Source organism: Clarias gariepinus, chromosome 8 (assembly GCF_024256425.1).
Source record: "Clarias gariepinus isolate MV-2021 ecotype Netherlands chromosome 8, CGAR_prim_01v2, whole genome shotgun sequence".
In the NCBI taxonomy this organism is placed as follows: Eukaryota; Metazoa; Chordata; class Actinopteri; order Siluriformes; family Clariidae; genus Clarias; species Clarias gariepinus.
The window spans coordinates 33,680,305-33,801,855 of record NC_071107.1 but is presented as its reverse complement, the minus strand read 5'-3'; the positions used below and the strand labels follow the sequence as shown (position 1 = coordinate 33,801,855).

The following is a 121,551-nucleotide window of genomic DNA, read 5'->3' as shown; positions in this document are numbered from 1 at the left end:
AGAAACACTCTGCTTTGTTGCAGATTTTAAACTCAAGTGATTTCACACAGACCCTTATGAGTTCCCTCGAGAGCCAAACCCACAGAACCTTTTGGTCTATAAATTTAGTTGCTTTACCTTTCAGTCCTCAAACACAAAGCATTATTCCTAAATCTGTTATGGGAAATGTAAAAAAAAAAAATATAAAATCTTAATGCTTCATCTGAGTATTTAGTTAGTGAGAAAATCATCACAGGTATTCTGATTATTTATTTATTTTTGCATTATCAAGTGTTTTGATTAAATAATGTTTATTCTTAAAGTCATAGCTTTACCGGGAACCTTTCTAAAACACTAGAGTCTTCTTCCATAAAAGTTTTATTTTGTAGTGTTTTTCTAAGTGTTTATTACTTAAATTTGTAAAATTGAGTGAGTGTGTGAGAGCTCATATGATGGTCACTGCACTATTTAATGCTCTTAACTAAAAAATCTGCTAAATGCTAGTTTTCTCACTCTCACTTAACCACATGAGTCAGGAGGACTGATACTGTACTTCTTTTTGTCTCCTGCCATCTAGTGATCAGTATGTGGTATTGTAACCTATACAGCCAAAACCTTGAGTGTTTAAAAAAAAAAAAAAAAAAAAAAAGATACCAAATCAAATCTTGCATCCTTATCGTTCATTAAATCAGCAGACGACACAAAGACTTCTGAGTTGCCAGGAAAAAAAAAACAACCTTTTATTCCTTGAAAACCTCACAGAGTGAGAATGCAGCCACAGTAAGGTCTGAAGAAAGAAAGAAGGAGGAGAGGTGACATCGGGCAAAGAAGTGCTTTCTTCTTTTCACTGGAGAATTTCATTTCTTTTTTTTTTCTTTTTTTCGTCTGCAGACCGGTTAACTTCACCGCAGGTGGATGTTAACGTTCTGAGGACGCTGAACGGACAAACTGTCCATAATTTAAACACACACACACACACACACACACACACTCCAAAAAAAGAAAGAAAGAAAAAAAATAAAGATTGACAACCAACCATTGCTGATCACTAGAACACCACACAGGACTCACCAGAGCTATTCCAATCTTAGTACTGAAAGAGCAATACCAACAACGAGCTTTTCATCATTTAAAGGAGGAAAAAAAAAAACCACTCAAATAATCCCAAGCCTATCCTTCTTCCTCAAGACGCCTCTATAACACGTTAAACCGCATTTAAACATTCAGTAACGATGGTGATGTTGGAGGTCTGAGATAAAACCCTCAGTAAGTGCATTTTACGGAAAAAAATTGGCGCCCTTGACAAGCGAAGGGTCTTGAGAAAGATGACAGGCTTGCTTTCCTCAACACTCGCATTCTTAGCAGGGTGTGAACTCTGCAATACTGAAAACCAAATACTTTCCTATGCACAATAGCGCCATCGTGTGGCAACACCAAACAGCTCTCTGCTACCAAGACACTGAACAAGAAGAATACACTCAACGGTCGTGCTGGCTGCCTCGCTCTTGCAGCGCTGCACTGTAGAACAAAAAGCACAGTCCTAGCTACTTGGCACCGGACAAAATATTTTTTGTATTTGTCAGAAAACTGAACTGCCTGGCCAGGCGGAGTCTTCTGGAATAATCTGGGACATGCTCGGGCTCGCCGCGTACGCTGCACAATTCCCACATTCTCCCTTTAGAAGCTAGTCGTCAAAGCATAAATTTTTTTTAATCAAGAGTGCAAATAAACGAGAGTAAACAAGTTTTTCCAGGCCGAATCCAAATTCACGTTGGGAGAGATGGTGTTGTCGAAACGATGGTTCCGGATCTGACTGAGAAACGGTTGAACAAACGGGGCGCGTACTACAGCAGGGGACAAAATTATTTCAGATTCACAGATGCGGTCGTGTCTAAAGGCACTGGGGTATCTAACGGTTTTAGTGCTCGTTGAAACTGTGTTTAATTTTATCAATGATTGTTTTTTTTCCCCCACATGCTCTAATTTTACCTCATGATTTTATCCTTATTAAAATGACCAGTGATTTGGTCTAGATGTGAAATCTGAGTTGTTTTTTTTTGATAACAATAATAATAAAAACTCGTAAATAATAATAGTAAATCTGAGATTTTGCCCCCTACTTACACACACAAAAAAAGTTTAAGGCCAATGATAATGTACAGAAAAAGTGTGAGCAGTTTTTTTTTTACGTTTGTTTTTGTACTAAGGACAGAGGGGAAAAAAATGCACGCCAACGTCTGTGAGGTTTCTAGACATTTACAAGAAAAGAAAAGAAAAAAAATAATATTCCAACAACAGCAGATTCCTACTCGGCGGGTGATGTCCCTTAAAAGTTTTTTTTTTTTTTGGTTGGGTTTTTTTTTTTTTTTTACTACAACAAATACAGTCACACAATACAACATCCTTCTGACCAGGCGAGAAATAGCAGTAGAAGAAGAAGAAGAAAAAAACCCAAAAAAAATAAAAATCCTCAACATTCTGAAGTAGGAGGAGGCCAGGTTTGGACCTATGGAGAAAAAGAAAATGAGAGAGAGAGAGAGATGGCATGGATGGATGGTGCAGTGAGCTGCCGCAGGCATTCATTTCTTCATGGGCTGGTAGACGGATGCGTTGGGGTCCAGGCCAGACGGACTGGTGTCCATGAACTTGGAGGAGTAGTGAGGGGTGACTGGGTTCATGTTGCTGGTATCTGTTGAGTATGCGATGCTGGGCATGACTGCCATGACCTCGGCAATCTTCTGTTTCAGGTCTTTTATCTCCTGATCTTTCTGCAGGATCTGACCTGGAGAAGGGAGACAAGAGCATGCGTTAGGTTTCTGGATCAGGATGCTGTCCAAATTCTCATAAAAACATCTAATGATGCACAACTTTATCCTCAACAATAGAGAGTACTCATTCAACATCAAATACAGGCTTACTTAAAAAAAAAATAAATAAATAATAATAATAAAAATAAAACTTGAACCGTTTATCTTATCTCTTTTATCAATTGACAATGGATTGCAACTTTAAGGGCGAGTCAAAAATCCGAGCTCTGGCTGTAAAACCTTTAGAACAGATGGATACATAATTTTTCGACATAATCTTCTGGCTCTTCAATTCACGTCCGTCTGTCAACAAGCTTTCGAATTCCTTTATTAAAAAATGTTTTACTCTGAGCTGCAAGCCACGAATGCACTGCTGTCTTACATTTACATTTAGGCATTTGGCAGACGCTCTTATCCAGAGCGACTTACATTTTTATCTCATTATAACATCTAAGCAGTTAAGGGTTAAGGGCCTTGCTCAAGGGCCTAACAGCGGCAACTTGGTGGTTGTGGGGTTTTGAACCTGGGATCTTCCGAACCGCAGTCCAATGCCTTAACCATTGAGCTACACCTGGCCACCTGTCTTCACGTCTTCACGTCTTCATCAGAAGTGAATCCTCGTTCTTGTAGTTCTGTTTTCAGGCGACCGAACAGGTCAAAGTGTGAAGAAGTATGATCAGGACTATGGAGAGAATGCTTTAACACCTCAAAACCATGTTTTGGCAGAGTGTCGACAGTGTGTGTGTGTGTGGCGTGCATCATCATGCAAGGTCATCACACATTCGGATCTCAGTCGTCTGTTCTAAATCCGAAGTTTAGGTTTCAGGTCTTTAATAAGCATCTCACAGTAAGAGCGCTGTTGGTTGTTGAACCTTTTTCCTGATAATGTTCCAACACTGGCCCTTGAGAATCGCAGAAAACTGTAAACATTGATTAATTTTCAAGCTGATGGTTGACTTTTCGACTTTTTCCTCAGGTGGTGATTGAGGATGTTTCCGTTCCGTACTCCTCCATTTTCTCTCAGGCTCGTAGTGATGAATCAGTGTCTCGTCACCAGTAATGATTCCCTCATCTTAGAGTATTGGTCCAAATTTTGTGTGCAGAGATCCAATCTCACACAAATCATCAATTGCTGCTCTACTTTCGTGCAATTCACAAGTGAGTTACAAACGAACTGATGTAACTGATGTTTACACCTGGACAGCAGTGATTAGGGAGACGGTTGCCTTGAACAGAAAGCGCTGATGAGGCGAACGGCAAACAAGTTTTAATATAAGTACGGATAATTTTTGACTCACCCTCCTACACTGCTTATTCATTCCCTATAGATCAGAGACCTCTGGAAGTCGCTCAGCAGCCAGGCAAATTAAAAATTACGTATTACCAAAAACAACAACCACCACCCACAATTCTTAACTGAAAATTTACGAGGAGTTAAAAACCCTACAGGACATCCAGCATCAGACCATTCGGATACCAGAATCAAAGAAGAAACAGAAAATCTAAATGTCATTATTATTATTATTTTTTTTTTAAACACACGAGTGCAGACCTTGTGCGATCTCCAGCTGCCGCTTGGCGTCTCCGAGGGCAGAGAACAAGTCCAGTTTGATTCTGGTCTCTGCACTCAAGCTGTTCTCCAAGTGCTGGGTCTTATCCTGCATGGCTGACAGTGCTGACATCAACACCTCTGTGTCCTTCTCATTCTCTTTATATTTATGCAGGTCCTAAAGAGAATGGGAAAATTTGACTTTAGCATTATGTTTTATCGCATTTAAAAATAAATAAATAAACAAAGACAGATCTCTTGTGGGCCTCTAAGTGCTCGCCCCATCATCCGGAGGTCGCTGGTTCGATTCCCGGGTGACGCTGTAACCTCTCGCAGTCGGAAGTCTAGAGGGAGCTGATTGGCCGAGCTCTCTTAGAGGGGAGGAATGAAAGGTACTTTGTGCTCCCACATTAATCACAACTCTACAGCCAATCAGGGGCGCCTGTGAGCTCATGCAAGCGGAAGGAGCGAAAAGCGCTGTCCTCCGAGTGTGTTACGCCGCCCCCAACGGTGCGTGAGCGAGTAGTTAAAAAAAAAATAATAAAATGCGGTCGCTGATGTCACATGGTTCAGAGGAAACATGTGATAGTCTTCGGCCCTCCCACCTAAGTGGTAGTAGCTTAATGTGGGAGCTCCCTAGTGACGGGGAGGAATTGGACCCGACTAAATTAGGGAGAAAATCGGGGGGAAAAAGACATCTCTCGTTTTTGGAACAAACAGTCGACCACCGTGAAGTTGTGGTTCAGAATTCACGGCCACAGTCGTTCGCAGATATAATAATTGTTCGTAGAAAACCCAGAGGAAACTGCAAATATCCTCAGTACTCTGTTATGGCTTTTTTTCGGGTCAGTATATAAATTTTTTTTCATGTGTTTTAACATTAAACTCAAGAAGAATATAATTTAATATTTTTGCAACATGAATATTTTTTAAAAGTTCAGCTAAATTTTCATATAGAATCTAATATTGTATGAATTTTTAGTACTGTAGAGGAAACAAAAAAGAGCAACCGTAGAGGAAAACACGGCTTGCGATGGTAAATTATTGCCATATTTACCTTATGATAATTGTACAAAAGAAACGACAGCCGGCGGATACCAAAATGTTTTTTTTTTTTTATATTTTATATATTAAGCTTGAAATAAAGTCTTTTGAAGGCATATTTAGGGTTTAAGCTATAAAACAGCTGTTTATAGGCATTTTTATTCGTGTCTGTCCGCGTGTCTGTCCGCGTGTCTGTCCGCGTGTCTGTCCGCGTGTCTGTCCGCGTGTCTGTCCGCGTGTCTGTCCGCGTGTCTGTCCGCGTGTCTGTCCGCGTGTCTGTCCGCGTGTCTGTCCGCGTGTCTGTCCGCGTGTCTGTCCGCGAACCTTGTGAATTAAACTCACCTGGACTTTGAGCTCAAGATTACGGATTAGGTCCTCTTTGTCTTTAATGTCCAGAGTGAGTTTCTTACACTCCGCCTCCAGCTCGGAGATCCTCCTCCTTAAAGACTCTGTGCACTCACCTCTGAAAGGAAAGGGAAAAAAATATTTTTTTTTTTGAGACAGGGACACAGAAGCAGCTCATCAGCTGTACAAAAATCAGCAGGGGAAAATTAATGGACTGGACGGGTTGGATGTATTAAAGAAGTCAGGCATGAAATAAAGTCTGGCCACGCCCTCGGAAATAACAAGCTTTGCTTAACCATTTGTTTAACCTGAACAGGCAAATGTAAATTTTAAGGGATTTCCGGTTTAAATCACTGCTTTGCTTCTGAAAAACTTGCCACCCTGAGCACACAAGACGTTCAGTGAAATGTGTTTGATTCCTGGAAAATGATTTGTGAATACAAAATGAAAAAAAGATCTGGTACGTGCCTGGATGCAGCTGCGAGTGCGACTCTGGCCGCCGTGGCTTCCTCCAGCTTCTTACGTTTCTTCTCCTCCGCCAGCTGCCTCTCTACAGCTGCTCGTGCCTCCTGCTCTACCTTCAGACGCTTCTCCAGCTGCCCCAGCGTCTGCTTATCCTTTTGTTTTGCCTGAACTGCATTATGGAGTCTAAAACACACACACACGGCCATGTTATTTTTAAATTTCTTCAAGAGGGATAAAGTATGTAGATTAACCACTCAAATGCTCTCTAATTCAATGATCTTTCCAGATTTTTATTTCTTTCTAAATTGTAAAAGATATGCAACTGAACAGTTGATATCGAGACATGTCTTCCACTTATGCTCTGTAAACCCTTTATAACGACTCTAATCTGAGCTGTGATTTCTCAGGCTGGTAACTCAGCAGAGGTACGTTTATGGTCTTGCTTTCCCGGAACGGTCTTTATGAAAGCCAGTTTCGTCATGGCGCAAACCATGCACAGACGAAGTTGTAAGGCTATTAATCTCACTTGTTCTGCAGCAGCTCGTTGTCCTGGCGGAGCTGGCTAAGTTCAGAGCGGACGCTACGTTCTGACGTGCCCAGGGAGCCCAGCTGGCTGCGCAGCTCCTGCTCTGTCTGCCTGCTTGCCTGCAGCTCAGCTTTCAGCTTCTTTACGTCCTGCTCCAGCCTGGGTTTACAAAAAAACAAAACAAACAAAAAAAAAACATGTTTAACAGACACCATGTTTAACAGTTCTTAAAACTACACAGCTCTTTAATACAGTCTTACTAAGACTATGTAACAGTACACAAGGTCTGAAATCCTTGATTAATAAAAACTATCAAAGGGTAAGCTTAGCTAAAGTTGGCGCCAGGTACGACCCGTGGTAGCTACGGTATGGTGTCATGTCCTGTCCCGTCTTGTCCGACCTCGTCTCGTCATGGGATGCCTTAAAGCCCAATTTAGAAATCTTCTTAATGTCGAAAGCATGCTTTTACATACGCGTAGGATTTATATAAACCGCACTGTGCTTAATCTCTTGGTGCTGTTTGTTTGCGACGCTGTTTGTTTACTGCCCACTTCAAGTGAACCCTACTGAATGTGTAGGACCCAAAAAATATTTTTCAGAATGACTTATTTTTACAGGGTGTAAAAACGGAAAAAGAAAGAGACTAAAAGGTAAAAAGGAGTGTGTGTTTTTGTGTTAAAACATAGAAATCATCTGATCAAAGTGGGTCTTATATATATACCTTTTTTTCAATGTGCCAACATTTATTTAACAAAAATTAAGCTAATGAAGCTGTTTCCACAAGACTTAAGAGGGTAAATTGTAGCTCATAGATCATTATGTATAGACCTCTATAAAAGCAAAAGTTTTGGCAGTTTACTTTGGAGCATTCAGGCGTGTTAACACAGTGCTAAGAGGTAAAAATATAAACGGTCTTAGAGAGAAGTGACTGCTACTGCATGTCATTCTGGACAGGATTATAAAACCATTTCCAAATAATTTCCTTTTTTAAAGTGAAAAAGATTATTCACAAGTAGAAAGCATTTAAGACAATCTTCCCAAAAGCGGACGCCCCAACCCAAAGTCAGACCGTGCAATACTCTAAGAAAAACATGCCCGGCAAAAGCATGATCGAAACTGGGTCATGCAAAAGGACGATAATCTGAAGTAAATCTACATCAGAAAGCCTGACAACCAAAAGAACCAAGGTTATACAATTGCAACCTTAAACAGTCAAAAGGGCCATTTGGACAGAAAAGAAAACACCAAAAAACCTCACTGAACTGAAGAAGCAATGTCGGAGCCAAAATTCCTCCGTGAGGATTTGAGATGAATGATACGGCAAACAATTCCATCAAGGTGGATCTACAAGCAACGACGTCTACAAGAACATTGATACGGATACCTAAAGTGCCTCATTATGATAAAGACCTTTAGACTCGTTACAGACTGTTATATTTCAACAAAATTAAAGCTGATAATAAGCTTCAATGAATCAGAAGTGAAATACAGTAAAAAAAAAATAATAAAAAAAAACCTCATTACGCAGGTGAGTGCTTGTGCTTGCTTTACCTGACCAGTGCCTCGGGTTTCCCGAGCTGGTTATTGGGGATGCAGTTATCTGTGGGGTCTCGGTGGCCCCCTTTCCCACCGCACTTTTGCTTCTTCTCGCCCTTCCCCGCTGAATTAGAAGATGAAGAAGAAGAAGGTCCTGTCGAGGAGGGCACACTGCCGTTGGCTGTCCCGTGGCCGCGAGGCGACGAGTTTCCGCCCGCCCCGCTGCCTGCGCTGGCGTTTTTGTGATTCTTTGAGGCGGTGGAATTAGAGGAAGAGGACGAGCACGACGAGGAAGAGTTGTCCTCCTTCAGAAGCAGGTTCTCGGTGCTGCCCAGCAGCTCGGAGCTGCTCAGTCTCTTGCTGTTCACATTATTCTCCATGTACTCCATCTCCTGTGCTTTATTAAAGTCCACTACAGGCAGGATGCTGCTGTGATGGTTCTGGTTCTGGTTATGTTGTTTCTTAGACTCGCCCTTGCCTCGCTCTTTTTCGCGGTACTCCAGCTCGGGTAAAGTATTTGTTGTTGGCTTCTTGCCACCGGCGGAGCCGTTCTGAGTCGCGGGAGGCGAGTCGGCGTCATGTGTGCTTTTAGATGCTGCTGCCGGAAGAGCAGAGTTTAGATCTAAATCAGTGTGACAGACAAGAAGATCAGAAAAAAAAAAAAAAAATTCCTGAAGCTTTAACCCTTAAGGTGTCCTGTGCTCATCATGCATATATATATTATATTATGTTGGCAAACTGTGAAAACACACTTAGTATTGTTCGTCTTTACTCTTTAACCACAGCATCTGATGTGAAGTTCCCTTTATTATAACATTCCTTCCTTATATCGTCTTTTGTTTTTTTTTGTTACTTTTCGCCCCCTTTTTTAGTCACCTCTGCTTTCTTTGCTCCTTTGTGACAATTTATACCGTTAATAGCACTAAAGGGGGAAAAAAAAAAAAAAAACATTCCAAGGGAAGTGAAAACAAATTTAATCTAACCATAACTTCCTCTCCCCGTTGCCAATATGACCACCGATTTGACTCGATTTGTGGAATTAAAAAAAAATATATATAAGTACAGGCTGATAAATAAATATAAAGCTCTGTAATGCTTCATGTTAGTTTTAGAATCAGTTTAATCAGAGCGCGCGATTCCACTTCTTTAAGATTCAGGGGGTTCTTAAGCGGCTCCCTGCACACACCTCCTCCTCCTCATCATCATCATCATCATCGGCTTTAGGCTTCCTTTAGGGAACTTCACCAACTCGCTGCAAACCTTTTATAATACTAAACCCAATCACAGTGAAAGATTCGCTCTGTTCCTCCATCCCTTACCCTCTTCTGCCTCTCTTTCTTGTTTCTGTAACATTTGCTGTTCGGGTGGCAGGGCCTGCTGAAGGAGCTGCATGTAGAACTCGTTCTCTTTCTGCACCTCCTTCTGCTTACGAAGGCGCATCTTGTAGCTTACGTAGCTCTTAAAGCCAAAGCCCAGCGTCACCACCGGATATCCGATACTACAGAGAGACGTAGAGACGGATTAAAAAAAAAAAAAAAAACTCAGAGATGCATCATGAACTTGAAGGTAAGTGAGAAAACAATATACAAGAACAAATATTAGATGAATTGTATAAAAGATAATACATAGAATTTACTCATCATCCATTTGCCTTAAACACCCAGTAGTTCAATTTTAAACTATCCATCGGAATCACTGGTCTAACGTAAAACTGGCAAAGTTTAGAGCGGACTTTGATCCCCACTTGTGACTGATGTAAGCAGGAACTAGCTACACTACTGCATAAAGGACCTGTCCAAAGTTATACCATTTTAGGAGTTTTATTTTTGATATTTTGTCAAAAATATGCCAAACACCATGAGAATCATCCAAATTCAGTGCACTTTGGTGTTGACTCAAGTGGTGCTTGGCTGAACGACGCCCAGGGCAACATGATCGCCTTTAGCTCCCTTCTCGGTAGAAGAATGATCCTGTTTAAATGGAAGGAGGAGCCGTTGCCACCAGTGGGTGCTCACTGGATTAAAGAGGTCGGTATTTTATTAATTTAGAAAAGATCTGCAATTACATAAAGGGATCCAATCAGGAATTTTATGATGTCTGGCAACCATTTATATGAAATGAAAATATAGATTCAGACAAATATATATATGGATCTGTAATAAAAGATTTCTTTTTTTAGTTTTTATTTCTAATCGCCCCCTACTTTTTTCTGTTTAATTAATTATTTGATTAATAATATGTTTTCTCTTCTTTTTATGTCTACTGACTGGCTGTTTTTTTGTTTTTCTTGTGGTGTGTTGGGAGGAGAATAGGTAGAAATAAAATGTGTGTGTGTGTGTGTGTATGTACAGTTGTGTAATTTGTTTACATTTCCAATAAAAAAAGACTAAAAATAAAGATTTATCAATCATGAAAAAAGACGATTGTGTGGTTAACATTAAACCTGACTAAAGTAAAAACTTATTAAACCCCTTAAAATAAATCACTAAAAAAGCAGAAAAAAAATTCTCATTTGTTCACACATAAGTAACAATCTGAATGCAGTTTTAATAATAATTCTGAGAATAATAATTCCTGGGCTAATAAATAAAAAACTAATGTTTAATTTACTGCCAACAGAACCTCTGTGTGACATGTGAACTCTTCTCCTGTGCTCAGGTTGAGCAACAGAATAACTTTTAACACCCAATTATAGCCTATATAGTCTGAATACATTCTGTTACAATGAGTCACTTTCCAAATTACACCAAGTGTAATCTAACTCTGAGGATTCTTTTAAAGGATGTATTAAAACAGATTTATAAAACACGCAGCCAGGATTTTTTTTAAGCTTAAAAAGGAAAAGAAAAAAATGCTGAAACAATGCCGTATTACATTTCTCGCAGTTTCAGTTCTTTAAGGAGTCGGCGTAATCTGAGGTACTTTTTTGGACTTTCCACAGTCATCAGGTCTGTTTGGAGAATCAAACCAAGACTTATCTAACCAATGGCTGCAGTCGCGTTGAATACGATGTGTGTAAAAAGGATGTTTTTCATCCGACATACATTCTGCCCACACCCAACTTTAAGCAGTTTAAGGAGGTGTGTAAGAGTGACTCAAGAGCCTTGTCTTATTGACAGGACTAACTTCTTGCAGTTCATGCAAACGCAGTTCATGCAAATCACTGGGTAAAAAAAAAAACGGGAAAAAAAAAAAAATGTACACTGTAAACGAAATCGTCATAATATTCAAAAGCATCGCCTGGAAAAATTTAGCATCACAGCCCTAGAGAAGATTTTTGGAAGCTGTTGGAATAAAGTATAGCTTTCTGTCGCAAAAATCAATAATAATAATTTTTATATATACACACACAGCTCCACCCTGTGGACTTCTGGTTCTGCAGTATGTGGTTCCAGTCTCAACTCCACCTGTTTTTGTTTCTCCTTTTTCAGTCCAGTCTCTGAACCTGACCAGCGTCAGAGGAATGTTTGTTTTTATTTGTTAAGCAACCAGGGTGACCTATGAATAATTTCAACATAAGAAAATGTATGCCTTAAAGCATGAACCAGTGGTGAGAAACGGGTGCAGATTATCATATCACACACACACATACATATAGGCCTATATGGTAGAGTAGCCAGACGGAAGCCACTCCTTAGTAAAAGACACATGGCCGCCCGCCTGGAGTTTGCCAAAAGGCAACTGAAGGACTCTCGGACCATGAATAACAAAATTCTCAGGTCTGATGAGACTCTCTGGCCACTCTACCATATAGGCCTGATTGGTGGATTGTTGCAGAAATGGTCGTCCTTCTGGAAGGTTCACCTTTTTCCACCGAGGACCTCTGGAGCATCGGGTTCTGAGCGATCGCTCAGTTTAGATGGCCGGCCAGCTCTAGGAAGAGTCCTGGTGGTTTCGAACTTCTTCCACTTACAGATGATTGAGGCCACTGTGCTTTTTGGGACCTTCAAAGCGGCAGAAATTTTTCTGTTACCTTCCCGAGATTTGTGCCTCGAGACAATCCTGTCTCGGAGGTCTACAGACAATTTCTTGGACTTTATGCTTGGTTTGTGCTCTGACATGAACTGTAACTGTGGGACCTTATATAGACAGGTGTGTGCCTTTCCAAATCATGTCCAATCAACTGAATTTACCACGAGTGGACTCCAATTACGCTGCAGAAACATCTCAAGGATGATCAGGGGGAACAGGATACGCCTGAGCTCAATTTTGCAAACGCTGTTAATACTTATGTACATGTGCTTTATAAAAAAAAATATTATTTTTTTATTATTTTTTTTTTGCCTTCCTATCGGCTCGTAAAATCGCGGCACTTTCCGCATACTAACAGACGCCGCTGATGTCAAGAGCGCGATGAGGTCATTGTTAAAAACCCAACTCAGGCGCGTAGCTTTGGGAGATTCGCGCCCCACACTTTCTTACCAGTGTGCTGCGAAGGGACGACACAGATCCACATGGAAGTCCTTCAGGTCTTTGAATCGTATCGCTGCCTCAATATAGACGAAGAGGATCCACAGGGACACGGTGGGGAGGCAGACCCCTCTTTCTGTACACAGAGACAAAACATTAGGAGAATTAACACAGCCTCGTTTTCTCTTTTCCGTCTGAACCGCTAAACCACGCGCAGTGTTTGGTTACTATAGCGTCGCTCTATTCACACCGACTCTGTTCTGCTTAGACCAGACACGCCTTAAAGCCCTGACTCAGTGCTCTGGGATTAAAGTGACTCACGCTGTTAAAAACTCGGGTGATCGTCCGACTCACCGTGAATATGTTTGTTTATAGTGTTGTTAACATTATGGAACATCGAATTACTTTCATAAAAGACTAAATAAACGAACTAATCACCAACAACCACAGACGGTGCTGACACTGACCCTGAACACAGCCTGATATTTAATACATAGTTGGAGCTTCCTTCCAGAGTCGCACTGGATTTGGAAACTTGTCTCTCGGTCCATCTGACTCAGTCATTCTTCCTCTGGCTGCATGTCCCTCTATGTCCCTCTTCTCATCTTTCTAACTATTTGTTAGTCTCTCTCTCTCCTTGTGTTTGTCTTACTGCCTGGTTGACTCGGTCTGTCTTTCTTTATGCTTCTTTCCCAATCTCTCTTTCTATTTCTGTATGCCTCACTCATTCTGCATGTCTCTCTTTCATTCTTTCCCTACGCCCTTCTCCCTTTCTGCAGGCGTCTCTTGCAATATGTTGGTCTCTCTTTCTACATGTCTCTCCCCTTATGTATGTCTCTCTTTCTCCCTCTCTGAACGCATGTCTTCTCACTGCATGCGTCTCTCCATCTCTCTCACTCGGTCTCTGCATGTCTTTCGCTGTAAGCATTACTCTTTCTCTCTGCATGTGTCTCTCTCTCCATTTGTATGTCCCTCTCTTTGCATGCGTTTGTCTCTCTCTGGCTGTTTCTCTCTGTATCCATTTGTCTCTCTTTCCGCATCTCTCTGACTGTGTCTCCGTAGGTCAGTCTCTCTCTCTCTCTCTCTCTCTCTGTGTGGCTGTATCTCCCTTTCTGCAGGCGTCTTTTTCTGTCTCTCTCTCTTTTCATACATGTCTGTCATTTTAAGAGCATCTCTCTCCATTTCTCTCTCTCTCTCTCTCTTTATACATGCCCATTTATCTGTCTGCATATCGACTGCACTTAGACAAGTCCTTGCTGTACAGTACAAAGTTTCCTTATGACAATTTTGGCATTTATGACAATTACACATTTTGTCCCCTCTCAGTGAGGAACTACTACTGAAACCTCCACTCAGCTCTAGCCACTTTTTTTTCCTGACTGTGATTCATCTCCACTTTGTTTCCTGGCGCTCATTAGCCTGACACCCCTGAGCCATGGACAGGTTCGGACGCGGCTTCCTCATAACCAGCCTTTGCTTTCTATTCATCGCTCAGACATCCGAACCTGTGGACGAGTAGCAGCAGTGATTATGCTTTCTGCTGAACTGTGTGAAACAGGCTTGGACTGATCTCATCTCATCTCATCTCCAGTGTGTATTCAGTTCAGATATTACTCCACTTTTAGCAGCACCTTACACACTGTTCACACTTTTACTCCTGTTTTTTTTTTTTTTTTGTCATGGCAACAATCCAAGTGCCTATTTTTAGTGGCATCTACTAAATCTGTACAGCTTTTGCGATTTTAATCAAGGTTAATAAGATTTCTCAACTAAAAACAATTTTAAAATAATAATAATAATAACACATTAAAAAGCACATAATGAAAGTCCTTTACAAAGGAGAAAATGACAAAAAAAAAGAAATTAAAAAAAGAAAATAAAGAAAATAAAGAAAACAATACTGCAATTGAAATTTAACAAATTAATACAATTTTAAAAATATGCAAGTAATAAAAAAAGCTATAATCTCTAAGATATATAAAAAAATGCAACAATTAATTAAATAAAGCAGGAAATGTAACTTGGGGAAAAAAAAAGATTCAAGCTAAATAAGTATAAAGAAATGATTTCTGGCAATTTAGCAGTTTGTCTCCCTCACTGTCCACCTCACTCTCTCTCTCCCTTTCATTCCGTTGCTCATTTCCCATCCTCTTAACCCCCTCAACCAGCACCCACACATGTGGCTTTTCATCAAATCCTCATTGTCACTGTAAAAGCGTGTTTTTCCATGAGGAAGTTATATTTTTCCACATGCAAGGAGTTATAAATTACAGATGGCAAAGCTTTTCATACACAACTGACTACAATTACAGTTTTCCGCAATGTGGGGAATGAATTAGACGTGCCTCACTTATACTACACCATTTATTCCCACAGTCTGTTTTTAATGATCTTTTATTTGAGCGTTATTGTTTGTAAAGCCTTTCTACCGCCCAGCAGAGCTTTTCCCAATTTCCCTAAAATAACATGGTTTAATCAGCTAAATAAAGCCGTGTGTGTGCAAGATGATGAGAGCCACACATGGCTCTCCTAGTCCTGTGTTAGTCTTTTTTTGGCTACAACTGCCTGGAGCAAAATTTCCATAAATGACACTTTGACAACATCACTCAACATCACACTGTAAAAACAATAATAACAAAAAACACAGGTGTCCCTACTCGCGCGCGCTCTCATTTTTTTTTCTTCTTTTTTTTTTTTTTTTTTTAAACAGCTTTGAGCTGGTAATTTTCTCATGTGTACAACTTTCTCTTGTTTGAACTACGGCACTGTTTCAGGGTTAAAACTCAGGTGTATTGATGTTACCTGTGTGCCAGACATACTGCACCCACACGTACGTGCTGGCAGCGAAGAACAGCCACTGCACGGGGATGAAGAGCAGGCATATGATGTCGGATGTAAACGCCACACACACGAAGAACACTGAGAAAGCCTGAAAAAGAAAAAACTTTAACAAGCCTGTATAACTCGCTCGCTCAATGCAATGTTAAACATCACACGCACACACACTGTAGGTTAGTATATTAGTATATACAGATGATCTATGTAGTACAGCGTTTCAACACACAGAAAGTAGTATACTTGAATGGGCCACTAAAGTATATATTTGCCAACCCTTTAAAAAAAAATTAAAAAATTTAAAAGCTGTCTGGGAAAACGAAGCCATCGGCGTTCGGTTAAATAGTAGTGGACAGTTTCCTCTATCCGCTCAGCACTACCGCTCCTGTACCGGTTTGTTCTGCTAGCGCGAGAGCGGTGGACTGAGAGGCAGTAAAAATGCATTGGAGACCAGCTGTTGTAAAAACAACAAGAAGAGTGTACTGAAGGTCGCACATGCACTGCAGATAGACTAGTTTCGCTGTGTAAACCGGCTTTTCTTTAGTAAAACAGACATTTAAAAAAAAGAAATAATTAAAAAATTATAATGAAAAAGGATTAACTCTTAAAACTCAAGCAGCACATATCAGAGCGACAAAACAGCACTGGTCAGCAACAGAATTTTTATTTTATTTTTATTTAAAAATTTTTATTATTAATTAATTCAATTTTAAAAAAATTTATAAAGCTCAAACTGTGCATTTGGGTTTTCTGTTATGTCATATAGGACCAAAAGTTATGATTAATTATCAAACGCGTAAATGTTACTGCTGTAGAAAAATGTGAATGAAAAAGAATTGTGGCAAAAATGCACATAAAATTTTTTGGGGGGTTGCAGAAACAATGAAAAACAGCCATAAAACATGTGATATTACTCTGTGCTATTTCTTTGCCCATGTGATTAATTTTTATGAAGTCTGTAAAAACAAAACTCAGTTTATCATATTAAAAAAAATCTAACTGAAAATTCAAAATTCATATTAATTAGGTTGCACAGAAGAAAAGTACGTCAATCTATATTCCACAATCCTGAGCCCTACATATACCGCAAAATAAGTAATGCAAAAAAAATAACATTTTATTTTTGAAGGCTACATGCTTCTGGTAAACAGTGCCATGTTTATACAGATGATCATTTTTATTATTCTTTTATTTTTAATTTTTTTTACTTTTTTTTTTCTCACATATGGAGAGATGATGGGGAGGGTCAGTAGGTCGAATCCTTGAAATGTCAATTGACAGAAATATTAAATACATCAAAATATTGTGGTATAAGGCCACATGTATTTGTTGCTTGTTGTATGTAGTAGACCACTTTTGTTGCAGCAGGTAATGTTGGCCCGTTCCCATGGTTACCACCGCAAATACATTTCACACCTGTGGCGAAACACTGTACTAGATAAAAATTAAAAAGAAATTAAAAAAAATAAAAAAAATAAAAAGACACCACACACAACATGATGTAGGTCATGATGTAGAGGAGTCGCTCACCAGGCCCTGATATCGGAAGGAGTCGTAAACACTCCGGATGAAGAGCCAGAAGGGCCAGAGGTACTCGAACCGGAACTCCAGCACAAAGTCAGCCAACAGCACCAGCGCCCACACCACCAGGAACTTCAGATACAGGAAGGTGCTGAGAAATGAGACGAGATGAGGAGCGAGAAAAAGAACGAGGCAACACCCCGTCATCATTACAGTCACTGTCACTTAATTACTGAAGGAGATTAAAGTGAATTATCTTTAGTGAAAGGAATGACCTGGGACCGACCCATTCAATCTGCACCGCGATTCGCCAGGTGTCTTAATTTTATCAGTATCCCGATTTTATTATTATTTTTTTTGTAAAAACCATGAACCATAATTCTAAAGCTTTATACGTATAAAAAAATTCTATAATTTATATGCATTAAAACAACACAAAATAACAAATCCATGTATGAAACCACACCACAGCCTGGTAAGAGTGAGTTTTAGTGAAAAAAGTAAAAAGGATGTGATGGGCTTCAAACACAAAAATGAGGACATTACAGCGAACGAGCGATGCAGAACAATAAATGTTTGAACTTGATTTCGTAATAGTCAGAAGCCAAAATTATAACTGCAATATAATTAAATGCAAATCCACTGCAAATGTGTGACTAGTTTAGAGTGCACCACATGAAGAATTAACGGAGGAATGCTGACGCTTCACGACCTCTGTTGCAAACACAAATATATACAAAATAAACATAAAAAAAAAAAAAAAAAGATTCTGGAGTCAGTGTGACGATACATGAATTTCCACGCAAAAGAATCGCGACAGGAAACTGATCAGATTTCCCCTGGTCTGAGTTCAACTTTGTTGCTAAAACACTGGAACTGAAGTTTTAGGTTTCTGGATACTATTAGCAAAACAGCAGCGTACAGGAGCTAGTAGAAAAAGGCTCAATTCTGATTGGTTGTGATATCCTTGCAACACAACAGAGCTCAGCTGTGAGGCTGCCGTGATAAACCATGAGTTAAGAGATGTGCATAATGATAAACCACGCTATACAACACTCCTCTCAATGCCGGCCTGATTTGAGTCTTCAGAAAATCGACCAATGGATTAGCGCTTTCCTCCTTTAAAAATTTTATTTAAAATGTAAAAAATAACCTGATGATACTGGCCGTACAGGACACTCCCTATTTTATTTTACCCAGAACACGGTAATCAGGACGCAAGGAAATATGGCACCTGAACCCAAGTCCCTCTTTATAGTCCCTCTTTATACTGATTTATGAGGTAGAGCTAGACTCGACCTGGTTCCTCCTATCTGGGCGGAGCTGTCCAAAGATGAAGTGTGTTTAGTGTGTTGTGTCATGCTGTACTGTGTCGTGTGGGTCAGGATTACGGTCAAGCTTATACAAAGGAGTTGTACAAGATTCAGTTCCATCCCCCATTGGACTTTTGGTTTTAAGATCAATAATCACAAACAGACGGAGGCAACGACATCACTCATAATGCATTATGGGAAGACTGTCTCATCCTTTGGGGGGCGGGGGGCGAAAGATGAGTAAATGACAGAGTCAGCACTTTTTCTATCGGTTAGACATAAAGTTCAGGACTTTCTCCGCTTTATAGCTGGTTTTAGTCTTTAGCCACACACACTATACAATCCTATACAATTAAATAAATGTATACTGCAATATTTATGACAAATAATTATGTGCCAAATTGAAAAAATTTCATGTCAATACTAGTTCGTCAATCGTACCTGCTCTCCACATTCACTCAGTCATTATTACAGACTGTACACTGTTGCACAATAAGATGTTTTGTTGGGGGAGAAAACAGTCACATATTCTATTGCTACAGTAACATTACATTTAAAATAGAAGTCAGTGTCTTTGAAAAAAAAAAATTTTGAGTATATTTAAACAGACAAAATGACAAACACAAGCCTCTCTTCAGTGCCCCTTCAGAAGCTCCGCCCCCGACAAATTCATCTATGCACAAATTATAATAATAATAAACACAGAAGTGACAGCTTGCGCCCAGCGTAGAGATATTCACTGAACTCGCCGCAAAGTGAACCAGATCAGAAACGCTCACGGCTCATTTAATTTGGTTATGCTGAATTATCGGGTGTTTATCTAACTCACTGACGTTGGACGCAACGCAAACCTTGAGCAATCTCGGCTACGTTAGTAAGAGAATGCACAGGACTTAAGCAATACAGGGTAACTAAAATAAATGAATAAATAAAACTACGGCTTTTTTTAAAAGCATAAAAAGGGTATTTAAAGGTTATTTGGAAATATTTAACCCTTATAAACTCCATAGACCCGCTGGTTAATTTATTGTACTTGTTTTGTTAAAGTTCCGCATTAAATGTAAGACAGATTAATACAAAATCAACACAACTGACAAGCTGCTGGTGTATAAAAGCAATGAAAAACTCTTATATGGAAATAACCCGGGAACAGAAACGCCACTTCGGGTAATTATTTTTCCTGAACACCACATCGTGTCATGTTTAATTTGCACACGTTACACAGGCACGGGTTTAAAACCCACATTACAAGTTTTTTTTTTTTTAAACCAGTGTGTTGAACACTGTATACACGTGTACAGGCTGTCCGGGCGTGGTGTTTATGCTCAGTGACTTACAGGTGTAGAACACTGGCATAGTTGTGTGTATTATTATTGTTATTCCACATCAATAGAGATCGTAACCTTACTCGAGCATTAGGGCAAAATGAATCAATTAAAAAGTTTTCTGGATGTTTATACCTGGTGGCCTTTAAAAACACAGGTCAGACAGAGACCTCAACTTAAACCGTACGGGTAGCTAATGTTTGGGAAATCAAGTTTAACAGATGTGGCGAGAAAATTAATTTGGTTTTAAAAAAAAACAAAAAAATGTGTGTGGGAGTGTGTGGGTGGTTATATCTCCTTGCTAAATATAACTGGGTCAGTCATATGTTGAAATAACAAGTGGTCGGAAAATAGTTAATTGTTCAAAAACTACTTCAAAAACGACATGAATGCCGTAAAGAAAAAAAAACTGCACTTTAACAACTAGTTTCCGTTCTTCTTTGGAGCGATGTGTGTTTTTGCCTGTCGCGTTTGGTAACACTAAATCCTTTGCATAAACTACCAGGCTGCACTAAGGTTATCAGCATTCCTATTACCACTACTATTATTATACTTTTTTGTTGTGCACTTTGCAAACTGCATGTGTGAAAGTTTTGCATGCAAAAAAGTGATATCTGTTTCCATGGTAACTCTAGCTATTGTAGATATTATGCTTAGATATGGGATTTTGGTTCCTGTGAACGGATTGGAAACGTCGACTTGCATCCGGATTTTAGCGCAAGATTTTGCAAAACTCTCAGTTTCATTTATTTTGGCACATGTCCGTGGTAATTGTATAAAAAAAAAATTTAAGGTGGGAAACACTGTGAATGAACTATGCTACTAATAAACAGCTACTTGCAGTCAGAAGTGGCAAAGAAGTGAAATATTTTAAAGATTATGTGCTAAAACAAGCATTAAAGGTGTGAAGCTATTAAATGAGGTGTGAGAGAGTGGTGCGTGCCTCGCCGAGCTCTCGTCTCTCATAGCACATTCATCGAGACACATGGATTAGAAGTCGTCAACGGTGGAAGCACATAAAAATCGCTGTGGAAATTTAGTTGACGAGAAGTCCACCGGCTTCCTTTCGAACTTGGTGCGCTTTAACGCGATTGAAAGGTTTCATACTAAACTCATGCTCATACTAAACACAGAGAGAACTGAAATGAAAAGGAGAAAAAAATTTCAGGAAAAATTTGACCCACCCTCCGAGTTTGTAAATTTTTTTTTAATAAAATACCCCGTACAGGGTCTGTCCTAAGAAACCCGGTCAAAGGGGTGCAAGGGATCCAAATAAATTAATCAATAAATAAGTGATGGCTTGCATGCGGTTTGGCCATGAAAACCTAATCCTGGACTGGAACAGATAAAACGCGCTCCGTCTACACGCTAATACACCAGGGGAAACACAACTACACCACCAGATTCAGCTGAAAGTGTTTCAGTGTGGTAATGAAAAAAAAAAAAAGGAAGCATCTAACGAGAGCCCCAGACCACACACACAACGTGTGTTCTCTGTTCTTACACGCATGTTTGATAAGGATAATTAAAGCCCCAATGCAACAGTAATCACATGCAGATGTTATTAAGCACTGAGGCATATGTCAGGCTCATGAACATCTAAAGGCAACATGATTAGGGAAACTGGAGAATCACCATGGACCAGATGATACAATATAACGATACAGAGGCGTCAATTCAACTTGTATTGCAATTCTGTATGTATATACACACACACAAACAGTATGCATTAATTTTTTTTCTTTCAAAAAACAATTTTGGAATCCGTTTCAAAAATATGTCTAACCTAAAAGCTGTGTTGTACATCCCGCAGCCCCATCATCATCCCCCAACTGTCTACATGTTTAACGCAGTTAAGGAAAATTTACGATTATTATTAAAATACTGTGGAAATTTAACAGACATGAAATTCGGACCTCAACTCGAAGAAATTTTACTGACCGGACCTTCTTAAACTTTAATTCAGTACCCAGTGTACCCGGGGTGGCATTGTAGTGTGACATGGTGTAAATACATTTCTGTAACCCAATGTATTAATTTTAAAAGTTCCTAAACCGTGAGCCAACATAAAGTGTTAAAAAAATAAAAAATAATGAGTAAATAAAAATTTAAAAATAAATAAATAAAAGTGATTGGTAGACACGGCTCTTTTGTATTTACAACGCCCACAACCCTTCATAAAAGGTCGTGTCTACAGACAGAGAGGAAATGCGATCAGAGTAAAGACTGAAAAACAGAAGTGAAAGTTATAATACTCCAAATGAATGAATGAAAGGGATGCAGGCAAAAAGGAGAGAGAGAGAGAGAGAGAGAGAGAGAGAGAGAACTGAAAGTGATTTTGATTTAATTCTATCCTGATAGAGATATTAAAATAAATGTTAAGTTTGTCACCAGTGAAGTGCTTGTTTTGCTGGTTTGTTCACTTTTCCTGGTCAGAATTGAATTGTTAGATTGGGCTTAGTTCATCTGTTTGTTTTTTTTTGACGCCTAGCATAATATATTGATTTTTTCATATTCTTAAATACAAAAATAGCTGGGTTTCACCAACATTCTTCCTATCGAGGTCCTCCTACATCTTAATTACAACATATCGTTATGTTGTAATTAAGATGTATTTAGCACACTGCATTCGTTTCATTCATCCCCATAATTAAAATATTAAATATATAATATAATTAAACAAAATATATATTTTAAACGCAATCATTTTATTTAAGATTTTATAGACTGTGATCTATGTTCAAAACATTTTTGTGCAATGTCTTTTCTTTTGAATTTAATTATATTGCACGTAGCTTAAAATATCATATGTGCTTTTATAAAAGATATTACACTTTATACAAAATAATATAAATGGAATTATTGAGTTTTAGAAAAGTTCTCATTAAGCAGATCTGTGTAGTACAAATAAAGGAGAAGCAAACCACTTCTATAAATAAAAAAATAAAAAAACTCCCATAGCATCTGCTCCAACTTAATTCTAACAGCATTATAACGGTCTCGAATAAAACATCCCCCCTCACCACTATACGAACATATACGGTTAATTATTAAATTCAGGTGTGTCAGACAGGCCTGTTATTTCCAGCGATGGGCAATCGTAATGCTTCACTATACCAAGACATCTTGGACAAAGCGTCCAACTTTTTAGCAACAGTTTAATATCAACATGACTTTGACCCAGTGCACAAAGCAAGGACTATAAAGTTCATGAGTTTGGTGTGCAAGAACTTGACCGGCCCGAACACAGAGCCCTGACCTTAACCCCATCGAGCACCATTGGGATGAACTGGAACAGAGATTGTGATCCAGGAGCCTTCTGTTCCAAAATCAGTGCCCGACCTTATAAACGCTCTACAGAATGAATAGACACAAGTTCCCAGAGAAACATTCCAAACTCTTGTGGACAGCCTTCCAAGACTGGAAGTGGAAGCTGTTATAGCTGCACAAGGGAGACCAAGTCTATGTTGAAGTATATGTGTTTTGGAAACAATGTCATTGCAGCTTTGGCCAAATACTTTTATCCATTTATATAACAAATATATACACACACACACACACACATATATACATATACATACACACATACAGGAAGCACCAGCCAGGATCTGACATGGATTCATTCCCATTCTGGATTCATACCTGTCCTCTAATAACACCAACCGCTTATAGATAACATTAATAAATTCGTACACGTTGTATGATGATGATGAGGTTTAAAGTATAAGGAATTAATAATAAAAGCCTGGCCCTGCCTACCAGGCGCAAGGTAAAAAAAAAAAAAAGCTATTTTTTTAAACGCACCCACTTTCAGACAACCCCGCCCCCTTATATTATATCAACCCTCTGATTAGACGACGTCAGCGTGCAGGCAAGCCTATTCATCGTAATCCCGAGATGGATTGTAAGGTTAACCAATCCTGTGCAAGAAGGCGGGGTTTATCCGAATACGGGTATGAGGAAAGCTAGCTTAGAATGACTTAGCCAAACAATGTTAGCAAGCCAGTGGTAAAGGCGCTAAATGAATGTATAGAGAGCTTAGCAGTAAGGGATAGAAATGACACCAAAGCAGAAAGGTTAGGGTGAGTGTTAGTTAACCGGTGTACCTGCCGTAAATGCCCTCGGTGATTCGGTTCCGTTTTAACGGCCGCCGGAGTTTGCTGCAGTCCGCATTGCGCCGCTTCATCCTCCTTTCCTTCGCTCGGGCGGTTTAATACCGAGCGTTACAACATTGAAATCCCGTTAAAATAATATAGCTAGCTAGGGTTAGCCAGCTAGCTATCGCTGTTTTTGTTATTGTTATTACTATTATTAATTTTGTTTTTTTTCCAACCCGACTCGAAACAAAGAAATAAATAAAAAGCCTCGCTCGAAGACCCTCCTCTTTTTCTGCTCGCGACACACGCGCGAGCCCGATGACAGACAGCCGTGCCAGCCAATCACCTCTGAGCTCGCCCAGCGCTCGCGCATCGAGTTCGCGATCACATTGATTGATTGATAGCAAAAGCTGGCTAATATAAGCAGCGCCTTGTTTTTTTTTTTTTTTTAACATATATCTTAGTGACAACCTTAGAGACAACCTTCTTCTCGCTCCACCAATCCTTTTCCTTGTGGACAAATCAGGTAGTGACAGCTAGCCAATCAGATGGCAGCAGGGGCGGGTCTTGTGGTTAGGCTGTCCAATTAACTTAGCGAGTCACCGGTTACGTAATTTGCTTAGGAAATGTGTCTCTACTTACGTATTTGGCGTAAACTGTTGCAACAATAGAAATATTTGACACAAAGAAAAAATGCAGCATTTAAATATCAACAATAATGATGTCCAACCTGAATACTGAAAAGAAATTAAAAAAAAGTTTATGATTAGATTATTGTCTTTCTATCAATAAATATACCAGATAACCTCATCACTCATAGTCTATACCTCTTTACACGTGGTGCGCCTTAAACAGGGCGCCAATCCGTTGTAGGGCACACATACATAAACACACTCATTTACACATTACGGGCAATTTGGGAACACCAATTACTGTGGGAGGAAACCAGAGTACCTGAAGGAAACCCACCAAGCACATGGCGAACACGCAATCTCCATGCACATTGACTCAGGGACATAGTGCTACCCACCACACCACGGTGCCACCTAGCAGATTGTTGTTGTTAGTCTTTATGCTGCTTTCGTCAAGAGTTTGGCAAAACAGAACACACACATACAGGTTTTACGCCGGATGACCTTCCAGATGCAACTCTCTTATTTTTATCCGGGCTTAAGACCGGCACTGCATCCAGTGGCTGGGGTTTGGGCATTGGGTGGGAATCGAACCACATGGTTCCAGACAAGAAGCATACTACTGAGCCATCAATGTTCTAAACCCAGCACCAGATAAACTATTATAATAAAATATATTGCATTATAGACAATATCTTACAAATGTAAACAAAAACTTGCACTTACGGAATTATAGACGTTCGATATTTACACATTGAACACAGTAATCTACAAAAAAGAGAGAATTATCGGCGCAACAAATAATTTTGCACGCAAGCACCAAAGGCTCTAGAAGCATATTGGTTTTTTTTTTTTGTTAATAATTTCCTTATTCTTGTACAATAACCTCATCTAAAATTTCCTTTTTGGCAATTTAGCTCTAACGTTGTGATCATTAGAACAATATACACCGCCTGGCCAAAAATAAAAAAAGAAAATAACACACTGTCTAATATTTTGTTATATATAACTGCCTTTTACCTTCATTGCAGCTGTGGCATCATATTGATAAGCTTATGTGATGTCAACATTTATTTTAGTCCAGAGTTGCTAATTAATTTCTCTCCAAGAACGTGTATTAATGATGAGAGAGTTGAACCGCTCCGCAAGTCTGTCAGGTCTTCAGCTGACCTCATTTTTTGGGCACATAACAGTGTTAAGCCTAGACTTGACCAACAGAAGCAACCCCAGAGTATAACACTGCACACACAGTGGGCACTACGAATAATGAGTGTATTTCTTCATCCACCTCTCATCTTACACTGATGCCCCATCACTCTGGAACAGAGGAAATCTGGACTTATCGACCACATGATCTTTTTCAAATGCTCCACTGTCCAATGGGATTTTTATCAATAATGATGTTAAACTACTCAGGAGTGTGTGATTAGAGATTTGTAAATAATATGGCCACCACACAATTAATTACTGTAACTCACAGACGGTCAGAGCAGTATTTTTTTAGACAGTTGTAAATCATAATTAGACATAAACATAAAAAAGAAAATTGAAAAACTTTGAGGTCCTGATGATGTCTGGGAGGGTTGTTGCGTGATCTCATCTGAAACTGGAATTTAATCACCTTATCATGTAACTTAAAAGTATGTTAATCTGTGGTCTCGTATATATATCTGTCTTGCTAATGAAGAAGATTTGTCTACTTACTTAAATGTAATTGTAAACATTATATTAAGAACTTTCCTGATTGACAATCTTAAACATTTTCCTTTCATTATATCAAGCAACCTTATTTTGAGATTCTGTGAATACAAGTTGAGCTGCAAAGTAAGTAAATAACTGACAGTTACATAACCAAACTAGCATTCACTATTGCAAGGCACAGTCTAAGACCGCTGACGTTAAGGACACTTGTTCATGACCTTCCCCACCCTGCTTAGTGCAGCTTGACGAAGACCCAAGCGAAGACATGCAGGCAACAACAGAGCTGTGAATGCGCTCTCATGGCTCCAAAGTACGCTCCCAGTCTTCGAGCCCGGTTTCCACCTGTGGCTCTTCTTCTGCAAACCATATTTATTGTCATTTTTGCCTTTTTTGTGGAAATAGAGGACTATGGCAAGAAAAAAGAAGAAGAGTTCTTTGCTTCATATGCAAGTAAGCAAATTAGGCAAAAAAAAAAAAAAATCTTTACAATGTGTGTGTGCATTTGGGCCTTACTATATATATATATAGTGTGTGTGTGTGTGTGTGTATGTGTATAAAACTGCTATCGATCTGTACTATTTTGTATTATCGATTCAAAACATATTATATACTCTTTTTCTTTCTTTAGCAAGTCATTTTACAAAGATCTCTCTCTCTCTCTCTTTTTGTAGTGTAGAAGGTATCTGAGGTGCCCAAATATCATGTTTAAATTATATATAAGCGAAATAAACTTATTTCTTTCCAAGCATTCATTGTAAATGTGTGTAGGGTTGCTGTGCCGTTGGGGTGGGGAGAGAATACACCACTGGTTTTGGGAGATAAGAGGAATGTAATAAGCTAGGACGACACCTCCACCCCTTCAAACCCCACAGATGATGTCATTTGAGTTTTTAAGGCATTGATTAAAACAGAAATATTATGAAGACGTTTTACAGGGGTAAATTTTTATTTTTTGGGCTTACTCTTGCATTGTTCCAGTCTAATCGGTTTATAAGATTCAGGTTACGTGAGGAGACAGATGGTTACAATTTTAATAAAAGTATACTTATTTATTTCCAAAACTAAGTTAAACACGGCAGTTTGAAAAGAAAGTGTAAAAGTGGAGTATTTAATATATATTCTGATATGTAGACAAACTGCACGTTGACATTAACGTTGATTGAGAGCAGTTGGTTAAGTCCGGGGAGACACAATACATTTTTTTTTAAAAAGGTTACTATAAAAAAACTTGACTTTCATCAGTCAACAATGTAGATGCACACACACATTTCCTATCGGATTGAGATCAGGCTTTGTGATGGCCGCTCCAATACATTGACTTTGTTGTCCTTAAGCCACTTTGTAACTAATTTGGAGGTATGCTTGGAGTCAATGTCCATTTGGAAGCCCCATTTGCGCCCAAGCTTGATGTCTTCAGATGTTGCTTCAATATATGCACATCATTTTCTTTTCTCATGGTGCCATCTATTTTGTGAAGTGCACCAGTCCCTTCTGCAGCAAAGCAGCCCCACAACATTACACTCCCACCCTCATACCTCACAGTTGGGATGGTGTTCTGAGGCTTCAAAGCTTCGCCCTTTTTCCTCTAAATCTACGATTATCATTATGGACGACCAGTTCAACTTTTGCTTCATCAGACCACAGGACTTGTCTCCAGAACAAAGATTTTTTTCCCCATGTGCAGTTGCAAACTGTAGTCTGGCTTTTTTCTGGTGGTTTTGAAGTAATGGCTTTCTCCTCCCAGAGTAACCTTTTAGCTCATGGTGGTACAGGGCTCCAGTTCCAGCCAACATCTCCACAAGATCTTTTGCTGTTTTCCTGGGGTTGATTTGCACATTTCGCGCCAAAAAACGTTCCTCTCGGGGACTCAGAATCCGTCTCCTTTCTGAGCGGTATGATGGTTGTACAATCCCATGTTTTTTTATACTTGTGTATTATTGTCTGAACGGATGAACGTGGGACCTTCAGGCATTTAGAAATTGCACCTAAGGATGAGCTTGATGCAAAAGAATATTTTAACATTTATTCATCTAAAACAGGAAACGTTTACTCTGATTTGAAAAAAAGATTTTGTGTTATTTTTCTAAAGTGTATGCACATACCTGGTTTCAACTGTATCTAGCTAGATTAGCTATCATCTTAACAGCTACTACAGCTCATGTATTATTTCTTACATTACATATTTATTGTGCCATTTAAAATAAAAATTCCCCTATTCTAAAATGATGTCATAATGGTATTAGTATGTTCCCTTTAAATGCATGTGCCCAGTGTGCCCAGTGTCTTTCTTTCAGTTGGCGATGACACGGGTGCTTGGGCCCACTCATCGTTGTTTGCAACATTATTTTAAAAAATTATTTTTTATACAGAATTCCAGGATATCCATGTGATGGTCTTTCTGGGTTTTGGCTTCTTGGCTACATTCCTGGTGCGCTATGCTTTTAGCAGCGTAGCGTTCAGCTTGCTTGTTGCCGCCCTGGCCGTGCAGTGGGCCACCATCCTAAAGGGCTTCCTGACATTTGACAGACACGACTGGACCATCCGCATCCACTTCAATAGGTAATAAAAACTACAAACTTCACTTCATACCAGACCACATCACAACATTCTTTCTATAACAGCAAACCCCAAGTTTAATTCCTTACCTGTATCAATAATTGGATCTAGAACTGTACAAAGGTGATGTAGTCAGTTTACATTACATAACCTATCACACCCCATTCAGCACTTATTTCTCTTTTAGTTTGGTAGAAGCCGAGCTGTGTGCAGCATCAACTCTCGTGGCTATGGGAGCCATCCATGGAAAAACCAACTCGGTCCAACTTCTGATCTTTGCTCTGATAGAGGTCACAGGGTTTGTACTAAACCAGTGGCTCATAAACTCCATGTTCCAGGTGCGGTTCTGCTACAGATACTGTAACTTATGTTACACACTGATCAGCCATAGCATTATGGCCACCCGCCTAATATTCAGTAGGTCCCCCAGATTGTGATGGCTATGGGACTGGGTCCTAGGTCCTAATCTTTCCACCACTGGCTCTTATCAACTATTTACAGTTTACCTAAAAAACTGCTTAATATTTCTTAATTCCATCCATCTTCAACCGCTTATCCAAAGTTGGGTCGCGGGGGTAACAGGTCCAGCTTAGGTATTTTTTAATCAAACTGTTTGTTTTTGTTGTCCCAATTTAGCAATTATGATTAATTTGTTGTTGGAACAAACTTTTATTTTTTATTATATTTATCTTTTAATCAGCTTCAAACACAGAGAGAGGCACAAGGCATTGTGCTCATCAACATCTTCGGCGCACTTTTCGGAGTCATGACATCACGCTTGCTCTTTCGTAGCGAGATGCAGCCCAAGCACGAGAAAGAGAAGGTCAGCAGAAGGACAGGCCTCTTTGCCATGTTTGGTGAGTGAATACAACACCTAGTGTCATCTGCTTAAATACTGTAATCTTAACCCTGCTTGATTTTCCCACACCACTATCCACAGTGAGGAAAGAGATAATTATGCTTCACATAATTTAATTAAAGATGATGTCTAATTAAAACCAAAAAAAAAATCCTTTTCTCCCAGGGACTTTGTTCCTGTGGATGTTCTGGCCCAGTTTTAACTCAGCGATGAAGAAGAATATCAGTGTGATTTGCACCACGTATCTGTCTCTGGCTGTCAGCGCCGTCACAGCAATGGTCGTCTCTGTGATGTCCAGCTCTAAAGGCAAGATCAACTTGGTGAGTCAGTGTTCAAGTTGGGGCACTGTTAGGTTCCTGTTTGTATCTGAGTACCATGAACCTGTGATTAGCTCGTGGTGAGGCGATGACAAAGGTGATGGGAATGATGGAAAGGGGAGGGGCTTGATGGTCTTGCTGGGCAACTATCACAATAATGGAAAATTTAAAATTTGTAAAGCTCAATGTGAGGCATTTACCTCTATTGTGGAATGTAACATCACAAATAAATTAATTGCATTCATATTTTGTAAATTTTGTAAATATTTTTGCTGATTTGACCCGAAGGTGCACGTTCAGAGCTCCATGCTGGCCGGCGGCATCGCCATCGGAGCTGTAGTGAATTCACCTCTACCTCCTTTTTGGGTTGTCATGTTGATCGGCATGTGTGCCACACTGTTGTCGACGCTGGGATTTCGATATTTGAAGGTAGTGTATAGAACAGTGAACTGTTCACGAAACTGATAACATGATTTGTTATACATAAGTATCTACAATTCTTTTTGTTTTTAAAACAATGTAATTTCTAGGACTATTTCCCTTTATTTTAGTGTATAATTACTGTACAGTTACTTGTGATTATATATTGAAATATACAGTAGATACTATATTTATAGCTTAGATTTAGTATTATAATTTTACAGTTTTATACATTTTATTATTCTGTATTGTACAATGATTTAGTAAGGAATTACATTTAAATGCTACAAGTTTCTTTAAGTCACTACTATAATTCAGTTTTTAATTAGAAATCAGTAACAACTAAATGTTCAATTAGATTTCACCACTAAAACTTTCTACGGAATTTACTTAACAATCAAGATTTATTACTGCTGTATAATTTAGTATTATATTAGAATTCAGTACTGCAAATCTGTGTTTGAACTCAGTACTTTATTTTAGTATAAGTTGAGAATTTACTTTTATTCTGTATAGGAAAACTTCATTATTTAATTTGAATAAAATATATAATTTAGTATTTAATAGGAATTCACTACTATAATTCAGTACTTGATAAATACTCAATCCAGTATTATAATCCAGTATTTGGTTAGAATTTAATCAAATACCAAATAGTATGTTTTAGAACAAAATTCACACAAAACTCAGTACAATACTCTTGAATCTTTACTTAAAATTCAATACCACAATTTAGTATTAGATTAGAATTCAGTCATATAATTTAGTTGAGAATTAGTTACTTAATATATTCTGTTAGGATTCCATAGTATGCCTAATATAATAATTAATTTAATTTTATATTAAATACAAAATTATAGTAGTTTTGCTACTACAATTCAATGTTTTACTAACACTGTAAATTTTGTTAAAATTGTGAATTTTATTATAATTTAGTAATATAATTCAGAACTATAGTAAGGTTCGATGCCATAATACAGTATCTAATTAGTGTTTAGTACTAAAGTTTAGTATTAGATTAGAATTCAGCACTACAATTCTGTGTTTGATTAGAAGTTAGCACGATTATTTAGTATTTGTTGAGAGTTCACTGTTCATTATTATTATTCTGTGTTTGATTAAGTTCAGTTATATTATACAGTATTTAATTAGAATTCACCACTACAATCTATATTTAGGATTTAGTACTAGAATTCCAGTACATTTATAAAACTTTTAAAAATTTAATATTTTAAATAAATGCTAGATAGTTCGGCACTGTCATCCAGTATTGAAATAAAATTCTTAGAATTTATTACTGAAACAGTTTAGGTATTATTACATTAGTGATTGTTTTGGTTTGAATTTAATACTAGAAATCAACTAATAATACTACTAATAATTTTAGTATTTCAACAGAATTCACTAATATGATTCAGATTACCTTCAGTGTTTTTGTTCTAAAGATGATAATTCTGATTTGGTGTGTTATTAATATCTCTGTCCTTCAGGACCATATGCTATTTGCTTTTGATTGCCACGATACTGGTGGTGTCCTGAGTGTTCACGCAGTGCCGGGAATTCTGGGATGGGCTGCTGAACTCACATGGCGACTGATCAAAATCGACAACAGCACAATGTAATTCTATAAATCAAGAAATATACACTACCACCTAATAGTCTGGAATCACTTTCCAACTCCATGGTCGTTTCTGATTTTTATCTCTTTTTACAATGCAAAACATTGCTAAATGTGTCCAAAATATGCAATAATCTCCTTTGAACAGTGTTGAGATGTATCTGCTAGTCATGATCTGTAAAGTCTTCATAACGGCTCTAATCTGAGGTGCTGTTTATTAACTGCAGCAGAGGTACGTTTTGGTCTTGCCTTCTTGGGAAAGTCTTCATGAAAGCCTCATTTCATCATGATGCTTGATGGGTTTTCCAAATGCACTTGACACAATACTGATCTTGCAAGAACTATTCCAGAAATGCTAACCTTTATGTCTTAAAATAACAACTGACTGTTGTTGTTGTTCCGTAATTACCTAATCAGATGTGTTACTTCGTTGTTTTGAACACCTCAGTATTGTTGTAGACTGTAGAAAATAATAGAAATTTGCAAGTGAGCGGTTGTTAATGTTTAAACTGTTATTTAATTTTCCGTTTTAAAAAGTATATATTTATTTATTTTTTTTCCTTTTTTAGTGCTATCCGGTATGCAGTGCATCAAATCTGTATTTTGCTCATGACTGTCAGTGTGAGTCTGGTCATGGGTCTTATCACAGGTCAGTTTTTATTAATAGTTAATAGTTTATTAAAAGATTCAATGCTGTGCTTCGGTATTTGCTTATAATCAAACTGCATTTCAGTATTTAGTTGTAATTACTATAATCCATTTATATTCGGTATTATAATCTATATTAATATTATATTATGGATGTTTATAATTCAGTACTACAGTTCAGTATTATATGATAATCATTATTACAATTGAATGTTTATTATTTAGTATAAGGTCATAATTTAGTGTTTATTATTCAATATTATAATTTAGTATTTGATTAGAATTCCATATCAAGGTTCAGTGTTAATTCAGTATAATTATTAATTCAGTATAATTAATAATAACGTCCATTTAGTGTTAATTCATATTAATTCTGTATTATTTTATTGATGAATGTAATACTATATTTAAGTATTCTATTAAAATTTCACTACTATAATTTAGTATTTCGTTTGAATTAGTTAATATAAAGCAGTATTTTAATAGAATTCACCACTAGTACTCAATAATTGTTATTATTATACTATAATAACTCAGTTTTTTCTTTGAATTCATGACAAGATTTGGGTATTTAATTAGAATTCAGTACAGTACTATAATTCAATGTTTTACTATAAGGTAGTTTTATATTTTAGTATTCAATCATGATTCATTACGATAAGTCAGTATATTTCAGTATTTACTATAAATTGAATGTGGTATATATTTTTTCAATATTTATTACAATTTACTATTTAAAATTGAGTATTTGGTATTGAATATTTCATTACTATAATGCGCTATTTAATTTAAATTCATGGCTATATTTCAGTATTCAATTAGACTTTACTTCAAGTTTTGGTATTTAATGCACATAACTTTACTAGTTTAGCTCTATCAGACTTTGCATGTAAAAGCGGTTCATGCATTATCACTTGTTATAAAAGTTCTATTTAGCCCTGACATGTCTCAGCCAAAACTTTAGACTTTTTTTTCCTTTTTTTAATACAACTTACAGGACTGATTTTAAAATGGAGATTCTGGAAACCTCAACAGGACAGGAAGTGCTATGATGACCAGGCCTTCTGGGAGGTGTGTGTGTACTCCGGAGAAAACTCTTCCATTTTTTTTTTTTTATTGGAAAAATCTCTTTCTACACCCATATAGAGTATATGACACACCCTACCAAGAAGATAGACTTAAGATTCAGTTACAAAAAAATAAAAAGCTCTTGTGTGTGTTTGTATTTTTGTTGGAACATTACCACAACATTTACCTAAACTTAACTCAAAATCTACGTTCTTCAGCCGAATTTGCCATTTGTCTTTTTTCTTTTTTTTGCAGTTCCCACATCTACTGGTGCACAAGTGAGACCAACATTGAAAACGCTCAGGAAGCAACAACATGAGGACTTATGTATGGATTTTCTGTGTATTTGTGAATGATTTTGATTTGTGTGCACGCTTTGTTTTGGGTGGGGGTGTTTTGAAAGAAATAAACATTCACAATTGCTCAGTAGGATGAAAATACACACAGAAATGCGGCAGGTAACCGGAGACGACCGAAACTGACCTGTGATGGAGGTCATAGTTATTATCACATTAGATTCAAGTTTTTTGTTTTTTTTTGTTACTTATATTTACAGGACTGTGCAAAAGTCTCGAGTCATCCATCATTTATTCATATTTTGTGTCCAAAGAGTCAGATCTGTCTGGTATTTTTAATTTCGAGGAATAGTTCTCCAGGCTTCATGAAGGAATTCTTTGGCGCTCATTTTCAGTCCAGTCTCCGTACCTGAGCAGTATCAGAGAAAGGTCTTTTTTTATGTTTTGTTTTTTAAGCCACAGTGACCTATAAATCAGTCAAGCATAAAAACACTACCTTAGGGTATGAAACAGTGAGAAACAGATGCAGATGATGAGTATACTGCTGATGCTGAATGCTAAGTGGTTGGAACAGACGAGAGGGGAAATGAGGCTGCTGCTGAGGTTGTTACATAAACAACCATTCTTAAATGCTATCTTTAGGCACTTTGCAGCCTGTCACAGCAAAATATTTAACATTTCTTTAATTTAATCGTCATAATTAAATATGAAGAAATGTGGAGTGGCTCAAGACTTTTGCACAGCACTGTGTATATTGTATAATTATATATAAAATGCATTTTTAAATGTGGCTTATATTTTCCAGTGTTATGAAACTTCTATGTCATTAATAAAATATGTAGTTCTTGCCGATTGTATTTAGTTTTAGTTATTTAATATTCACCCACATTCCAGGCCAAAAAATATGGCATATACTGTACAGTACTGTGCAAAAGTCTTAGGCACCATACTAAATGCTGTACCAATTTTGTTATATTAATTTACCATAAAATATGGTGCCTAAGACTTTTGTACACTACTGTAAAATATAATTTAAAATGGATTAATTAAATGTCTCAATAACCAGCGCATTTATTAACATCTAGTTTAAAAAATATTATATTATATACCCTTTATATTGGCCTAATTTAATCCCTAACTCAACTAATCAATCCTGTAAATAAATAAAGTTGCATTTCGTGACACATTACACATGTTAATATTACTTATGACACATATTAATAAATATTTTAGACTTTGATCAGGACATTAGTGCTGATTCCAAACAGTTTCTATTGTCCTGCAGTTTTAATATTAATGAACATACATAATATGTTTTATATTTAATATACTTGACTACTATCTGATTATGTTTAAAGAAAAAAATTTGTACAAAAGCTAAATTATTTTTTAAACATTTGTTCTTAAACCAGTCACATGGAAATGCATATTCTAGATTTCTTTAGATATTTTCTATAAAATGTTCCTCATTTTTATTACACATTTTTATTAATAATTTCAGATTACTTCAAATGCCTGAGCAAAAAAATATCATGAATTTCTATCATCAGTATATTTCATTAAAAACGTTTGTCGACCTAAAAATGTTGCGGAGATTTTGTCATTTTATTTCTTTCAACAAATACAGTTGCAAAAAAAAAAAAAAAAAAAAAGGAAACAAAAACTATTAGACGAAATGAGAATATACATTCTTCTAGTGTTTTGAACTAACAAATGCTTTAAAGTGATGGCGATAGATGGACAGGCTGCATTTTTCTTTCGTTTTTTGTGCTTGCATTTTACAACGTCATCGCTGTACAGCAGCCGTGTTACATAAATACAGTGCAAATGTAAAGCTGAATGCATACAAAATGAACACGAGGTACAGAATAGCGAAAAAAAATAAAAAAAGGAACAGGGATTCGCAAAGCTGGTTATCTGTTACAAGAGCATATAACTAAAAACATTTTTTTTTTACAATAAGAAAACAGTGAATTTAACACAACGCTTGTAACATAAAAAAAAATAGAGACATATTGTAGAACTTAATGGTTAATGTTACTCTTCATCAAAATTTACACTTTGTTTTGATGCAGCTGGTTAAGTGATGGTTTGCGCTCATTTCTAGTAAGGAATACAAGTAGCAAAGAAAAAAAAGAGGATCTCATTAAACTATATTTCTTGTCGTATTTGGAAAACAGGTGAGGAAACATAACGTAATGTTCCCATTCGCAGGTAAACTATTTCCTAAATATCCCAGTGAAACCAGTGAAGGAGACAGACTAGAGTAAATACCACTGGTAAATTGGGAAAGCCTTGAAGGCATGGCTGGTTAAAAAAAAGGGGAAAAAAAGGGTGTTATTTAAATAGAGAGATAAAATAAAAAAACATTTAAGAGATGGGACAGAAATAAGTGGATGAAATCAATCAGAAAATATTTCCCATTCATTTCAATAAGAATTAGGTTTTTTTTTTTTTTTTTTTACTTTTACAGATTCATCAGTAGCTTATAAATGTTGAAGAAGGTTAAGCAGTTTTCACTGGGGATCTTTAAATCTTGCTTTAAAAGCAAGATATGTATGCCACATGTTCAGGAAAACAAAAAAAGTAGATATAGCGCCATAGTAAAGTGTCTAAATCTGACCAGTTTGAAAGATTTTCCCAGGCTGTTTCACACACATCCACACAGACACTAACCGTGAATAAGAGTTGAAACACATCTGAAGGAAAAACTAAAGCTAAAAATGAGGTAAAAGAACAGTGCAACGTGAGTAACAGGACTGCAGCGTGTCATGAAACGGACACATCTGCTACATCAGTGTTTCCTGTCTCTCTCTCTCTCTCTCTGTCCAGCTGAAGTACTTCCTAAATTCTGCGGTTACAGTAGATGTGTCACGCTTGGTTTGTACAGCAGCAACTCCTCACTGTTGGTCTAGACACATGTCTGGTAGTCGCACAGGGAAAGGTGGGGGTGGGGTGGGGTGGCGGTGTGTAAATATAAAAGAGAAAAAAAAAATTAAAGAGAGAAGAGAAACAGTACAGACAGACTTGGGATGTATGATGGTCATGAGAAGAGGGATTTCACTGCCACAGGTCCTCTGTGCGTCCAAATTTGAACACCAGACCCCTACAATAAAAACAAAAACACACAAAACACTTTAAAAAAAAAAAGTATAAAATGATATACTAAAGTTGGTCACAATGTTGATTTTTTGGTATAGCAAACTACTGAAGAATACAAGTAGTGATACAGGTAGTCCCCGACTTTGAGTTACAAATTTCCGCAGATACAAACGGACTGCAGTTCCACTTCCGGTTCAATCGCGGAAGTAGCTCACATGAATCATACAAAATAATAGACACTGCAGTGCACCAGATACCAATATTTACAATTATATACAAAATTTTCAATGTGTAAGTGAATCGATCTCTCACTGGTCTGACCGGTTTCATGTCTGTTCTGGAAAGTTGTCCTGACGGAGAATAATCCTAATTTCAGAAAATCCTCAACAAAACAGATCTCAGAAAGTGGAAAACGGCTTTGAGACAAAATTGACATCCGGGATTCCTCTCACGATTTAAAGGTGACAATGCTTACATTTCACTGAGAAATTAATTTCCTTCACGATTAAGTTTTTTTGCCAACATGATGCAGTGTGGGGGAAGGGGACAAATTTAGTCAAGTGGACTGGTATCAAAGGCGTTTAAGAGTCTTATATAAGTCGGACTTAAGGACAAATCAGACTTACGTACGTGCTCCCGGAACGGAACTCATTTGTAAGACGGGGAATATCTGTTACTGCGTGCTGTGTATAATATGTGCATAAATATGTACATAAATTAATACATAAAAAAATAACAGGTTTGAAAAGATCAAAATAGCAAAAATTTTGATCTTTCTGTTGATATATTTCTTTATAAAATTTCACGGTATTAAATAGCAATTAAGGAGTTTTTAATGGATGCATTTTTGTGGGTGTCATCATGCAAATACTCTGTTTAAATGACAATAAGCTTCGTGATTTTACATCATACCCAAAGAAGATAAAGGCATTCTGGAAGAAAACTGCAATCCCAGGGTACACTGCTGGCTTCGCTGTTAACCAAAAGAGCAAGAAATTAACATTAAAGCATTAAAAAATTAAAAAATAAATAAAAAGTGTGACAATAGAATGTTTCTCAATTGAAACGTTTCAATTTCTCAAAACTTAACAGTTATTCAGCTGACACGGTTTTCTATATTGGTTAATATCTAAGCCCGTTAGTCCCTATGCTGCTATTCATTTCAGGTCTAATCTGTAATCCTATTAGTAGTGCTATTTAATGATGAGCGAAACACTGCCTATTTAAAAAACACAATTTCATGTCTTCAGGTCCAAGTACGTCACTAGTCCATGGTTGTTGTTGGTCTTGTCTAGAAGTACTGTATGACATGTTTAAAAGGGGGGAAAAAGTCTTACCAGGCACCACAAAACCTCCGAAAAGAATCCACATGGAAGCAATGAGAGAGCCGAAGGCCAGCATGAAGCCGATGAACAGCCACACTCTCGCACCTGCACAACAACACGACACACAAGACGGTATTACACCCTTACAACGCAGAAATTGTCTTTTCTTTTTTTATAATCTCACATAGGTTTAAATTAACGCGCCTGCTGCTATAGTAACAGCTCATTCAGACTTAAAACTGCAGACGGTCCACGTCATCTAGGACTAATAAGAAGCGATTAGAGATAACGAGTTTATAAAAATTATTTTAACGAGGTGGGAAACGTTCAGCTTGATGGCAGTGTGCACGAATCACGCACAAGGCAAACCGCACAACGCACAAATCACTTTTTAATTATGATTGTATTTACATAAACCATTTTATTTTTGTTTTTTTCCGTAAGAACAACAGATTTAAAGAACAGATTCATTTTAATGAGCAGGGGTAAAAATTTTGTAAAGATGTTTATTTTATTTTAGGACTAAACACGTGATAGTCTCCGGCCCTCCGGACTGAATGGTAGTAGTAGCCTTAATGTGGGAGCCCCCTAGTGGAGGAATTGGACAACACTAAATTAGGGAGAAAATCTGAGAAAAACAAACAAACAAAAAAACATCTAATTGTTGGCATGGTGGGAAGATGACTTTTTTTTTTTTTTAGGACTACACCAAGAATGAAGATTATGATTATTATTTTTTAACAATCTTAAAAGAGAGAGCTAAAGGTGAAATTTGTTTAGATGTAGCTCTCACTCATGTTGTATAGCCATCCATGGCCCTCGGACCTGTACCGGGCCATGGATGATTTAGTGCCAGGCTGCAAAAACAGCATTAAAAATCTATACATTTTATTTTCATTTTATTGACTAATGTAGCCTGCAGAGTGTTTAATTTTGAAAAATGATCAGAATGTAAACGTTCGTTAACAATAACACATCGCAGCATAAGATTCCCTCTCCAGGCCCGCTGTGTGTGTAATAGATCCAGTGTGTTTGAAGCAACCTCAACTCTGATGCTGTTCTGGATGAAAATCAATGCGTGATATCTTGAAATCGCCACAAAAGCACTAAAAACCCTGCTAGATGGGAACATCAGCGTTATGGTGTTATATTCATTACGCCCTCCATTATGCTTTGTTCCAAGTGTGTGGTCGCGGGTCCTTACATAAAACTGGTCTGTGGTGCAAAAAAAATTTATTAAATAAAATGAAAAAAAAATATATATATATATCCACTCACACACTGTTGGAATAACCAATAAGCCTTCGCTGCATGTTTTTTTGGACTGTGGGAGGAAACCGGAAGTAACCAGAGGAAACCAAACAAGCACATGCATTCAGTGTAACTGTAAGTTTATATAAAAAGTGTGAACGAATCACGAACAAGGCAAAACATTTTGAATTTACTTTGAATTTTAATTATTATTATTTTTTAAAATAAACCATTTCAAATTTTTCAATATGAAACAACAGATTTGAAGAACAGTTGTATTTTAGTGTGTGGGGTTAAAGATTGCATGAAGATGTTTATTTTATTTTATTACTTTATTATTTTATGACATTATTAAGGGGCAATAAAAAGTTTTTTAAAAACTTTTGGATTTCAGATCATTACTTTTTCTATCCAGATGTCTATTCCAAATCCAGATTTTGCAACAGACCAGTTTTCAAACAAAAACAAAAAACAACAACAAAAAAAACTAAATGTACTAAAGGTTGCTGCTTTGCATTTTGAGGATAACACTTCTGCACTTGACACTAGAGGCATTTACAACTCCACCCTCCTGATAAATACTATTTTTTGCCCTTAATGCACCTGATTTATTTAAAATGTGAAAGATATTAAACCTTTTAAAGCATTCACCTCTTGTTGTGTAAAAGTTTCTTGAGGAATTGTTAATGATCCGAATAAGAGCCGCACGCTCAGCCGTGTACATAATACAGGCTCCTAACACTAACAATCTCAGCTGACAGTCTGTCCGGTTCATAAGGAAATCCAGACAGACTGGTTTGTCTGCTCAGGCAGCTCAAGCTGTTTATATCCTCACCGCTGTTGTTTGGGATTGGCTACTGTACACCTTGGGTTAGGGACAAGAACACTTGTCTTAGTGTTATTTGTACACACCTGTCTGTCCCATGCAGCCTTCGCTGTAGCTGTCACCTCGCACCTGGCCGTTTGACACCGCGTTGATCCTACACCAGGCAGAAAATGCGGAAATAACGTTAGCATTCTTCTTCATAAACTCGCACATAAATAACATAAAATTTTGATGCAGTAAAAGGCAGGCCTTACATGAGGAACGCTATAGTGGCGATGACTCCGCAGGTGTGGTACGCGTGATGAAACTCCTCCTCTTTGGGGTACATTATGGCTGCGTCGATTATGATCCACCATCCTGTAAAAAACTGCGCAAAAACCCACAGGAAGGTGATTAATGGAGTCAGGATTAACGTAACTATTTTATCATTAATTATACTGTGAGGGTGTGTGTATGTGTGTGTATATGAGACAGGGATTATTTGAACACCACTCACAATATTAGTTCGTCTATTTATTTATTTTTTTACTTTTTCTTTGTTTTCGCCAACCAAGACAATGTCTTTTGTCTATTTAACTGAGCTACATACAATAATATGGTTGGGCAAAAAAAATCATGGTAAAATATTTTATGGTATACAACTTAAAAAAAACTGCAAACATTTTATTATATCTCCTCAAAGGACCATACTATAGAAATGAAACTTGAGTCTTCAAATTGCAGCTTGTATAACATAGATTTACTGTCCTCTGAAAATAACTCCATTATTGTTAAAATAGCTGGGAACAAAAGTAAGTACACCCCAGCTGTACATTGTTTCTTTAGCAACGTCACATGTCCTATTCATCGAGTCCATGTGTCTGTCAGCTTGATAGGACCAAACAAATTTGTGTGTCTTATGTGAGAGCATTTAAACATGTTGATCTGCATGGCCATTATCCCGGAGGGAAGCTTCTTCTGAAGCTGTGTCACAAGAAAGCTTGCAAACAGTCTGCTGAAGACAACCTGTCCAAGAGCATGAATTACTGGAACCATGTCCTGTCTGATGAGACTAAGTAAACTTTTTTTGGGGGCAGATGGTGTCCAGTATGTGTGGCGATGCCATCGTAAGTAGTAGCAAGAACATTGTCTCTTAGCTATAGTTAAGCATGGTGGTGGGAGCATCGTGGTCTGAGGCTGCATGAGTGCTGCTGGCTGTGGTTCATCGAGGGGAAACATGGGTTCCAGCATGTGCTGTGACATTCTGAACCAAAACATGATGCCCTCACTGGGCCAAACAGGAGTTTTCCAACATAATAACATATGATTAGAGGGGTGTACTCACTATTGTGACATACTGTACATTAATTTAATCATACTGCCCAATACTACTACACAGCCAATGGAATAATGTTTTCTCCACTCTGCGTAATGCACTAAATATTTACTTCAAAATAAATCCAAATGCCAAACCCTAAAAAGAAGGCGCTCAAGAAAGAGTCTCACGTGACCTCAATCATGTGCTGCACTTATGATCATCATGTGCTGCTTTTAACAATAGTCTTCTTCAGCATAAACATACATCGATTCACGCCTATTCATTGCTTGACCTTCATTATCTCCTTCTTGCACTGCTGTCATTTTTAAACGAACATATTCACCCTATTATTTCTAGATATTTGCCTTTAAAATAGGTTTATTATTATACTTTGTTGTTCTTTTAATCATGGTCTGATAATGGCGCTACTACATGTCTACTGTCTTACTATCCTTGCTACTGGAAAGTTTCTATCTATCTATCTATCTATCTATCTATCTATCTGTTCGACAGAAGATGAAAATAAATAAATAAATAAAGATCTGAGAGATATGTTTGTTTAGCGGCCGGTCATAAGGGTGTCTGTTCAGGAAGTTCCGTCACAGGCGTTTCTCGCACTTAAATAGGTAAAAGCAGGCACGATCGTCATCAGATTTTATCGTCATACCATGAGCAAGTCACAGGTTTTCTTCCCTGACTGTAACAGTAGGTGGCGTCGTCTGCGGCAAAAAAAAACAAAAAAAAACACCTAGACTCGTAGCTACTAAAACACACAAATCAACACACACGGGCTTTATTACAATTACACACTGCACATTCTGTGTGATATATTTATATTTAAGATACATTTTCTTTTATGTAAATTTCCAGATTTGTACATTTCATTTTTCCTTTTATTGCATTAAAATCTCTCTTATTCTATCCTATCTTTCCTTTTTAGGTCACAGATAGTCGTATGAGCATTTCACTGCCTATCATACTGTGTATGGTTGTGTACATGACAAACACATATGCCTAATTTGAGGGGGTAGAAAAGTAAGAGGTCTCTGGGGTTTCTGGACTTTGTTTTGTAGCCCAGCAATATGAAATCTGCTGCTATTTATGATTGCGTGGTCGGATAGCAGAACTTAGGCCAGAGGAAATTTAAGGAAAATTATAAAATATTATGCACATACCAAGACTCCAGCTGCTATTGAAGCGATGGTGTTTCTTTTTTCTGCCCAATCGATGTTGCATTCACAATCACCACATCTGATACCATCCAGGAATCCTGACATCTTCCTGAACACACAAAAAATATTTATTTCAACATTTATATCTATAAACAAACTAGTGTAGTTCATGTTCTCCCCGTGCTTGGTGGGTTTCCTCCGGGTACTCAGGTTTTCTCCCACAGTCCAAAAATATGCAGGTTCAGCTAATTGGCGTTCCCTAATTGCCCGTAGAGTGTGAATGGGAGTGTGAGAGTGTGTTTGTGTATGTGCCCTGCGATCGATTAGCCACCTGTCCAGGGTGCACCCTGCCTCGTGCCCTAAGTCCCCTGGGATAGGCTCCAGGGCTCCGCGACCCTGAATGCAGGATAAAGCGGCATAGAAGATGAGTGAGCGAGAGTGAGTGAGATTAACATATTTATTAATAACACCTGCTTAGGCCAATTATGTAATTACTTAAAAATCAAATAACACCCATATGTTATCACTTACGGAGGGTACACACAGATAAGAAGTTATAGCAGAAGAATAAACACACGGATAAATAGAAGAAAGATGCGGATAAATAACACATGGATAGCTAACTAGATGTTATTTAGATAAACATATATATATATATATATATATATATATATATATATATATATATATATATATATATATATTTATAGCTAAATAGATAACACAGGGATAAATAGAATAAACTTACGGATAAACTGTTATAGCACAGGGCTGAATCGCAAATCCTCTTTAGTGCATTACATGAAGTGAAAATGAGCTAATAATATGAACTACATTAAAAGGTTAAAATAAAAAAAGAAAATCAGTACTGTAGGATGTAGGCAATAAATGAACACAGTTTACAGCATTATTGTTTAAAGATGGGAAAAATATATATTCAATTATGAATCCCGATTTTTTTTGTGGTGTAATACAGAATCGTTTATACCAAGCGCAGAAGCTTCAGAGTGCTGCAACTGAAACACATTTTTATGGCGTTACATTCTTAAAAAACATGTGCAGTAAAAGTCTCTGATCTGCCTTTTTCTAAAAACTTTGATTGGATTAGTCTCAGACCCACTCATTACGCATGTTTACACAAGTCTCAAAACACAGCGAGCACCAAATAGTTGCAAATAATGTGACCCTGTGTGTCCACGTTAGGAGCCGCACACGCCCTCGGAGCCACTCGACCCGCGTGCTCACTGTCAAGTTGAGTTTTGAGACTTTTAAAGAGGAAAGACGTTGCAGGTGGCGCCCTCTGAACTAGTTACACATTTTAGGTGTGAATTATTTCCTAAGTTTGTTTGGAAACTTTAATAAATAAGGTGAAGGACAGAGACACGTGCTGCACAGTTAAATGTTAAACCCTTGTATTTAAAGTTAGTTTGTAGTGTTTAAATGCTGCGCTTGGTTTTTAGTGAGAAAGCTAGTGTTGTAAAGTACAGGCTACATTTAATTTATCATTAAACATCTTTAAAGGTTTAAAATTGCAACCTAGTCGGGGGGAAATGTAATATCGAATAGGGAAATTTATAAAATTGTGGTACTTATTCAATTCAATTTTATTTATACAGTGGTGTGAAAAACTATTTGCCCCCTTCCTGACTTCTTATTCTTTTGCATGTTTGTCACACAAAATGTTTCTGATCATCAAACACATTTAACTATTAGTCAAAGATAACACAAGTAAACACAAAATGCAGTTTTTAAATGATGGAGAAAAAAATCCAAACCTACTGTACATGGCCCTGTGTGAAAAAGTAATTGCCCCCTGAACCTAATAACTGGTTGGGCCACCCTTAGCAGCAATAACTGCAATCAAGCGTTTGCGATAACTTGCAACGAGTCTTTTACAGCGCTCTGGAGGAATTTTGGCCCACTCATCTTTGCAGAATTGTTGTAATTCAGCTTTATTTAAGGGTTTTTTTTTAGCATGAACCGCCTTTTTAATCTCAATAGGATTCAGGTCCTTTGACTAGGCCACTCCAAAGTCTTCATTTTGTTTTTCTTCAGCCATTCAGAGGTGGATTTGCTGGTGTGTTTTGGGTCATTGTCCTGCTGCAGCAGCCAAGATCGCTTCAGCTTAAGTTGACGAACAGATGGCCGGACATTCTCCTTCAGGATTTTTTGGTAGACAGTAGAATTCATGGTTTCATCTATCACAGCAAGCCTTCCAGGTCCTGAAGCAGCAAAACAACCCCAGACCATCACACTACCACCACCATATTTTACTGTTGGTATGATGTTCTTTTTCTGAAATGCTGTGTTACTTTTACGCCAGATGTAACAGGACACGCACCTTCCAAAAAGTTAAACTTTTGTCTCGTCGGTCCACAAGGTATTTTCCCAAAAGTCTTGGCAATCATTAAGATGTTATTTTAGCAAAATTGAGACGAGCCTTAATGTTCTTTTTTGCTTAAAAGTGGTTTGCGCCTTGAAAATCTGCCATGCAGGCCGTTTTTGCCCAGTCTCTTTTTTATGGTGGAGTCATGAACACTGACCTTAATTGAGGCAAGTGAGGCCTGCAGTTCTTTAGATGTTGTCCTGGGGTCTTTTGTGGCCTCTCGGATGAGTCGTCTCTGTGCTCTTGGGGTAATTTCGGTCGGCCGGCCACTCCTGGGAAGGTTCACCACTGTTCCAGGTTTTTGCCATTTGTGGATAATGGTTCTGTGGTTCGCTGGAGTCCCAAAGCTTTAGAAATGGCTTTATAACCTTTACCAGACTGATAGATCTCAATTACTTTTGTTCTCATTTGTTCCTGAATTTCTTTGGATCTTGGCATGATGTCTAGCTTTTGAGGTGCAAATAGTTTTTCACACCACTGTATAGCGCTTTAAACAATGGTCATTGTCTCAAAGCAGCTTCACAAAATGAAAAGAAAATTTGAAAAGAAAATTTATGGAAGTGTGTATGTGTGAGAAAAATGTTCTAGATAATAATGAGATTGTTCCTGATGAGCAAGCCAAGGGTGAAGGCGACAGTGGCAAGGAAAAACCTCCTGAGATAGCAATAGGAAGAAACCTTGAGAGGAACCGGACTCAACAGGGAACCCATAATGGATAGAAATTATGGTGTGTTATGCAGCTGTGTGTTATGCAGCTGTGTGTTCATGTGTGTTATGCAGCTGAAAGTTCAATATAACAGAAGTTACTTAAATTAACATGAAGTCCAGTTCAGCACATGGATGAGTCAGCAGATACAGAGGGCAGATGAGGTCAAGATCACTGGGAGCTCACGAGCAGCACGTGCAGCTCAAAACCATCATTAAGCAGAACTTATAGAATTATAGAGTCACCAAGGTATCGTGATAATATTGTATCGGAGGTGACTACTGAGTCCCATCCCTATTAATGTATTTTATATATAAATATATTACAGCTGACAATAACACCAATGACATGGTTGATAAAAAATCATAAATGTATGTTACATTTATTTCAATTATAATCCTTATTGTTAATATTTAAATGAGAAGGAGAGGAGGAGATTATATCTGGTTGCGCAGTTAAACTCATTGCCTTTGTACACACAGCTAACCAGGAACAAGCTAAGGAAAAAAAACTAACTTTCGATACTGAACAGGGAAAAATATTCAAAAACTAAAATTAGATATACGAAATAACAAAAAATATTTGCTCTATCAATGCTGTCAACTTAAACCTCATCTTAAATTTTACGGAATTTCAGCATGACTAGCAAAAAACAAGCACCTAGCAAACAGTCCAAGGCCGTATCTCGACTCGCGTCAGCCTGCCTACTTAAGCGCACTACATTGCATATGGAACTTACGCGTTCTACACGCCCTAAGAAGAACATTACGTGTCAATTTGAAACACAGCAACCCAGACTAGTTAGCTACCGCTGTATTGTTTAGGTGAGACGAATCGCTCCATCAATCTTTACACTAACAGACGGGTGCTGAGAGCTTATCTGGGTGTAAACCGCACGACTGTACATTCGTTTAAATAAATACATCGATTAAATGTAAGAAAAGTCCTTACCTTGTGTTGTTGTTATCGTCTGTAAGTCCACAACCGAACAATTCTTCCTCTTCACCCTCAGAGGCTCAGTAATGCGCATGCGCAGACAGGCGCCACTTTGGCCTTGGAAAAGGTACAATTCTTTATTACACATCACAAAGAATATACCTACAGTCTGTGCGCGCGCGCACACACCCTCACACAGAGTGCTGTGAAATAGTATTTGCCCTCTTCTTGTGTTTTAGCATATTTGTCACACTGCAATTATTCAACACCCTGTGTGAAGAGAAATATCTAGAGACATATCTGTTTCTTAGATATTTGGCTTAACCCTACCCCCAGCTCCGACCCCCCCCCCCCCCCCCCCTTTTTTTAAATGAATAAATAAATAAAATAAAAATACTTTTCCAACAGTATTTGACTGATGGTACATACAGTTAGTAACCTAGTAACTATCTATCCAATGACAAAAACTTCAAAGCAGTTTTGAATATAAAATGTAAATGTAAGATTTCACTCTAATTGAACCTGTCTGACACAGTGAAGTAGTAACAAACTGAATTTTGTGGGGAAGTACTTGATAAAGCAGAAGAGTTTAAGACACAGAACAAGTCAGGACAAGATCAGGGAAGGAAGCACTAGGCGTTTTAAGGAAGGCTGGACTGAAAAATCGCCATTAAGTCCAGGAAGATGACGGAGAATAAGACCTACTGTTGGCAGGAATATAACTAAGCTATTAAATTCCAACCGCCGTTAAACGACTAAAAAAGAAGAAGTGAAGCAGTAACATGGAAAGAGAAAATAGTAAAAGGGTGTCAGTAATGCAACTTTCTAGATAGCAACCGCTGTAAAACAAGAAGAAAAGGAGAAGAGAAGCACACTAAAAGATCTCAAAAAGCAACATTTACATGAGTTATCTTTTAAAAAAATTTTAATTAGTTTGATTATGTGGATCATTTTAGTGTGACAATTATGCAAAAAAAGGAAAAAATCTGTTAGAGGGCAAATACTTTTTATAGCATTGTATATACTGCTAGTCAAAAGTTTGGACACTCCTTCTAATACCATTCCTCATTTATATTTGTTTTTACATTGTGAAACAATGCTGAAAGTGTCCAAAATATGCAATAATCTCCTTTATATTGAGCTGCTTATGCTTTGTAAAGCCTTCATAACATCTCTAATCTGAGGTGCTGTTTGTTAATTGGTGATTTTTAATGAACTTCTCTGCAGCAGAGGTAAGTTTTGGTCTTGCTTTCCAGGGATGGTCTTTATGAGAGCCAGTTTCATCATGGTGCTTAATGGGTTTTGCAAATGCACTCGAAACAATACTGTTTTTGTGGGAAGTGTTCCAGAGCAGCTGACCTTTGTGTCTTAAAATAACAACTGACTGTGGTCGTTGTTGTTACTTAATTACCCAATGCCATGTGTTATTACATAAATTAAAAAAGAAATTAAATCACAACTTATTCTTAAAAAATTTGGTCAACAGACTAGATACTGATGTTGAGCGAGAAGGCTCCAGTTTTTCAAATTCATCCTAAAGGTGTTCAGTGGGGTTGAGGTTGATGCTCTGTGCAGTTCTTCCACTCCACCTCTCCAACCTAAACACACCAGGTTCAGGGTCCCTTATATCCAGTAAAGGGAAATTGTAAAGCTACATCATATAAAGACATACTGGACAGTTAATGTATATGCTTCAGACTTTCTAGCAATCGTTTAAGGATGGCTTCCTGTGGATATGATGGTTGGATATGATTGTCTACATACTTTTGGCCATACTGGTGACTTTAATATGGCAGTCTATAGAACACTTCAAACAGCTTAAAAAAATTAATAAAAAACTTGGCACAGCGATAGAAGTGTGAATCAGCTCCCCTCACTGCAGTTCTGGTGCATGCCTCTCAAGCTCTTTAGTGCCAGATTAAAAAATGTTTACAATAATAACTCCACAACAAATTCTGTACCAATATGAATCCCCTTTATTTTCTTCTCTTACAAATGTTGTCCAATCAAGAAATAAAAAAACAAATTAAAAATGTTTTAAAAATGTACGGGATTTTAGACATATCGATATATCTCAACAAAAGTTTTCTTGCCATCGAATTCAAAAATGTTTTTTGGAGCACGTCCTAATAGGCACAGTGGCTTCTGGTCATCGTCTTTTTTTTGGCAGAGCAATTATTGTATGGTCATCATAACCGCTGCTTGGAGCTATATTTATTAACATTACTGTATTAATTTATAATAGCAACCATATTTTATTAAAATTGGTCATATGGAATTGGAGAAAAGGAGAAATATTTGGATCATTATTTATATAACTTTTATATGTATCTATTTTATCACTAATTACACAACATTCATTAATTTAACTTTAGTAGGTCAGGCTTTGTGATAGATCCTGAGCCTGTTTGCTGGCCATGAGAAAGTGGTAGGAAAACGGAGGTAAAAACCAAAACACATAAAGCTCGGACAGAACACTGACCTGGGGATTAAACCAGAAACTCAGAAGGTCTGGTTAATTTCATTGTAAATTTTGTCTAAAAAAGCTACAAAATTTGTAAATGCTCATGGAATGGCTCCAAGTCAAACTGTCTCTCTGTCTATCATAATAAGACAGTTTAAAACAAATCTGATGCTTTTTTAAGTTTTTATTTGAACATAAAATACAATAAAAATTTAAAGTAAAAAAAAAAAAGTATGCTCTAACAAAGGGAACATTGGGTTAGTGGTACGAACAAGCATTCTCAAAATAAATTCATTTAATCTTTGTGTCCATGTTCCAGAGAAGTTGAAATTATTGTCAGAGGTATGAATGAGCCTTCACTGGTATACAGAAAATATAACTTTCATAGTAAAGAACTGGAACCATATCAATGAAAAGGATATAGATGTACACAAAATCCTTAAATGACTAAATAAACTTGGTCGGTGCTATATGTGAGAGCAAAGCTTAACTATATGCTTTTAAACGACTCCAAGCAGTTGCAGGGCCACATACAGTGACAGGATGATCACTCCAAAAAGGCCGATGTAGCCGTAGGCCCCGTTCATTCTCTTGGCTGGGTCTAAAAAGAAAGAAAGAAAAAAAAAAGGAAATAAAACTAAACAGTGAGAGCAAAATAAAAATTTCTACGATGACATCAGGTGCCTCCATACTTCCTGGTTGGTCACTCATCCTGTCCCAATCACTAAAACAGCTGAAAAGCTTAAAATACTGGGCTTCTCACAAATTATTGATACACATTGCCTCCTCGTAGCTACAGGGTCCTGCCTGTATTCCCACTTTACACACACTATTTATATATACTTTAATCATATTACTAACTACACTGAATAACAAAACAAATACAACCCATGGACTTACCGCCAGTGTAGTAACCCCAGGCATAGGAGAACCTGCTGGTCACCCAGATAACTCCCAGGACGGCGGCGGCTGTCTAAATACAGAAGAGACGCAAAACAAAAAGGAGAAAGATTGCTGAATACATTTCCATTATTTTTATACTCATCACCACATTTGTCAGTTATATCTACTGTAAATTGCTTCCTTTATTAAGATTTTCAGCCCAATTTAAGTTAGTTTTATGTTTAGTATGCATATTGACCGTTTCCTTCTAGTGTAAAGGTTTTGCTGGCTGACTCTTTTATTTTTCTGCGAGTTATAAACAGCCATGTTGCCCAACTTTCTCATGTCAGATATCTGTTTGCTTTTATACTCCAGAGTTAAACATCAACGAACAGCTTAAAATTTACTACTAGCTTAGAGAGAGAGAGAGAAAAAAAACAAACTGAGGCCAGGACTCGGCTGTACACCTCGACAAAAGGTGCTGCTTTTTGAGGACAGAGAAGAATGAAAATGAAAAAAAAAATTCTCTACTCACGGGATACACTAGTGCAGCAATGGTTTGAAAAACCAGCCACTGTGGATAAACCTCCAGCGTGTTCTGATGAGCTCTCTGGATGCAGTTAAACATGTCGTCCTTAGTGCTGTACATAGTGGGGTACTGAAAGAACACAACGCATGTTAAACCCAAGCATCACAAAACACAACATACACATTTTAATGCATGAGTACAACAAATACCTTAAAAATATTAACAAAACTGAGTATTGCGAAAACCTTGAATGAATGCAACACAGTGAAAACACTGACATGATGCATTTCAACGGAGGGAAAAAAACTCATGCCTGTGTCTCATTCATAGCCTGTGACCCATTCCCTCCTTTTCCATTTTCACTATTAGATCAAATATTAGAGAACAAACCATCTCCTACTATGTACTTGCATCCTCTTGGTCACTGAGCATACTCATACTACATGCTTTTATAATACTTATTGGACATAACGGCATCATACTATAAGACATGTTGTGTCTAATGTATTATGATTGAGGTTACACTAAGTGAGCCTAAGTATGATTGCCCCAAACGCTCAGGTATCATATTAGAACAGCGGAACCTTGGATTATGAGCATAATTTGTTCTTGAAGCAGGCTTATATTTTAAAACACTCATAAACCCAATAGAATTTTCCCATTAGAAATAATGGAAACAAAATGATTCGTTCCACAGCTCCAGATAAACAAATAACACAAAATATAAAGTAAAAAATAAAACAAATTAACCTGCACTTTACCTTCAAAAAAAATAAATAAAAATAAATCCAGACAGATAAGTGTTTCCGTGTGTGTGTGTAAAGCTAAAGTGAGAAGCCCCTCCCCCTCTCCACAGTTACCCTTCCTTCACTCCTTTGCTTTACACACACGCATTGAGACACAAAATAAAATATGTTTTATGCGCACACGTTTATTAACTAACAGAGGTTACCCCACGACTCGGCCAACATGCACAACATGACCTGCTACGTTAAGTACGCCTGTGGCAACCTCACACTACATTTACATTTAGGCATTTGGGAGACGCTCTTATCCAGAGCGACTTACATTATTTTTTTTATCTCATTACACATCTGAGCAGTTGAGGGTTAAGGGCCTTGCTCAAGGGCCCAACAGTGGCAACTTGGTGGTTGTGGGATTTGAACCTGGGATCTTCCGAACCGTAGTCCAATGCCTTAACCACTGAGCTACCCCTGCCCTCACACTATGAGATAAACGTGATGATGCTGCCAACCTGTGCAAACACTGGCGGCGCCACAAACATAATTTTTTTTTTTTATAGATAGATAGATATAGATAGACAGACGTGCAGATCATGCAGTGATACCAGTGTGTGCTGCCGGGTATAGGGTGAAGGAGGAAGCGGCATCATTCTGAACAGCGGCCTTCCTCTGTACATTGGTATGGTCACCTTTCATACCTTATTCTAACCATACCTGGGTAGACTGTGCTCTAGATCACCGTTTCAAAAACTCGATTTAATTTGATATGCATTTTATATGTATGACAAAAAAGAAAAAAAATTAACTGAAACTTTAAGATCAGACCATGGGAAGATCAGACCTGAAATTTTGCAGATATTTGGAGAGTGCAGTGTGTTCGGACAAATAAATATGTCAAATCTATCATTAAAAGCAATTTCTGGGGGAAAAAAAAGGATTTGTTGATTTGAGATCTGAGGATCCAGGTTCGAATCCCACATGGGATGCGACACCCCATATTACTCAGCCAATGCATGCAGTGCTGGTCCCAAGGCTGGTTAAAAAAAAATGGGAGCGTTGCGTCAGGAAGAAAATCCGGCGTAAAACCTGTGCTAAGGTGTGTGCGTGGATCGGATGGTCCACTGTGGCGACAGGAAAAAAAAGTAGGATTTGGTTATAAAAATTAATTATTTACACCATATAATTTACATGTTCACTATAGTATTACTTTTTTCTCACAGGTTTTCTTCAACATGTTTGAATTCACACAGTTGTACAGATAATTACGAATTTAAACCACAAACTGTGGTAAAGTGGGCTATTCTTATGAAAAAAATATATAGACAAAAATGCGAATATGATTTTTCAGTTATCAGAACCAGAAAGAGTTTCAGAATCAGAAAGAGTTTTATTGCCAAGTACGCTTGCACGTACAAGGAATTTGTTTAAGTGACAGAGCTTCCAGAACAGAAAACAAATGACAAGACAAAAAAAAAAAGGTTTGACATCAAATGGAGTAGGGTGTGAGCTACTAGTTATAACTAGTATCGTCCAGGTAGAACCGGTATTAACCGGTTTAATATCGTTATAATCGCAATTCGATCTCCAATTGCGTTTAAACTTCGCGCCGTTTTGGGCGTGGCCTAAGTTTTGCGTTCAATTTGCGTTTTGGATTTCTATATAATAACACAGAAAGATTTAACAGCTTTGAACGAACTTTTAACGGCTTCGTGCTTCAAAGTGTCTCGCTGTTTAGTAGCACGTTTATAAAACTGTTTAAAATGTGTAAACACTCGTTAGGGTGATGACCTAATGTTCAACTGACAGGGAAACAAACGGTGCATTTCCAGGTGCACGCGCAAGTTTTGCGTGATATTGCTAAAGCAACAAAAAAAAATAACGCCATACAGCACAGTTTTATGATACGTTTTAACACGTGCACGACTGTTATCCTGAAGTTAAGTTTACCTTCACGTCATACTTCTTCCGCGCGCGCCCGACGTTAACGCCAAGGTAAGTCAGCATGACCCAGCTGTAGAAGTAGGTCAGGATCACGTAGCCGAAATTCGCAGGGAGGATGTCTAAAATCTCCATGGTTTCAACGCCTTTCTCCGGTGCTTTCTCAGTCTACCTGTATTTAACGGGAGCGTAAACTGCAGAGTCACGGTGCTGTAAACGATTTACGTAAACCTGTACAAAGGGAACAAGCGCGAGACTCAATGTCAAATCTCGCGATAAAACGCGCAGCCCTTCGCGAAATTTCGTTTGTGCACGAAAGGAGTCGGTTCTTTTTTCCTTTCCAGAGAGTCGACTCACCTCGCATACTGCTGTGGCCAAAAGTTTTAAGAATGACACAAATATTTATTTTCACAAAGTCTCCTGCTTCAGTGTTTTTAGATATTTTTTTCAGATGTTACTATGGTTTACTGAAGTATAATTACAAGCATTTCAAAAGTGTCAAAGGCTTTTATTAAATTTATGCAAAGAGTTGATACTTGCAGTGTTGACCCTTCTTTATCAAGACCGCTGCAATTCCTCCTGACATGCTGCCAATCAACTCTTGACATCTAATGGCAGCTCATTTTTCCATAATCAATACTTGGAATTTGTCATAATTTGTGTTTTTGTTTGTTCTCACAAATTCTCAATGGGATTAAGTACAGTTCTTTATCATGGCTGTGTTCTTTGGCAAAATTGTGAATGAGCCCACTCCCTTGGCTGAGTAGTGACCCCACACATGAATGGTCTCAGGATGCTTTACTCTTGGCGTGACACGGGGTTGATGGAGCGCTACCATGTCATGCCAAGAGTAAAGCATTCATATGTGGGGTTGCTTCTCAGCAAAGGGATGGGGCTCACTCACAATTTTGTCTTTGGCAACAGCTTACAGTGTAAAATGACTTATTTATTATTTAAATAAATTTTTGGGCAAAAGTATTGTTTAAATGGTCAAATGTACTCTTTAAAAAAGAAATTTAGAAGACAATTAAAAGACAATTTGCTGCCTAAGCAATAGGGATGGGAATCACCAGCACCTCCCAATATGATATCACAATTAAAATGTATCATAATGTATCTATAAGTATCACGATTTTTATCAATTCAATATTAGATTATTCCACCGGTTTTGTTACTTATTTAAACATTTAAAAAGTTTAAGGATTAATTAAATGTAGCCCTTCCTTATAACTTTGTTATTGTCATTGTCCTGATATGACAAAATCTGTTTGGTATTTCTCAAAGAGCAGCAGCAATAAACAAAATGTAAACATAAACAAAAAAGATTGCACTAAAATATAAATATAACAATATATGCAACAGAATATATGTGCAGTGTGACCTTCGTACCAACAGTGCAGGACAAACAGGTGTTGTCAGAAGGGCATTTAAACAATAAAAAACTGACTCCAAATACAGGGGTTTAACAGGTAAGATGAATCGTACAAAATTCAAAAGAATCGGATCACTAGGAGACTCATGTTCATTCTCGACCTTTGCGGTCACATTATCTCAGAAGGGGCCTGTCTGTTGGCTAACAAAACATGCTTGCTAATCTGATTTTCTACATATCACCACACTAAGACTGTTAAGACTAACACAAAATTCACTGTCCTGCTTATGATTAAAATATCGCACTAAAATGTACGAGACAGGACATGTGGAAGTCCAGAACCCCAGTGTCGGAGCCTGTATGCTAAGGAAGAAACTTCCAGAATCACGAGTCAGTGTGTTATTTAATAATGTACTGGTGATTAGCACGGGCTGTTTTTTGTTTGTTTGTTTGTTTGTTCGTTTTAAAGCAACCTGATAAGGCATGCAAGAGAACTAACACCTTTGTACTATATTTTGTTTATTACTTAATTTTATAATTCATATTCTACACCACATAAATTACCTCTATCGGCCACACATGGACTCACTGACTGTTTTATCAGGAGAGCACCTGCTATAAAAGGTGCACTTTGTACATGTAGAATTACTACATTCATCACAGTAGTTACATCAGCACTATTAAGTTCAGTTTATCAAAAATAAGTGTAATAAAGTGTAAAACACCTGTCCGACGATGATTGGCTGTGTTTTTTTTTTTTTTTTCTCAAACACATACCAGATAAATTCACTGACCAAATATTGCTTGGGTGGCACAGCAGTCAAATAATAGTTCATTATTAGCTGGATGTTTTGCAAACTTCATTATCATTAAATAGAGATGGGGAAAAAACATGAATTGTGTTTTTTTTTTTTTATTTAACAGTTGGTATCTATGCTATTCTTTAAAACTCTAATTAAATTATAGCAGCAATGTGAAGTATTGTATTACCTTTAAAGATTTTAGTAGTCGCACCATCGTTGATGCTCTCGTGTGACTGTCAGAAGAGAGGCATATATTTTTCATGATGAAGTGGGTATACATTTTGGGCTTCTCTGTAAATGGAATAGAATCGTGATGCTACCAGAATTGCAATACAAATCATAACGTGGTAATATCATATCAGGTAGTCCCTGGTGATTTCCAGCCCTAGTATTCAGGGTAGTAATAAACACGGATAGATGCAATCAATAATGGCAGTTATATCACAAGTAGAATCTATGCCTATTCCATGATATAGGGCACATTCACAGTTTAAATCAATTAAATAAATTAAAGAACAAAAGCATGTTGTCATACGCTTCAGCTATTTTATAGAATTTAATAGTAATTTTTTTTATTTATAAGAAACAAACATTGTGAAAATATTCATTAACACTTTACCTGCATAGATTTGGCAATATTGCAACACAATAGAATGGGGAAACGTTATTCATTTTAAAAATATGTGGTTAATAGATAAATAACTGTGACAGTCAACAGACCTATCTTTAAAACCAGTAAAAATAGGCTTGATATTTATTAGGATATATTAAATATCTATAGAAAAAAGAAAGGTTTTATATGTACATTGGTCAGAACTTGCTCTTTCAATGATATCTATACGTTTTGTACATTGGAGGACCCGAAACCAGTTTCAGACAAAGATTCTGTCTGTATGTCTGTCCAGCCAGATTGTTTCCCAGCATCTCAAAAAACTGGCTTGAGAGAATTTAATGAACATTTAATAAATTTAATGAGATATCTGCCTGAAGTTTAGCGTGCACCATAAGTGAAACCAAGTTGTTGAGTAAAAGCGATCTTATGTTATGAACAGTTATTTGCTGGATTCAATAATCTACTTTAAAATAAGCTACTAATAATCTACTTGCTGAATGTAAACAAACTTTACGTAATATTTCCACAGCTGAAATAACAGCGCTAAAATGGTATAAGTATATTGTAACAACAAGACGTAAGAACACTCAACTTTTTTATTAATAAGTTAGGCAGAGAGTTCTGCTGAACAGTAAGACAGGCAGACGTGTGCTGTACATGGGCTTCAACCTAAAATTATATCATCACTGATTACATTAAAGCTAATCAGCTTATTTTTAGCTTTAATCTTTTATCTCTTTCTACAAACTCTTTTCCCATGAACAACAAGGACTTACGCTAGTAATTTGATATACTGTATTTATAGAATATATTATAACTTTTTTGACAATTGAACAGCTATTTTTGACTCTTTATTAACAAAAATCCCAACTTTTTATAACCAAAGGCAGTAAAATGGTTTTAATATTATTATTTCACTAATTTACATCACAACAGAAACTGATTTTCAGCTATGTTAAGTGTTATTCCAAACCAAAGGGAGCGAAAGTGCTCAAAAGGTAACTGCGAACAGTATAGGGAACTAGTGAACAAAAAGCCTTCACCTCACTGGGAAAAGGGAATTAATAATGTCTCATCAGTCATTGCGTCTTGCTGGAGCGTTGCTTGAAAAAATAATTTATATACCGTATTTATTAGCATTATTATCGAAGAGGACATAGTATAAATAGGACACTCAGTAAAAATTTAAATTAATAAAAAAAATCCTTAGTATTATATAGGCTCGTACGAAAATCTATGTACATCTTGTAAATTAATTAAATAAATGTTATTGAATCAATTAAATAAACGTTTTAATAGTACTGTATATTGTTCCTTATGGTATTAGTTTTCACATTTCAATTAATATTTAATATTTAATTTCCGTAGTGTGAAATTTCCAGAGCAGCAGCAGCAACGACAGGCGTCCAAGGTGCTTATGTTACCATGGTAACGCACGGACGAAGTGACGTTTACGCTGGTGACTTTGCAGGGTGATCTGATGTCCAAGTTCCCTTAACCGACCATGCCTGCACACGGAGCAGGGAGTAGGAGGCACCCTTTGAATTACAGTTCGGAATGGAACGCAGCTCTGTAGTGTCAAAACAGAAATCACGGTTTCCGGTTTCTACGCGTTGGCGTCATCTCGCACCGAGCCAATGCGTAACATCCGATTGGTCACCTACAGACTAGTCCAGGATCTGACAACCGAAACTTACTCGAAATCGAAAGCTATACACGAGAGTTCAGGGAAAAAGAGAATTACTGGTGGTAGTTACGTGTACCGAAGTAGGTTCTGTTGCAGCGCTGAGTGTCTTTGTGAGTATATAATTTTAAATAGTTTAAACACTACCTGTTTGTGTTTTCTATTTCAGCAGTCTGAGGTTATTTAATACCTTCCAAATGGACGCCGGACTAAAGACTTATGTCAGTTCTCTAAATGAATTCGCTCAGAAAAAAGGCTGGTCTGTACGTTATGACCTGGTGAACACTAATGGACAAGAGCACATGAAAACGTAAGTATGTTTCTGAAACATGATCTGCGTTTGCATGAAACAAGATAGGATAAAAGTCCATTAATTCAGAGGAAATTCTTGTGCCTGAGACTGCTCCAAGAGCAAATATATGCAATGAAGTAATAAATAAAATAAAATAAAAAAAACCCCACAAACTAGACATAATATAGACAAAAGTAGAATGCAGCAATAAAGTAGCAGAAACCAGATTCCGATGTAGAATTTGGTTGATGTAGAACCAGTGACGAGTAATACAGTATGGCACATGATATTCCTACATGATATTATATTCGATATTGCATATGATATTGAGGAACCCAGGCAAAGTAAGGCTAGTGCACCCATGGTTTTTAGGCTGTGACCATTATTTTAGCTCTCCTGCCTACAGAAGAGGGAGGAGTTATAAAGTTTGTTATAAAGCACATTCAGCTGTAGACCGAGACCACCGAGAGACACCACAGAACGTTATTTGTAAAATTCCCGTTTCATAATTAATGTAATCTTTTACGTTTGCCTTGCACCTTCAGGGTCTTGGTTCGATTCCCACCTCATAGAATCCGAGGTGGGAATATATGTGCATGGAGTTTGCATGTTCTCCCCGTGCTTGGTGGCTATCCTTCTGGTACTCCAGTTTCCTCCCATAGACTCCAAAGACATGCAGATTAGGATAACTTGCGGTCCCAAATTGCCTGTAGTGTGTGAATGTTGACCGGAGGTCCTACCACCGTCGTAAAAATGGGAATAATACAGTGGTCACATTAGTCTTCGTTGTCCCTAGTTCAACTACAGAGGTTCCTAAACGGATGCATGGTGCTATATGAAAATGAATGTACAGAACAATCTGAATACACTTTCATACTTTAGGGTCCTCATACTAGTTTAAATTATTTAGCTTTTCTGATGTTTGTCTGTTTGATTGTCTTCTGTTTGATTGTCTTCTAGGTTTACTATGATGGCAGTAATAAATGGTAAAAACTATCCTGTTGGATTTGGACCAAACAAGAAAGAAGCCAAGCAAAATGCTGCAAAGAATGCCCTCAGCGCTTTGGAAAATGACGAGTCGATTAATACTGTATGTGCATGTTTTTTTTCCCCCACTGCACTTATAATCATTTATGTTGACACCTTTAAAAATACATATAGCAATAGTCTTAGAAAAGGCTGGGGTTTATCTAACACTTTAGAAAACTCAACAAAATTATTATACCAGCAGTGATCATTTTTTAAATCAAAATGTTTGGTCTGAGGGATGTGAATACTTTTGAACAATGATTTTTTTTCCTACAACAGTTGATTCCCACAATAAATAAATGCGCTGATGTTACAGAGGATTAATCAACACCTCCTGATTTGACAATTCATCTTAGAATACTAATCAGTATTAAATAAATGTTATGCATATTAATATTTATGACTGTGATTAAAACTGGCAGTTAGTTGGAGAGACAGCAAAAGCAGTTATACACATATACTGTATTTTAAAGAATATAATATATTACGACTTTTTGCCTTGGGAATTGAAATTTTGCAAGAAATTTGCATCGGCATACAAAGCATTTTTGGCATACGAACAAACCGAACTGTTCCGAACGGCATCTAAGTTAAGCGTACCGTTTAAAACTTGTTTAAGTCAGTGGAAATCCAAGTGGGTTTTTTCTTTTGCATTTTGTGCAAGATTTAGTAAAGACATAGCACCGTGGGTCCCAAAAAAGCTGGCAAGAACAGTTTCAGATGTATCCAAAGAATTATTATTTACATCACTTTGTCCAAAAACTGAGATGATTGTTGTATTGTTGTATTGTGTTAGCTTTAATTTTTTTTAAATACCGTCCCATAGCAAAATTTTGTTGCTCAGAATGAGCTTTTTCTTGTCTCATGAGACTGAATTGAGCTGTCTCATTACAAGCTCAAACATGTCTTTCTATTCCTCCCTAACCCCACTTAGGGGAAACAAAGAGACAACTGAAACACAAAGCGAGACATACTTTTGAAAAACATTTAAAAAATTTGAGACGTACATGAGAACTAAATTTGAAGGAGAAGCAAATGAGCCATATATAAAATCACAATAAGATTAAAATGAGATGCATGAAACAAATATTATAGTTTTATTGAACATATCAAAAATCCTCAGGTGACAGCATACAGTTTAATAAATGTACAGTACAATTCACAAAATATAACAGACACCAGCTAATTCTGGCAAATCAAGACACTAAATGATACAAAATGTCATAAAACCTGACAAAGATAGTAAGTGTAACACTGCTTAACTCAAAATATGATTTATACAGGAGTTACACAAAAAAAAAAAATCTCTGAGTTTAAAGGTAATGAGCCACATTTGAGACACCTTTGAGAAGATGCAAAAACGCCTAAATCTCATTCAAGTCTCAAAGATGGCTCATTTCTGTCTAGGAGGCAAAGAAGAGATTAATATGAGATCTCATCTTGGAGTTTCTTTGCTATGGGGTTACATTTCATCAGCCTAAAAGCACACTTTTGTGGTTTTAAGTCACCACAACGTCCTCAGAAGATAAGAGCGGTAGTTACGTTGTGTTAATCCAGCTGTACTTTAGTTCCTGTGGGTTTGCTTCACAGAGGACGCAAATAAAAAAACAAAACAAAATTGAAACAAGTTCATGGGTGAAATACGCATTCTTTAGACCTTTTACAGTAGAAGACTATTATATTTCACTCTGTTCTTACATCCTGATGTACTTTGTGTGTACATGTAAATAAATCTGACATGGCTTAATGCTTTTCTGCAGGAAACAAATTTGAACACTTCTTTCAGTTTATTGTCTCTAACTCAACCCAACTTCACCTGCTGGCTGAATGAGTACTCTCATAAGACAAGGTTACAATTCAATCCTGTGGAAAATAACAGGATGGGGACGGGCTCTAGCATTCAGTAAGTATCAAACGATTACGGATGTTCATTGTTTAATAACTAAACACCAGGAGATTTTTAATATATATTTTTTGCTCTGTTCAGAATGTGTTATACTTGTAAGTACATCTGTGGTGATAAAGAATTCCCTGAAGCTACTGGAAGGAACAAGAAAGAGGCCAAGGAAGCAGCAGCTGAACTTGTTTATAACATTATTAATGAACAGGAAAAAGAGCAAGTAAGAGATAAAAGATAATTAAGCTAATATTTAAAACCACTGGAAATGTTTGGGCTGTTTTTGACAAATAAAATCAATATCCCATAAAAGGACCTTGATGACAACGCCAGTGGGGAAGAAAGTTTAAATAAATCCTTGCCCAACAGCAGGTAAGAAACGTTTATGGTGTAGCATTTTAATTACTCTGGACTAGGTCCGTGATGTTGGTTAAACAGATTTTAAACATGTAATCTCACAACATGCTTTTTTACAGAGATCATGTACACATCAGCCAACATTTTGTCAAAAACGCTTTACAATATTGGAACAGATTTCTTACTGTTTTTTTGTCTTATTCTGTTGCCTCATCATCGGTCTACACCATCTAAGGCCGAGCACACCTGGAAATACTGAGAGCACAAGATCAAGCGAAAACTTCATCGGGCTCCTTAACCATTATTGCCAAAAATGTAAACTTGTATATGATTTTAAATCTGTTGCGCAAAAAGGGCCTGCACATGATCCTGAGTGAGTATTTTTGTATTCTAGTCAATTAAGTGCAATTTTTTTTTTTCTGTTTAAATATATCCAGTTTGACTGATGATCATTTTACCTGCTAGATTTGCATTCAAGGTGGTTATAAATAACAGTGAATTTCCCGAAGGACGAGGAAAGACTGCAAAAGAGGCAAAACAAAAAGCAGCCCAGCTAGCCTGGAGTGAACTTCCTGACTCTGGTTTAAGTAGTCAGGTTAGTAAAACTGATTTGTTAATGTCATATTCAGTTTGGAATCAGGATCCTTTGCCACAATATATATAAAAATATCTCTATATATATATATTTTTTTTTAGATTTTATCGCCATCCTCCATGAGGTAAGGTTGAACTACTACTGGAGATATGGTAGTTAGTCAAGAAGAAGAATTCTTTAAGAAATGTTAGAACCATTAATACTATATCAGCGTATTTTTTTCCCCTGTATCTAGTAAGTCAGAAGTCTTTCCAAATTCGTCGCCTGTAAGTACCTCATGTGCTACTTTCAGTGGTTCTAGTGTTAGGATACACATTGCTGCCATCTTAAATATGCAAAGCTATGTTTAAAACAACTTACACACAAATTCAGTAATTTGGTATGAGAAACACCATACCTGGAACATTACAGAAAAAATATACTTTATGTTGTAATGTTGTTATTTCTTACCTCCTTTTCTTTATCTATATATGTTTGTATTTTTAAAGAAAACTGAAGTTTACGTTCAGAGTCTTTTAGTACTTATCATAAATTGCCCATGTGGGAAGATTTTTTTAAAATGGTTAATTTACACACTATGATTACAGTCGGGCAAAAAAAGTATTTATTCAGCCACCAATTGTGCAAGTTCTCCCACTTTAAAAGATTAGAGAGGCCTGTAATTTTTACATAGGTATACCTCAACTATGAGAGACAAAATAAGAAAAAACTCAATCCAGAAGATTGTAGGATTTTTAAAGAATTTATTTGCAAATTAATTGCAACTTTTTTTTGCCCGACTGTATATTGTGATTAGATACTGTTTATAAGAATCATATTTTATTGTTTCCTTGATTTTAGGTAGCAGAACCACAGCCTTTACATATTAAGCCAAAAATACAGTAAGTGACACATCTGTTAAATAAATAAGTAGATAAATAAAGAACATAGATAGTTAAATAAAAAAAAGATTGTATGCACAGTGCCATTAAAATAAGTTTTGTCTTCTCTTTTAGAATAGCTGCAAAGTTTCAGAACTCACCAGTAAGCAATAAAAAGGTATTATGTTAAAAAATTTAAGCTGTTTATGAAGTTATTAAAGCAGAAACTCAGTTTTAATATGCCATTTTTCTAAAACCTATACATTTCTGTTTTTTTTTTTTTTTTTGCTCCTTATAATCGTTGAAGGAGCAATCTAACATTAATGGACAACCAAAGACTGACACAGTCTCGGACCAGCCAACATCAAGGTACGTTATTTCTAAATGATGTGTCTGTGTACAGTATATACTGTATGTTTAAAGATTTAAAAAAAAAATTGTGTAGTAGTATGATAATATGAAAAAAAAAATTGTTTCAGTGCATGTGCTGGGCAGATTCATAAATTCATAAATAAGGAACATATCTGACCACTTCATCCTGCATTAAAATAAATATTTCTATATATTGTACTTGCCATGTACTGTAAATTTGTCCATATATTTGTATACAAACATTCATAGTAAAATTTAAATGAAAGTAAATATGTAAGGTTATATCCTGGGTTATTAAAGCATAGATTCTTTAATAATTGAACTTTTACAGTAGCTTGTTTCATGTGTTTGTATAAAATGTATAAATTGGTAGTTCATATTCAGGCAAGATAGTCTTTTGTACAGCATTTATTTTAACTCTTTATTTATTACAAACCGGATTCCAAAAAAGTTGGGACACTATACAAATCGTGAATAAAAACTGAATGCAATGAGGTGGAGGTGCCAACTTCTAATATTAGATTACATAAATCATGGAACAAAAGTTTAAACTGAGAAAATGTATCATTTTAAGGGAAAAATATGTTGATTCAAAATTTCATGGTGTCAACAAATCCCCAAAAAAGTTGGGACAAGGCCATTTTCACCACTGTGTGGCATCTCACCTTCTTCTTACAACACTCAACAGACGTCTGGGGACCGAGGAGACCAGTTTCTCAAGTTTAGAAATAGGAATGCTCTTCCATTCTTGTCTAATACAGGCCTCTAACTGTTCAATCGTCTTGGGCCTTCTTTGTCGCACCTTCCTCTTTATGATGCACCAAATGTTCTCTATAGGTGAAAGATCTGGACTGCAGACTGGCCAAATTTCCAAAAAGAACTTCGAATCGTGACTCGTCTGACCACAGAACAGTCTTCCATTTTGCCACTTTCCATTTTAACTGATCCCTGGCCTAGTGAAAACGCCTGAGCTTGTGGATCTTGCTTAGAAATGGCTTCTTCTTTGCACTGTAGAGTTTCCGCTGGCAACGGCGGATGGCACGGTGGATTGTGTTCACTGACAATGGTTTCTGGAAGTATTCCTGAGCCCATTCTGTGATTTCCTTTACAGTAGCAATCCTGTTTATGGTGCAGTGTCGTTTAAGGGCCCGGAGATCACGGGCATCCAGTATGGTTTTACGCCCTTGACCCTTACGCGCAGAGATTGTTCCAGATTCTCTGAATCTTTGGATGATGTTATGCACAGTTGATGATGATAACTGCAAAGTCTTTGCAATTTTTCGCTGGGTAACACCTTTCTGCGCAACATTCTGGGAATTGGTGATCCTCTACCCATCTTGGCTTCTAAGAGACACTGCCACTCTGAGAAGCTCTTTTTATACCCAATCATGTTGCCAGTTGACTAATTAGTGTTAATTGGTCTTTCAGCTCCTTGTTATGCTCAAATTTACTTTTTCCAGCCTCTTATTGCTACTTGTCCCAACTTTTTTGGGATTTGTTGACACCATGAAATTTTGAATCAACATATTTTTCCCTTAAAATGATACATTTTCTCAGTTTAAACTTTTGTTCCGTGATTTATGTTCTATTCTGAATAAAATATTAGAAGTTGGCACCTCCACATCATTGCATTCAGTTTTTATTCACGATTTTGTATAGTGTCCCAACTTTTTTGGAATCCGGTTTGTAATAAAATAAAGTAATTTCAGAATTTGTATTTCTCTACAAAAGCTTTGAGGCTTAAACACTAAATTATAGTTTATTTCTGTATTCCTCTAGGTTTTTGGAGGAGTTTGATATCAAGTCTATAAGTAGAATTGGCAGCGGAGGGTTTGGTCGTGTTTTCAAGGCCAGACGAAAGCTTGAAAATACAACCTTTGCTGTCAAGATAGTAAGGTTTACTAAGTGCGTATGCAAGACCTAATCACCCTACTGCTTCTACTATTTTACTCTTTGACACTGCTTAATATGTACTGTTTTTCACTAATGTGTTGTCTAGGAAAGCTCGTAGAGAGGTCGAAGCTTTGTCCAAACTTTTTCATCCTAACATAGTGCGCTACCACACATCTTGGACTGAGAAGACGGAGTACAGAGATGACATATCAGACTCCTTCAGCGCTTCATCGTAATTCATCTTTATGACTTTATCATTATATTTTAGATATCTGAGGTGTTAAAATGAAATAAAAATAACGGAGATTACACTAATGGTTTTAGTCTGGTCACATTTATAAGGTCAGGTACATATTCCACATCACTTTGTCAATATGCTTAATTTTTATGCTTTTTACTGATTGTACTGTAATTTGTTAACAGACAAGAAAGCTCATCAGAAAGGGCATCAGAATTCCTCTATATTCAAATGGAGTTCTGTGAAGGAGAAACTCTACATGAGTGGATTAAGGAAAGAAATAATCACCCTGAAAAATACCCAGAACGGAGGCAGGAAGCAAAAGAGATAATAAAGCAGGTCTTGAAGGCGGTGGCATACGTCCATTTACAGGACCTCTTCCACAGAGACCTAAAGGTGGGCCACATATTTAAAAAAAACAAAAAACAAAAAAAAACACTAGCAAAGATAACCATGAAAGAAAACCAGTCTGTGATTAGTTTTATCTTTAATTCCACTAAATAAAATCTTTGCGGTATTGAAAAAAAAACAATGAATGTATGTAAAATATGTAATTCATTCATAATACTAATTTTGATCCTAATGTATATGGGACTCACATGTTTCTACTTAATTTGTCTCAGCCAGCAAATATAATGTTTGGGCCTAATAGAGGTGTGAAGGTGGGAGATTTTGGACTTGTTACCAATGAACAGAGGGATGGTGATGGAAAACTACTGGAACGCACTAAGAATACTGGGACTCCTTCTTATATGAGCCCAGAACAGGTTAGTCAAGTATTACAGTATTTTGCAGTGGCTTTTAAACATTTCTCAAATCATGTTTAACATTTGCAAAACTGTATGCACATTTCTCAAAGTGAACAGCACATCAAAAGCTTGTACCTTGCTCAAGATCCTTAGTTTATCAAATTGCTTAGTCAGTTCGTAAGTATAACTGTGTATAACACTCAAAGTATTTTCTGATTAAAACTATGGCTAGGATTTGATGAACATGATTGAAAAACACTCTTGTTAGACACTTTGTCTATTGTTGTGGCAAATTTTGTGAACTGCACCAATTTTCTAAACACAAACCCAACAACTACTTGAGTATTGAAAGAGCAAAAAAGTTTGTTGCAACCAAACGTAACTTCCCCAATTTTACATGATTTATATACCCTTACTTAGCAATTACATCATTGTTTGCTCCTACTTAAGTCAAATAGTTAATAGAATACTTAATATTTATTAGATGTAAGCTACTTTTGTTCATGTCAGATTGATGTGGCACCTCCCAGTTACATAATTTTCCTCAAAGTTATTGAAATAATTTATTTATACATTTTTAGCTTTATTATACTTTATTTGCTTATTCTTTTTATGATCTGAAGATTATAATGAATAATTATTGGACTTAAGTACAGTTAGGGTCAATATGATTATTTTTTTTAATTTTGTGTCAAAGCTTGATTGCATTAGATTATATTATTTTAAATATTGTTATTATTGCATAATTATTATAATTGTTTTTCCTTATGTAAAAGACTAATCATTATTATTTTGATTCATAAAAATAATCCTTTTCTTCTTAAATCATAATTTAATTATTAACTTATATGATTTTAAACACTGACGTTTGATAATATACGTATACATTATGGATTAGTAATTATAGTTATAATAATGAATGAATAAATTATAGTTATATTAATTAATTAATTAATTAATTAATTAATATTCAAAAAGGTTCAACCTTCATTGATAAATTTTGGTTATGTAATATAATATAGAGTGTAGTAAGGGATAGTAATGGATTTGATTATTAACTATTGATCCCTTTGTCTGGCCATCTGTGCTCTGTGTCCAGAAAAAATGGAACTGAAAGTTATTTCTTTTAACTTTTCCTAAGCGTCTCTGTTAATCTTATTTTGGCAAAGAACGTTCTGCACTTTTCCATTACGATCTGCCTGCTTCAAAGTTCCTTATTTCTTGCACTCTGTGTGTACGGGTTGTTCTTGGGTCACACTTTGCATACTTTTCTGCTTAATTATTGTTAGTTATGAGTAAACAGCTATAAAAACAAAATAAAAAGAAGTAAATATTATTAGTATTATTGTTTTTCCTAGTATTATCATTTTTACTTATTGCTTTGTTTCCTATCTCTGCCTCCTACCTGTATATTTCTCGCTTTCCCAATTTGTCGTGCAGGCGCCTTCTCTTTTATTGTAGCGAGCAGATCAAGGCCTCTTGAACAGAGGCCTTCCGGGTACTTCGTACCTCACACTTGAATACAATTGTAGGCCAATAAAATGTTTCCACACTATACAGCATATAGTATTAGTTTCAATAGTACCAAGTTACACATTACCGTCTAGAGAAGATTGATTGCAAGAGATTGGACAGGATTCATTTTTATACTTTTTACTGATCGTACTGTAATTTGTTAACAGACCAGAAAAGGAAAGGAAAACTCTTTTTCAGCACTTTACAGCACAAAGACATGGGCACCAATACACAGACAGAACATTACAGGCAGTGCAGTATGGGGAACTATTGTATAATATGGACGTTCTATACTTCCTAATCTTCCGGTCTGTCCGGCCAAATGTGCTGTTCCACACCAGAATGCAGCAGTGAAAGAATCTTTTGGAACGTCTTATCAATCCTCTGCGGTGACATGAACTGTTTAATTATTGGTTAATCAAAAATTAAAACATTCCTTTCCATTGGTGAAGTCAAAAGTCAGCAGAGAGCATTTCTTCAATTTAGTACATATTTACAAAAGACTAGATAGTTTGCTTGACCAAATTATGGCAACCATTTTGCACATAATGATGTATATATAGAAATAATGCTTCAATGTTTTGGCAGGTGAGATTGTTCAACAGAGAAGCAGTTTAATACATTTTGTTCAGACAATTGTATATAATCATTTGCATGACTATATTGTAGCATTCAAAGTTTGTTTAAAAAAATGAGAAATTTATTTCATGATGTGCACAAGTGACTAGATGATGTGAAGTCTGTACCAGTTGCTTTGAGATTTCAGTTCCTTTTTTGAGAAATGAACCAAAGCGACTGATACTGTAAATATATTGTTTATAAACTGTAAATAATAAAACCACATAATATCATATCACATAGTAAAATTTATAACTGTGTAATGTACACTGTTTTATTTTCATGTGCCTCAGATTCGAGGGCGAGTCTATGACAGAAAGGTGGATATTTATGCTATGGGCCTTATTTACTTGGTGTTGCTTTGGCGCATTGAAGACCGGAATGAAAGACAAAGGGTTGGTAAAAACTTCACGTTAAATGTTACATTAAAAGATTATTTTCTTTTTATAATTACTAAAAATAATTTTAAATGTCTAACCGTCTTTAACAATCAAAACGTAAAGCTATAAAACATTTACCTTCCTTTTTTTTTTTTAGGTATGGGATGATATTCGTCAAAGTAACAAGTTCCCAAAAGAATTCTCCAAACGTTTTAATTTTGAAGTAAGTAAGCACTGGTCTTTCAGGTAACATTTGTATTGTGTATAATTTTGTTTGTATATGTTTGTTATTTTGATTACATTTTGCAGTGTATAAATCATGCCTGCTAGTTACAAAGGCATGTAAGTTCTGCAAAGGATTTTTAAATACACCACACCGTTTAAGAATTTTTGAAGCATTGTTCGAGATTTGTTGCTCTGTGTAGTTTACTAGGAGAACTTAGCATCTTAATCGTAATATTAATACTATGTTGTTAAAATAACACATACTAAAAGTGAGCTGTGAGTGTAGCATACTGTACGCTTTTTTTTTAACCATTGGCACATTTAATACAATTCCTTTCAATTATTTCATTTATTCAACAACTCAAAAATGCACAGGATTTTATTAGGATTTTATTAGGATTTTATGATTTTATTTATTTTTTAATCTTGTGGGTTCAGTAATCTTGAATAATCATGTTGGTGTGCACAATAAAAAAATATCCTGTGCTGGATCAAGTGTGCTGGATTTCTATTTTGTAAAGCAATAGTGTTTTAAATTTAAATACTTTTGCTGTGTTTAATGTAGTTACTATATATATATATATATATATATATATATATATATATATATATATATATATATATGAAAAAAATTATATTATATATATATATATATATATACACTGTACATACATGTACATTATGTAATTTATGTAGGAAGCCCAAGAAATTACCTAAGAACCTGTGTCACCTAAATGTGAAAGCAAGAATCTTTATATACAAAGAGCACACATTTGGACTTGAGTTGTCAACAAACACCCCTTATGTTTACAGTAAAGTCATGTTATCCAATGTTGTAAACATTAAAGCACTTTTTGTAAGTCGCTCTGGATAAGAGCGTCTGCCAAATGCCTAAATGTAAATGTTAGGATGTCTCCAAACTGTTCTATTGCTTTTGATTTTATGCAGTACATTTTCTTAAATAATATATGCCTAAGACTTGTCCATATCAGTCTAATGCTTTGTTACCTGCACATTTTTTAATAATAGCACAAACTAATTGATCGAATGCTGTGTAAAAAACCTGAGGAACGATCAGAAGCCAGCGACCTGCTCACAGAGTTTGAACAGCACTCGACCGCCGCAGCCTCTTCTGATCACAAAGCACGCAAAGAAAACAGAACATACTGATGGCTGAACTTCACTCTCACACTGATGTAGAAGTAGATTAAGTGTTTTATTCCATCTTGTCCTAAATGTTTTAGCAAGACTACTGTACAAATCATGACTTTCAATGTAATAGTTAAAATTTTTTTTTATTCAAATTGTATTCAATGTCAGCTGAATTGTTGTCATGATCATGGTTACCCCATATAGCTGATCATGTCTGTGATTTAATACATTAAGTTTAGGTCACAGTCTGAGTCACATGCCTCAAATGGAGCTTATTTATTAATATTATTACTTAATATTTCTGTTTTAGGTTTAAATCATTACTGGATGATTAACAAGCTTAGCTTTATTGTCTTAAATATCTCAAGGGTTTAGTGTGACGTATAAGATAATTGTTAAAACAAAAAATGCAAAACAATGTTCTATATCGAGTCTGTAACCCTCTTAAAATGTTAATCATTTTGGTTAAAGTGTCACTTTATGGGAGTACATCTGATTAAGTGCAATTTAAACGAAGATACAATATTAGATATATGTGTGTTATTAAGCACCATGAAGAATCTGTATTTATAGGTGTTGGTTTAACAATATGTATAAAGTGACCAAGTCCAGCAGCTACCCTGAGCTTGAGATGCCATCTTGACATTTTAGGAAATCATGAATTGGTTATTCTAAGGTTTGTGTGTCAAAAGGAGAAGATGGGGCGAGAACAGTTCTATTGTTTTATTTTTTTGCATGCATTTTGTATGTTATATTAACTTTTATTAATTTTTTTCAGTGGAATAAGTTTTTTGTGTTTTAAAACACATTCTTATCAAACCTGTTCATTTAAAGAATAAATCTGAAAGGATAACGAATAAAGGATTTTTTTTTTTATTATTATTCATTCTTCAGACCAGCCTTCCTTGTAAACGTTTAATGTTTCCTTCTTTGATCTTGTCTTGTTTTAACTGGCACTTCCACACACTCTTTTTTCTCAACATGTTTCCCTTTCTGCACCATTCAGCATCATTCAGGTTTTAGCAATGACACCTCTAGATCTCTCTCTCCTCAGCTTCCCTGCCCTTTGAAGTCGACTTTTTATAAATTGATGAAAAAAGAATGATAATAACATGCTTTTGTTTTTGAATTGTCTTGACCACCCATGACCCTGTCTCCGGTTTACTGGTTTTCTGCCCTTGGAGGCATAGGTTATGGTCCTAACCAATGCAGACCAGAAACTTCCCATAAGAGCTGCAGTTTTAACCCTGCTGACCCCTCACATCACTCAGTATAAAATTTCGCCCATGTGACAGTAGCTACAATTACAATATCTCGTTATAGTGGCATCTGGGAGTTGGTGGGATATACTGGATTAGCCAGCAAGTGAACATTTTATCATTTATGTCCAGTAGACTGAAGTTGATGTGCTGGAAGCAGAAAAAAAATGGAGTCCAGTTCGTTACTGAAGGCTCAAGTAGACTGTAGGAAACTCCAGTCCTGAACTATCGCGCGAATGAAGTCACAAGTCCTCAGAGAACAGCTGTCTGCATCAGTCGAGGACATAACCGTCTTTATGGAAAGTGGAACTGTCCCCAGTCACCACACGCATCCCAGACAGACCACACGGGGGGTCCATGCAACTAGATCTCCAACCAGAAGCAGGACACCAGGACGAGTCAGACAGGTCCAGAGGGAAGAAGGGGTCTAGATCACTGACAGCTCAGGTAGAGGGAAAAAGAGAGGGAGAGATGGCAGTTAGGTATGGTCACTGTCAAACAATGTACAAAGTGAATGTATATTTAGTGCAGAGTGCCAGCAGGGACTCCGGCAGGACTAATTATGACAAATGATTAAATGATGTTTAAACCCTTTACAATGAAGATCTGTAAAGTTATTTGGATTTTTAAAACATTATTGTTGAAATACACAGTCCTGTTAAATTTGCGCAAAAGTGAACTTTTTCTGCTTAATAATACAGCAGTAACAACTGGTATGCACAATTTTCCATTCAACAGAGTGAAAAATCAGTTATTTAAACTAAAACTCGGTATTACAATCACAAGGAAACATAAAAACCTTTTTAAAGAAAATTTTACTAGGTTGTTAACCCAAACTAAAAAGGACTTGGAAAAATGGTCACCACTGTCCATGTCCCTGGTGGGCCGCATTAATGCCATTAAAATGAGTATTCTTCTTAAATTTTTATATCTCTTTCAGTCTGTACCTGTTTTCATTCCCAAATCTTACTTTGGTGCTTTAGACTCAATTATATCCTCTTACCTTTGGAAAGGTAAACATCCACGATTAAATAAGTCCCTATTTCAAAGATCTAAAAGAGACGGTGGCATGGCTCTGCCTAATTTTCGCTTTTACTACTGGGCAGCAAACATTCGATCTGTCATCTTTTGGGCATATTTTCATAACCAACCTAATCGGCCTGCCTGGGTGGAAATGGAGATAAAGTCTGTCAAAAATCTCTCTGTCTCTGCACTCCTTGGATCTGCACTCCCCATCCCCTCAATAAAATTAATCGATAACTCAGTTGTTAGGCATACCTTGAGAGTATGGGCTCAGTTCAGAAAACACTGCGGTCTTCTGGGCTTTTCTCTTTCCAGTCCTATCGTCTCTAACTATCTCTTCCAACCTTCTTTACATGATTCAGTGTTTCAGAAATGGTACAATAAGGGTATCAAGCTTTGCAAAGATCTGTTTGTTGACCATAAGTTTGCATCGTTTGAGCAGCTTTCTGAAAGGTTTAACCTACCCAATTCAAACTTTTTCAGATATCTGCAAGTAAGACACTTCATTCGCTCTTTAATACCGAATTTCCCTGAAGCTCCTGCTGCAAATATTATAGATAATCTCCTATGTTTGTCCTCGCTGCGTAAAGGCCTAATATCCACTATTTATGGTGGATTGATGAGTTTAAGTCACACCCCTTTAAGTAAAATTAAAACTGCTTGGGAGAAAGATTTAAATCTCTCGCTGTCAATTAAACTTCCTTATGTGCCCGCCACTCTTTATTACAGTTTAAGGTTGTACACAGGGCTCATTTCTCCAAACTTAAACTTTCCCGTTTTTACCTAGACATTGATTTTTGTTGTGAGAAATGTAAAAGTGGAGAGGCGTCTCTTATTCATATGTACTGGACATGCCCGAATTTGGAAAAATTCTGGAGGGATGTTTTTAAAACCTTGTCGTACATATTGAAATGCAACCTTTAACCAGACCCTCTGATCGCTCGCTTTGGTGTCACTGGAGAGGAAGACAAGCGTCTAACTCCAGCTAAACAGCGTCTGTTTTCTTTTGCGACACTCCTGGCCAGGCGTTCTCTTTTATTCAAATGGAAGGATGGCACGTCACCCACTCACGCCCAGTGGCTCAGAGATATTATGTCTTGTCTGTCCCTGGAGAAGATCCACTACTCAATCCGTTATTCAGACTTAAAATTCCAACAGGTGTGGGGGCCCTTCCTTCGCTTTTTTCATATACATTTATAGTTTGATTCCCTTTTTATTTAATCGTTTGTTTGTTTGTTTTCTTTTCCCTTTTTGTTGTTGTTGTACGCAAAACTAAAAAACTTCCAGCTCTTTTTTTAGTTTCTCTTCTTCTTTGTTATGCCTGGCGTCTAGCCTTTCCTTGTACTTGTAAAGCTGGCTTGGAGCTAGGGAGGGGTGGGGTGGGTGCTATAGGGATTTATAAGGAGGTTTTAAAATTCTGTATTAAAACATTACATGTCTACCCTGTAATATCCCTGTTTTAAAATCAATAAAAAATATTGTTGGAAATACACAGTCCTGAAAAAGGGACGTTTCTTTTTTTTGCTGAGTATATAATCCTTATTCTGATAATATAAAACTAATATTATTTAATTTTTTCAAATTTTCTCACAAGCATTTGCCAGTTTATGTCATTTAATCTCACTGTCTCATATCTCATATCGCATGTAGATAACGCTGGTGAATCATGCTAACATACTGCTTTATGTAGCTTAGCACAAACATGTTAGCTCACAGTGGCTAAGATAATGCCTTATGTAGATTACAGATGCTTGTCAGTATCAGCTGTGGTGTAAATGTTTATAATGTATTTCACCCCATTTGGATAGCTTTAGCTTATGGTAACTATTTGGTTCAGTTTTTGGTTAGCTGCTATCTATAATATAATTTAGCACAAACACTTTAGCTTCCGGGGGATAAAATACTGCCTTATGTAGCTCACAGATTGTTAGGTTTAAATGAAGAAATGTGTCTGAGCTAAGTTTTAAGCTAAGAGAATAAGAGTTTTAGCTGCTTGTGTCTGCTGCACCTTAATACATTTACCGGTCTGGGAGAGAAAACCACAAGGGACGTAGCAAGCTTTTCAAAAGTGTGGGGGATGAATGTAAAGGTATTAACATACATAAAAAGCTTTCAATTTAAATGAGTGATAGTGATACTAGAGTGATACTAAAAATACACTTAGAACACACTTGCTAGACTTGCTAAAGATTTAGAATCAGAAATGCTTTAATAATCTCAGGGAGAAATTATTTTTTTACTCCAAATATACAGACAACAATTTATACAAACAACATACTGTATATTCAGAACAAAAATATAAACAACTATGTACATATATAAATGCAACCAACAACAACTGACCAAATAATATATGACCAACTATATCTCTCATTTAAAAGAACCAAAAGTGCTCTTTCTGCTCTTCTTACAAGAGACAAAGTGCTCAGCATCCTTTTTTTCTGTTTCCCCTGTCCAGCTTGTCTTTATGTTCACGGCACACAGCAACACTGTTGAGGCGAGTTTGGGTCAGTGAATATTGAAAAGTAATACAATGAAATAAATGCAAACAGCATCTAAAGGTAATAGGCTACTGTTGTTTTATGTCAACATTTTTTAACTTTTATCTCTCAAATTCACTTACAGGATTTCTCTTGAAAAAGGTGTCAATCTTCTCCTGCCTCTTTCTTTTCTGCATCTTAATGATACTGCGTGACAAAAGGACAGTGGGAAGCTTGATAGTGGCATGGGTCTGACAGGACTGGGACTGATACATTTTGCTTACTTGCAGATAAGTCTGAAGATATAAAACAAAAAGAAATTCCTCACAAAAAGCTTTTTCTAAATAATAATAATATAAACAAAAGTAAAATAATATAAATAATAGTATAAATAATTTACCAATTTACTGTTTTTAAACATTAAAATTATATTCTTCCATAGTCAACAGCTATGCAAACTGACATTATTTCTCACTTTTTTCTCCTCAACAGATCCAATCAAACACAACAGGCAAGTCAGCTAATGATCAAACAATGCTCAAAATATCAAAATCAATTGCACTGGCAATAAACCCATAAATACTTTGCTTAACATTGTCAATTTGTCCCTCCTCATTAATTCCCTGCCTTCTTCATCACAGTTACTTTATGCATTGATGCCACACACATAACCGAATTTAGCTAAGCCAATCATCAGCCGATGTCATGTTTGAGAGGGGGGGGAGAGGAGAGCTGAAGCGAGCGGAGACACAGATCGGCCAGAGAAACGGAGGAGCGAATGCCAAGGTGTTTGTTCAAAAACTGTAGAAAAAGTTTGGGTGTTGAACCCTCTCACTGGGAAAAGTGTGGGTGTTAACATACCCACATCCCCCACGGGTGGTCGCCCCGGAAAACCACACACACGCAGGCATGTTGATCTCTGTTTATTCTTAGCAAAGAGAGCACATTTAGGGTGATATCAGGTAAAATGGGCCATCAGGTAAAATGGGCCAGTTAAGGTTTGGGAGGCTCAGCGCCTCTGGAATTTAGAGCCAATTACTGCAAAGCATTTCAAACTGTTGTCATAACTGTGCTTGACAAGTAACAGGTGATTTGATTGGTTTATGGTTACTATGATCGGCGGGGCAATAATTCAAATCAAGACTGCACCAAAAAGCTGAATGGTAAGTAGCCTGGCATACCAAATCTAACTAAACCATCATAAGGATGATAACTCTATAAAAAAACAAACATGGACATAAAAATATTATGCATAATATATCTCTTGATGGCATAAATCAGAAATAATGCTGTTAGTTTGGTATATATAATTTAAAAATTTGATGTTTTTCTTGGTGGCCCAATTTACCTTAACCCACTGAGGTAAAATGGGCCACATCTTTCAGCTAAAATGGGCCATCATCTGTGTCACTCACAAACACACATACTGTACATATGTGTTTGAGTGTTTGTGTGTGTGTGTGTGTGTCTGTGTCTGTGTGTGTGAGAGAGAGAGTGTGTCTATGAGGGTGTGTGTGCATATGTGCGTACACACACACACCCACACACTCACATACTGACCGAAACACACCCGCACAGGTTGCATGTACACATGCACGCGTGCACACACACAAACACAGACACACACACACAAAAACGTACACACTCACCATGACCCCCAACAGTAATAATGGTGATAAATATTTTGGTAATGAGTATAGCAAATGAGAAGGAAGGGAGAGGAGAGGAGAGAGGGAGAAGGAAAGAGAAAGGAAGTGAGAGGAGGAAAAAGGATGAGAGGAGACAAGCAGAGGAGACAGGAAGTGAGAGAACAGGTGAGGAGAAAGTCATGCAGAGGAAACGACAGGAGACAGAAAGAGAAAAGAGAGGACAAGCAAGGACCAGAAAGGAAAGGATACAAAGATACACAGGGAGGAAAACGAAGGCCAAACTACAATCTGTGGAAAGAGGAGAGGATGAAGGGGGCCTTAGATGAATACAGGGAGGAAGTGAAGAAAGGAATTAAAGTGAGTGTGCACTTCTTATCACGTGTGCCGCGATCTACACTGCAAAGACGCATCAGTGAAAAGGTGACTGGCAGTGAACGTGCGTCAGGGCGGAAGCCCTACCTTCCAGAGAAGGCGGATAGGGAGCTTGCTGCCACCCTCAAGACCTTGGCGCAGAGGGGGTTTCCCTTCACAAAACATGATGTCCAGCAAGTGGCCTTCGATTTTGCAGCCAAGAACGACATATCTGTTTTTTCCAAGACAGCAGGTAGGGCTGGATATTACTGGATTCAAAACTTTATAAAGCGCAATCCAGAGCTCAGGATGCGCAAGCCAGAGGTCCTGTCTGCAGCACGGGCTGCTGGACTCAACAAAGAGGTGATCAGCCAATGGTTTAACCAATATGAGAGCTTTTCGGTTGAGCTGGGTACTGAGGGCACACCGTCACATATGTGGAACTGTGACGAGTCTGGGCTTCGGGACCAGTTCAGTTCAACAAAGGTCGTTGGACAGGTTGGCCAGCCATGTGTGGAGGTGTGTGGCAGAGAGAAGGGGGAGACAACGACTTGTCTGGTAGCATTCAATGCAGAAGGCACATATAGTCAAACAATGATTATTTTTAAGGGAAAGCGTGTACGTTCTGATTGGCTACAGGGATGCCCGGAGAACACCAGCGTAAGGTGTTCAGACAATGGCTGGATAACCTCTGACCTCTTTCTAGAGTGGGGTCAAATGTTCATTCGGTCCCTTCCTAAGCATGACTCCAGGCCCCACCTTCTCCTCCTTGACAGCCACAGTAGCCAAGTCTATAACCTGGAGTTTATTAACCTAGTGAAGAACAACAACGTGCACATCATGTGTTACCCTGCCCACACAACCCATGCATTGCAACCGGAAAACAAGGCCCCTTTTTAAAAGTTTAAAACACCACTGGGACCAGGAAGGAAGGAAGTGGACAAGGATGATGGCTGGGCAGAAGCTGTCAAGGATCGAGTTCTTTGCGGTGTTCAGCAGGGTTTGGGCAAAGGCTGCCACTATTGAAAATGCCCAGGCAGTCCTCTGCTTGATTTTAATGACTGGTTTCCTTTGCATTTTAAATGGCTCATTTTAGCTGAAGGGGTGGCCCACTTTACCTGAACACTGCTCAGCTAAAAAATGTGCAAAAACTGATGTTTTAAATGTTATAGCGCCTAACCAATAATAATTTATTCAATTAATTCAGCATATCCATGTTGAAAACAAACCATATTAAAAATAAAAACACAAATCAGTCTCACTAGGTGCTTTTCTGGAGCTTTAACAAGTGATTTACCAAAAAGTGGCCCAATTTACCTGATGTCACCCTAAATAGTGCTACGTCCCGAACATCAAAAGAACCAGTAATTAACATGTCAGTCATAGAGGGACCTGGAGACAGGCAGGAAAGAGGAAATACATTTACATACTCCAAGCAAAAGGGTTCTAGCGGACAAGAGCCATTTGGATGTATACTCGTCTGGGTACAGGATATAGAAGGTGTTACCATATAAGGCATAAGGAAGCACACTGAGGGGTCTGTTCTCAGAGCACAGGAATCTTCTTATTAAATTACAATGTTTTACAATATTATAAAACCTTACAGTTACGGATCTTTTTGTCTTTTCACACTAAAAAGACATGTACTGTATCAAAGTTTCATCTATCACAAAAGGAACATTATTATCTGTATTTTTTTAACTTAAAAAAATAGTATTTAATTTTTTAATACAAGAAATATGGTGTTCTGTTTATTTATTATATATATATATATATATATATATATATATATATATATATTATATTATATATAATTTATTTAATGCAGAAACCACGTTTCCTGTTTCCTGTTCAGATCGGTATGCGACAACTGAAACTTATTCAAAATCGGAAGCAATACACAAGCGTTTATGGGAAAAGGCGGTGCGTTACCGGTTGTAGTTACGTGTATCGAAGTAGGTTCTGTTGCAGCGCTGAGTGTCTTTGTGAGTATATAATTTTAAATAGTTTAAACACTACCTAAAGCGGTGTTTGTGTTTTCTATTTCAGCAGTCTAAGGTTATTTAATACCTTCCAAATGGACGCCGGACTAAAGACTTATGTCAGTTCTCTTAATGAATTCGCTCAGAAAAAAGGCTGGTCTGTACATTATGACCTGGTGAACACTGATGGACAAGAGCACATGAAAACGTAAGTATGTTTCTGAAACATATTCATATTTCTCTCAATCAGGAAAATAACATATAGGAATATATATTATATTATAGGAATAATATCAAATCCAGTCGTATTTGCTCACAGATGTGCAAAGTAAAATAGGCATGTGTGTAGTCCTATATAAAAATACACGTATAAAACAATCTGAATAAACTTTCATACTTTAGATTTCTCAAATAAGTTTTAGATATTTGGCTTTTTCGACTTTTTTATGCAGTTTGATTGTCTTCTAGGTTTACTATGAGGGTAGTGATGAATGGTAAAAGCTATCATGGAGTTGGACAAAACAAGGAAGAAGCCGGGCAAAATGCTGCAAAGAATGCCCTCCATGCTTTGACGAATGATGAACCGATTAATACTGTATGAGCATTTTACTATTTTTTTTTTACTGCACTTATAAAATATATACACTACCGTTCAAAAGTTTGGGGTCACTTTCAAATTTCTTTGTTTTTGTTTAATGATTTATTTTCTACATTCTACAACAATACTGGGGATTTCAAAACTATAAAATAACACAAATAAACAGTTAGTTGTTATTTTAAGACACAAAGGTCAGCCTTTCTGTAATAGTTCTTGCCAGAACAGTATTGTCAAGTGCATTTGCAAAATCCGTCAAGCACCAAAATTAAACTGGCTCTCATGAAGGCCATCCCTAAAGGGCGAGACCAAAACCTACCTCTGACGCAGACGAGAAGTTCATTTAGAGTTATCAGCCTGAAAAATGACCAATTAACAGCACCTCAGATTAGAGGCGTTATGAAGTCTTTACAGAGCAGAAGTAGCAGACAGATCTCAATATCAACTGCTCAAAGAAGATTAATGCATTTTTTAGACGCCTTCAGCATTCCTTTACAATGTAGAAAGAAATAAAAATCAGGAACGATCATGGAGTTAGAAAGTGACCCCAAACTTTTGAACGGTAGTGTATATTGACACCTTTAAAAAAAATAATGTATAGCAATAGTCTTAGAAAAAGCTGGGGTTTATTAAAAGTCATCTAAGACTAAGCTAAACTTGTTTTTGAGATTCTTACCAAACAGGAAAAAAGAGCAAGTAAAAGAGAAAATATTTGAGCTAAAATTTAAAAACACTAAAAATGTTTGGACTGTTTTGACAAATCAAATAAATATCCTATAAAAGGTCTCTGATGAAAACGCCAGCAGGGAAGACAATCTAAATCAATCCTCCTCCAACACCAGGTAAGTCACGTTTATGGTGTAGTATTTTAACTACTCTGAACTAGGTCTGCGATATTAGTTAAATAGATTTATCTCACAACATGCTTTTTCATCTAGATCATTGACACATCAGGCAACATTTTGTCAAAAGCATTTGTACAATATTAAAAACAGATTTTTTACTGTCTTTCTGTCTTATTCTGTTGCCTCGTCATCGCTCTACACCATCTAAGGCCGAGCACACCTGCCCAGCTAGCCTGGAGTGAAAGTTCTGACTCTGGTTTAATCAGTCAGGTTAGTAAAATAGATTTGTTATGTTCATTTTTAATTTGGAATAGGTATCCTTTGTCACATTATATTTTTCTTTCAGATTTTATCTAGTTAAAAGCGCAATGGCTTACACACAAACTCAGTAACCATAATGTTCTTGTCATTTTTTAGCTCTTTTTTATTGCTGAAGTAGAAACTCATGCCAGGACAGTTGCAATATGTAACTTTTCTAAAATGTACAATTTTTGTTTATTTTATCTCATAATCCTCAAAGGAGCAATACTATATTAATGCAGTCTCTAATACAGTCTCTCACCAGCCACCAACATCAAGGTATGTTAATTCCTCAATTATGTGTCTGTGTACATGTTAAGAGACTTTAAAATATTTTTGTGTGGTTATATGTGATAATATGATGTGATCACTGCATGTGCATGTGTTGGATAGATGTAAATAAAAAAATAAAGAATATCTGATCACTCCATCTTGCATGAAAATATTATACTTATAGTGTAAGGTTATTCAATTCGATTCAATTAAATTTTAATTTGTATAGCGCTTTTAACAATTGACATTGTCGCAAAGCAGCTTTACACAATCAAAATAATTATTTAAGTTTGTATGAAATGTGAATATGTATGAATTAAAGAGACAGAGAGACAAAGAGGAGGAAAGAGAGAGAGGGAAAGAGAGAGGAGAAGAGAGAGAATAGGAGAGACCAGAAGAGAAGGACAGATGGCAGTTAGGTATGGTCACTGTAACACAATCTACAAAGTGAATGTATATTTAGTGCAAGACTAACTATGACAGGATAACTAAAAGGGAGAGCCAGAAGGAAACACAGACATGAGGGCTCCCTCAGATGTAAAGCAAACAATCACCTCACCGTCAACAAACCTGAGTGATCAATGAGAGTGGGGAAGACGGCATCTAAACATACCAGTTCACCATAATACCCTACGACCATGAGTCCCCCAGATCTGCTCCTTTACCCAAGACAAATTTATTTATAAAAATGCTTGATTAAATTAATAGGTTTTTAGCCTGGACTTAAATACTGAGTCTGTGTCTGAGTCCCGAACCCTATTTGGAAGGCTATTCCATAACTTTGGGCTTTGTAAGAAAAATCTCTGCCCCCAGCTGTAGTTTTCATAATACGCGGTACTGACAAGCAGCCTGCATCCTTTGATCAAAGTAGGTTTGGCGGATCGTAAGACACTCGCAGTTCACTCAGATACTGCGGCGCGAGACCATTTAATGCTTTAAATGTCAAGAGTAGTATTTTAAAATCAATGCGAAATTTCACAGGGAGCCAAAGAAGTGAAGATAAGATAGGTGTGATGTCCTCGTATCTTCTGGTTCTAGTGAGGACTCTCGCTGCTGCATTCTGGACTAGCTGAAGCTTGTTTATGCATCTAGTTGAACAACCAGACAGTAGGGCATTAAACTAGTCCAACCTAGAAGTGATAAAAGCATGAACTAGTTTTTCTGCACCGTTTAGTGACAATATATTTCTTATCTTGGCAATATTTCTGAGGTGAAAGAATGCTATCCTGGTAATATTATCTACATGAACAGAGGAAGCATGTAAAGGGAAAAAAGCAGTGGGCCTAAAACTGAACCCTGTGAGAACTCCACTAGAGAACATGCAGAATAATCACTATTTAACTGTACATACTGATAACGATCGGTCAAATAGGATCTGAGCCAGGAGAGGGCTGTACCCTTAACTCATACTACATTTTCTAATCTGTGAAGAAGAATACTATGATCAATGATCAAAGGCCAATAGGAGGTCATTTACTACTTTAAAGTGGTCATACAGGCCTACATGCACTTTTTTAAGCTGTTTGGACTGAACTGTGTGTTAGGAGAGTGCGTACACAACCACTCTATGATGATAAAGAGCCGCCCAGTGGTTTTCTTTTCATTTATTACAATAACATGCCCCTTCTAAAATCAGGCCAATCGCAAATGCCTGTTACTGTGACGCCACACCACAAGAGGGCGTTCCTACACTAGTTGATTGACACTGGTGTTTTAGCAAAGACCCACTCCGAGTGAGAAGAAGCTGTCGGCCATTGTTTTTCGCCACTGGAGCAAAATGGCGCCTAAGCGAGTGTTGTGTACAGTTGTTGGGTGTAATAGCAAACACAGCAGTCGTCATTCACTACCTAGGGTTAGTGACCTAGGGTACCTACCTAGGGTTAGGTATCTGAGCCACTGAGGACGCAGTGGCTGAATTTAGTTTTTAAAGCTAACGTCCCCGCCGATTTACCTAAATGCGTTTATGTTTGCGATAATCATTTTTCACCGGACTGCTTTATAAACGTGGGTCAATATAAAGCAGGTTTTACTAGGAAGCTGCTCCTAAAAATGGATCTGTACTAACGCTTCGTGTTCCTGCTTCATCTTCACCAGGCTCGGTCAGTGTAATTCCTTTTACTATGACTCTTTGCAGATCGCCTTTTCTAATAATCACAATGAATGCGGAGTGTAAGTTAACTTATACTCTCATAGAACATGGTTATGGCTTTTTCTCTGTGTACATCCGTCTCTATATAATCCCTAATCGCCCGTTTATAATAAACAATGCATTGAGGTGATTGTCTAGTTGCAAACTGTGTGGGTAGTCGGAAAACTATATTATGCTTACCTTTGTTACGTTAGATGGTTTATAACGATGTCTGTCGAAGATTAAGAAGTCATCAGTAAACACATCAGTAAACACATCGCGTCCGTATCTCTCTCGGTAAGCTTCTCCGGTTTTTGTTGTTGTTGCTCGCGGCAGCGCAACAGCCCGTTAATTCATGCCCATGCAGTGATGAGAAAGACAAATCGAGTCGATGCATGTCCATTCTTTTAATTTCTGCGTTGTCAGGCGATATTACAAACTTCCGCATAGGTTCCGTACATAAATCAAACCAAAAACGACTGAAGAAAACAGGCTCAGGCTCTATATTTCAGTGTTTTCAGCGTTTTCCAGTTTGGACTGCATTACAGTAGCATTACTGCAGGTTTGGACTGCATTACCCACAAAGCATTGCGTTGTGGGCAATGCTTTGTGGGTAATGCAGTCCAAAGCATTGCCCGCACTGGACTACACTTCCGTGGCTATGTTGTAAAGACACGCACCACAGAACTGGGGGGGGCGGGCTCAGCAGAGGTCATAAGCATTTAAATTAGCATGTACTGAAACAGGTTGCTGAGAACAGAGCTAGTTTTTACCAGGTAAAAGTAGTGGTTTTTTTTTACACAATCCTTTTGAATTTTTAATTTACGTATAATACAAACTTTTCATTAGGACCCTAAAGATCATATTAACATTTAATGAAAAATGGGATGTGTAGGACTTTTAAAGAGTGCTGTCTGTGCTGTGATGAGACCTAAATCCTGACTGATACAGTTTATGTATGCTATTTCCAAGTACAGATATAAGATATTTCCTGTTTAAGAAAATGTGTTGGTACAGGATCTAATATACAGGTTGATAAAGAGATGAGTAAAGTTAGTTCATTCTCTTCAAGGGGAGTAAAGTATTCTAGGTTCTGATCTGACATGGTTAGTTCAACATCTGCATCAATTACATTGTCTGGTTTCAAAGCCTCAATTTTATGCCTAATATTTACAATTTTATTATTAAAAAAGTTCATGAAGTCCTTACTATTGCACAATGTTGTTGTGAAGAGATTTCTTTTTCTTTAAACTGGAGCTACATTATCTAAGGTATAACAGAATGTCGCCTTTAAATATTCAGTCGCCTGATCGAGTTCTGTGGAGTCCAATCAAAGTTGGTAACTCTGTTGGTACTGATAAAGCTCTGTGTGGTAGTTGATGCGAATGTAGCGCGGCGCTGTGCGTACATTGTTACTATGTCACACTTTAATTAAGACAAGATAGTGATCTGAGATAACTTCAGACAGTGGAATTGTGAATAAATTTCTTATATTTAATCTGAAGAATATTATTAAATGTGTGACTTGCTTTATGAGTGGGTCCTACTACACACTAATTTACTCCTACTGAGTCCAGTGTGGACATAAATGCTGTTCTCAAAGTGTTATATGAGGGTGCTTCAAAATGGCGCCCCTCGGTATACTATCACGTATGGAAGCCCCAATGCAGGACTCGGAATGGGCGTTGGGCCATGGATTGTTTATTTTTGTTTGGGAATGTTCGGCTCGCGTGAACACCACGCAGCGTTATGGAGAAAATGAGGGCGTGCTTATGTCGGCGTGTTCCACTGTGCTTCTCGTCACCAAAAACAGGTATATTATTTAGTGCTGTTATATGCTCTATTTTTTCTCTTTTCACTTTTCTCTTTTCTTTTCACTTTTCTTTTCTCCATTTTCTTTTCTCTTTTCTTTTTCCTATACCAGAGCCACGCTCTCGTACCTGGTGCTATCTAATGTTCGCACAGCGTGTGCTGGTTTCTGGGAACTTAAATATCCTACCAGCCAGGTGTAGCTCGTTTCCTTTCATTGTCAGTGCTGCGGGGTTGCCTAGCAACCGCCCGTCGCATGTGTGGCCGTGTTACACAAAGAGTCTTTTAGATTCTCAAAATGAATATTAAAATCTCTAGCAATTAACGCTTTGTCGACAGAAACGACTGGGTTTGAGAGGAAATCCACAAATTCACTAAGAAATTCAGAGTACGGGCCTGGAGGTTTGTTAATTATAATTAGCAGGATCGACTGAGCAGACTTAATATTTGTAGCTAGACTTATGTTACTATAGAGAGCTTTAAATGCATTAAATTTGTGTCCGTGTTTTTGTGAGATTATTATTGTAAATAACTGCGACGCTTCCTCCTCTACCAGTTAGCCGAGGCTGGTGTATGTAGCTGTATCCAGGAGGACTAGCTCCATTTAAAGCTACATTTACATTTGGGCATTATCCAGAGCGACTTACATTTTTATCTCATTACACATCTGAGCAGTTGGGATCTTCCGAACCGTAGTCCAATGCCTTAACCACTAAGCTACCCCTACATACTCACATACTCAAGCTACATACTCATCCTTTTTAATCCAGGTTTCTGTTAAACATAATATATCAAACTTCTGATCTGTGATAATTTTATTAACAATAACTGCTTTTGATGCGAGAGATCTAATATTTAACAGTCCTAGCTTCAGATCAGAGGTGCCGGCTGCGCATTCAGTGTGATCTGAGTTTGTGGTATCTATGTTAATTAAATTATTAAACCAGACTTTCTGGGTCTTTCTACATTTTTGCTTAGCTCGGGGAACAGACACAGTCAATATAGTAAACCCTGAGTGACGACCCAGACTTTCCGCTACGTGAAAAATACTGCTCTCGCGCTCTCTAACCCTCTCTAAAGTCTGGATGCGCTCGGCTAACCTTAATATCTTCTCCGTCAGAGTCAGTGGCGGCTGCCAGCTTTTGAAACAGGGGAAGCTCATATTAGGACTTTATCATAAAATTCCTTATGTTATTTATATGTAAATTCTGGCTAGTTTCCCCTTCCACAAGCTACTTTAATTATATGAACGAACTACCTTTACAATGCTGAAACGGAGTGCAGCAGTTCATCGTAGCACTTCACCTGCAAATCCGCATGGGCAGTGGCGGACTGGCCATCTGGAGTACCGGGAGTTTTCCCGATCGGCCGGGCATTGTGGGTAATGCAGTCCAGTGTGTGTGAAGTTGAACGCGAATGTGAGATGTAAGCTGGGATATAAAGCCTGAGTTTTGTTTTCTTTTCAGTACTTTTTAGTTGGATTTAAGTGCGGGAGCCACTCGAAAGTTTGTACTATAACCTGACCATGGGACTGAACTTGAATCTCTGTAGCGCTGATGTATACTTAAGACATGCTGTCAATCAAAAAAGTGGTTCCGCCCTTTAAACAGCTCCCTTAATCATCATGCAGCAGCCCAGCGTCCTGGCCCGCATAATCGCAGCGTTTATCCAATGACCGTCTAGTTTCAAAGCACTGAAAAAAAACATTCAAAGCAGCTGCATTGAAGTCAATGGACGCTGGGCTTCAACGGGGAAATGCACTGTGATGCTACGGGAATGTATGAGAAGAAAATCAAGTCAGCCGACCTGCTATATCTAACTGATTCTGAACGAACTCGTCTTTGAGATGAATGTTTTCTAACGCATTTTTAGTCAATAATATGTTAATACAATAGTACATAATTTGACCATTAATTTTGTGACATTATAGGGGAAGCTGAGCTTCCCTTGCAGTCTTAAAGAAATCGCCACTGGTCAGAGTGCTCACTGACACACACCTATCACAAATAAAGTCACCGCTAATGATGGAGGAAGAATGTCTCAACATCCTACAATCTACACACTGAACGAGCTGAATGGTGGACATGATACCATTGGGCACCTGAGTTTTGAATGTTTGGAGATGGATTCCGCTTGTTCTTAGACAAACTGCTAAGCGCATTCCCCGAAAAAGCACACAAAAAAAGGCAAAACTCTAGTAGTATTAGAACGTAAAACTAGTTATTATTATTTTGTATAAATGGAAAAAGCAGTATAATTTAAACGCTGATACAAACAAACAAGGAACTTTCTAAATGCTTTAATAGATTAATAGATTCTTTAATATTTGAACTTTTAGGTTGTTTTGTATAAAATGTTTACATTGGTAATTCATATTGAGCCAAAATAGACTTTTGACTGGCTGCTTTAAAAATAAAGCTGAAAGTGACTCCCATACAAAATGCAAAATAAATGCAAACTTGCTTTGCTTGGCTTTCCATTGACACAAAAAAGTTTTGATCGGCTACCAGAAGTACACATAACCAGATGCAAGCGATAATATAGGAATCAGCGAACAGTTGTACATAATCATTTCCCTTACTGTACCAAAATATTTACAGTTTGTTCCAAAGAATGAGAAATTGCTTTTACGATTTGCACAGGCATTAAGTGACTAGATGATGTGAAATCTGGTGTTTTGAGAATTTCAGTTCTGATTTAAAAAATTAACCAAAGGAACGGAGACTGTAAATACAGTGTTTAAAAACTGTAAATAATAAATCATACAAGATTCTATCCCATACTAAAATTTATTACTGTAAGGTACTGTAGACTGTAATGTGTTATTTTCATGTGCCTCAGATTTAAGAGCAGGTCTATGACAGAAAGGTGGATATTTATTTGACTTTTAGGTTGTTTTGTATAAAATGTATACATTGGTAATTCATATTGAGCCAAAATAGACTTCTGAAATATTTATTTTAACCCTTATTGAAAAAGTTATTTTAGGATTTTTATTTCTCAAAAAAAAAAAAAAAACTCAGATGAGACTTAAACAATAAATTATGGTTTATTTCTGCTTTCCTCTAGGTTTTTGGAGGACTTTGATATTAAGTCAATAACAAGAATTGGCAGAGGAGGTTTTGGTCGTGTTTTCAAGGCCAGACGAAGGCTTGAAGATACAACCTTTGCTGTCAAGATAGTAAAGTTTAATGAGTGAGTACACAAGACCTAATCATTTTACTACTTCTATCATTTTACTCTTTGACATGACTTAATATGCAGTGTATTTCACTTATGTGTGTCTTCCACATAAAAATGTGTATGTTTTCTAGTAAAGCTCGTAGAGAGGTCGAAGCTTTGTCCAGTCTTAATCATTTTAACATAGTGCGTTACCACACATCATGGACTGAGAACACTGCGTACAAAGGGAAAACATCGGGCTCCAGCAGCGCTTCATTGTAATTTATCTTTATTACATCATTGTTATGTTTAAGATATCTAAAATAAAAAAAAAACTTAAATGGGGATTACACTAATAGTTTTAATCAGCTCACATTTATGAGGTCAGATTTATATTCCACATAATTTTATTGATGTGTTTGTTTTTATGTTTAAAGCTCAGAAAGTGGATCAGAATTCCTCTATATTCAAATGGAGTTCTGTGAAGGAGAAACTCTGGAAAAGTGGATTAAGGAAAGGGATAATCACCCTGAAAAATACCCTGACCGGAGACAGAAAGCAACAGAGATAATAAAGCAAGTCTTGAAGGCGGTGGCATACGTCCATTTAAAGAATCTGTTCCACAGAGACCTGAAGGTGGGCCACATACTAAAGCACTGCACCTTAAACTTTAAAAACACTAGCAAAGATAACAATGAAAGAAAATCAGGGTGCAGTGCTATGTTTTGTTTTATCAGCTATCTTTCATTCCACTAAATTAAATGTTGCAGTATTGAAAAAAAGCAATGAATGTATGTAATATATGTAATTCATAATACTAATTTTGATCCTAATGTATATGGGACTCACACATTTCTACTTAATTTCAATCAGCCAGCAAATATAATGTTTGGGCTTGATGGAGGCGTGAAGGTGGTAGATTTTGGACTTGTTACCAATGAAGAGAGGGATGGTGATGGAATACTACTGGAACGCACTATGGGAGCTGGGACTCGTTCCTATATGAGCCCAGAACAGGTTAGTCAAGTATTACAGTATTTTGCAGTGGCTTCTTTTTTTTTCTCAAATCATTTTTAACATTTGCAAAACTGTATGCACATTTCTCAAAATAAACAGGACATCATAAGCTTGTACCTTGCTCAAGATCCTCAGTTTATCTCTCAAAAATATTTTTGTCACCGAACATGTCAGTGCAGTCAGAATTCCAAGTGTTTGTCCGTATGACTGTATGTCATTATTTATAAACATGGTCTTCAATATGCTTAGTCATTTTGTCTTAGGGCAGAATTTTGTATTGCAAAAACGCATTTTCCTATAAGAAATGATGTAAATGCATGTCTGTTCCAGCCACCCAAAAATATTACCAATGTTACCAATTTCTAACACTAAAATCATATTTTTGCATATAAAAACAATTACCACATTTGGAAAAATCATGTAAATTAAGTAAAATATAAAATAAATCGACATTAAACTTCACTTAACCTTAATTTATGTTTCCCCTTTTGCCTGGCTGCTTTAAAAATAAAGCTGAAAGTGACTCCCATACAAAATGTAAAATAAATGCAAACTTGCTTTGCTTGGCTTTCCATTGACACAAACAAGTTTTGATCGGCTACCAGAAGTACACATAACCAGATGCAAGCGATAATGTAGGAATCAGCGGACAGTTGTACATAATCATTTCCCTTACTGTACCAAAATATTTACAGCTCGTTCCAAAGAATGAGAAATTGCGTTTACGATTTGCACAGGCATTAAGTGACTAGATGATGTGAAAGGAACGGAGACTGTAAATACAGTGTTTAAAAACTGTAAATAATAAAATCATAGTAGATTATATCACAACATAAAATGTATTACTGTAATGTAGACTGTAATGTATTATTTTCATATGCCTCAGATTCAAGAGCAAGACTATAACAAAAAGGTGGATATTTATGCTGTGGGCCTTATTTACTTTGAGTTGCTCTGGCGCTTTGGAACCCAGAATGAAAAAAGCAAGGTTGGTGAAATCATGCATTATATATGCAAATCGTCTGTTAATAATTAATAAAAATCATTTAAATGTCTTATATTGATTCTATCTCAACCGAAAGCTGAAAAGATTTTCCTTTCTATCATTTTTAGCGATGGGATGATATACGAAGTAAGACGTTTCCAGAAGAATTCTTCAAAAGTTTTGATTTTGAAGTAAGTAAGCTCTGGTCTTTTGTGTTTGTTATTTTGATAAAATTTTGCATACATTATAAATCATGAAGGAATGTAGGATATAAGGCCAGAGTCTAGACTATTAATAAAATCCCTCTCTAGAATGGTTCTGCTAAAAAAAAATCTGGCAACTACCGAGGAGTAAATTATGTGCAGATTATGTTAATAACTGTGGAACCTTGGATTGCGAGCATAATTCATTCCAGAAGTGTGCTTGTATATCAAAACACTCATATATCAAAGCAAATTTCCTCCATAAGAAATAATGAAAACTCAAATGATTCATTCCACAACCCCCCAAAAAAATATTCAGAAATAATTTATACAAAATTATAAAGTAAAAAAAAAAAAATTAAAGCTGCCCTCGCACCTGGTGCCGTCCATGCGGGCTTCTACAATGTCCTCCTGCATGTTCTCTCTGATGTCGTCCTTGCATTTGAGCAGAACTACAGCCAAAAAGAGATAGGAACCACTCATTTCCTCATACCAGTTGGTGGCACTATGACTGCATTATCATATTGGCATGTTAATCTGTTCAAACTCCGACTGTCGTTGAAGTTTTGTCCAGATTGGATAAAGTGTGTGGGGAAACACACATTCATTTCCTGTGTGTTGGGGTCATGTCAAATTCGTCGAGGCGCCTCAGCCAGACCATGTGACCCAGATGAAAGCTTTTGATAACTTTTTGTCCTTCATCCCTTAAGAGCAACCTGAGAAATTTTGAACCTGATCAGGCAATCCTCCTAAGATTAGTTCGTTTTAAATACAATGTATGCGAAACGCAACATCTTGCCACTTTTTCAAAATGGCGTACTTCCTGTTCGTTGTAGAGGTTACTGCCAAGGAACTTGTTTACTGTGGTGAGATACAGTCTACCGAATTTCATGGCTGTAGGTCTTACAGGGACCCAGATGACAATCTAGGGGGCGGAAAACATTTGGCCACGCCCACTCATGATGACGGTGTGCAAGGCCTGATCAAAGTCTAAAGTATGAGCTGGATTGGAGGAAGAATGTAAGAAATACAGCAACTTTTTCCATACTGTCGAAGGATCTAATTTGCGGCCCTGCCCTGCCCAGACCATGGAACATTGATAAAAGCTTTTAATAACTTTTACTTAACAATGTCTTCAGGACCATGGGGCAAAATTTCAGGGTAATCCCATTATTTCCCTAGGAAGAGTTCGTCAAAATACGACATGTAGAAAGGGCAAAATCAGGCAAAACACACTAGCTATTGCCAGTAGGTGGCGTTATAACTGTATTGTCATATTGGGATATCAATCTGTTCAGACTCAGGAGGAGTTCATCAAAATAGAACATGAGCGAAAGGCTTTATCTTGCAGTTTTTCCAAAATTCACCTGTTCAGTTTAGAGAATACCTCTAGTAGCCTTTTTTTCTCGTGCCGAGAAGGTACATCAGTGTACCAAATTTTATGTCCGTAGGCGTTATAGGGACATGGATCACATTCCAGGGGGCGCCGCTGAGTCATTTGACCGCGCCTACTCACGCAGACAGTTTAAGACCAAAATTTTTTCGCCAGGACTGAATTTTCTGGAAAATTTGATGAGTTTTCGAGCATGTTCAGGCACCCAAATTAGCAGTTCTTTCGGCTGGGAAAAGAATAAAGAATAATAATTCCTTCAGATACAATAGGTCTTCGCACCGGTCGGTCAAAGTAAAAATAAATCCCGACAAATAAGTGTTCCCGTTTGTGTGTTTGTGCGCGCACACGCTGTGAAGGGACGTTTTTCACACACATACAAATACAGGATAAATGCTTTACACGCACGCACGTGGTCACAGTGTTATATGCACGGATGTTGAATATACGAGTGAGAGACAAGTAAGACCGAGCAGGGGAGACGATTACCCACAATTACACAGAAAAACCGTTGGCTCAGTTGTGATCAGGTGACGCTTGGCGTCAAAACAAGAAGCTCATGCGTGATACGTCATCCTTAATGATACTTGGTACTCGTATTCAAGACTCGCTCGTTTTTCATGTCAAAACATGTAAAAAATTTAGCTTGTCTTATGGAATGCTTGCAAACCGGATTACTTGCAATCTGAGGTTTCACTGTATGTAGAAAGGCCGAAAAAATTACCTAAGAAACTTTGTCACCTTTATATACAATACATAGGACATACAGTATAGCTGCCACCTCTGAACACACACCCCTTATGTTGACAATAATGCATATTAAGATGTCTCCAAACTTTACTAGTGCTTTTTATTTTATACAGTAAATTTGTATATGCTTAAGACTTGTCCATATCAGTCTAATACTTTTTTACTTGAACATTTTTAAATAATAGCACAAGCTAATTGAACGAATGCTGTGTGAAAAACCTGAGGAACGATCAGAAGCCAGCAACCTGCTCACAGAGCTGGAACAGCACTCGACCACCAACCCCTCTTCTGAGCACAAAGTATGCAAAGGAAAAGCGGCAAACTGATCTTCACTCTTACACTGCTGTATAATATCCCAGAACTGTATGGAAATTAACATTGGACAAAATATTATATAGAAATCGTACATGTGCCAATTTAATTATATTGAATAACTAGATGTTGAGCTATTTTAGGGCATTTTGTTTGTTTGAAATCGTTTAAGTCAAGACAGGTGAACTTTACGTGTTTTATATCATCTTGTCCTGAATATTTCCGCAAAACTACAAATCATAACTTCCAATGTAATAGTTAAAAAATAGTTATTTAAATTGTATTCAATGACAGCTAAATTGTTGGTATGATTTTGGATACCCCGCATAAGCTGATCATGTCTGGAACTCATGATATGAATTATTACTTAATATTTCTCTTTTGGGTCGAAATCATTACTGGATGATTAGCAAACTTAGCTTTGTTTCGTTAAATATGTTGGTGTAAAGTGGGTGTCGTTTATAGAATAAGTATTAAATCAAATCTAGTTTTACAGTCCCTTTAAAATTTTGAGCATCATAAGGTTCATCCCCAGGCGGCACGGTGGTGTAGTGGTTAGCACTGTCGCCCTGCACCTCCAGGGTCCGGGTTTGATTCCCGGCTAGGCTCGATTCCGGCCAGTCTCTGTGTGCATGGAGTTTGCATGTTCTCCTCGTGCTTGGTGGGTTTCCTCCGGGTACTCCGGTTTTCTCCCACAGTCCAAAGAGGCTAATTGGCCTGTAGTGTGTGAACGTATGTGTGTGTGTCAGTGATGGATTGGCACCCTGTCCAGGGTGTACCCTGCCTCGTGCCCTAAGTCTCCTGGTATAGGCTCCAGGTCCCCGCGACCCTGAATACAGGATAAAGCGGTATAGAAGATAAGTAAGATAAGGTTTATCCCTAAGATAAGCATGGTTATCACATACATATGTTGACACTTTTAAAAAATAATGTATAGCAATAGTTTTAGAAATTAGAATATTTGAGCTAATATTTAAAAACACTGAAAATGTTTGGACTGTTTTGACAAATCAAATCAATATCCTATAAAAGGTCTCTGATGAAAACACCAGCAGGGAAGACAATCTAAATCAATCCTCCTCCAACACCAGGTAAGTCACGTTTATGGCGTAATATTTTAACTACTCTGATCTATGTCTGCGATATTATTCAAATAGATTTATCTCACAACATGCTTTTTGCCTTGTCATCGCTCTACACCATCTAAGGTCGAGCATACCTGCAGATACTGACTATATCCAGTTTAACTAATGATCTCCTTATTGTTAGATTTGCATACAAGGTCGTTAATGATATCATAGAATTTCCTGAAGGACGGGAAACGATTGCAAAAGAGGCAAAACAAAAAGCAGCGCATCTAGCCTGGAGTGAATGTACTGACTCTGGTTTAATCAGTCAGGTTAGTAAAACTGATTTATCACAGTATATTTTTTTCTTTCAGATTTTCTTATAGCATTTTTTTCTCCTATATCAAGTAAGTCAAGACAATTACATTGTCTTGACTTACTTGATATAGGAGTCTGTATGCCATGTGCTACTTCCAGGATATCTAGTGTTATGATACACATTGCAGCCATCTTAAACATGCATACGCTATTGTTTAAAGCGCAAAGGCCAACTCAGTAACCTGGTGTAATAAGCACTATGCCTAAAACATTGGCCAGAGAAAACATACAGTACTTTATGTTGTAATGTTGTCATTTTTACCTCTATTTAAATTACTGAAATAGAAGCTTATGCCAGGACAGTTGGAATATGCAATTTAAAAAAAACGTGTACGCATTTCTTTTTTCATAATCCTCAAAGGAGCAATCCAATAATAATACAGTCTCTCACCAGCCTCCAACATCAAGGTATGTTTATTGCTGAATGATGTGTCTGTGTTAATGTTTAGAGATATTTAAATATTACATTTTACTAGAGTTTTGACTAGTTTATTTAACAAGATCTTGGAAAATGAGAGGATTCCAGAGGAATGGAGGAGAAGTGTATTGGTGCCAATTTTTAAAAACAAGGGAGATGTGCAGAGCTGTGGCAACTACAGAGGAATAAAGCTGATGAGCCATACAATGAAGCTTTGGAAAAGAGTAGTGGAAGCTAGGTTGAAGGCAGAGGTGAGCATTTGTGAGCAGCAATATGGTTTCATGCCTAGAAAGAGTAAACCAGATGCAGTATTTGCTTTGAGGATGCTGGTGTAGAAGTACAGAGAAGGTAATAAAGAGTTGCATTGTGTCTTTGTAGAGGGCACTGGTGGCTCAGTGGTAGGTGTTTCGCCTGCAATGTGGAAGGCCCGGGTTCGATTCCCAGCCACTGGATGCAGTGCCGATCCCAAGCCCGGATAAAATAGGAGGGTTGCGTTAGGAAGGGCATCAGTTGTAGTGCGGACTGGGTATTCCGGTGTGGTGATACCTTGCTGGAAGCAGCCGAAAGACCAACAGTTATTGTGTCTTTGTTGAAGACACAATGTATTTAGAGGTTGGACAGGAGGATAGAGGTTGGACAGGAGTCTCCATGGACAATGATGTTTGCAGATGACATTGTGCTTTTGTAGCGAGAGCAGGGAACAGGTGGAGGAAAATTTGGAGAGGTGGAGGTATGCTCTGGAAAGCAGACGAATGAAGGTTAGCCGCAGCAAAACGGAATACATTTGTGTAAATGAGAGAAACTCAAGAGGAACGGTGAGGCTACAGGGAGCATAGGTAAAGAAGGCGCAGGACTTTAAGTACATAGGGTTAACGGTCCAGAGCAACGGAAAGGAGGTGAAAAGGCGGGTACAGGCAGGTTGGAATGGGTGGAGAAATGGGTGGAGAAAAGTGTCAGGTGTGTTGTGCGATAAAAGAGTATTAGCAAGAATTAAAGAAAAGGACAGTGGTGAGACCAGCGATGCTCTACGGCTTAGAGACCGTAGAGTGGCACTGAAGAAAAGACAGGAGGCAGAGTTGGAGGTAGCAGAGATGAAGATGTTGAGGTTCTCTTTGGGAGACAAGGATAGATAGGATTAAGAATGAGTTCATCAGAGGGACAACCCATGTTAGATGTTTTGGAGATAAAGACAGAGGGGCCAGATTCAGGTGGTTTGGACATGTTCAGTGGAGAGATGGTGAATATACTGTATCGGTAAAAAGATGCTGAGGTTGAAACTGCGAGGCAGGAGGTCTAGAGGAAGACCAAAGAGGAGATTTATGGATGCAGTGAGAGAGGACATGAAGTTAGTTGGTGCGAGAAAAGAGGATACAGAGGATAGGGTTAGATGGAGGCAGATGATTGTTGTGTGGGGACCCCTGAAAGGGAACTGATGAAAGACAAAGAAGGTTATTAAGGCATATATGCTTTAATAATCAAAGTTTTATGTTCTTTTATGTTTTGTATAAAATGTATAAATTGGTGATTCATATTGATGCAAGATAGTCTTTTGTACAAGAAATACTTTTTTTTTTAACTCCTATTGATAAAATTGAGGAATTTCAATTGTTTTATTTTCCTATAAAAAGCTCAGATGAGACTCAAACACCAAATCATACTTTCCTCTAGGTTTTTGGAGGAGTTTGATATTAAGTCAATAACAAGAACTGGCCGAGGAGGTTTTGGTCGTGTTTTCAAGGCCAGACGAAGGCTTAAAGATACAACCTTTGCTGTCAAGATAGTAAAGTTTAATGAGTGAGTACACAAGACCTAATCATTTTACTACTTCTACCATTTTACTCTTTGACATGACTTAATATGCAGTGTATTTCACTTATGTGTGTCTTTAACATAAAAACCTGTATGTTTTATAGTAAAGCTCGTAGAGAGGTCGAAGCTTTGTCCAGTCTTAATCATCCTAACATAGTGCATTATGATGTGTGGCATCATGGACTGAGAACACTGCGTACAGACATGAAACATCAGGCTCCAGCAGCGCTTCATTGTAATTTATCCCTATTATAACATCATTGTGTTTTAGATATGTGATGTGTCATGGGTGTTTAAAAACTAACCTTAAATGGGGATTACACTAAAAGTTTTAGTCAGGTGACATTTATGAGGTCAGGTTTATATTTCACATAATTTTGTTAAAGTGTTTTTATGTTTAAAGCTCAGAAAGTGAATCAGAATTCCTCTATATTCAAATGGAGTTCTGTGAAGGAGAAACTCTGAAAAAGTGGATTAAGGAAAGGGATAATCACCCTGAAAAATACCCTGAGCGGAGACAGAAAGCAACAGAGATAATAAAGCAAGTCTTGAAGGCGGTGAAATACATCCATTTAAAGAATCTGTTCCACAGAGACCTGAAGGTGGGCCACATACTAAAGCACTGCACCTTAAACTTTAAAAACACTAGCAAAGATAACAATGAAAGAAAATCAGGGTGCAGTGCTATGTTTTGTTTTATCAGCTATCTTTCATTCCACTAAATATAATGTTTGCGGTGTTGAAAAAAAAGTAATGAATATATTATATGTAATAAATGTAATTCAAATACAGTGGAACCTCGAGTTACAAGCATAATTCGTTCCGGTGTTACTGTATGCGCTAAAATGCCCCCCTGCCATGGATTGCACCCCTACATAATCGCTATCAAATATTATATTAGAACATAAATTCACAGGTTTATTATCAAATATGATATTACTATTATAATAAACCCTCAGCACATGACAGCCGTCAAGACCATTAGTACAAATTCTTGTATAATGTTTATTTTGTGGCATATTTATTTTTCAGGGCTCTGTCATGAATATGGAAATGAACATTTACAAACTAATTTATTATAAAATAAACAATATAAAAGTATATGTTGTGTATGAAAAAATATTAATATTTATTTTCATTTTGCTTATTTTATTTTATTGTCTCATGTAATTTGTAAACTATAAACCTATGAATTTATGTTCTAATACAATATTTGATAGCGATTATGTTGGGGGGGCATTTTAGCGCATAACACCGGAAGCAGGCTCGTATTCCAAAACACTCATAAACCAAATTTAATTTTTCCATAAGAAATAATGGAAACTTAAATTATTCGTTTTACAGCCCCCCCAAAAATACATAAACATAATTCATACAAAATATAAAGTAAAAACAAAACAAATTAACCTGCACTTTACATTAAAAAAAAAGTAAAAATAAAAATAAATAACGACAATAAGTGTGCGCTGTGTGTGTGTGCGTGTGTGTGTGTGTATAATGTGCGTGCACACACACACATACACACACACACACACATTAATGGAGAGACTGTTTTATCGAAAAAAATAGCAAGGATCTAATCCCCTACGGAGTGCTAATAACACTCGCATGAGTGCATACTAACAGAATCACTGCTGAAAAAAAAAAATTAACATGCATGAGTGTGTGTGTGTGTGTGTGTGTGTGTGTGTGTGTGTGTGTGTGTGTGAAGCCGAGAGGAGGAGGGGGTGGGAGGGGGATGTAAAGGCGAGAGAAAGTGAAATGACAGGCTAATACAGAGAGGGTAAGAATAAATGGATCTTTACCCTCTAATGAGACTTGCCCTTGCTTTATACGCGCGCAAACACGTGTTATAATAAACAATACACGTGCGCTGTACACACACACATAAAGACACAAAATAAAATGTCAAAGTGTTATAGTAAACAGTACACACAACAGTAAGAGACGTGCACTAAGACCCAGCAGGGGAGATGATTACCCACAATTCCACAGCACAAAAGAGAGAAAAACCATTGGCTCAGTTGTGATCACGTGATGCTCGCCGTCAAAACAAGAAGTGCATGCGTAATACATGATACTCGGTACTCGTAAACCAAGACAATGCTTGTCAAAATTTATTAAAAATCTTTGCTTGTCTTGTGGAATACACGTAACCCGCGTTACTCGTAATCCGAGGTTCCACTGTACTAATTTTGATCCAAATGTATATGGACTCGCATATTTCTACTTAATTTGAATCAGCCAGCAAATATAATGTTTGGGCCTGATGGAGGCGTGAAGGTGGTAGATTTTGGACTTGTTACCAATGAAGAGAGGGATGGTGATGAAAAACTACTGAAACGCACTAAGGGAGCTGGGACTCGTTCCTATATGAGCCCAGAACAGGTTAGTCAAGTATTACAGTATTTTGCAGTGGCTTTGAAACATTTCTCAAATCATGTTTAACATTTGGAAAACTGTATGTACATTTCTCAAAAAAACAGGACAACATAAGCTTGTACAGTACCTTGTTTAAGATTCTCAGTTTATCAAACAGGGTCGTCAAAATGCTTAGGTTTGTCAGCTTAAAAGTGTACTCTAAGTATTTTCTGGTCTAAACTATGGCTTGGATTTGATGACCATGATTGAAAGATGCTTCTGTTAGACACATTGTTAGACACATTGTCTATACAGCATATAGTATCAGTTTCAATAGTACAAAGTTACACATAGATGTATAGGGAAGATTGATTTCAACACTGGAGATTGGACAGGATTAATTTTTATGCTTTTTACTGCTTGTAATTTGTAATTTTAATTTGTTAACAGACTGTCACAGCGTGTGCCTGTGATGGGCATGTACCTTAATCTGCTGTCGCTAATCACTTACAGTACTCAAAAAAAAAATCTAACTTGTTACACAGACCAGAAAAGGAAAAGAAAACTCTTTTTCAGCATTGTACAGCACAAAGACATGGGTACAATTATATAGATAGAACATTACATGCAGTGCAGTAAGGGGAATGAGTGTACAATGTAGACTTTCTATACTTCCTGATGTTCCTCTTTGTCAGGCCAAATATTCTCTTCCACACCAGAATGCAGCAGTGAAAGAATCTTTTGGAATGTTTTATCAATCCTCTGCAGATGTCTGCTGTGGCATTAACTGTTTAATTATTGGTTAATCAAACATCTGGACATTCCTCTCCATTAGTGATGTCAAAAATCACCAGAAAGCATTTCATCAATTTAGTAAATATTTATAAAAGATTAGAAAGTAAAATAGCAAGCAGTTGTACATAATAATTTGCATGACTGTACAAAAGCATCCTAAGTGTGTTCAAAAGAATGAGAAATTGATTTCAAGTGACTAGATGATGTAAAATCTGTACCAGTTGCTTTGAGAATTTCAGTTCTGATTTGAGAAATGAGTCAAAGCGATTGACATTGCAAATAAAATCACATAATATTCCACATAGTAAATATTATAACTGTAATGTACACTGTTTTATTTTCATGTGCCTCAGATTCAAGGCCGAGGCTATGACCGAAAGGTAGATATTTTTGCTGTGGGCCTTATTTACTTTGTGTTGCTTTGGCGCTTCGGAACCCAGGAAAACAAAAGTGAAAAAATCAAGGTTGGTGAAATTATGCATTAGATATACAAATCATCTGTTGATAATTACTAAAAATCATTTAAATATCTAACCATCTTAAGCCATCCCAAACTAAAGCTAAAAACCTTCTGTCATTTTTAGCTATGGCATGATATTCGAAGTAAGAAGTTTCCAGAAGAATTCTCCAAAAGTTTTGACTTTGAAGTAAGTGAGCTCTCATATTTGTTTTGGTTGTATATGTATGTTATTTAAATATTATGTTAATATATTGTATATGTATGTTATTTGCATAGATTATAAATCATGTGTCCTAGTTGCTTAGGGATGTAAGTTCTGCAATGGACTTTCAAATACACTGCACCATTTAATATCATTTAATAAAATCTTTGAAGCATTGTTAGAGATTTGTTGTTCTATGTACTGGACTATGGGCTATGTCCAAAGTTATGTGCCCTCATTTTTCATCACCCCTTAAATGTCCACACACAAAAAAATATAAAGTACTAGAAGAGAGCTGTGAGTGTAGCATGAGTGCTTTTCTTTCAACTATTGGCACATTTAATAAAAATATTTTAAATTATTTAATTAATTTAACAACTCAAAAAATTCTATGCACACATTATGAATTTGTGATTTTATTTTTTTTCAACGTGTGGGTTCATTAATTTTGAATAATTTTTGGTGTGCAGTATAACAAAATTAAAATATTTGCTGAATCCAGTGCCATTTCGTAAGGCAATACTGTTTTAAATTTAAATACTTTTGCTGTGATTAATGTAATTACAATATATTATACATTATATATATTTTTGGATTAAATGTAAGTGTCTGTGTTTGAAGCTGATGGTCTTGAATAGTTCTACTGAAGAAAGATCTGGCAACTACAGAGGAGTAAACTTTGTACACATGTACATAATGAAATTTATGTAGGAAGCCCAAAAAATTACCTAAAAACTTTTCTCACCTGAATGTGAAAACTAGAAACTTTATACACATAGAGCATACATTTGAAAATTATTGCCAACTTTAAAGACACCCCTCTTATGTTAGGATGTCTCCAAACTTTATTAGTGCTTTTAATCTTTTAATTTTATGCAGTAAATTTGTATATGTTTAAGACTTGTCCATATCAGTCTAATGCTTTGTTACCTGCATATTTTTAATAATAGCACAAACTAATTGATCGAATGCTGTGTAAAAAACCTGAGGAACGATCAGAAGCCAGCGACCTGCTCACAGAGCTGGAACAGCAGCTCGACCGCCGCAGCCTCTTCTGATCACAAAGCACGCAAAGAAAACAGAACATACTGATGGCTGAACTTCACTCTCACACTGATGTAGAAGTAGATTAAGTGTTTTATTCCATCTTGTCCTGAATGTTTTAGCAAGACTACTGTACAAATCATGACTTTCAATGTAATAGTTTAAATTGTATTTATAGGTGTTGGTTTAACATGTATAGAGTGACCAAGCCCAGCAGCCACTCTGAGCTTAATGTGTCATCTTGACATTTTAGAAAATTGTGAATGTCAGCACATTGGTTATTCTAAGGTTTGTGCCTCAACAGGAGAAAATGGGGAGAGAACCATTGTATTGTTAAATATTGTTTAATTTTTTTGCATGCATTTTATATGTTATATGAACTTTTTCATTTTTCTTTTAGTGGAATAAGTTTTTTGAGTTTCAAAACCCCATTCTTATCAAACCTGTTCATTTAAAGAATAAATCTGAAACTTAGACTATTGTTGTGGTCTTTTTTTAATTTATACTTTATTTAACATGTCTTTTAAAAAAATTTTTTATAGTCTATAAGTCTGTAGTGTATTCTATAAAGGTATATTTTTGCTCGGTTGCCTTTAAAATCTAAATGATTTATATATTTACGTATGTAGAGTAACGGTCAAAATTAGGACACATCCCCTAGTTAAGTGGTCTTTCTGTATAATTTCTTTCTACACTGTAAAACAATGCTTAAGGCATCCAAAATATGCAATTGTATCCGTTGAACAGTTAATATCGAGATGTCTCTGCTACTTCTGCTCTGTAACGCCTTCATAAAAGCTCTAATCTGAGGTGATGCTCATTGGTGATTTCTGAGGCTGGTAAGTCTGGTAACTAAATGAACTCTGCAACAGAGGTAAGTTTTTTGACTTGCTTTCAGGGATGGTCTTCATGAGAGCCAGTTTCATCATGGTGCTTGGTAGATGTGTAGGTTTATACATGCCACTGTACAATTTCATATTCACATTATTTATTTATTTTATTATTAATTTTACAGACCAGCCTTCCTTAAAAATGTCTGATGCTTCCTTTTTTGATCTTGTCTTGTTTTATCTGGCACTTCCACACACTCTTTCTTCTCAACATATTTCCTTTTCTGCACCATTCAGCATCTAGTTGGAGTTCTGTAGGTTTTATCAATGCCACCTATAGATCTCTCTCTCTCTTCAGCTTCCCTGCTCTTTAACATCGACTTTTTATAAATTGATGAAAAAAAAAATGATAATCACATGCTTTTGTTTTTGAATTGTAAGTACCATACTAAAGACTTTATTCTACACCAAATATAACATTATGACCACCCGCCCAATATTGAGTAGGTTCGCCCCTGTTGCCACCCAAACAGTAGTGTGCTGTGTGTTCTGACAACTTTATATGTGAACCAGCATTAACCTTTTGACCTACTGTACAACAATTCGACCTACAGTAGCTCTTGTATTGAATCGGACTACACGTGACAGCCTTCACTTCCAACACGAGTCAACAGTTCTTGACCACCCATGACCCTTTACTGGTTTTCTGCCCTTGGAGGCATAGGTTATGGTCCTGTCCAATGCAGAGCAGAACCTTACCACAAGAGCTACAGTTTTGCTGACCCCTCACATCACTCAGTATAAAAATTCGCCCATGTGACAGTAGCCACAGTTACAATATCTTGTTATATTGGCATCTGGGAGTTGGTGGGATATACTGTATTAGCCAGCAAGTGAACATTTTATTCCTGAAGTTGATATGTTGGAAGCAGAAAAAAATAATGGGCAAGTGTAAAAATTTAAGCAACTTTGACAGGCCAAAATATGATGGCTTGACACCAGGATCAGTGAAACACCAAAACTGCAGATCTTTTGGGATGTTTCCAGTGTGCATTTCAAAAATAATACTTTATTGAGCTTCACAAAATTGTTTACAATCTTACAGCCATGTCATTCAAGAAAATGACACTTTTTCATTTGTTATGTCTTATCCATTTCGTTTTTCTTTTACTTAATGCCAAATCTCTTAACATGAACTATGGATCGTGTTCAATTGTTTTCTCTAAGTTACAATTTTTTTCCAGACTTTCTTCAGTTTAACGATCTCCACTTGACTACACATTTTACCACCAATCTACCTACACTTATCAGCCACATAACATCACATATATTTTCAGAAATATCTTTTAAGTTAATGTTCCCGACACACTGCTTACTTTCATTTATTGAAAGGTGTTTGTACTTGAAAAATGCCCCATGTTTAAAATTGTTAATTTTATTGTTTATTGTTTTGTTTGGCGAATTAAGCCAATCTAATCTGTGATGAATGTTTTTATTAATAAAATCTCCATATTTGTGTTGTAATATGGTTAAACAGGTTGTAATATGGTTTTTTTTTTGTCTTGCTTTATCTCTTTTTCACGTATCTCCTAACCATCTCTATTAATAGTTTCTGTAACATTCTTACAAAAAGACATTTATTTATTTATTCTCTGGTTAATTTCTTCCCTAGTTCAATTGCACCAATTATTAATTTAGGCACATTATATTTGTCAATACTCTTGACTAAGATGAACATCACGTCACTTTTTTTTTTGACAAATTAATGCAGATAACCATGAAATCCCAAAAGGTTCACATACTTTTTCCTGCCACTGTATATAATGTTGTGTTTAAGAAACACTGGTAAACGTTTACCAAATCATTTATTTCTATTATTTTACATAAATATGTAAAATCAACCAGTAATGTTAGAAACAACACTAAACATGCATGAAAAATCAAATTCATGAAAAGACTGGTAAAAAGATGGCTGAGGGGCGGGGGCTTATGGAGTTTATGGAGCGGGGCTTATGGAGTTTCTGGAAAATTCCAGGGCGTTCGATGATTGTGACGTGGCGTGTTTCTGGGTAACAAAATCAACCAGCCAAATCCGGTTCTAGCCAGTTACCGCTGTATGCTCACTGTGAGAGTTGCATCTCTAAAACACAGAAAGGCTTCATCTTGTTTTTTCGGAGATTAACGCGATTTTTTAAGGTAAAAAAATTGTCATGTTCTTAACTTGTTTTTTTTTTTTTTCGTGTACATTTATGTTTTGGTCTGTAGATTTTACTCATTTATCAATTTACCTTCTAGACTTAACGTTAACTCAAGGGTATAGCTAGTGTTGATTTTTTACTTTTATATATTATAGGCTAGTATTAAGATATGTAACAGTCCAGTTTTACATATAAGTTGCATGATAATCTTTAATATTTAAATTATTGAATTATATAATTTAATATTCAGTGTTTTAATACGTTTACTTGCCTTCTTCCTAGTGAGACAAAAACCTCCCTATTCGTCTTTTTTCCTCCACTATGCTTCTTTCATAACGAGTGTAGAATAAGATTTTTATTTTATGAGGTTTAAGTAAACAATAGAGAATCTTCTTTTTAACTTTTTTTTTTGTCGGTGGAATTTAAATGCAATCAGATATATGATTAAACATTTGCCCTTTGTTTTGTTTAAAATAGATAAGAGTGTATGTTTGATCACCAGCTGTTGTGTAAGTGCTTGTGGGTGGAGCTTGAGCTATACAAAGCGACCTGTTTTGTTCTGAATGTTCTGGAACATTCCGCAGTCTGCGAGCTGCCCCTTTGTTTATTGGTGCTATTTCCCTTTTGGTCAAAAAAATATTTTAGTTAACATTTTACTTACTTTTCCTCTTTTTAGGTTCGACGATGAAGACTGAAGATCAGGTTCAAGCCCCTGAGAGTCATCTCAGCGAGGGAATGCGGCTCATTCTCAGCCAGAAATCATCGCCGACACCCAGATCTTCACGGGCGAGCAGCCGCAGTAGTACTAGTAGCAGCAGTAGCTCTAGCCGTGACAGTTCCTACTCGAGCAGCGATAGAAGCAGATCCCGCTCTGTGTCACGCAGGCCACGGCGACGACACCGCCACGGATCACGATACTCATCTTCGTCTTCAAGCAGCAGCAGCTCACGCTATCGTTCCCGATCTCGCCCTCGCTGCTGCCGAGCTTCGTATTATTCCCGTTGCCGTCATCGTCAGCGGTCTCGGTCTTACAGCCCCTATTCGAGGCGCTCGCCACGTTACGGCAGGCGCCGATATTCGCGCTCTGTCAGCCGTTCTTCCTCCCGGGAACGTTATTACAAGAGGTCGAGGAGATCCCGCTCTCGCTCCTCAAGCTACAGGAGAGCAAGAGGTGCTTACGCTGGAAGGTTCAGGTGCCGATTCTCCCCCTCACCACCCGGGAGCAGGTACTACCGGCGCAGGTCGAGATCTCCAGAGAGCTCGGTTCGACTTAGCGTTAAAGGTAAGGCTTTTAACCAATCAAATTTAATACTGTTCATGTTTCCCTAAAGCATATGGAAGTAACAAATTATGGTGCTTCTCTCTAGATAAGTTGGAGCTTCTAAACATTGCCAGAGAGAACGCTGCAAAGATTCTGGGCGTGGAAGTGGTGAATCTGCCTGCCAGTGTAAGGTATATTGAGGAGCAGGCAAAGAAGGCGTTGAAGTCAGACACTGAGAAAAGGGTGAGAGCGGACCAGGTGCCCGTGAAGAGACCACGACAGGTGAGTGTTATTAACACAAAGATCATTATTCTTATTAGCCAGGTTTAGTCACGAATGTTAAGTTTGTTTTTGGTCTAAGACAATATTTAAGACAGGAAAAAAAAAGTTTGCTCCTAAAATTAACAGCATTGTTTTTGCTTATTTAACTTTATTTTTTTATTTTTTTTTTATTTTTTTAAATACATATAATATATGTATAGGCCTCCACTTTGCATGCACGTAAGAAGATGCCGTTTAAACTTTGGCTAGGATTTTATCTTGGTGTGATAGTTCTGTCGTAAAGCAACCTGGGTCATCGTGTAAATTATCTCCTCAGACATGATTGTTTTTGGCTGATGGATGTAAAGGAATCGTGATGAAGATAAAAAAAAATAAATAAGTAAAATCCAGCAACACCTACATACTACCATATCTGGATTAGGTAAAGGTATTATACAAGATTTTTGTGTAATTTAGTGTGTGTGTGTGTGGGGGGGGTGAGTGGGTGGGGGCTTGTTTAAGGAAAAGAAAGTGACTCCCCCCCCCCCCCCCTTCAATATTTTGGTGAATGTCCTGTTGGAGCACTTCAATTGCTTTGTGTTTGTATCATTTCTGTTCCTGTAGATCACATGACAATGGTCTACACTCGTCCAGGAGAAAGACAGACGCCGTTTTTCAAGACGGTTTAAAATCTTGTAATGTTCAAAGGTCAAGTAATGCCAGTACAAATCGTTAGTCTTAGACTTTCCTCATATTATTTTGAATGATGCTGCACTTACCATCTTTTTGTACTCTATTGTTGTCGAGAATTATTTGCCTTAAACCAAGTATATAATGAGGAAAAAAATGGGTAAATGCTGCATCATGCCTCTGTCGATAGGACTTTGATGTAAACTTGATGGTTGAACTGGGTGCATTGTTATTTACCAGAGTCTTCCTTGGTTCTGTGTGTCTGAAGAACCTCAGATGTACGGACTGGCTTATTAGAGGGCCATAAGTCAGAAGAACCCTTGTATACCAAAGACAAGCCTGCGCACAGAGCGCTGGATGGCGGTTTGGAACAAACATTACATTTACTGTATATTCATTTAGGATTGTTTGCTTTATTTTATGAACTCTGCTATTTAAATGTTTTTGTTTACCTTCTGTTGACTGCAGCACAAGCGGTTGGCAGAGATGGGTAAAAATATGTACTGTAATAGCAAAGTCATTCTAAGTAGACTTGGTCTCCTTACTTTTTTTCATGCATGTAAATCATTATGGGTAGTGGGGAAAAATCTCCTAATTATTTTAGTGTTAACATAAGTGTCTCTTTTTTTTTAATTTCTTAGGATGAAGGCGAATCAGATGAAGACACGGCGATGTCCAAAACATCTCCACCAAGAAAACCAATCAGTTTCAGTGTCAGTGTAAGTAAAGTGTGACACTTGTCCTTTCTATTGAATTGGCGATCAGACTACTCAAACATTTTAAACGTATTTTAAATAATTTTAAAGCTTGTCTTATGTAAAGACTCATCTATGTTACAAAGGTGTTTTTAATCATATATACTTTAAGGGTTTAAAAAATAAGGAATAAAAGAAAAATCTTTTCTCAGTGAAAATCGATGTTCTGATTGAAGTTTCCTCTGTCCTTAGAATGCTGTTGCCAAGCCATCAAGCAGCCCAACACATCACGTTACAGAGAGTAAGGTAACATCTCGAGCAGACAGTGTGGGGAACAGGATGCCATATGGACAGTGGATCCCTGTCAAAGTTTCCCCTAAAAAACAATGAGCCTCTTGTTTTGGACTTGATCACTGTTGTATAAACTGTAATTAGTCTGTACATATGGGGGAAAAAAAATTTAGTGGATTCATTAGCAATGTCTTGTTTCAGATGTAAACTGATTTAAGTTGGAAGAAGACAAGTGGATATCAAACAGGTGGGAGGTTTTGTATATAACTTGTGTCCTTTTTATTTTTTTTAAGTGTGCTGTAGATAATTTCTAATAGGTTTTAAAGTACTGTCAAATTGTATACACAATTCAAGTAAATAAAATTGTTTCTCGAGTCGGTGTGTGGTGTTTATTTTATTATTTATTTATTTATTTTTGTGGTGCTAGTAATAGGGAGGTGACGCCCCATTTGTGTCTCGCATCACTAAAAGGTTCATTCACGGCCTCATTGTACTGCCATCTAGTGGACAAATTGAATCGTAACGTTGTAAATTAAGTGATATGTGGAAAGAAAACATTTAACGTGTCTTTTATTTTATTAAACGTATATATTAGGTCGGAAATGACTAAAAACTCACCAAGTAGTTAAACCCGCCCCTTTCCCCATTTCCATTCAAACATATTGCTGATGCTCTTGAAGAGGTTTATTCTATAATAAACTAAGTATAATAAAAATCATTTAAATTATAACTAGAAATCATAATTTGGAAAATAGTTTTTCCATCTGGTTTCTAGGTGATTTTGCAGATGGTGCCCTTAAACAAACACTGATGAACATATTTCAGAGGAGTTGATATTTTAGAGGAGTTAAAGAAATATGCTATCAGTATATTAAACTGATTTCAAAACAGGCTTAGGCACACTTTGATCATATAATTATTCATGCTCAGTAACATATTCACACATTAATGGTGCCTGATAGAGCAGGCAGAACGAACTCACCTTCTTTCTGCATTATCTCGTAAATCAAACCCTTTTCTGGACCTGATAAAAAGGTGGCTGAGTGTCAATTACTGGCAAATTTGTGTAAATAAAAACTATGCAAGATGCTTTTGCTGTTAACCCTTAAGTAACGGCACAGGGTAACAATTTTTGTTCTTTAGAATTAGCAAATTAACACATCATCTGGAAATTCGGAAGAATGATTTTCAAACTTAAATCATTTTAAGGATATAGTAATTCTGCTAATATGGTTATTATATACACTCACCCAAAGGATTATTAGGAACACCATACTAATATAGGGTTTGACCCCCTTTCGCCTTCAGAACTGCCTTAATTCTATGTGGTATTGATTCAACAAGGCGCTGAAAGCATTCTTTAGAAATGTTGGCCCATATTGATAGGATAGCATCTTGCAGTTGATGGAGATTTGTGGGATGCACATCCAGGGCACGAAGCTCCCGTTCCACCACATCCCAAAGATGTTCCATTGGGTTGCGATCTGGTGACTGTACTTTAGTACAGTGAACACATTGTCATGTTCAAGAAACCAATTTGAAATGATTCGAGCTTTGTGACATGGTGCATTATCCTGCTGGAAGTAGCCATCAGAGGATGGGTAAATGGTGGTCATAAAGGGATGGACATGGTCAGAAACAATGTTCAGGTAGCCCGTGGCATTTAAACGATGCCCAATAGGCACTAAGGGGCCTAAAGTGTGCCAAGAAAACATCTCCCACACCATTACACCATCACCACCACCCTGCACAGTGGTAACAAGGCATGATGGATCCATGTTCTCATTCTGTTTACGCCAAATTCTGACTCTACCATTTGAATGTCTCAACAGAAATCGAGACTCATCAGACCAGGCAACATTTTTCCAGTCTTCAACTGTCCAATTTTGGTGAGCTCGTGCAAATTGTAGCCTCTTTTTCCTATTTGTAGTGGAGATGAGTGGTACCTGGTGGGGTCTTCTGCTTTTGTAGCCCATCTGCCTCAAGGTTGTGCGTGTTGTGGCTTCACAAATGCTTTGCTGCATACCTTGGTTGTAACGAGTGGTTATTTCAGTCAAAGTTGCTCTTCTATCAGCTTGAATCAGTCGGCCCATTCTCCTCTGACCTCTAGCATCAACAAGGCATTTTCGCCCACAGGACTGCCGCATACTGCATGTTTTTCCCTTTTCACACCATTCTTTGTAAACCCTAGAAATGGTTGTGCGTGAAAATCCCAGTAACTGAGCAGATTGTGAAATACTCAGACCGGCCCGTCTGACACCAACAACCATGCCACGCTCAAAATTGCTTAAATCACCTTTCTTTCCCATTCTGACATTCAGTTTGGAGTTCAGGAGATTGTCTTGACCAGGACCACACCCCTAAATGCATTGAAGCAACTGCCATGTGATTGGTTGATTAGATAATTGCATTAATGAGAAATTGAACAGGTGTTCCTAATAATCCTTTAGGTGAGTGTATACTGCCTGACCAAAAACTGTTACACCTTTAGCTTTGATTGCAGCATATAATGTGATGTTTAGTTCATGTGTGAAAATGATTCCTGAAAATGCTCCCAAAATTTTACACTATTTTACTATTTTACAACTTCAGTCCTGGAATATGGCTGTGTGTCCTGAGGCTTGTACAGTGGCCACTATGCATGATGGGTGCATCTCTTCATGCGCTTCCCTTCTTAAGCTGATGCGCCAGTCACTCTGGAATAGGCCCAATCTGGACTTATCAGACCACATGACCCAGGTCAAGTGATTTAAACCTCGTTAGTTGTTTTCTTTGCTTGATGCAGCCCAATAATTTGCCCCGGCAGAAATGATCAGTCAGTGTAAAGACTGGGTTAGGAAATCTTGCGTCCCTGGACCATTAGCATTTACGGCCCTCATACATCATTTAAAAAGAAATAAAAATATTTTGCCAGTGGGTCTGTGCTTCTACTGAAAAAACAGGACTAAAACTAAGACTGAAGATCAATAATATGTCCTAGGTCTTGCCATTTCCTTAACAATTTGTTTACTTTTAGCTATTCTTATAGACCGGTTATAAAATTTCTGGCCCTATTTTGGTGTTTTTATGAGGTGCTGGTTTTATCTTGGCGGCACTGTGGCGTAGTGGTTAGTACTGTTCCTCCAGGTCCTGGGTGGGTTTTCTCCGGGTACACTCACAGTCCAAAGACATGCAGATTAGGCTAACATCCATTCATAAATTACCTGTAGCATGTGAAGTCATTTTACCCATGATTGTAAAAATGGGGAGGAATATAATAATCAAACAACCAAATTGGCCTCCACTGTCCCTAGTTGAACTACAGAGGTTCCTGGAATGATGGATGTATGGGTTCAACTTGAGGTGACAGAAAAATTGAGGGAAAAGGTAAAAACTTACTCAGAAAGTAAAACAAAAAAAAGGAATGGAGAATTTATATATATTGTATATTCTGTAATCATACGAATAATAAAAAATATTTAAATTTCAAATTCAAATTTTATTTGTCACATACACAGTCATACAGTTTTAGGTCCACTGCTTTTTTCCCTTTACATGCTTCCTCTGGGCAACATAATCCGTAAGCATGGTATTAGTTTTCATTGTTATGCTGACGATACACAGTTATATGTCTCAGCAAAACCTGATGAGAAAAAACAGCTTACTAAAATTGAGCAATGTGTGCAGGACATAAGAAATTGGATGCTAATTAACTTCCTTCTGCTAAATCCGGATAAGACAGAAGTTCTAGTCATAGGACCGCATACAGCTAGGAGTAAGATTCTAGATCACTCTGTAACTTTAGATGGCCTTTCTGTTCCATCAAATGCAACAGTGAAAGACCTTGGTGTGATTATTGATTCCAGCCTTTCATTTGAAGCTCATGTAGATAATATTACCAGGATAGCATTCTTTCACTTCAGAAATATTGCCAGGATAAGAAATTTATTGTCGCTAAACGACGCAGAAAAACTAGTTTATGCTTTTATCACCTCTAGGTTGGACTATTGTAATGCCTTACTGTCTGGTTGTTCAGCTAGATGCATAAATAAGCTTCAGCTAGTCCAGAATGCAGCAGCGAGAGTCCTCACCAGAACCAGAAGATATGAGCACATCACCCCTATCTTATCTTCACTCCATTGGCTCCCTGTGAAATTTCGCATTGATTTCAAAATACTACTCTTGACATATAAAGCATTAAATGGTCTCGCGCCGCAGTACCTGAGCGAACTGCTAGTGTCTTACGATCCGCCACGCCTACTTCGATCAAAGGATGCAGGCTGCTTGTCAGTACCGCGTATTATGAAAAATACAGCTGGGGGCAGAGCTTTTTCCTACAAAGCCCCAAAGTTATGGAATAGTCTTCCAAATAGTGTTCGGGACTCAGACACAGTCTCAGTGTTTAAGTCCAGGCTAAAAACCTATTTATTTAGCCAAGCATTTTTATAAATAGATTTGCCATAGGTAAAGGAGCAGATCTGGGGGACTCATGGACGTAGAGTATTATGGTAAACTGGTATGTTTGGATGCTGTCTTCCTCACTCTCATTGATCACTCAGGTTTGTTGACGGTGGGGTGATTGGTTGCTTTACATCTCAGTTCCCCCTCATGTTTGTGTTTCCTTCTGGCTCTCCCTTTTAGTTATGCTGTAATAGTTAGTCCTGCCGGAGTCTCTGCTTGCACTCTACAGTTAATATACATTCACATTATACATTGTGTGACTGTGACCATACCTAACTGCCATCTCTCCTCTTCTTCTCTTTCCCCCCCTCTTTCTTTTTCCTCTCTCCTCCTGTCTCCCCCTTTCACTCTTTCTCTCTCTCTCTGTCGAGCTACACATGTCGTTCCTGAGCTGCCAGTGATCCAGACTCCCTCTGCCCTCCGGACCTGTCTGACCCATCCTGGTGCCCCGCTTCTGGCTGAAGATCTCGTCACATGGATGCCCCGTGTGTCTCTCTGGGATGCGTCTGGTGTCTGGGAATGATTCTCTCTACTTAGAAAATGGTTCTGGCCTTGACTGGTGTTGGCAACTGTTTCTCTGGGGACTTGACAGTTCGATAGCTCATGGCTGGAACTTCTTACAAGTCTACCTGGGTCTTCAATAACTACCTGGACTCCATATTAACATCAATTAACATCAGCTATTATAGCTGAACTGCCTCCCACCCTACACACTGTATTAATGCAGATCATTTACTGCTTCCTGTGTTACCCAAATGAGGATGAGTTCCCTGTTGAGCCTGGTTCCTCTCAAGGTTTCTTCCTATTACCATCTCAGGGAGTTTTTCCTTGCCACTGTCGCCCTCGGCTTGCTCACCAGGGACAAACTGACCATTTTGATTCATACAAATTCACATTTCATACAAACTTAAATAATTCTTTTGACTATGTAAAGCTGCTTTGCGGCAATGAAAATTGCTAAAAGCGCTATACAAATAAAATTGAATTGAATTGAATTGAATGGAATACACAGTACGATATGTAGTGAAATGCTTAAACGACTGCCTGTGACCATAAACATGTATAAAACAGTTAACAAGAAATAAATAGAACAAAATATAAAAAACTTAAAAATATATAAAAAAATATATAAAAACTTATATTTAAAAATATAATATAAAAAATAATTATATAACATAAGGCTAAATCAGTTATGTTTATATATTTTATACAATTTATATGTTTATACATGATTACACTTTATATTTTTTATGTTTATAGGTGAAATAGCACGTCTATATACCTCACTGGGGCCCCCTGCTGGTGAGTCCATAGTACTGTAAAATATTTTTATTTATACTACAATATCCACTAGAGGGCGGTAGTGCTACAGAAATGCCATACTTGCTCGCCTTCTGCTTTCCCATTAAATGGTGGCTTTTAGTTTGACAAATTACTTGTTGCAGTGTTTTACTGCCTTCCCTCCATTAAGTCTCACTAAAGCTACACATGGTACTGTTTCTCCATCTCTGTCACATCTGACTCAACTCATCAGCTCGTTCCTGATCCGTAGGAGCAAGAAAGCAAAGTGGAAAAGGCCAATTTCCTTTCATCTGTTTTAATGCCGTGTTGGCAGGCCGTATAAACCCACTGGTGTTATTCATCAGGCTTTTTAGTTCCTTTAGGTCTCTGTTTATCTCCTTGTTCTTGATCTTTATTACTCACTACACACTGCTGTTGTCTAGAAGTCTGTTCAGCATCTGTGTAACCGTGTCTTTTGGGATTAATAAAGCGTGTTGCTCACGGCCAGGTCCAGTTGCTACAAGCACATCCTCTCACGACTGCTAATCTCGGGTCGGATGTGATCTTCAAGGCCGTCTTTAAGACAATAGACAGTAAACGGCATTCCCATATGTACAGTCATGGCCGAAAGTATTAAGACAACATATTCCATGGATTATAGTTCCCCCTATATAGTTATAGTGGCTGAAGAGAAGGTCTGCTAATTAACTAGTGAACATCTGGCTTTGAGAATGGGATTTAGCTAATGGAACCATGGCCAATGGAACCATCTTCAGATCTAAACCCAATAGAAAACTGATCGACAAGGGTGAAAAAGTCAGTAGTGGTCAAGAAACCGTCTTCTGTACATGATCTTTAGGAGATCCAGCTCTTTTTATAAAGATTAAAGGACTTCGAGATGGTTTCAATAAGTTTCAAGACTAGTTTTATAACACACCAACATCTGGCAGCACAAGGCTACACGCACAGTGACAGGAAGCGCCGACCTTCATAAGTCAGTGTTCCAAAAGACATCGTCCAGTGTACATTGGGAGCTGGAGCTATTCTGACCACGTCTACCACGTTACTAGCAAGTTAGAACATGTAGCCAGCATGAAATTCTGTGTAAAAACTAAAAAAATCTGCCGTAGAGAGGTTTGAACTGATTCAGCAAGTTTACGATGAGTCGTTCAAGGTGTTTTGAGAGGCATGTGCGCTTCAACAGTGAAAGAACATCAATGGTACATCAGGAAGGACGAGAGACAAAGAGAACCTTCAACGAGCTCAACCAACGAAACTGTCAAAACCATTCATGTCCAGTCCTCGCGTGTGATTTGAACATGAGCCGTGTTGCTGCCAAGTTCGTCCCCAGGCTGCTGACCCGGGAGCAGAAGCAACATCACGTCGAAGTCTGCCAAGAACTTCGTCAGCGTGCCGTGGATGATCGGCCGAGGTTCGTTGCCGGTGATGAAACTTGGGTGTTAGGGTAGGGCCCCTCTTTACAGTCTTTACAGTCAAAGAACCCATCATCTGTACGCATGAAAGAGCAGAGGCAGGTCCGCAGCTCGACCCAGTGTATGCTCATCGTCGTTTTCGACATACATGACATTGTGCATCGAGAATTCATCCAAGGGACCAGATCATCAATAATTTATACTACTGCCAGGCTTTAAGGTGTCTGAGGGCGGACGTGAAGTGAAGGCGACCGGATCTGTGGCCTGAATGTTGTATAGCAATTATATTGCATAAAGTAACAAATTACTCTTATTTTCTTGGTTGTCAATAATGGAAGAAAAAGAGAATGTCTTTAAAAATTGGATATTACGTTTGTTTCAATACTTTTGACCACCACTGAATCTCGCAGGCATTATGAGTAAGGCTTATGAGTTTAGTTATGATGAGAGAGAGAGAAAAAATCTTTTATTATTATTTTTTATTTATTTACAAAAAAAGGTTGCAGCTTCTCTACTAATCATCGTCAGGCAGCGCAGCAGGTAGGAGTGTTCAGAATTCCTGTAAAAAAATCTGTAAAAAAATGTAATGTAATTCAGATATTTATGAAATCGTGATACTTATAGAATCTCAATACAAATCATGATAATATCGTATCAGGTGCTTCCTGGTGATTTCCGTCCCAAATGTCAGAATCATATCGCCTAATGCTACATGCACCCAGAAACAACCTCAAGTCGTCACGATTACCGAGAAGCACAAACCTCTCTGTCCATAATGAGGCTTTACCTCATAATGCTCTGGCGCTGGAGACTCCTTCCATTAATCTTCTCAGAGAAACCTTGACTATATCAACAATACTACCCGATTTTCCGAAATCTCGCCCTGTGTCATGTGTTACTGCAGAAATAAATGAAAGAGGCACGAGACAGGAATTCAAATATTTATTTGTACTGTACAGTGTTAATGAGAACCAAACGGCAGGGGAACTGGTTCTTTCTGACGAATGACGAATTATTAAATCAACAATGGCTGTCAATCCAAATTATTAGCACATCGAATTAAGCTGTCAGAAAGGGACTCGGTTTTGGCACACGTCAAGCTGAGCTGACTTTGTTCTCATTTTCGATTAGCACATCAACAGGCTGGATTTTTTTTGTTCAGGCACCATTGTGTCATGGAGTTTGAAAATTTGCCTTTACATGCACAAGGCAGTAAATTTCTTTATATGACAAGGTGGAATAAATATCACACCCAAGTGTGTTTTTTCCCTTCTTTGATAGGTAAGTAATTACAAGGGCAATAGAGTTCCTGGACAAGTTCCTGGTCTGGTTTGATGTGTTGGAACGTGAACCATTTTTTTTTATGTTCTGATCATAAGATCTAGCCAGTGTCCAGTCTAAATAGTCACACTATACACTTGACATAGAAGATGTTTTGTGCAGCAATCACAGTTGAGAGATGTTTTATTCTAGTGATTTTTAAAAAAATAAAAATGGACACCAAACAAAATGCACCAGCTCGACGGATTGAGACACTAAAAGCACAGATCAACCTCAGGCCTTTCCATCCAAACCACTGGCAACTTCTCAAAGAGAGAATAAACTCTAGTGCCGTCGGCCAACGTCAACTCTGATTAAAAACTGAATTAAAGGAAAATGAAAAAAGAAATAACATGAGATAACAAGGGCAGTGGAAGTGCTTTCATAAATAGACCTGTTGTTAGAGATACGCAACTCATCTGTGAAGGTCTCTTCAAATACTACAAGCCTTTCAGGCAAACTGCAACTCTAATGAGACGTCCTTAACGCCAGGCGATTATTAGAGCCTATCACATGTTTAAAGTACTCTCCGAGGCGCCTGACTCGACAATTACTCGGCAATAAAACAGTCAAATAAAACGCGATGACAAATTGTGGGAAGCGCTTGGTATTTCGGCGAAGGCACACGGACATGTGAGCAAAGGAAAAACTCGAGTTTAACAGCACTATGAAAACAGCAACAGGTAGAAATAACAGAAAATCTCAAAAGATTGGCTTTTTTCTTTATATATAAAGAAACACTTGGCGGTGTGTGGCTGTAGAAAAATAATCAAAAAAGATGGGATGGCACACAAAAAAAAAAGTTGATGTAACTCCAAACTGGATTATTTTCCTCGTACTTTTACCACAGAAACATGCTGAAAACATTTATTTTCACTGCGACTGGCATTCCCAACTGCCTGTATTGTGTGTGTGTGTGTCGTGCAGTGGATTGGCACACTGTACACAATGTACCCTCTGTAAACATGAAAAAGAGGTTTAAATGATGGAGATGGCGATTTATTTTAAAGTGAAATAAAAACAAAAGAAACATAATTTTTGTATACATTTATCTGTTTATTGTTGCATTTAGATGTTTTAAAATGTTCCAGAAACAATTTAGCTCCTTTATCACCTTCTCTATATTATTCTTGATATGTAAGCCGACACTGGAGACTCCTTCCTTCCTAAAGTTTTCACACGTAACAAACGATCAATCAGTCCATTCCATAAATAATACGGAAGTATTGCCCAGGACCTAGTTTTCTAGTTTGAGTCACGATTTAGTTCTCACTTTCTTTTTGTTTAATTGTTGTTTGATCCGGTTGCTCCAGTCCCACAAAACCTTTTTACAGAGCACAAAAAAAACAAAAACAAACCAGTAATTCCGACACACAGAGCAAACATAAATCATGGCTGCGTGTGGAATGGTGATACTTTCAGTCTGGCAGATATCATGCTCAGCTATTTCTGCACACACGCGCAATTGTAAAACTGAACATTTTTATTAAGTACAGCAAAACAAACAAAAAGAAAAAACAAAAAAGCCTTTTTTCACACACTGGACTAGAAGCATAAAAAATCATGAACAGTATTTATTTACACTAAAATGATCAGTTCAGGCTGATCACCGTTAGATCACTGGTCTTTGAGAAGCCCCTCCCCCTGCCCCGCCCTGCATGTGTTAGCATTTTCCTGGCAACCTGATTTAATCAATCAGCTAATTAACAGGCTTTTCTGAATAGAAGCGGGTGTGATGGAGAAGGAAAAACACGACAATGTGGAGGGCAGGGGGTCCCCCAGGGTCAGCGAATGCACTGAGAAATAAAAAAAAAAAAAAAAAAAACAGACACACAAGCTCTTGGTCTTGAGAATAACTCTGCCAGCTACACTGCGGTTCCTCTCTCCAGGTTCTGTTTGATCTCTGCGGTGTATTTTCCGTAGAAGCGCTCGGCCTTCTTGTTGAACTTGGCGTTCCTCTCGTTGATGTAGTCGATGTCGGCGTCGTCGTTGTAGGCTCTGCGCCGGCTGAACTTGGAGCGCTTCTCGATTCTGACAGGACGGAAAAACACAAACGAGCAGACCACAGGGTTTTAAACTCGTTCACTCTTTAATAATCAGAATAAATCTGTATAAGAATAAAAGTCTTGTACTGTTTCTCGATGTCCTCCTGCATGCGGTCGATGGCTTCTCTAGAGGGAACGTGCGATCCGTGGATCAGACTGTTGCAGGTCGGATGGAAGTCTTCACCGCTGAGAGGAAACATGGGCATGAGCTCATCGCCATCATCATCATCAAACATTGTTCCTAACAAAGCGTGACGCTCTGAGCCTTTTCACCCGGCAACATCGTGTAAACATTTTCTAAACACTTTCAACAAAACACAGTTAACTCAAGCTGTAGATCAAATCAGGTAATTACAACTTACCTTACCCATAACATTCGCTTACTAATTAACGTGTACAAACAAACAGTGAAGCGTTTGTGGATACTCACTATTGCTCCCTTTGTCTTTCGTAGTCTTCCATATCAGGCTTTATCTGTTTAGTGAGCCTCTGGTATTGCCTCAGCTGGGCCTCGGCGTACCCTGCAGAGGGAACGAGTAAGTAATAAACTAATAAAACGCTCCCCTTTACGCCTCCTTCCTCAGACCAGGGAGAGACCGAGGGCAAAAACGTAATTACCGTGACTGATCACGAACAGGGGCCGGAACCTAAAGCAGGCCCGGGTCAATTTCTGCTCACATGGCAGACGCACGTGAGAGACTCGGCTCCACGAAGAGCTTCAAGCTTTCACTCGGTAACATTTTAAACGTCCTGTTAAAATCAAACTGCCGGTAGAGTAACGGCAACAAGAACACATCACTGAGTTTATTACAGCTATTAAGCTCTTATTATAGCTTAATAGATGTAATAAATTATCCTGTTGCTAATGAACGCAATACAGTCCAAATCCAAACCTCCCTAACTCACAAGAGACATTAATATGTCAATGTTTGTTGTTGCAGAAACAATTTAGCTCCTTTATCACCTTCTCTATATTATTCTTGATATGTAAGCCGACACTGGAGACTCCTTCCTTCCTAAAGTTTTCACACGTAACAAACGATCAATCAGTCCATTCCATAAATAATACGGAAGTATTGCCCAGGATCTAGTTTGAGTCACAATTTAGTTCTCACTTTCTTTTGTTTAATTGTTGATTTGTTTTGTTGTTGTTTGATCCGGTTGCTCCAGTCCCACAAAACCTTTTTACAGAGCACAAAAAAACCAAAACAAAACAAAAATTCCGACACACAAAGCAAACATAAATCATGGCTGCGTGTGGAATGGTGATACTTTCAGTCTGGCAGATATCATGCTTAGCTATTTCTGCACACACACGCAATTGTAAAACTGAACATTTTTATTAAGTACAGCAAAACTAACAAAAAGAAAAAACAAAAAAGCCTTTTTTCACACATTGGACTAGAAGCATCAAAAATCATGAACAGTATTTATTTACACTAAAATGATCAGTTCAGGCTGATCACCGTTAGATCACTGGTCTTTGAGAAGCCCCTAAAAAGTTCTCAAAGTTTTTTGACGCATATATACGGAACTGATTTTCTTCATACTTGATGTACATGTTCCTGGGACAGCTCATTCATGTGTAGCGACGCCCACTCCATAAAGGGCAAAATGCACAGATGGCATGGAGCACAAAATAAACAATCAGGAGCAAAGACTGAAATTTAGAATTGGTTACAGTACACGGAAAAAATATATAGTAATAAAACTCACGCATTTCTGAGTAGTGAAAAGGAAGTTGTGTTGAGCAATTGTTGTTGGAAATGGGTCTCTTGATGGAGGTAAAGGTATTCATATCATAGTGAGTGTTTTTTCCGCTTATACGGAAGAGACTGTGAACAATTCCTTCTCGTACCCATCCCGTTCCCCGGATCTTACAGCACCTAATACCTACATGTGGTAAATGTTTGTGCATTATGTGGGCAAATCATCTCCTTTTGCGGGAGTCTGCAGGAGCGACCTTTGTTCCGGTTTGAGAATTACAACATCACACACTTACATTACGCTTACTGTGCTAAATCAACACGCTAAACAGTGTGTACTTCAGTGTGTGAAGGTCTTTCAGGAAAAATACACACCACCTGCTCACATGCCACTCCTTTATAGCTCCACCGCACAACTCTTTGCTCACTTCCTGGACCTGGGACTAAACTCCGCCTGAGATTCATTAACATTAAGGGAGCCTACGTAGGGGGGACACCTTGACTTAGTTGTTGTTGGTCTTCCGACTGCTCCCAGCAAGGGGTCGCCACAGCGGAATATCCAGTCCGCACAACAACTTGGCACAGGTTTTACGCCGGATGCCCTTCCTGACGCAACCCTCCAATTTTACCTGAGTTTGGGACCGGCACTGCATCCAGTGGCTGGGGGGTTTGGGCACTGGCTGGGAATCGAACCCGGGCCTTCCGCTTGGCAGGAGAAACACCTACCACAGTTATATAGCATAATTTTTTGCTTTGGCAATTAATTTATTGCCACACTGACTTACAAAATCGATTTTATATAAACATTTATTTGACATTTCTATACTGTATGTTTGCATTTGGAGCATCCTGTGTGCTCTGAGCAAATTTGTTTTGGTTAGAAGTAGTTTGTTTAGAATTTAACAAAATCGAGGTTTCAACAACCATCCAGGAATCTCACTCAACAACCTGAAATTGCTTTATGCGCAATATTTATTACCTGTTATTTGCACAAGGACTGTCTTTATATCCGTCTTCTCTGCTAATTACATCAAGTGTTTACTGTTCTCATTTCACTACCACAACTCATTACCAGAGGATTGTCATGTTGTTTGTTGTGTTGTCGTTTGTTTGCACATTTTGCATGTGCACTTTGTGTTGTCACAAAACGTCTTTATTTAAACCGCCATCTACTGTATATAAGGTCACTGTCAACATTGCCTTTTATGTTACACGGTAAGCTACTAAAATAGCGAGTATAAAACAGCGATTTGACAGTACACTCCATTCGTGCTTAACGGACTGCCAGGCTCTGCACACGGGCAGAGCTGCGGGTAACCTCAGGTCATTTTTCTAACACTGTTAGTGTGCGATCTCAGCTAAAGATGACCAGCACTGAGATCACCCCACTCTCTTTTACTGAATCGATAACAAGAAAATGATCCGAGCTGGAATAGACTTCCCTGGCGCAGAGATGAAAATACTTACACTACTGTTTAATATAAGAAACTATTAAACGCTCTATTAGTGCTCAAATATTTTACCTGAGAAGCCAGGATCAGGGTTTTTCTTCTTCTTTTTCCTCTCCCATCTTTCAGCATCCTCAGCGCTGATGTCCAACAGCTTCACACGGTTGTAATCCTCGCCTCGGTCGGCACAATCCTAACACACACACGGTTAAGATGATTTAAAACTGGTGCAGACCTGACAAGACCTGACGCAAAACAGCTCTAAACTGTCGTCATAGAAACTGACTGCAAACTTGTACCACACTTACATGGGGATTAAAAGCCACTAGAGAATTTATTTCTATAAATGTAAAATGCCTATAGTTTTCATACGAACTTCTAAAAATTTCCTGTCGTTACTGTGTTCTTTACCTTCTTCTTCCCATCCACCATGAGTTCGTACTCGAGTCGAGCTTTCTTAGCCTCCCAGTTGGAGGGCAGTTTTAGGCGCCTGTCCTCTTCCACCACTTCTTTATGATTCAGCTTATGTGCCTCGTT

The 121,551-nt window shown here is 37.4% G+C and overlaps 8 protein-coding genes across 10 annotated transcripts in view; 4 read left to right on the top strand and 4 right to left on the bottom strand.

Moving 5' to 3' along the window:
* Positions 1–2,496: 2,496 nt before the first annotated feature.
* Positions 2,497–24,170, bottom strand: maco1b (macoilin 1b). 3 transcript variants are annotated; one of them, XM_053502477.1, is made up of 11 exons: positions 23,762–24,170; positions 17,027–17,168; positions 15,464–15,590; positions 12,674–12,797; positions 9,571–9,749; positions 8,267–8,873; positions 6,716–6,874; positions 6,193–6,372; positions 5,722–5,842; positions 4,339–4,513; positions 2,497–2,761 (listed from the first exon to the last, which is right to left on the bottom strand). In XM_053502477.1, the coding sequence occupies exons 1-11, from the start codon at positions 23,839–23,841 to the stop codon at positions 2,559–2,561; spliced, it is 2,097 nt and encodes a 698-aa protein (XP_053358452.1). In that variant the 5' UTR covers positions 23,842–24,170; the 3' UTR covers positions 2,497–2,558. The 3 variants fall into 3 exon arrangements, with proteins under 3 accessions (XP_053358452.1, XP_053358453.1, XP_053358454.1); XM_053502478.1 differs by having other exon boundaries at positions 8,267–8,849; XM_053502479.1 differs by having other exon boundaries at positions 8,267–8,846.
* Positions 24,171–26,292: 2,122 nt separating this feature from the next.
* Positions 26,293–34,720, top strand: rhd (Rh blood group, D antigen). The gene is made up of 10 exons (XM_053501912.1): positions 26,293–26,535; positions 28,455–28,644; positions 28,829–28,979; positions 29,342–29,498; positions 29,666–29,820; positions 30,106–30,246; positions 31,728–31,855; positions 32,425–32,504; positions 33,501–33,574; positions 33,827–34,720. Exons 1-10 carry the CDS (start codon positions 26,385–26,387, stop codon positions 33,851–33,853), a joined length of 1,254 nt encoding a protein of 417 aa, XP_053357887.1. The 5' UTR covers positions 26,293–26,384; the 3' UTR covers positions 33,854–34,720.
* Positions 34,721–36,300: 1,580 nt separating this feature from the next.
* Positions 36,301–46,986, bottom strand: tmem50a (transmembrane protein 50A). The gene is made up of 7 exons (XM_053501913.1): positions 46,884–46,986; positions 42,844–42,949; positions 40,626–40,738; positions 40,458–40,525; positions 38,307–38,399; positions 37,882–37,942; positions 36,301–36,973 (listed from the first exon to the last, which is right to left on the bottom strand). The coding sequence occupies exons 2-7, from the start codon at positions 42,943–42,945 to the stop codon at positions 36,928–36,930; spliced, it is 483 nt and encodes a 160-aa protein (XP_053357888.1). The 5' UTR covers positions 42,946–42,949; positions 46,884–46,986; the 3' UTR covers positions 36,301–36,927.
* Positions 46,987–48,821: 1,835 nt separating this feature from the next.
* On the bottom strand, positions 48,822–53,692 carry mgst3b (microsomal glutathione S-transferase 3b). The gene is made up of 4 exons (XM_053503079.1): positions 53,434–53,692; positions 50,750–50,872; positions 50,233–50,305; positions 48,822–49,933 (listed from the first exon to the last, which is right to left on the bottom strand). Exons 1-4 carry the CDS (start codon positions 53,557–53,559, stop codon positions 49,833–49,835), a joined length of 423 nt encoding a protein of 140 aa, XP_053359054.1. The 5' UTR covers positions 53,560–53,692; the 3' UTR covers positions 48,822–49,832.
* Positions 53,693–57,885: 4,193 nt separating this feature from the next.
* Positions 57,886–101,567, top strand: LOC128528677 (protein kinase 3-like). The gene is given in 31 exon segments (XM_053501700.1): positions 57,886–57,979; positions 58,066–58,206; positions 59,149–59,278; positions 60,978–61,120; positions 61,205–61,337; positions 61,428–61,486; positions 61,707–61,844; positions 61,937–62,066; positions 62,168–62,190; positions 62,302–62,332; positions 62,907–62,947; positions 63,062–63,104; positions 63,234–63,295; positions 65,078–65,203; positions 65,298–65,423; positions 88,362–88,560; positions 88,798–88,941; positions 89,828–89,929; positions 90,055–90,117; positions 92,455–92,568; positions 93,614–93,672; positions 93,851–93,980; positions 94,388–94,434; positions 96,113–96,238; positions 96,358–96,421; positions 96,424–96,488; positions 96,657–96,855; positions 98,498–98,641; positions 99,763–99,873; positions 99,994–100,056; positions 101,022–101,567. Coding segments are annotated over 30 exon segments (3,036 nt in total). The 5' UTR covers positions 57,886–57,979; positions 58,066–58,093; the 3' UTR covers positions 101,130–101,567.
* On the top strand, positions 78,765–80,954 carry LOC128528676 (ribonuclease 3-like). The gene is made up of 5 exons (XM_053501699.1): positions 78,765–79,020; positions 79,281–79,407; positions 80,191–80,249; positions 80,462–80,522; positions 80,807–80,954. Exons 1-5 carry the CDS (start codon positions 78,908–78,910, stop codon positions 80,879–80,881), a joined length of 435 nt encoding a protein of 144 aa, XP_053357674.1. The 5' UTR covers positions 78,765–78,907; the 3' UTR covers positions 80,882–80,954.
* A 2,457-nt stretch (positions 101,568–104,024) lies between the features above and the next one.
* On the top strand, positions 104,025–107,715 carry rsrp1 (arginine/serine-rich protein 1). The gene is made up of 5 exons (XM_053502726.1): positions 104,025–104,141; positions 104,820–105,425; positions 105,511–105,686; positions 106,997–107,074; positions 107,303–107,715. Exons 2-5 carry the CDS (start codon positions 104,828–104,830, stop codon positions 107,438–107,440), a joined length of 990 nt encoding a protein of 329 aa, XP_053358701.1. The 5' UTR covers positions 104,025–104,141; positions 104,820–104,827; the 3' UTR covers positions 107,441–107,715.
* Positions 107,716–116,850: 9,135 nt separating this feature from the next.
* syf2 (SYF2 pre-mRNA-splicing factor) overlaps positions 116,851–121,551 on the bottom strand; it is a 6,126-nt gene continuing 1,425 nt past the window's right edge. Inside the window, exons 3-7 of the mRNA XM_053502901.1 lie at positions 121,426–121,551; positions 121,090–121,207; positions 118,291–118,381; positions 117,948–118,046; positions 116,851–117,846 (exon numbers count right to left, since the gene is read on the bottom strand). Of these exons, the coding sequence (XP_053358876.1) occupies positions 117,681–117,846; positions 117,948–118,046; positions 118,291–118,381; positions 121,090–121,207; positions 121,426–121,551 (600 nt within the window). The 3' untranslated portion in view covers positions 116,851–117,680. The remainder of the gene's footprint in view (positions 117,847–117,947; positions 118,047–118,290; positions 118,382–121,089; positions 121,208–121,425) is intronic.

Excerpts from the sequence above, each read along its gene's own strand:
- maco1b (XM_053502477.1), bottom strand. The coding sequence starts at position 23,841 with ATGAAGCGGCGCAATGCGGACTGCAGCAAACTCCGGCGGCCGTTAAAA. Across the intron at positions 15,591-17,026 it reads CCTTCCGATATCAGGGCCTG|GCTTTCTCAGTGTTCTTCGT; the intron begins GTGAGCGACTCC and ends TTTCTTTTTCAG. Across the intron at positions 4,514-5,721 it reads ATCTTGAGCTCAAAGTCCAG|GACCTGCATAAATATAAAGA; the intron begins GTGAGTTTAATT and ends CATTCTCTTTAG.
- rhd (XM_053501912.1), top strand. The coding sequence starts at position 26,385 with ATGGCTCCAAAGTACGCTCCCAGTCTTCGAGCCCGGTTTCCACCTGTG. Across the intron at positions 28,645-28,828 it reads ATCCGCATCCACTTCAATAG|TTTGGTAGAAGCCGAGCTGT; the intron begins GTAATAAAAACT and ends TTTCTCTTTTAG. Across the intron at positions 29,499-29,665 it reads AGGCCTCTTTGCCATGTTTG|GGACTTTGTTCCTGTGGATG; the intron begins GTGAGTGAATAC and ends CTTTTCTCCCAG.
- tmem50a (XM_053501913.1), bottom strand. The coding sequence starts at position 42,945 with ATGTCAGGATTCCTGGATGGTATCAGATGTGGTGATTGTGAATGCAAC. Across the intron at positions 40,739-42,843 it reads CAATAGCAGCTGGAGTCTTG|TTTTTTACAGGATGGTGGAT; the intron begins GTATGTGCATAA and ends GTTTTTGCGCAG. Across the intron at positions 38,400-40,457 it reads AGGCTGCATGGGACAGACAG|GTGCGAGAGTGTGGCTGTTC; the intron begins GTGTGTACAAAT and ends GTTGTTGTGCAG.
- mgst3b (XM_053503079.1), bottom strand. The coding sequence starts at position 53,559 with ATGGAGATTTTAGACATCCTCCCTGCGAATTTCGGCTACGTGATCCTG. Across the intron at positions 50,873-53,433 it reads GGAAGAAGTATGACGTGAAG|TACCCCACTATGTACAGCAC; the intron begins GTAAACTTAACT and ends GTGTTCTTTCAG. Across the intron at positions 50,306-50,749 it reads TTGCTGCACTAGTGTATCCC|ACAGCCGCCGCCGTCCTGGG; the intron begins GTGAGTAGAGAA and ends TTCTGTATTTAG.
- LOC128528676 (XM_053501699.1), top strand. The coding sequence starts at position 78,908 with ATGGACGCCGGACTAAAGACTTATGTCAGTTCTCTTAATGAATTCGCT. Across the intron at positions 79,408-80,190 it reads ATGATGAACCGATTAATACT|GTCTCTGATGAAAACGCCAG; the intron begins GTATGAGCATTT and ends ATCCTATAAAAG. Across the intron at positions 80,250-80,461 it reads CAATCCTCCTCCAACACCAG|GCCGAGCACACCTGCCCAGC; the intron begins GTAAGTCACGTT and ends ACACCATCTAAG.
- rsrp1 (XM_053502726.1), top strand. The coding sequence starts at position 104,828 with ATGAAGACTGAAGATCAGGTTCAAGCCCCTGAGAGTCATCTCAGCGAG. Across the intron at positions 105,687-106,996 it reads CCGTGAAGAGACCACGACAG|GATGAAGGCGAATCAGATGA; the intron begins GTGAGTGTTATT and ends TTAATTTCTTAG. Across the intron at positions 107,075-107,302 it reads CAATCAGTTTCAGTGTCAGT|AATGCTGTTGCCAAGCCATC; the intron begins GTAAGTAAAGTG and ends CTCTGTCCTTAG.